This window comes from Ranitomeya imitator, chromosome 3 (assembly GCF_032444005.1).
Source record: "Ranitomeya imitator isolate aRanImi1 chromosome 3, aRanImi1.pri, whole genome shotgun sequence".
Classification (NCBI taxonomy): domain Eukaryota; kingdom Metazoa; phylum Chordata; class Amphibia; order Anura; family Dendrobatidae; genus Ranitomeya; species Ranitomeya imitator.
Genome location: NC_091284.1, coordinates 45,774,278 through 45,918,456, shown reverse-complemented (window position 1 = coordinate 45,918,456; position 144,179 = coordinate 45,774,278).

The following is a 144,179-nucleotide window of genomic DNA, read 5'->3' as shown; positions in this document are numbered from 1 at the left end:
TTTGGAGCAGATTTTATATTTATATTATTTTTTGTTGCTTTCCAGTGACTGGTCAAAAGTGCACCATGGCATTACGGACACACTGTAGAAAGAGATTTTCTCGGGGGATCATCAGAGATTGGTATTTTTTTTATAACCCAACCCTGACTTGTACTTTACAACAACCTTGTCCCAGACTTGTTTGGAGATCTAGTTGGTCTTCATGGTGGTGTTTGGTTAGTGGTGCCTCAGGAGGTTGTTAAGAGTTAAAAAAGTAGCCATGCTCTTCGTATCTGGTCATAAGGTCAAATGGGTGGACTACATGATCAGGTTCTGGCTTTGGACTGAGACAGAAGAAGACATTTTGTGTGCACTAATGAGTTGCTCAGGAAATAGCCATGAATGCCTGTGCATACAGTAGAAGCAGAAGTTGAGACTCAGGAATCACTGCTACATTGTTATATCTACATGACGATACCGGTGTGATGGCTGCATTGTAATTATATATCTGATATATCATCATTTATCTGGATGTACCTGTGTATTCATGCAACAAGCAAAGTTTATCAATAGCTTCTCTGGCCTTACTGTGTTCTGGACTATTTGGAGTGCACCACATTACATCACACTACCAGGAAACAGAGGTTAATTAAGTGCACCCTGGCGGCACAAACTTCATTTTCTTTTATTTTTGTCTCCGCCATAGCGAAGTAATACTGTTCGCACACCACATTGTGCATGAGCTATGGCGCAGTAGTGCATCTTGGCGTTACATGTCACTTATGAAAGCAATTGCTTTCACCATAAATTTTGAGGCACTTCATAGCAACAGGGGTGAATACATATGCACATGCCAATTTTTAGTTATTTGATTCCATAAATTTAACTTATGCCTATATTTTGTCACAGGTTGCAATTTGCTAAATAGGTAAAAAGCCAAGGGAGTGAATACTTTCACAAGCCACTATATGTTTACATTCTCCATTTTTTAACCAGTGCTGTGTATATTGATTAGGAAGCACTTAACTCTACATTCTCCTCTGAAACCAGTGAACATGTGAACACAGGGTGTAGGGAGGGAAAAGGAGCTACTAGATTTTAGATAACCAAGTTAGCGCTGCTGTGTAGCCAGGAGGCTGAAATTTACCTGCAGCTCCGGCTGATAAACCAGCCCCAGCTACAAGGGAAAACCAGAAAAAAAATTGATAGTTAAAATTTCCCATTGTCATCCCAAAAGTTCTTTTAAGACATTATGAGGGGTACGGTGTATAAAATAAATTAACAAATAAGTAAATAAATAGTAAAAAAAAAAAAAAAAATTAAAACAGCATAAATAAAAAAAAGCTAAAAAAAAGAGACCCTGCAAGGGTAAGTTTCCACGTTCCAGATTGCTGGCGCTTTGGACAGAATGGAAAACTCGCTCCGCCCAAAGCGCTGCCCCCTCCTATACGCGTGGTGATTCCGGATGTGTGCATCTAATCTGGATGTAATCCGGACAGTGGACATGCACCCCAAGTCTAAATTGCTGTTTCTAGCCCCAGATCCATTGAAAAAATATCTCCTTATATAAAAACAATTTCTACGGAAAGGGGAAAGATATTTTAAATGTTTTAGTGGTTTTTTTTTGCTTTCGTAAAAAAAAAAAAATGAAACAAAAATGTGAAACATAGCCACATAAGACTGAGCACAAAGTAAACTTTTAGAGGCCCCAAAGAACATATTAAGAAGGACCAATAGTTGGCAGTAAATTTGGTGGTTAGGAAAAGCAGGGAAGGTATGGTATGACAAAGTTCTGCACCAATAACTGAAACAAAAGTTTAATCACTTGACATAAAGAATTTATATTACTGATAATTGTCTTCATGATCTGAGATTTTCCATACTGCTCCTATTTACATCTTCATTACTGTATGTGAGTCGCCCCGCGGGCAAGGGGTACTCGGTACCGGGTCCTGCTGTTTCACAGGGGGATGTCATGGTGGCTGGGACCCGGTCCGTGGCCCTGGGATGTCTGGATAAAAGGGAAAGGTCTTTAAAGGGATAAAGTTTATGTTTGTGATGCCACCTGTGGTATTCGGTCAGGGTGAGAAACGCTGCTTTAAGGGGTCCGCTGGGGTGATGTTATGGCAGCTAGATGGTTTACCTTCCCACAGGTGAAGTATGTCCCCAGGGCTTCCCAGTGTGTAGATGGTGGATGGTGAGAGGCGCAGTGAAGAACGAGGACACAAGGCTGTAGTCTCTTTACCTTTACTGAAGACTTCAGCATCCACAGTCCAGGGCACCAGACCACAGGGCAGGCAGAGTCCGACCGGTTTGGAGGCAAGTAAAGAGTTTCCTTGTCCAGGTGGAAATCAGTAGCCTTTCCTTGCGCTGCGGTGGTGTAGTCCCTTACTGCCTATGGCTTCACATAAGGGTCTCACAGATGCGATGTTTCGCTCTCTCTGTCCCCTGTATAGGATAGGACAAAATCCGTATGACTGGTGACTTGAGCCTGTTTATAGGGTCTCTTAGATAACCTGGCTCTGTGGGTGTCACCGTGCCTTCTGGGTGTATGTGCGGACAGGTAACCTGCAATTAGCTGCCCCGCTGGTCTCAGAAATAAGGCATAGAGGTCCTTACTCCCTCGGTGTTCTGGCTACCGGGATTTTGCACCTCAGAAGGAGGCAGCCTGTTCCGGGCTGGTCCCCTTCTGGTATCCCCTCCTTTGCTTTGACTTCCTTCACGCTCGCTGCAATACAATTCTGCCTTTCAATGTCTCTTTCTGGGAGCTGCAGCTCTGAGGGCATGCACAGCTCTGTGGACCCTCTGTCCTCCTCAGACTACTGTCTGGAACTAACTGACTTTCCCTACAGACTACCATATATATATATATATAACTATATATATGGGGAGTGACCTAATAAATAGGAGCAGAAGCTCCCCCTGGTGGCCTGGAGTGTGAATGTGTGTTGCATGTTTGTGATACCTGGATGCAGTTATCCTTCCTTGCCTCCAAACGTAGCATCACTCTCCCCTGGAGGAAAGCAATACCACTGGGACGACCAGGACCCTGGGGCGCCGCATATGTCTATGGTTAGAGTAGCAAATTTATAGCGACCTCAATCCTCAATATAATCTGTTTCTTACCCAGGACTTTACAGGAAGCAGATGATATTTGATGCTATTTTTGCTATTATTGCTTTTCTGCTGTGTTGTGTTGTGTGGCTGTGAACTCCGGTCACCTTTTGACGTCAGCGCTCGGCACTGAAGCTGAGTTCTGAGGCTCATCCCAATGTCTCCTGGATGGACGGCTGATCGGTCACATCATGCCACCGATCAGCCATGCAATTAAGATGTGGCAGAGTTGGAGCATGTTGTGAGACAAATGGATTATTGTCGGACAGGTGAGGAATACGGTGTTTTATTATTTGTAATTTTACAGTAATAAATAGGTGAAAGAGGGTGATGAGTGTTTCTTTCAAATAAAGGAGTCTGTGTTTTTATTTCAATTAAGAGGCTTTACTCTGTGTATGTTTTTGTTGCATTTAGACAATGGGGTTAGTAATGGGGGTGTCTTATGGACGCCTCTTCTCCATTACTAACCTGTGCGCTTGGTGTCAGCTGGCATTAACACCACTAACATTACCCCACTTGCCACCGCACCAGGGAAAGTGGGAAGAGACGGGCAAAGCACCAGAATTTTTTTTTCACTTGAAAAAGATGCCAGTACGGCGTTGAAATGCATTGTGAATAAAAAGCCTTTTCCTTATCATTTCTGAAGAATTGATTCACTCCAGCAGTGCAGCCACCTACTTGTTCATCCAACTGGATCAAATATCTCCTGGAGGATAAATCTATCAGCCACAGGGCATCAGCAGCAATTTTTCTGATGTTAATTAGGTGAAGTGAGTTCATTGGCTCTGAACTCCCAGGACCTTTCTCATGTCAGAACTTTCTCACCCTCGCGGTGATGTCAGACAGGTTGTAAGAGTTCACTGTGAGACACTGAGAGGTGGTAGCAGACGCTGCTCAGTGTTTCTGCTGGATGACAAGCTGTATGGTCGCATCATGCAACCATGCAGTCTGCCATCTAGATGTAGCAGAGCTAGACCAATCGTGGGACAAATGGATTATTATCTTATCTCTGGACAGGTGAGGAATATTGTTGTTTGTTATTTTAATTCTCTTGCAGGAGACAATGGTGTAACTGGAATGGGCTCGGGTAACAGGAGAAAATGGACCTCAAAATTTGTTGTTACATTTCTCTTGCGTATACCCTATATGTGGGGGAAAATGACTATTTGGGTGTATGGCAGGGCTCGGAAGGGAAGGAGCACAGTATGACTTTTTGAATGCGAAAATGGCTGGAATCTAGAGCGGACTTCATGTCACGTTTGGAGAGCCCCTGATGTGCCTAAACAGATGAAACCCCCACAAATGACCTTATTTTTTAAAGTAGACCCTTCAAAGTATGTATCTAGATGTGTAGTGAGCACCTTGAACCTCCAGGTGCTTCACAGAAGTTTATGACGTAGAGCCGTGAAAAAAAAAAAAAATTCCCACAAAGCAAATTATTTTAGCCCCAATTTTTTAATTTTCTCATGGGTAACAAGAGAAAATACACCATACAATTAGTTGTACAATTTATTCTGAGTACACTGACCCATATGTGGTAAAAAAAAAAACTACTTTTGAGGCCCAAATTTTTTATTTTTGTGCAATTTCCCAGCACCCTATATGTAATTAGGAATTGCTTTTGAGCACAGTGCAAAGCTCAGAAGGGAAGAAGCACCATATAGCAGTTCAGATTTTGCTCAATTGGTTTGCGGTGCCATGTCACATTGGCAAAGCCCCTGAGGTGCCAGAACAGCAGAATCCCCCCATAAGTGACCCCTTTGTACAAACTTCACCTCTCAATGAATTCAACTAGGGGTGTATTGATCATATTGACATCACAGGTGTGTCACATAATTTTATATCATTGGGCAGTGAATAAAAAATAATTACATTTTTACCACAAAAAATTCGTTTTAGCCTCAGATTTTACATTTTCATATGGGAAATGGGTGAAAATGGCACCAAATTTTGTCACATAATTTCTGTTGAAAATGGAAATACCTCATATGAGGCTGTATAGTACTGCTTAACCACTTGGCGGGACTCGGGAGAGATGGAGCGCTATGTTCCTCCTGGTGCACAGATTTTGCTAGAATAGTTTGCGGAGTCCATACACATAGCTAATTTTGGAAATTATACCCCAGCCAAACCTGTGGATGCTAAATGTGGTTTAGGCACACTGTGAGGCTCAGAAGAGAGGGGGGGATTAGGATTTAGGAGGGCAGAATTCATTGGATTTCTTTTGAGGGGTGAGGTGCCATAGCGCTTTTCCAGAGCCTTTGTACTACCAGTAGCATGGAAACCCTCTATATTTCTATTGACAGATGATGGACCTGAGTGAGGATTTGTTTTTTTTTTGAGGATTGAATTGAAGCTTTCATTGGGAACATTTTACATAACATTTTGGATCACGTTTATCCTACTCCCTACGTAGAGCACTTACATCGGAGTTTCCATCTAAATCTCCTGATGATGTGATTCAGATGAAACCTCTGAGGGAGCCACTCACTATAATGAAGCAGTAGAGTTACTCTGGACTCTCTCTGGCCTCTGTTCAGTGGTGTCCTTTTTTTCAGAAGTGCACAAAACTGTGGCCGACGGCACTTTTATGCACACCTAGAAAGATGTGCATCATCGGATCATAGTCCAGACTGATCCACAGAGTCTTCATTTGCCTCATTACAGGGAATCTTCTGCCGGGGATTTCGTTTGAATCACTTATTTGAGAGATTTAGGATGGCGTCACACTAGACAGTTTTACGGACGTATGAGAGGCGCAAAAACTATGCATTGCACACGGACCAATGATTCTCTATGGGGCAGCTCCGATCTGCCGTATATTTCTCGGCCGTATTTTACGGATGTAGAAAATCGCAGCATGCTGCGTTTGTCAGCGTATTGCGCAAAAAATCCACCAATGAACGACTATGGGGGCGAGAAAAATATGGATTACACACGGACCATCAGTGTGACTTGCGAGAAATACGCAGCGGTGTTCTGGAGAAAAACCGGCAATTCAGTGCGGTGTACAGTAATATCACACTGACAGGTTAGAATAGAATAGATCAAATACATGTCTACCCATAGTATAGGGGTATATATATATATATATATATATATATAGTGGTGCGGTGACCCACGTTACAGCCAGGGGGCGCTGCGTGTGCACTTCAAGATGCACTTGGAGCAATAGTTGTGATGGGACAAAGTCCGGCAGAATTGTAGATGGCCGGTATGTGTGTCGCAGAGGATGACACTCTGCGCTGTCAGTCTAAAGTTTGGTTGGTGTTCTGGGACTTGTAGTCCCACAAGTAATTGTGTAGTTCTAATGGGAGATTGACAGGGCTAGTTATGAGAGATGGGAGGGTCAGACTAGCCACACACAAACCCACACTCCCACCCTGGGAGCGGTTACAGGTATGTAATGTGACCAGGGTGTGGATCACATGTTCCTGTGTGGTTCCTGCGTATGGATCCGTTTGGTCTATGGGCTGTAGGTCCTGGACGGTCAGTGTTGGAGGCTCTTGGGATTGGAGTTGTCCTGGAAGTATTGTGAGACCGTCGACCTGGACGGTTAGTGTTGGAGGCTCTTGGGATTGGAGTTGTCCTGGAAGCACTGTGAGACCGTCGACCTGGACGGTTAATGTTGGAGGCTCTTGGGATTGGAGTCGTCCTGGAAGCACTGTGAGACCGTCGACCTGGACAGGTCACCTGTGGTGAGGAGGACCATGGACTGACGAGGAGTCAGCCTGTGGAGCAGGAGCTCCTACGAGGTAACCCCGGGTATGGGGAAAGGACTATGTGCCTTAATGAAGGTCAGTTACTGAACTGTGCGGCATGCAGTCACCCAGGACAACTGGACAAAGTAAGGTCCTGCATGTTTACTGACTATGCTTCAAAGTCATATACTGTGAAGTGCTAAGTATTATGTGAGGTCTGTGATGTGGAACATGGCCTTCCGTGGTTTATGCTGAGTGGATAATAAATCACATGGACTATTTATGTGAAAAACCGTGCCTGTCTATGTTTATCTTGCTGCCTAGACACGTAGTGGGTGAAACGCTACAATATATATATATAATATATATATATATATGTCTTTCAGACATATATATATATATATATATATATATATATATACAGTGGGGCAAAAAAGTATTTAGTCAGTCAGCAATAGTGCAAGTTCCACCACTTAAAAAGATGAGAGGCGTCTGTAATTTACATCATAGGTAGACCTCAACTATGGGAGACAAACTGAGAAAAAAAAAATCCAGAAAATCACATTGTCTGTTTTTTTATCATTTTTTTTTGCATATTATGGTGGAAAATAAGTATTTGGTCAGAAACAAACAATCAAGATTTCTGTCTCTCACAGACCTGTAACTTCTTCTTTAAGAGTCTCCTCTTTCCTCCACTCATTACCTGTAGTAATGGCACCTGTTTAAACTTGTTATCAGTATAAAAAGACACCTGTGCACACCCTCAAACAGTCTGACTCCAAACTCCACTATGGTGAAGACCAAAGAGCTGTCAAAGGACACCAGAAACAAAATTGTAGCCCTGCACCAGGCTGGGAAGACTGAATCTGCAATAGCCAACCAGCTTGGAGTGAAGAAATCAACAGTGGGAGCAATAATTAGAAAATGGAAGACATACAAGACCACTGATAATCTCCCTCGATCTGGGGCTCCACGCAAAATCCCACCCCGTGGGGTCAGAATGATCACAAGAACGGTGAGCAAAAATCCCAGAACCACGCGGGGAGACCTAGTGAATGAACTGCAGAGAGCTGGGACCAATGTAACAAGGCCTACCATAAGTAACACACTACGCCACCATAGACTCAGATCCTGCAGTGCCAGACGTGTCCCACTGCTTAAGCCAGTACATGTCCGGGCCCATCTAAAGTTTGCTAGAGAGCATTTGGATGATCCAGAGGAGTTTTGGGAGAATGTCCTATGGTCTGATGAAACCAAACTGGAACTGTTTGGTAGAAACACAACTTGTCGTGTTTGGAGGAAAAAGAATACTGAGTTTCATCCATCAAACACCATACCTACTGTAAAGCATGGTGGTGAAAACATCATGCTTTGGGGCTGTTTCTCTGCAAAGGGGCCAGGACGACTGATCCGGGTACATGAAAGAATGAATGGGGCCATGTATCGTGAGATTTTGAGTGCAAACCTCCTTCCATCAGCAAGGGCATTGAAGATGAAACGTGGCTGGGTCTTTCAACATGACAATGATCCAAAGCACACTGCCAGGGCAACGAAGGAGTGGCTTCGTAAGAAGCATTTTAAGGTCCTGGAGTGGCCTAGCCAGTCTCCAGATCTCAACCCTATAGAAAACCTTTGGAGGGAGTTGAAAGTCCGTGTTGCCAAGCGAAAAGCCAAAAACATCACTGCTCTAGAGGAGATCTGCATGGAGGAATGGGCCAACATACCAACAACAGTGTGTGGCAACCTTGTGAAGACTTACAGAAAACGTTTGACCTCTGTCATTGCCAACAAAGGATATATTACAAAGTATTGAGATGAAATTTTGTTTCTGACCAAATGCTTATTTTCCACCATAATATGCAAATAAAATGTTAAAAAAACAGACAATGTGATTTTCTGGATTTTTTTTTCTCAGTTTGTCTCCCATAGTTGAGGTCTACCTATGATGTAAATTACAGACGCCTCTCATCTTTTTACGTGGTGGAACTTGCACTATTGCTGACTGACTAAATACTTTTTTGCCCCACTGTATATATATTTGTATTTCATACAGCTCTAGATAGCAGAAAAGCCGGTAATTCAATTGCCGACTTTTGCTATCTCCTTATCAAACCCGACAGGATATGAGACATGGTTTACATACAGTGAACCATTTCATATCCCTTTTTTTTTTACATATTCCTCATTATTATGTTAGTAGAGTCTGTGTGCAAAATTTGGGGGCTCTAGCTGTTAAAATAAAGGGTTAAATCACGGAAAAAACAGGCGTGGACTCCCACGCAATTTTCTCCACCAGAGTAGTAAAGCCAGTGACTGAGGGCAGATATTAATAGCCTAGAGAGGGACCATGGTTATTGCCCCCCCTGCCTAAAAACATCTGCCTCCAGCCACCCCAGAAAAGGCACATCTGGAAGATGCGCCTATTCTGGCACTTAGCCTCTCTCTTCCCACTCCCGAGTAGCGGTGGGATATTGGGTAATAAGGGGTTAATGTCACCTTGCTATTGTAGGGTGACATTAAGCCTGGTTAATAATGGAGAAGTGTCAATGAGACATCTATCCATTAATCCAATAATATTAAAGGGTTAATAATATACACGCACATTAAGAATAAAGTATTTTATTGAAATAAAAACACACATGGGTTGTAAAATCTTTATTATACACTTAATACACTTGAAGACCCTCGTTCTGTAAAAGAGCAAAAATAAAAAAGCAACAATATCTCATACCTTTCCGGCGCTCAGTCACGTCCCACGCTGTAAATCCATCTGAAGGGGTTAAATAATTTTACAGCCAGGAGCCTGCTAATGCAGCTGTGCCCGTGGCTGTAAAATCTGGGGAATGGATTGAAAGCAGGAGAACGTAGCATTGTAGATTTGCGGTGCTGCGCCCCCTGCTGGTATAAACTCATATGAACACTAGCGTGAGAAAATAGTCAGAAAAATTCCGAGTATACTAGTTGCTCGGATAGTCTCCTAGTATTTGTTAGTGCTCGGAGAATTAGTTTTTGTCGATGCAGCTGCTTGATTTACAGCTGCTGGACAGCCTGAACACATATGGGAATTCCCTAACAACCAGGCAACCCCCACATGTACTCAGGCTGGCTAGCAGCCATAAATCATGCAGCTGCTTGGACAAAAACTAAATCTCCTGTTCGATCAGATTGACTGTCACTGACCGATCACAGTGCCCTGAGTGCAGGGACCGATGACATTGGTCCCAGCCTGGACACACTGGGGCAGAATCCTGGAGACACTAGGGCAGAATGCTGGAGCACTGGGGGCAGAATGCTGGAGACACTGAAGCAGAATGCTGGAGCACTGGGGGCAGAATGCTGGAGACACTGGGGGCAGAATGCTGGAGACACTGGGGGCATAATGCTGGAGACACTGGGGGCAGAATGCTGGAGACACTGGGGGCAGAATGCTGGAGACACTGGGGGCAGAATGCTGGAGCACTGGGGGCAGAATGCTGGACATACTGGGGTCAGGACTGAAGACACTGGGGGCAGAATGCTGGACACATTGGGGCAGAATGCTGGAGACACTGGGGGCAGAATGCTGGACACACTGAGGCAGAATGCTGGACACACTGGGGGCAGGACTGGAGACAGATGGGGCAAGAATGGAGATGCGGGGCATGACTGGGGGTAGAATGTTGGAGACACTTAGGGCAGAATGCTGGACACACTGGGAGCAGAATGCTGGAGACACTGGGGGCAGAGATGCTGGAACACTGGGGGAAGAATGCTGGAGACACTGGGGGTAGAATGTTGGAGACACTTAAGGCAGAATGCTGGACACACTGGGGGTAGAATGCTGGACACACTGGGGGCAGAATGCTGGAGCACTGGGGGTACAATGCTGGACACACTGAGGCAGAATGCTGGACACATTGGGGGCAGGACTGGAGACAGGTGGGGTCAAGAATGGAGATGCGGGGCATGACTGGGGGTAGAATGTTGGAGACACTGGGGGCAGAATGCTGGAGCACTGGGGGTACAATGCTGGACACACTGAGACAGAATGCTGGAGCACTGGGGGTAGAATGCTATGCTGGAGACACTGGGGGTAGAATGCTGCAACACTGGGGGCAGAATGCTGCAGCACTGGGGTCAGAATGCTGGACACACTGGGGGCAGAATGCTGGAGCACTGGAGGCAGAATGCTGGACACACTGAGGCAGAATGCTGGGCACACTGGGGGCAGAATGCTGGACACACTGAGGCAGAATGCTGGACACACTGGGGGCAGGACTGGAGACAGGTGGGGCAAGAATGGAGATGCGGGGCATGACTGGGGGTAGAATGTTGGAGACATTTAGGACAGAATGCTGGACACACGGGGTAGAATGCTGGACACACTGGGGGCAGAATGCTGGAGCACTGGGGGTACAATGCTAGACACACTGAGACAGAATGCTGGAGAACTGGGGGTAGAATGCTGGAGACACTGGGGGTAGAATGCTGGACACACTGGGGGCAGAATGCTGCAGCACTGGGGTCAGAATGCTGGACACACTGGGGGTAGAATGCTGGAGACACTGGGGGTAGAATGCTGGACACAATGGGGTAGAATGCTGCAGCACTGGGGTCAGAATGCTGGACACACTGGGGGCAGAATGCTGGAGCACTGGGGGCAGAATGCTGGACACACTGAGGCAGAATGCTGGGCACACTGGGGGCAGAATGCTGGACACACTGAGGCAGAATGCTGGACACACGGGGCAGGACTGGAGACAGGTGGGGCAAGAATGGAGATGCGGGGCATGATTGGAGACATGGGGCAGAATGAAAGACATGGGGGCAGGATTGGATCATGGGGCAGGATGAATACAATGGAGACAGATGGGTCAGGATGGGGAGATCATATGGGGCAGGATGGATACTCATGAGGGCAGGATAGGAGAACATATGGCTGATGCCAGGAATGAGACACACGGGGGCCAGAATGGGGAATTTTATTACCATAGGGGCTAATTAAGGGATATTACTGCAGTCATGTATTTATTTTATTTTCTGAGGATACTGTTTTAAATGGGGGGGCGGTCCTGTTACTGTGTAAAGTGACACTATGTCGCCTTTTTTTCTTCTTGTGGTGTAATGTAGAAGTTGGGAAAAATTAAGTAATGTGTTCTGCAAGCGGAACTCGAGATAACTGTGCTATTTCCTGCAGAGAAAAGTCCTGGATGGAAGAACTGATGGCGGTCTGTGCTGGATGAAAGATGAAGGACTTCACCTAGAGACATCACTAGTGAGTCAGTGGGAAGAACCTAGAATATAAGACATAATTTCAGCTGTTTCACACTTTTTTGTTAAGTATATAATTCCCCATGTGTTAATTCATAGTTTTGATGCCTTCAGTGTGAATTTACAATTTTCATAGTCATGAAAAGACAGAAAAATCTTTAAATGAGAAGGTGTGTCCAAACTTTTGGTCTGTACTGTATGTATATTACACCATTGGTGCTGCAGTATACGGCCACATCGTCTGCGATATAGGGAGATTTAGAAGTGACCTGTATTATAATACCAGTTGTCCAAACATAGAGCAAAAATGAGTGGCTTAAACCAGTCAATGACATTGCTGTTAAGCCATTACTTTGTCAAATTGCCTTGGTCATATGTACTTGACCTTTGATGGTACTAATAAACCCAGAGGTTCAGCATTTTGGACCTGTGGACACCATGTAAATCTTCATCCTTAAGGCACCATATTCTCCATCAAAGCAATATTTCTGTGGAAGAAAAGTTCTTTAATTTGGCAATCAGCAGAGCATACCAAAAGGGACCTGTGAATGCACACAATGACCCGTAATATGGTGCTCATAGTAGTCCACGGTCACCATATTATGGCTTTTGTGACAAAGTCATTAGCAAAGTGCTGAAGGGTAGATATGTTTCACTGAGGCTACTGGCTTCAGTGATTTGAAACCCAGAAGTTTGCTCCAGCACCCTGTGTTGAGAGGAGTTAATCGGCTATTTTAAGGACTGGGTTTTTGTGGACAACTATAGAGCGGGTGGAAGGTTGTCCACCATATCTCCACCTCAGATTGTGGTCTGGGGTTTAAATAGTCGGCCTCCAGCTCCAGAGGCATTCAGTGTTCAGTGTGTTTGGAGAGACTAACACCAGGAAAGTGCTTGTCTTGGTGCTAACCTGAACCATGTGTTTTTGCTAACGGGCATGGTTTATGCTGCATGTACCTAATAAACCAGTGAAGGACTTAAATAGAAAGTGTTCCAGTGTCTACCTCCATTTACTGCTGAGCGAGCTCATCTACATGGTATGTTCATGCACCCAGCTCTCCAGCCTGCTCTCCTGCCTTGTCTGTCTATGAAGTGCACATAGTGCATCACCTGTTATGACCTGGTGGTCAGGACAATAATGGACCTGGAGGTTAAGAGCACACGGAATGACCTGATAGTTACTGATAATATAGGACTAGCTCTGAGACGTGGGAACTCTGCTGACCGCAATCCCTAATCCTATCAACCACACTAGAAATAGCCGTGGATTGCTCCTAACGCTCCCTATGCAACTCGGCACAGCCTAAGGAACTAGCTAGCCCTAAAGATAGAAAAATAAAGCCTACCTTGCCTCAGAGAAATTCCCCAAAGGAAAAGACAGCCCCCCACATATAATGACAGTGAGTAAAGATGAAAATACAAACACAGAGATGAAATAGATTAAGCAAAGTGAGGCCCGACTTACTGAACAGACTGAGGATAGGAAAGGTAGCTTTGCGGTCAGCACAAAAACCTACAAAAAGACCACGCAGAGGGCGCAAAAAGACCCTACGCACCGACTCACGGTGCGGAGGCGCTCCCTCTGCGTCCCAGAGCTTCCAGCAAGCAAGACAACAATCCAAATAGCAAGCTGGACAGAAAAATAGCAAACCAGAGAAAAACAAGCAGTCACTTAGCTTCTGCTGGGAAGACAGGTCACAAGAACGATCCAGGAGTGAACTAGACCAATACTGGAACATTGACAGGTGGCATGGAGCAAAGATCTAAGTGGAGTTAAATAGAGGAGCCAGCTAATGATTTAATCTCGTCACCTGTGGAAGGAAACTCAGAAACACCCACAGCCACCAGAGAAAGTCCATGGACAGAACCAGCCGAAGTACCATTCATGACCACAGGAGGGAGCCCGACAACAGAATTCACAACAGTACCCCCCCTTGAGGAGGGGTCACCGAACCCTCACCAGAGCCCCCAGGCCGACCAGGATGAGCCAAATGAAAGGCACGAACCAGATCGGCAGCATGAACATCAGAGGCAAAAACCCAGGAATTATCTTCCTGACCATAACCCATCCACTTGACCAGGTACTGGAGTTTCCGTCTCGAAATACGAGAATCCAAAATCTTCTCCACCACATACTCCAACTCCCCCTCAACCAACACCGGGGCAGGAGGATCAATGGATGGAACCACAGGCGCCACGTATCTCCGCAACAACGACCTATGGAACACATTATGGATGGCAAAAGAAGCAGGAAGGGCCAAACGAAATGACACAGGATTGATAACCTCAGAAATCTTATACGGACCAATGAAACGAGGCTTAAACTTAGGAGAGGAAACCTTCATAGGAACATAACGAGACGACAACCAAACCAAATCCCCAACACGAAGTCAGGGACCCACACAACGCCGGCGGTTAGCGAAACGTTGAGCCTTCTCCTGGGACAATGTCAAATTGTCCACCACATGAGTCCAAATCTGCTGCAACCTATCCACCACAGTATCTACACCAGGACAGTCTGAAGACTCAACCTGCCCTGAAGAGAAACGAGGATGGAAACCAGAATTGCAGAAAAACGGCGAAACCAAAGTAGCCGAGCTGGCCCAATTATTAAGGGCGAACTCAGCCAATGGCAAAAAGGAAACCCAATCATCCTGATCAGCAGAAACAAAGCATCTCAGATATGTTTCCAAAGTCTGATTAGTTCGTTCGGTTTGGCCATTTGTCTGAGGATGGAAAGCCGAGGAAAAAGACAAATCAATGCCCATCCTAGCACAAAAAGATCGCCAAAATCTCGAAACAAACTGGGAACCTCTGTCAGAAACTATGTTCTCCGGGATACCATGTAAACGAACCACATGCTGGAAAAATAATGGCACCAAATCAGAAGAGGAAGGCAATTTAGACAAAGGTACCAAATGGACCATCTTAGAAAAGCGATCACAAACCACCCAAATGACCGACATCTTTTGAGAGACGGGGAGATCCGAAATAAAATCCATAGAAATATGCGTCCAGGGCCTCTTCGGGACCGGCAAGGGCAAAAGCAACCCACTGGCACGAGAACAGCAGGGCTTAGCCCGAGCACAAGTCCCACAGGACTGCACAAAAGAACGCACATCCCGTGACAAAGACGGCCACCAAAAGAATCTAGCCACCAAATCTCTGGTACCAAAGATTCCAGGATGCCCAGCCAACACTGAACAATGAATCTCAGAGATAACTCTACTAGTCCATCTATCAGGGACAAACAGTTTCTCTGCTGGGCAACGGTCAGGTCTATCAGCCTGAAATTTTTGCAGCACCCGCCGCAAATCAGGGGAGATGGCAGACAAAATTACCCCCTCTTTGAGAATACCCGCCGGCTCAGGAACACCCGGAGAGTCAGGCACAAAACTCCTTGACAGGGCATCAGCCTTCACATTCTTAGAGCCCGGAAGGTACGAAACCACAAAATCAAAACGGGAGAAAAATAACGACCATCGAGCCTGTCTCGGATTCAACCGTTTGGCAGACTCAAGATAAGTCAAATTCTTGTGATCTGTCAAGACCACCACGCGATGCTTGGCTCCTTCAAGCCAATGACGCCACTCCTCGAATGCCCACTTCATGGTCAACAACTCTCGATTACCAACATCATAATTGCGCTCAGCAGGCGAAAACTTTCTAGAAAAGAAAGCACATGGCTTCATCACCGAGCCATCAGAACTTCTTTGCGACAAAACAGCCCCAGCTCCAATCTCAGAAGCATCAACCTCAACCTAAAACGGGAGCGAAACATCTGGCTGGCACAACACAGGGGCAGAAGAAAAACGACGCTTCAACTCCTGAAAAGCCTCTACAGCTGCAGAAGACCAATTGACCACATCATGCAGATTATGCAACACCAGAAAGCGGATATCCTCCTGATGTGCAGGAGCCATGCACATGGTCAATTGGGTCCAGTACTGAGGCTTATTCTTGGCCAAAGGCATAGCATCAATTCCTCTCAATGGAATAGGATACTGCAAGGGCTCCAAGAAAAAACCACAGCGCCTAGCAAACTCCAAGTCCATCAAATTCAGGGCAGCGCCTGAATACACAAATGCCATAACAGAATAGGATGACAAAGAACAAATCAGAGTAACGGACAATAGAAATTTAGACTGTACCGTACCAAGGGTGTCAGACCTAGCGAACCGCTTAGTGCGCTTAGGACAATCGGAGATAGCATGAGTGGAATCACCACAGTAAAAACATAGCCCATTCCGACGTCTGTGTTCTTGCCGTTCAGCTCTGGTCAAAGTCCTATCACATTGCATAGGCTCAGGCCCATGCTCAGATAGTACCGCCAAATGGTGCACAGCTTTACGCTCACGCAAGCGTCGATTGATCTGAATGGCCAAAGACATAGACTCATTCAGACCAGCAGGCATGGGAAATCCCACCATGACATCCTTAAGGGCTTCAGAGAGACCCTTTCTGAAGATTGCTGCCAGGGCACATTCATTCCACTGAGTGAGCACAGACCACTTTCTAAACTTCTGACAATATATCTCCGCTTCATCCTGACCCTGACACAGAGCCAGCAAGATTTTCTCTGCCTGATCCACTGAATTAGGTTCGTCATAAAGCAATCCAAGCGCCAGGAAAAACGCATCAACATCACGCAATGCCGGATCTCCTGGCGCAAGGGAAAATGCCCAGTCTTGAGGGTCACCACGTAACAAAGAAATAATGATCTTTACTTGTTGAACAGGGTCACCTGAGGAGCGAGGTTTCAAGGCAAGAAACAATTTACAATTATTTTTGAAATTCAAGAACTTAGATCTATCACCAAAAAACAAATCAGGAATTGGAATCCTAGGCTCTGACATCGGATTCTGAACCACAAAATCTTGAATGTTTTGTACCCTTGTAGTGAGATTATCCATCCAAGAGGACAGACCTTGAATGTCCATGTTTACACCTGTGTCCTGAACCACCCAGAGGTAAAGGGGAAAAGAGAGACAAAACACACTGCAAAGAAAAAAAAATGGTTTCAGAACTTCTCTTATCCCTCTATTGAGATGCATTAGTACTTTGGGCCACCTGTACTGTTATGACCTGGTGGTCAGGACAATAATGGACCTGGAGGTTAAGAGCACACGGAATGACCTGATAGTTACTGATAATATAGGACAAGCTCTGAGACGTGGGAACTCTGCTGACCGCAATCCCTAATCCTATCAACCACACTAGAAATAGCCGTGGATTGCTCCTAACGCTCCCTATGCAACTCGGCACAGCCTAAGGAACTAGCTAGCCCTAAAGATAGAAAAATAAAGCTTACCTTGCCTCAGAGAAATTTCCCAAAGGAAAAGGCAGCCCCCCACATATAATGACTGTGAGTAAAGATGAAAATACAAACACAGAGATGAAATAGATTTAGCAAAGTGAGGCCCGACTTACTGAACAGACTGAGGTTAGGAAAGGTAGCTTTGCAGTCAGCACAAAAACCTACAAAAAGACCACGCAGAGGGCGCAAAAAGACCCTCCGCACCGACTCACGGTGCGGAGGCGCTCCCTCTGCGTCCCAGAGCTTCCAGCAAGCAAGACAACAATCCAAATAGCAAGCTGGACAGAAAAATAGCAAACCAGAGAAAAACAAGCAGTCACTTAGCTTCTGCTGGGAAGACAGGTCACAAGAACGATCCAGGAGTGAACTAGACCAATACTGGAACATTGACAGGTGGCATGGAGCAAAGATCCAAGTGGAGTTAAATAGAGGAGCCAGCTAACGAATTAATCTCGTCACCTGTGGAAGGAAACTCGGAAACACCCACAGCCACCAGAGAAAGTCCATGGACAGAACCAGCCGAAGTACCATTCATGACCACAGGAGGGAGCCCGACAACAGAACTCACAACAATCACCCAACTTTCCACACAAACTTTCCTCTGCTCCTAGCATTCACATGGTATGTTCATGCACCCAGCTCTCCAGCCTGCTCTCCTGCCTTGTCTGTCTATGAAGTGCACATAGTACATCACCCAACTTTCCACACAGACATTCCTCTGCTCCTAGCATTCACATGGTACGCCTTTCAGCTAACCCCAGCTTTCCCCAGTGTTATTTATGACCTTGTTTACTCAAAGCTTGATTGTATGCAGCTGGTCCACCCTTAATTCTCTGACCAAGATGAAGAGACCACTCCACTCTGCTTCACCCCTGAATGCACCTACTTGTACATATATTGCATAGTACAAGTCTGCAATGACTTTAGTCTGCTGTGTGATTCCTATAAGTGTGTCCTAGAAGTGTGAAGATTAATTTAGAATTAAAACCAGAATTGAACCAGAAGGGGACTGAAGGTAACTGGACACAGTCACTGAAAACAATGTTTCTGTTTATTTTCACTTTCACCCCTATAATCCTTCACTTTCTGCAAACTCCCCTAATCCCTACTCCTAGTAAAGAACTGTTCAACTCCTCTTCAATGCTCCCCATCTATCTCACCTCCTCCACAGAACTGTTCCTTAACATACAATCCTCTGTCTCCAAGCACAGACAGCGACCTCATGCCCTCTCCTGCTCCCACCTGCTAACACTTTCTCTGCTCCTTCTCACTGCTGGTGATAACTCTCCAAATCCTGGTCCTCCTCACCACATCCCCACAGTCAGTTCTACCTCCCATCCACGCTCCATCACAAACTTCCGTAACCTCTCTAACCTTATACCCATTCGTCTGGCCCCCATTTCCCCAGTCCTACTAACAGGAGCTCTGTGGAATGCTTGCGCTGTCTGCAACAAGCCTTCCTACATCCACGATCTTTTTGTTAGAACCAAACTTTCCTTCCTCGCCATCACTGAAACCTGGCTCACCCCTTCTGACACAGCCTCTCCTGCTGCACTTTCCTATGGTGGCTTCCACCTTTCTCACACACCCCGCCCCAGCAGCAAGCATAGCGGAGGAGTTGGTTTTCTCCTGTCAGATAACTGCTCCTTCACCCCAATCCCACTGCCACCCTCTGTTACCCTCCCTTCCTTTGAGGTGCACTCTGTGCACATCTATGCCCCCACCAACCTCCAACTGGCTGTCATTTATCGCCCCCCAGGGCCAGCCACCACCTTCTTTGACCACTTCACCACCTGGCTACTTAATTTCCTTTCTGCGGACATCCCCACTATCATCATGGGCGACTTCAACATATCCATTGACACTTCCCTCTCAGCTGCCACTAAACTTCTGTCTCTCACTTCCTCCTTTGGCCTCACTCAATGGTCTTCTGCAGCCACTCACAAAGATGGTCACACATTGGACCTCATCTTCACCCACCTCTGCTCCCTATCTAACCTCTCTAACTCACCCCTTCCTCTTTCTGACCACAGCCTACTCACATTCTCTTCCCTGAATTCTGTGGTCAAGCTCCCTCCTGTGGTCATGAGTGGTACTTCGGCTGGTTCTGTCCATGAGCTTCCTTTGGTGGATGTGAGTGGGGCTGCGGCTTCTGAGTTTCCTTCCTCAGGTGACGAGGTTAAGTCGTTAGGTGCTGCTCTATTTTACTCCACCTAGTTCCTTGTTCCTGGCCTCCAGTCAATGTTCCAGTATTGGTCTTGCTCTCTCCTGGATCGTTCTTGTGGCCTGTCTGCCCTGCATAAGCTAAGTTCTGCTTGTGTTACTTTTGTTTGCTATTTTTTCTGTCCAGCTTGCTATATTGGTTTGTCTTGCTTGCTGGAAGCTCTGGGACGCAGAGGGAGCACCTCTGTACCGTTAGTCGGTGCGGAGGGTCTTTTTGCGCCCTCTGCGTGGTTGTTTGTAGGTTTTTGTGCTGACCGCAAAGCTATCTTTCCTATCCTCAGTCTATTCAGTAAGTCGGGCCTCACTTTGCTAAAATCTATTTCATCTCTGTGTTTGTATTTTCATCTTTACTCACAGTCATTATATGTGGGGGGCTGCCTTTTCCTTTGGGGAATTTCTCTGAGGCAAGGTAGGCTTATTTTCCTATCTTCAGGGCTAGCTAGTTTCTCAGGCTGTGCCCGAGGCGCCTAGGTCTGGTCAGGAGCGCTCCACGGCTACCTCTAGTGTGGTGTGATAGGATTAGGGTTTGCGGTCAGCAGAGTTCCCACGTCTCAGAGCTCGTCCTATGTTATTAGTAACTATCAGGTCACTGTGTGTGCTCTTAACCACCAGGTCCATTGTGTTTCTGAACCACCAGTTCATAACACCTCTCCACTCCTTGTCTACAATCCCCACCCCACAAACTTGCACACCCTCACAGAAATCTTAAACACCTTGATCTACATTCACTCTCTGAATCCCTCCTCCCTCTTACAGACATAAGTTCCCTACACAATGCGAATGACGCTGCCGCTCTATATAACACCACAATAGCTACAGCTTTGGAATCTCTTGCCCCTCTCACACATACCAAAGCTCACAAAAACTGAGGCGAGCTTCCAGGGCTGCAGAGCGGAGATGGACAAGATCCCACTCCAACGAGTACTTCATTGCATTCAAACAGTCCCTCACTACTTTCAAGACCACACTCGCTACAGCTAAACAAACCTACTTCTCGTTTCTCATATCCTCCCTGTCTCACAACCCTAAACAGTTATTCAACACCTTCAACTCTCTCCTCAGCAGCTCCTCCCTCCCCACTCATCTCAGTTGAAGACTTTGCCTCATTTTTCAAGCAGAAGATTGAGAACATCAGAGACAGCTTTAGTCAACAATTCCCAGAGCCCTCCCTTCCAACTACCCAGCCCTCCACCTCGAAAAACAACTTCTCCACCATTACAGATCGACTCTCCACTCCACTCTCAAGATCGCATCTCACCACCTGTGCACTTGACTCGATCCCTTCCCACTTCATCCCAAACCTCGCCACAGTCTTCATCCCAACTCTAACCCATCTCTTCAACCTATCACTAGCAACTGGTGTTTTCCCCTCAAGCTTTAAACATGCCTCAATCACACCTATCCTCAAAAAGCCCTCTCTTGACCCATCCTCTGTATCTAGCTATCGCCCTATATAACTTCTCCCCTATGCCTCAAAACTACTGGAACAACACGTCCATCTTGAACTGTCCTCCCATCTATCTTCCTGCTCCCTTTTCGACTGCATACAATCAGGCTTCCGGTCACACCACTCCACTGAAACTGCCCTAACTAAGGTCACCAATGACCTATTAACTGCCAAGAGCAAGCGACACTACTCTATCCTCCTCCTCCTGGACCTGTCGTCTGCATTTGACACAGTGGACCATTCCCTATTACTACAGACCCTCTCATCCCTTGGCATCACAGACTTGGCCCTATCCTGGATCTCGTCATACCTAACTGACCGAACATTCAGCATCTCCCATTCACACACCACCTCCTCACCTCGCCCTCTATCTGTCGGAGTCCCACAAGATTCAGTTCTAGGGCCCCTGCTCTTCTCCATTGACGCTTTTGGCCTGGGACAGCTCATAGAATCTCACGGTTTTCAGTATCATCTCTATGCTGATGACACACACATCTACATCTCTGTACCAGATATCACCACCCTTCTAACCAGAATCCCTCAATGTCTATCCGCTATTTCATCCTTCTTCTCCGCTAGATTTCTAAAACTTAACATGGACAAAACAGAATTCATTGTCTTTCCCCCATCTCACGCGACCCCCCCCCCCAACGAACCTATCCATTACAGTAAACGGCTGCCCACCCTCCCCAGTCCCACAAGCTCGCTGTCTTGGGGTAATCCTTGACACTGATCTCTCCTTCAAACCACATATCCAAGCCCTTTGAACTTCCTGCCGCCTTCATCTCAAAAATATTTCATGGATCCGTACATTCCTAAACCAAGAATCTGCAAAAACCCTAGTCCATGCCCTCATCATCTCCTGCCTCGACTCCTGCTCTGTGGCCTCCCCTCTAACACTCTCGCACCCTTCCAGTCTATTCTAAACTCTGCTGCCCGATTAATCCACCTGTCCCCCCGCTATTCCATGGCCTCTCCCCTTTGTCAATCCCTTCACTGGCTCCCCATTACCCAGAGACTCCAGTACAAAAGCCTCACCATGACATACAAAGCCATCCACAGCCTGTCTCCTCTATACATCTTTGACCTCGTCTCCCGGTACTTTCCTGCACGCAACCTCCAATCCTCACAAGATCTCCTTCTCTACTCCCCTCTTATCTCCTCTTCCCACAATCGCATACAAGATTTCTCTCACACATCACACCTACTCTGGAACTCTCTACCACAACATATCAGACTCTCACCTACCATCGAAACCTTCAAAAAGAACCTGAAGACCTACCTCTTCCGGCAAGACGACAACCTGCAGTAACCACCGATCGACCAAACCACTGCACGACCAGCTCTATCCTCACCAACTGTATCCTCACCCATCCCTTGTAGATTGTGAGACCTCGTGGGCAGGGTCCTTTCTCCTCCTGTACCAGTCTTGACTTGTATTGTTCAAGATTATTGTACCTGTTTTTATTATGTATACCCCTCCTCACATGTAAAGCGAGTATAAATAAATGGTGCAATAATAATAATAAATAATAATATATATCTATGGCATATAGGAAGCAATATCCAATATAAATACAATTCATTGATTTATACACAATAGCAGTAAACATGCAGGTTCATGTTTTACAGTCTATGCACCCTGTGCCAAATGGGCCTAATAAGGACTGGCTCCTGCCTAGCTGGTTTGGGACTACAACTGCCAGGATGCACTGACTGGTGGTGATTGCAAAGGAAAATGGGCAAACTGCCTGCTTACATTTCTGTACTATATATACTCGCAATTTCCTTATTGTTCTGCTTGTTTAAAGGGGTTGTCTGTTATGGCTGGCAATCAGGCAACACAGCGTGCAGTAATCAGCGCACATACAGAGATCTGGCAATAACCAAAAACAATAGGACGAGCTCTGAGACGTGGAATCTCTGTAGACTGCAGTACCTGATCTATCCTCACACAACTATAAGCAGCAGTGGATTGCGCCTAACAACTACCTATGCAACTCGGCACTGCCTGAGGAGCTGACTAGCCTGAAGATAGAAATACAAGCCTGACTTACCTCAGAGAAATACCCCAAAGGAATAGGCAGCCCCCCACATATAATGACTGTTAGCAAGATGAAAAGACAAACGTAGGAATGAAATAGATTCAGCAAAGTGAGGCCCGATATTCTAGACAGAGCGAGGATAGCAAAGAGAACTATGCAGTCTACAAAAAACCCTAAAACGAAAACCACGCAAAGGGGCAAAAAGACCCACCGTGCCGAACTAACAGCACGGCGGTGCACCCCTCTGCTTCTCAGAGCTTCCAGCAAAAGACAATAGCAAGCTGGACAGAAAAAAACAGAAAACAAACTAGAAGCACTTATCTAGCAGAGCAGCAGGCCCAAGGAAAGATGCAGTAGCTCAGATCCAACACTGGAACATTGACAAGGAGCAAGGAAGACAGACTCAGGTGGAGCTAAATAGCAAGGCAGCCAACGAGCTCACCAAAACACCTGAGGGAGGAAGCCCAGAGACTGCAATACCACTTGTGACCACAGAAGTGAACTCAGCCACAGAATTCACAACAGTTGTCCAGGTTATCCAATAACAGACAGACATCACCGGCAGGAAACTAACTATATGTATAGATAGATAGATAGATAGATAGATTGATTATAGATATGTGAACGATTTAGAGAAGCAATATAAGCAATGTGCAGAATAATACAGACCGGGCGGCTTTCTATTTAACCACTTAATGACGAATAACAGACACACTGTAGCACGTTATGAGTGGGTGTCAGTTCCCGCAGCATCACATGCTATGTCCGTCATGCATTTAAACTGTCACTGCGTGTCAATAGACAGCTGAGCGGCACGGGAAGAAGTGCGGGGACCAGGGCTGTCACTAGGGGCCCCATACTGGCAAAATTTTCGGGGTGCCTTTGAGACTCCGCCCAGGCTCAACCCCAGGCCCGCCACCACCCCTCGAACTGTCCACAGCCCCACCTCTCTCTCTTGGAAAAACTCCACTTCTCACCTATCACACATTAACAGTTCCCATCACCAGATCACAAATATAGCCGGCAGCTTTTGATTTGGCCAAAAGATTTTTTAAGCTGCCACCATAACACGGTAGACACTTTTGGCTGGGCCCTACTCTACTGTAACCTACTAGATATTTGTTAAAATATGCAATACAATTTAGGTATATTTTTATTTATTTTTCAATTTTTAAAATGACCAATAATATCACATACAACGAACAAATACCGCTACACCATGTCCAGACCACATATTACCACCACAGTGATCGAATAATATCAAATACAGGGAACAAATACCACAACACCATGACCAGACCACATAATACCACCAATGACCGAAAAATATCACATACAAGGAACAAATACCACCGCACCATGCCCAGACACCATATTATCACCACATAGTGACCAAATAGCACATACAAGGAACAAATACCACTGCACCATAGCTAGACCACATATTACCGCCACAGTGATCGAATAATATGACATACAAGGAACAAATACGGCTACACCATGATCAGACACCATATTATTACCACATAGTGACCAAATAGCACATACAAGGGACAAATACCACCGCACCATGACTAGACCACATATTACCACCACAGTGATTGAATAATATCACATACAAGGAACAAATACCGCTATACCATGATCAGACACCATATTATTACCACATAGTGACCAAATAGCACATACAAGGAACAAATACCACTGCACCATGACAAGACCACATATTACCACCACAAAGTGACCAAATAGCACATAAAAGGGACAAATACCGCAACACCATGTCCAGACCACATATTACCCCCACATAGTGACTGAATACTACATTACTGATCAGTAATAAAAAATAATACAATACTATCACCGTAAGTGCTATTATACACAGGAGATCTGTACTTAGTATGTAGTGTCTGTGTACAGGTAATACAGTGATCACCGGTGGGATTATACACAGGAGCTCTGTATATAATGTATAGGTAATACAGTGATCACTGTTGACATTATACACAGGAGCTCTGTATATAGTATACAGTGTATAGGTAACACACTGACTGACATATGAATCTGCCTCCTGTCCATCACTGCATCCCGCAACCTGCTTACATGTCCAAAGTAGGCAAGTCATAGCTTGGTGAACCTGGTGACTTAGGAGACCTAAATGCCGCTCTGCCACTCAAGAAGACATTAGTATTTTAAATGACCCCAGAATTACAAGTTACGCCTATGTCTTCAAGTAGTGCTATTTGGCAATGACACCCATGGACCAAAGATATTTGTGCACCCTTAGTGTATACCCTCACATCCATTGAGCGCTTAAATCAAGTGTGGCACTGTGCTGTATGAAAACATGGTGGAAACTAAAATGTGTATCTAATATATAATTGCCTAGAATACTACTTCCTGCAATTTGTGCCAACTTCCGTGGCTTTGTCCGGAGCTAATGTCCGGAGCTAATGTCCGGAGCTAATGTGCGGAGCTAATGTCCGGAGATAATGTCCGGAGCTAATGTCCGGAGCTAATGTCCGGAGCTAATGTCCGGAGATAAGTGACGTCAACAGTGTCCAGTGTCTGATTGGTTGCCGCCTGCTGCGAGCGACCAATCAGAAACGTGCCGTACTGTGACACACTCCGCCCGCCATTTTGGTGTGATTTTTGAATTTTTACCTCACAGCAAGTTTCTACTGCGTGGAGGCGGGCCCAGTGACGTTGCTCTTCAAGCTCCTGCCGAATTTCGTCAAAAAAATGATAATACCATTTACCAAAACTTTTAGTTGTGAAGTGGTTCAGTGACATTTTCACACCAATTTTGAACTTTTGTTTGGTGTTTTCTCCATATACTGCCTATTATTTTTGTTCTTTCTTACTATTATTTATTAATTGTATTATTCTTACATTTGAATAAATAAAGTATATATGGATTCTAGACTCCCGATTCTTTAGAATCGGGCTGCCATCTAGTTTCTCATAAACAAATATTGTCGGACTTATTAGCCGCCATTACACGGACCCGTCCGTGGAGTAAAGGTTTAGGTTCAATTGCCAACAGGCTGAAAATGTTACTCCGGGGTTTTTCTGTTATCATCAATACAATGTGTTCTATGTCTCTTCACACCCAGACACCATATTTAGTCCTGCTCAATGCACTTCAGCGAATGGGGAAAACCTGTTCGCCGGCAATATCCTACTCCCCGCTGTGCAGCCGGGACTCACAAAGGGCCTGGGAGCCAACGAGTTAACCTGCATTTTTTAAACCTCCTTCCCAATATCCCCTCTCGATGCTGCATTAAATCCCCATGTCCAGACATCAAATCAGCAAACCCTGTTGCCTGTCACAGAATACAATGTCAGGCCATTAATATGTTAATAAGTCCGGAGGGTGACAGGTGGCCTACTAGACAGTTCAATTAAGCTGCTCATTAAACACACGCTAACGAACAGCCAAGGCAGGGCCTGAACAGCACCATTCTGTAATGACATGATGTCAGAGCGAACAAATGAGGAAATATAACAAAAACATAACAGCACTGACAGACGCCACTAATAAGGGACCCTTTACACTACATGAGCCAGCAAATCAATGAGCAACAGGGATCAAAAAACTCGACCCAACATTCTCCTGGGATCGTAGCTTTCTGGAGGTTTGGTGTCTTTTTTCCTAGTTATTTTTTTAAAAAATTACTGGATAAGACCTCAAATTACCAGAGGAAAAGCAGAGTTTAGAGCCTGGGCCGACTTACCTCCATGAACTGGTCAACGGCACTCATTATATAATGGGATCATCATTTTACCCCCAAGTCCACAGGTTGGAATTATTTGGCGGCACTGCCCACCCCATATGGCATTAGAGTTAATCCGCACAAACTACTTGCCGTTCATTTTATCAGCCGAGGTTCAAAGCTGTGAATGGTCTATGAGGACGGGCAGCTGGAGAGGAATTTTTAGGGAAAAATTTTTTTTCATTTTAACCAATATCATTCCTACAGAAAATTAGATGCGATACTGATTGTCGTTGACTGTGTTTCTCCAATTACGCATGGTAAGTCAGAGAATTTTTTAATTTTTTAAGTAAAGAGCGCGCTACAACGTCGTGGGAGAAAAAGAAATAGCTCCACCTAGTGGCTGTAAAAAGAGTGAAGTTTCATAATATTACCATGGTAAGCATTTATATAACATAAAAAAAGTTATGTTAGAACTATGTCAGCATAAAAGAACCTTTGTTCTTTTAAGGTTTTGCAATTTAGAATGGGAAAATATTATTTAACCCCTTCAAGTCGCGGCCCTTTTTCATTTTTGCGTTTTCGTTTTTCGCTCCCCTCCTTCCCTGAGCCATAACTTTTTTATTTTTCCGTCAATATGGTCATGTGAGGGCTTATTTTTTGCGGGACAAGTTGTACTTTTGAAAGACACCATTGGTTTTACCATGTCTTTTACTAGAAAACGGGAAAAAAATTCCAAGTGCTGTGAAATTGCAAAAAAAGTGCAATCCCACACTTGTTTTTTGTTTGGCTTTTTTGCTAGGTTCACTAAATGCTAAAACTAACCTTCCATTATGATTCTCTAGGTCATTACGAGTTCATAGACATCTAACATGTCTAGGTTATTTTTTATCTAAGTGGTGAAAAAAAATTCCAAACTTTGCTAAAAAAAAAAAGTGCCATTTTCCGATACCCGTAGCGTCTCCATTTTTCGTGATCTGGGGTCGGGTGAGGGCTTATTTTTTGCGTGCCGAGCTGATGTTTTTAATGATACCATTTTTGCGCAGATACATTCTTTTGCTCGCCCGTTATTGCATTTTAATGCAATGTCGCGGCGACCAAAAAACGTAATTCTGACGTTTCGGATATATTTCTCGCTACGCCGTTTAGCGATCAGGTTAATGCTTTTTTTTTAGTTGATAGATTGGGCGATTCTGAACACGGCGATACCAAATACGTGTAGGTTTGGGTTTTTTTTTATTGTTTTATTTAGGATGGGGCGAAAGGGGGGTGATTTAAACTTTTATATTTTTTATATTTTTTTCATATTTTTAAAAACATTTTTTTTTTACTTGTGCCATGCTTCAATAGCCTCCATGGGAGGCTAGAAGCTGGCACCACTTGATCGGCTCTGCTACATAGCAGCGATCATCAGATCGCTGCTATGTTGCAGAAATGGAGGTGTGCTGTGAGCGCCGACCACAGGGGGGCGCTCACAGCCACCGGTGATCAGTAACCATAGAGGTCTCAAGGACCTCTATGGTTACCTTCCTGATGCATCGCCGACCCCCGATCATGTGACGGGGGTCGGCGATGACGTCATATCCGGCCGCCCGGCCGGATGCGGTAGTTAAATGCCGCAGTCTGTGTTTGACAGCGGCATTTAACAGGTTAATAGCGGCGGGTGAATAGCGATTTCACCCGCCGCTATTGCGCGCACATGTCAGCTGTACAATACAGCTGACATGTCACGACTTTGATGTGGGCTCACCGCCGGAGCCCACATCAAAGGGGGAGACACGATTTCAGCAGTACATGTACTGCTCATGTCATGAAGGTTAATAATCAAATACGGCAAAATGTTTCCAACTATTTGGTAAAAAAAAAATGTAAAAAAAAAAGCGATTCCCAAAATCGAAGCAGTGATCCAACCTGAAACTTTAAAGGGGTTGTCCACTACCAGGACAACCCCTTCTTAAACTAAATGTTCGGCACCAATAAAATAATAAAGCCTATACTCACCTCGCATGCCGGCGCCATTCCCTTGGTGTCAGCACTCACCCATTCAGCGCTGGCGTCACTGTATCCGCCTTCGTAGGAACTGAACATGAAGAGAAAGCCATGGCTGCAACTGATCCCGGACTTCCTCTTCATGTTCAGTTTGTCCAAAGGTGGAGACAGTGACGGCAGAGCTGATTGGGTGCTGGCCATCACATGTCATTCCACCGCATCACCGCCCCAGGACCGCAAGTGCTGGAACTGCGCTGCGGAGGTGAGTATAGGCTTTGTTTTTTTATCAGGGTCGAATATTTAGTCTAAGAAGGAGTTGTCCTAGTAGAAGGCAACCCCTTTAACCATCAGCTCAATACATTTTCATATACCTTGTTATTAACCCATTTTAGGTGGCAATGTTATGTAATGACATCATTTTCAGGTATACATATTGTATTTAAAAAAATACATTTGAGAGGAATAGAAAAAAAAAAGATATTAATGCTCTAATTTTCGGGAGGTTTAAATCAATAGGCGGCCACTATTCTGTTGATGGAGCTGTGCTGATCAGATCCCAAATTGAGCAGTTTCGTCCGACACCAGGAACAGCTGATCGGTGGAGGTGACGGGTTTCGCACCCCTACCGATCAGACATTGTCCGGTGAAAACGAGTTAGCACATATCCGCAGGATAGGTGTAACTTATTGATAGGTGAAAATCGAACCGCTGGGACCACCACTGATTGGCAGAACTGGAAATTTTTTATCCCCAACTGGGGAACTTTTATCACCATTACAAAATGGAGTGGGAGACTTGGATAGCTGACAACCACTCTATTCATTCTCTATGGGGCTGCCAGAAAAAGCCGAGCACAGTCCCATAGTGAATGAATGGAGCAGCGTTCACACACGCACACTTGAGCTCTATTCTAGCAAAGATAAAAGTGCCCCATTTTGCCGATCGGTGCAGAAGCTCAACAACCGGAGGCCAACAATCAGTAAGTAAAAACCTATTCTACAGATAGGTGATAACTTCTTTTTCAATGGACAACACTTTTAACTAGCTAGCATCAGTGCTGTATATGTAGAGGGAATGGGTTAATATTGACTGAGTAAATAATGGCACGTTCACACATTCATACTATGAATCCTTGTGCAAAGTGTGGTAGATTATTATTATCAAGATTATTTATTATTATAGCGCCATTTATTCCATGGCGCTTTACATGTGAGGAGGGGTATATATGATAAAAACAGGTACAATAATCTTGAACAATACAAGTCACAACTGGTACAGGAGGAGAGAGGACCCTGCCCGCGAGGGCTCACAATCTACAAGGGATGGGTGAGGATATAGTAGGTGAGGACAGAGCTGGTCGTGCAATGGTTTGGTCGATCGGTGGTTACTGCAGGTTGTCGTCTTGCCGGAAGAGGTGGGTCTTCAGGTTCTTTTTGAAGGTTTCGATGGTAGGTCAGAGTCTGATAAGTTGTGGTAGAGAGTTCCAGAGTAGGTGTGATGTGCGAGAGAAATCTTGTATGCGATTGTGGGAAGAGGAGATAATAGGGGAGTAGAGAAGGAGATCTTGTGAGGATCGGAGGTTGCGTGCAGGAAAGTACCGGGAGACGAGGTCACAGATGTATAGAGGAGACAGGCTGTGGATGGCTTTGTATGTCATGGTTAGGTTTTTGTACTAGAGTCTCTGGGTAATGGGGAGCCAGTGAAGGGATTGACAAAGGGGAGAGGCCGGGGAATAGCGGGGGGACAGGTGGATTAATCGGGCAGCAGAGTTTAGAATAGATTGGAGGGGTGCGAGAGTGTTAGAGGGGAGGCCACAGAGCAGGAGGTTGCAGTAGTCGAGGCAGGAGATGATGAGGGCACGGACTAGGGTTTTTGCAGATTCTTGGTTTAGGAATGTACGGATCCGTGAAATATTTTTGAGTTGAAGGCGGCAGGAAAGGGCTTGGATATGTGGTTTGAAGGAGAGATCAGTGTCAAGGATTACCCCAAGACAGCGAGCTTGTGGGACTGGGGAGGGTGGGCAGCCGTTTACTGTAATGGATAGGTTCGTTGGGGGGGTCGCGTGAGATGGGTGAAAGAAAATGAATTCTGTTTTCTCCATGTTAAGTTTTAGAAATCTAGCGGAGAAGAAGGATGAAATAGCGAATAGACATTGAGGGATTCTGGTTAGAAGGGTGGTGATATCTGGTCCAGAGATGTAGATCTGTGTGTCATCAGCATAGATATGATACTGAAAACTGTGAGATTCTATGAGCTGTCCCAGGCCAAAAGTGTAAATGGAGAAGAGCAGGGGCCCTAGAACTGAACCTTGGGGACTCCGACAGATAGGGGGCGAGGTGAGGAGGTGGTGTGTGAATGGGAGACGCTGAATGTTCGGTCAGTTAGGTATGAAGAGATCCAGGATAGGGCCAAGTCTGTGATGCCAAGGGATGGGAGGGTCTGTAGTAATAGGGAATGGTCCACTGTGTCAAAGGCAGACGACAGGTCCAGGAGGAGGAGGATAGAGTAGTGTCGCTTGCTCTTGGCAGTTAATAGGTCATTGGTGACCTTAGTTAGGGCAGTTTCAGTGGAGTGATGTGACCGGAAGCCTGATTGTAAGCAGTCAAAAAGGGAGCAGGAAGATAGATGGGAGGACAGTTCAAGATGGACATGTTGTTCCAGTAGTTTTGAGGCATAGGGGAGAAGTGATATAGGGCGATAGCTAGATACAGAGGATGGGTCAAGAGAGGGCTTTTTGAGGATAGGTGTGATTGAGGCATGTTTAAAGCTTGAGGGGAAAACACCAGTTGTTAGTGATAGGTTGAAGAGATGGGTTAGAGTTGGGATGAAGACTGTGGCGAGGTTTGGGATTAAGTGGGAAGGGATCGAGTCAAGTGCACAGGTGGTGAGATGCGATCTTGAGAGTAGAGTGGAGAGTCAATCTTCTGTAATGGTGGAGAAGTTGGTTTTCGAGGTGGAGGGCTGGGTAGTTGGGAGGAAGGGCTCTGGGGGCTTGTTGACTAAAGCTGTCTCTGATGTTCTCAATCTTCTGCTTGAAAAATGAGGCAAAGTCTTCAACTGAGATGAGTGGGGAGGGAGGAGCTGCTGAGGAGAGAGTTGAAGGTGTTGAATAACTGTTTAGGGTTGTGAGACAGAGAGGATATGAGAGATGAGAAGTGGGTTTGTTTAGCTGTAGCGAGTGTGGTCTTGAAAGTAGTGAGGGACTGTTTGAATGCGATAAAGTGCTCTTTGGAGTGGGATCTTGTCCATCTCCGCTCTGCAGCCCTGGAAGCTCGCCTCAGTTCTTTGGTCAGGCTGGTGTGCCAGGGCTGTCTGTTGATTTTGCGAGCTTTGGTATGTGTGAGAGGGGCAAGAGATTCCAAAGCTGTAGCTATTGTGGTGTTATATAGAGCGGCAGCATCATCCGCATTGTGTAGGGAACTTATGTCTGTGAGAGGGAGGAGGGATTCAGAGAGTGAATGCAGATCAAAGTGTTTAACCCCTTAGCGACCGCCGATACGCCTTTTAACGGCGGCCGCTAAGGGTACTTAAACCACAGCGCCGTTAATTAATGGCGCTGTGGAAAAAGTGAATAGCGCCCCCCAGAGTCGGATTTTCTCCAGGGTCTCGGCTGCCGGGGGTAGCCGAGACCCCAGAGAACATGATTCGGGTTAGGGGTAGGGTTAGGGGTAGGGTTAGGGGTAGGGTTAGAGTTAGGGCTAGGGTTATGGTTAGGGGTAGGGTTAGGGTTAGGGGTAGGGGTAGGGTTAGGGTTAGGGCTAGGGTTAGGGCTAGGGTTAGGGCTAGGGTTGCGGCTAAATTTAGGGTTAGGGTTGGGGCTAAATTTAGGGTAAGGGTTGGGGCTAAATTTAGGGTTAGTCTTCTTTCACACTTACGTCGGTACGGGGCCGTCGCAATGCGTCGGCCTGATATACCGACGCACGTTGTGAAAATTGTGCACAACGTGGGCAGCGGCTGTAGTTTTTCAACGCATCCGCTGCCCAATCTATGTCCTGGGGAGGAGGGGGCGGAGTTACGGCCACGCATGTGCGGTCAGAAATGGTGGATGCGACGTACAAAAAAACGTTTCATTGAACGTTTTTTTGTGCCGACGGTCCGCCAAAACACAACTGATCCAGTGCACGACGGACACGACGTGTGGCCATCCGTCACGATCCGTCGGCAATACAAGTCTATGGGCAAAAAACGCATCCTGCGGGCACATTTGCAGGATCCGTTTCTTGTCCAAAACGACGGATTGCGACAGATGCCAAACGACGCAAGCGTGAAAGTAGCCTTAGGGCTAGGGTTAGGGTTGGGGCTAAAGTTAGGGCTAGGGTTGGGGCTAAAGTTAGGGTTAGAGTTAGGATTAGGGTTAGGGTTTGGATTAGGGTTGGTATTAGGGTTAGGGTTGGCATTAGGGTTACGCTTGGGATTAGGGTTAGGTTTGGGATTAGGGTTAAGGTTAGGGTTGTGATTAGGAGTGTATTGGGATTAGGGTTAGGTTTGAGGTTAGGGTTGAGACTATGAATCCTTGTGCAAAGTGTGGTAGATTATTATTATAAAGATTATTTATAATTATAGCGCCATTTATTCCATGGCGCTTTACATGTGAGGAGGGGTATATATGATAAAAACAGGTACAATAATCTTGAACAATACAAGTCACAACTGGTACAGGAGGAGAGAGGACCCTGCCCGCGAGGGCTCACAATCTACAAGGGATGGGTGAGGATATAGTAGGTGAGGATAGAGCTGGTCGTGCAATGGTTTGGTCGATCGGTGGTTACTGCAGGTTGTCGTCTTGCCGGAAGAGGTAGGTCTTCAGGTTCTTTTTGAAGGTTTCGATGGTAGGTGAGAGTCTGATAAGTTGTGGTAGAGAGTTCCAGAGTAGGTGTGATGTGCGAGAGAAATCTTGTATGCGATTGTGGGAAGAGGAGATAATAGGGGAGTAGAGAAGGAGATCTTGTGAGGATCGGAGGTTGCGTGCAGGAAAGTACCGGGAGACGAGGTCACAGATGTATAGAGGAGACAGGCTGTGGATGGCTTTGTATGTCATGGTTAGGTTTTTGTACTAGAGTTTCTGGGTAATGGGGAGCCAGTGAAGGGATTGACAAAGGGGAGAGGCTGGGGAATAGCGGGGGGACAGGTGGATTAATCGGGCAGCAGAGTTTAGGTAGGGTTAGGGGTAGGGTTAGGGGTAGGGTTAGGGGTAGGGTTAGGGTTAGGGGTAGGGTTAGGGTTAGGGGTAGGGTTAGGGTTAGGGGTAGGGGTAGGGTTAGGGGTAGGGTTAGGGGTAGGGTTAGGGGTAGGGTTAGGGTTAGGGCTAGGGTTAGGGGTAGGGGTAGGGTTAGGGCTGGGGTTAGGGCTAGGGTTAGGGCTAGGGTTGGGGCTAAATTTAGGGTTAGGGTTGGGGCTAAATTTAGGGTAAGGGTTGGGGCTAAATTTAGGGTTAGTCTTCTTTCACACTTACGTCGGTACGGGGCCGTCGCAATGCGTCGGCCTGATATACCGACGCACGTTGTGAAAATTGTGCACAACGTGGGCAGCGGCTGTAGTTTTTCAACGCATCCGCTGCCCAATCTATGTCCTGGGGAGGAGGGGGCGGAGTTACGGCCACGCATGTGCGGTCAGAAATGGCGGATGCGACGTACAAAAAAAGTTTCATTGAACGTTAGGGTTAGGATTAGGGTTAGGGTTTGGATTAGGGTTGGTATTAGGGTTAGGGTTGGCATTAGGGTTACGCTTGGGATTAGGGTTAGGTTTGGGATTAGGGTTAAGGTTAGGGTTGTGATTAGGGATTTATTGGGATTAGGGTTAGGTTTGAGGTTAGGGTTGAGATTAGGATTAGGGGTGTGTTGGATTTAGGGTTTTGATTAGGGTTATGGTTAGGGTTGACATTAGGGTTGTTTTGGGGTAAGGGTTGTTTTGGGGTAAGGGTTGGGATTATGGTTAGGGTTAGTGATTAGGATTATGGATCAGGTTGGGATTAGGGTTAGGGGTGTGTTGGGGTTAGGGTTGGAGCTAGAATTGGGGGGTTTCCACTGTTTAGGTACATCAGGGGGTCTCCAAACACGACAGCCAATTTTGCGCTCAAAAAGTCAAATGGTGCTCCCTCCCTTCTGAGCTCTGCCGTGCGCCCAAACAGTGGGTTACCCCCACATATGGGGCATCAGCGTACTCGGGATAAATTGGACAACAACTTCTGGGGTCCAATTTCTCTTGTTACCCTTGTGAAAATAAAAACTTGGGGGCTACAAAATCTTTTTTTGTGGAAAAATATATATATTTTTTTTTTATGACTCTGCATTATAAACTTCTGTGAAGCACTTGGGCATTCAAAGTTCTCACCACACATCTATATAAGTTCCTTGGGGGGTCTAGTTTTCAAAACGGGGTCACTTGTGGGGGTTTACTACTGTTTAGGTACATCAGGGGCTCTGCAAACGCAACATAACGCCTACAGACCATTCTATCAAAGTCTGCATTCCAAAAAGGCGCTCCTTCCCTTCCGAGCTCTGCCGTGCGCCCAAACAGTGGTTTACCCCCACATATGGTGCATCAGCGTACTCGGGATAAATTGGACAACAGCTATTGCAGTCCAATTTCTCCTGTTACCCTTGTGAAAATAAAAACTTGGGGGCTACAATATCTTTTTTGTGGAAAAAAAAAATATTTTTTATTTTCACGACTCTGCATTCTAAACTTCTGTGAAGCACTTGGGCATTCAAAGTTCTCACCACACATCTAGATAAGTTCCTTGTGGGGTCTAGTTTCCAAAATGGGGTCACTTGTGGAGGGTTTCTACTGGTTAGGTACATCAGGGGCTCTGCAAACGCAACATAATGCCCGCAGACCATTCTATCAAAGTCTGCATTCCAAAACGGTGCTCCTTCCTTCCGAGCTCTGCCATGCGCCCAAACAGTGGTTTACCCCCACATATGGGGTACCAGCATACTCAGGACAAATTGGACAACAACTTTTGTGGTCCAATTTCTCTTGTTACCCTTGTGAAAATAAAAACTTGGGGGCTAAAAAATCTTTTTTGTGGAAAAACAAAATATTTTTTATTTTCACGACTCTGCATTATAAACTTCTGTGAAGCACTTGGGCATTCAAAGTTCTCACCACACATCTAGATAAGTTCCATGGGGGGTCTAGTTTCCAAAATGGGGTCACTTGTGGGGGATTTCTGCTGTTTAGGCACATCAGGGGCTCTCCAAACGCGACATGGCGTCCAATCTCAATTCCAGCCAATTCTACATTGAAAAAGTAAAACGGCACTCTTTCTCTTCCAAGCTCTGCGGTGCGCCCAAACAGTGGTTTACCCCCACATATTGGGTATCAACGTACTCAGGAGAAATTGCACAACAACTTTAGTGGTCTAATTTCTCCTGTTACCCTTGTGAAAATAAAAATTTGTGGGCAAAAAGATCATTTTTGTAGAAAAAATGCGATTTTTTTTTTCACGGCTCTACATTATAAACTTCTGTGAAGCACATGTGGGTTCAAAGTGCTCACCACACATCTAGATAAGTTCCTTAAGGGGTCTAGTTTCCAAAATGGGGTCACTTGTGGGGGGTTTCCACTGTTTAGGCACATCAGGGGCTCTCCAAACGCAACATGGCGTCCAATCTCAATTCCAGCCAATTCTACATTGAAAAAGTAAAACGGCGCTCCTTCACTTCCAAGCTCTGCGGTGCGCCCAAAAAGTGGTTTACCCTCATATATGGGCTATCGACGTATTCAGGAGAAATCGCACAACAACTTTTGTGGTCTAATTTCTCCTGTTACCCTTGTGAAAATAAGAATTTTTGGGGAAACATCATTTTTGTGTAAACAAAAGCGATTTTTTATTTTCACGGCTCTACGGTATAAACTTCTGTGAAGCACTTGGGGGTTCAAAGTGCTCACCACACATCTAGATAAGTTTCTTAAGGGGTCTAGTTTCCAAAATGGTGTCACTTGTGGGGAGTTTCCACTGTTTAGGCACATCAGGGGCTCTCTAAACGTGACATGGCGTCCGATCTCAATTCCAGCCAATTCTGCATTGAAAAAGTCAAACGGCGCTCCTTCACTTCTAAGTTCTGCGATGCGCCCAAAAAGTGGTTTACCCCCACATATGGGGTATTGGCGTATTCAGAAGAAATTTCATAACAAAATTTATGGTTACATTTCAGTTTTTACACTTGTGAAAATAAAAAAAATGGTTCTGAATTAAGATGTTTGCAAAAAAAAGTTAAATGTTCATTTTTTCCTTCCACATTGTTTCAGTTCCTGTGAAGCACGTAAAGGGTTAATAAACTTTTTGAATGTGGTTTTGAGAACCTTGAGGGGTGTAGTTTTTAGAATTGTGTCACACTTCATTATTTTCTATCATATAGACCCCTCAAAATGGCTTCAAATGTGATGTGGTCCCTAAAAAAAAATGGTGTTGTAAAAATGAGAAATTGCTGGTCAACTTTTAACCCTTATAACTCCCTAACAAAAAAAAATTTTGTTTCCAAAATTGTGCTGATGTAAAGTAGACATGTGGGAAATGTTATTTATTAACTATTTTTCGTGACATATCTCTCTGATTTAAGGGCATAAAAAGTTTGAAAATTGCAAAATTTTAAAAATTTTCGCCATATTTCCGTTTTTTTCATAAATAATCGCAAGTAATATCGAAGAAATGTTACCACTAACATGAAGTACAATATGTCATGAAAAAACAGTCTCAGAATCAGTGTGATTCGTTGAAGCGTTCCAGAGTTATAACCTCATAAAGTGACAGTGGTCAGAATTGCAAAAATTGGCTCGGTCATTAAGTACCAAATTGGCTCTGTCACTAAGGGGTTAAGATTTCTGTGAGGGTGTGCAAGTTTGTGGGGTGGGGATTGTAGACAAGGAGTGGAGAGGGAAGAGAATGTGAGTAGGTTGTGGTCAGAAAGAGGAAGGGGTGAGTTAGAGAGGTTAGATAGGGAGCAGAGGCGGGTGAAGATGAGGTCCAATGTGTGACCATCTTTGTGAGTGGCTGCAGGAGACCATTGAGTGAGGCCGAAGGAGGAAGTGAGAGACAGAAGTTTAGTGGCAGCTGAGAGGGAAGTGTCAATGGGTATGTTGAAGTTGAACATGATGATAGTGGAGATGTCCGTAGAAAGGAAATTAAGTAGCCAGGTGGTGAAGTGGTCAAAGAAGGTGGTGGCTGGCCCTGGGGGGTGGTAAATGACAGCCAGTTGGAGGTTGGTGGGGGCATAGATGTGCACAGAGTGCACCTCAAAGGAAGGGAGGGTAACAGAGGGTGGTAGTGGGATTGGGGTGAAGGAGCAGTTATCTGACAGGAGAAAACCAACTCCTCCGCTATGCTTGCTGCTGGGGCGGGGTGTGTGAGAAAGGTGGAAGCCACCATAGGAAAGTGCAGCAGGAGAGGCTGTGTCAGAAGGGGTGAGCCAGGTTTCAGTAATGGCGAGGAAGGAAAGTTTGGTAGTAACAAAAAGATCATGGATGTAGGAAAGCTTGTTGCAGACAGCGCAAGCATTCCACAGAGCTCCTGTTAGTAGGACTGGGGAAGTGGGGACCGGGCGAACGGGTATAAGGTTAGAGAGGTTACGGAAGTTTGTGATGGAGCGTGGATGGGAGGTAGAACTGACTGTGACGATGTGGTGAGGAGGACCAGGTTTTGGAGAGATATCACTAGCAGTGAGAAGGAGCAGAGAAAGTGTTAGCAGGTGGGAGCAGGAGAGGGCATGAGGTGGCTGTCTGTGCTTGGAGACAGAGGATTGTATGTTACGGAACAGTTCTGAGGAGGAGGTGAGATAGATGGGGAGCATTGAAGAGGAGATGAACAGTTCTTTACTAGGAGTAGGGATTAGGGGAGTTTGCAGAAAGTGAAGGATTATAGGGGTGAAAGTGAAAATAAACAGAAACATTGTTTTCAGTGACCGTGTCCAGTTACCTTCAGTCCCTTTCTGGTTCAATTCTGGTTTTAATTCTAAATTAATCTTCACACTTCTAGGACACACTTATAGGAATCACACAGCAGACTAAAGTCATTGCAGACTTGTACTATGCAATATATGTACAAGTAGGTGCATTCAGGGGTGAAGCAGAGTGGAGTGGTCTCTGCTCATCTTGGTCAGAGAATTAAGGGTGGACCAGCTGCATACAATCAAGCTTTGAGTAAACAAGGTCATAAATAACACAGGGTAAGCTGGGGTAAGCTGAAAGGCGCACCATGTGAATGCTAGGAGCAGAGGAATGTCTGTGTGAAAAGTTGGGTGATGTACTATGTGCACTTCATAGACAGACAGCAGGAGAGCAGGCTGGAGAGCTGGGTGCATGAACATACCATGTGAATGCTAGGAGCAGAGGAAAGTCTGTGTGGAAAGTTGGGTGCTGTACTATGTGCACTTCATAGACAGACAAGGCAGGAGAGCAGGCTGGAGAGCTGGGTGCATGAACATACCATGTAGATGAGCTCACTCAGCAGTAAACGGAGGTAGACACTTAAACACTTTCTATTTAAGTCCTTCACTGGTTTATTAGGTACATGCAGCATAAACCATGCCCGTTAGCAAAAACACATGGTTCAGGTTAACACCAAGACAAGCACTTTCCTGGTGTTAGTCTCTCCAAACACACTGAACACTGAATGCCTCTGGAGCCGGAGGCCGACTATTTAAACCCCAGGCCACAATCTGAGGTGGAGATATGATGGACAACCTTCCACCCGCTCTATAGTTGTCCACAAAAACCCATTCCTTAAAATAGCCGATTAACTCCTCTCAACACAGGGTGCTGGAGCAAACTTCTGGGTTTCAAATCACTGAAGCCAGTAGCCTCAGTGAAACATATCTACCCTTCAGCACTTTGCTAATGACTTTGTCACAAAAGCCATAATATGGTGACCGTGGACTACTATGAGCACCATATTACGGGTCATTGTGTGCATTCACAGGTCCCTTTTGGTATGCTCTGCTGATTGCCAAATCAAAGAACTTTTCTTCAACAGAAGTATTGCTTTGATGGAGAATATGGTGCCTTATGGATGAAGATTTACATGCTGTCTACAGGTCCATAATGCTGAACTTCTGGGTTTATTAGTACCATCAAAGGTCAAGTACATATGACCAAGGCAATTTGACAAAGTAATGGCTTAACAGCAATGTCATTGACTGGTTTAAGCCACTCATTTTTGCCCTATGTTTGGACAACTGGTATTATAATACAGGTCACTTCTAAATCTACCCATATAGCAGACGAAGTGGCCGTATACTGCAGCACCGACGGTGTAATATACATACAGTACAGACCAAAAGTTTGGACACACCTTCTCATTTAAAGATTTTTCTGTATTTTCATGACTGTGAAAATTGTAAATTCACACTGAAGGCATCAAAACTATGAATTAACACATGTGGAATCATATACTTAACAAAAAAGTGTGAAACAACTGAAATTATGTCTAATATTCTAGGTTCTTCAATGTAGCCACCTTTTGCTTTGATAACTGCTTTGCACACTCTTGGTATTCTCTTGATGAGCTTCAAGAGGTAGTCACCGGAAATGGTTTTCTAACAATCTTGAAGGAGTTCCCAGAGATGCTTAGAACTTGTTGGCCATTTTGCCTTCACTCTGCGGTCCAGCTCACCCCAAACCAATCCGATTGGGTTCACGTCTGGTGACTGTGGAGGCCAGGTCATCTGGCGTAGCACCCCTTCACTCTCCTTCTTGGTCAAATAGCCCTTACACAGCTTGGAGGTGTGTTTGGGGTCATTGTCCTGTTGAAAAATAAATGATGGTCCAACTAAACGGAAACAGGATGGAATAGCATGCCGCTGCAAGATGCTGTGGTAGCCATGCTGGTTCAGTATGCCTTCAATTTTGAATAAATCCCAGTGTCACCAGCAAAGCACCCCCACACCATCACACCTCCTCCTCCATACTTCTCGGTGGGAAACAGGCATGTAGAGTCCATCCGTTCACCTTTTCTGCATCGCACAAAGACAAGGTGGTTGGAACTCAAATTTGGACTCATTAGACCAAAGCACAGATTTCCACTGGTCTAATGTCCATTCCTTGTGTTCTTTAGCCCAAACAAGTCTCTCCTGCTTGTTGCCTGTCCTTACCAGTAGTTTCCTAGCAGCTATTTTACCATGAAGGTCTGCTGCACAAAGTCTCCTCTTAACAGTTGTTGTAGAGATGTGTCTGCTGCTAGAACTCTGTGTGGCGTTGACATGGTCTTTAATCTGAGCTGCTGTTAACCTGCGATTTCTGAGGCTGGTGACTCGGATAAACTTCTCTTCAGAAGCAGAGGTGACTCTTGGTCTTGCTTTCCTGGGGTGGTCCTCATGTGAGCCAGTTTCTTTGTAGCGCTTAATAGTTTTTGCAACTGCACTTGTGGACACTTTCAAAATTTTTCCAATTTTTCAGACTGACTGACCTTCATTTCTTAAAGTAATGATGGCCACTCATTTTTCTTTACTTAGCTTTTTTCTTGCCATATTACAAATTCTAACAGTCTATTCAGTAGGACTATCAGCTGTGCATCCACCAGACTTCTGCTTAACACAACTGATGGTCCCAACCCCATTTATAAGGCAAAAAATCCCACTTATTAAATCTGACAGGGCACACCTGTGAAGTGGAAACCATTTCCGGTCACTACCTCTTGAAACTCATCAAGAGAATGCCAGGAGTGTGCAAAGCAGTCATCAAAGCAAAAGGTGGCTACTTTGAAGAACCTAGAATATAAGACATATTTTCAGTTGTTTCACACTTTTTTGTTAAGTATATGATTCCACATGTGTTAATTCATAGTTTTGATGCCTTCAGTGTGAATGTACAATTTTCATAGTCACGAAAATACAGAAAAATCTTTAAATGAGAAGGTGTGTCCAAACTTTTGGTCTGTACTGTATATATTCACAAATTACTTCATGATGTCGCTATATGATAACCGTCCAAGTCCATTGGGGATTAGAATGATAAATGAGCAAATCAGCCCAATTAAATAAGAATATTTTTGTGTGGGCGCATCGCATAAACAGGTCTCATTACCGGCAATCAATTCTATAATGAGAACACAATAATAGCTGAACGCTGCCGCATAATAGTATCAATATTCCAATAATCTAACAAACTTCAAAATTAGAAGGACTGTCCGTGCCTGCGGATATGAAGAAAATAAAGAAGACTATTACTATTACTATTTTTATGATAATGTGTTAATAAAAAGTTTATAAACGTGTATATGTTTTCTATTAACACATTATTTATACATACGTTCATTATTTGTTTTTCCTAATCTTTTATAAACACTTCAAAAAGTCTCATTTTGAAAATATAGAGGTATACATTAGAAAGTGTTAATTTTTTTTTTTGCACAAATCATGTTTACACAATTTATTTATTATTTATTTATATATTATGGTATTTTTTTGTTTCATATTTACAATTTATTTTCTTTTATAAGTGCCTGTAATTGGCGTTGATAAAAATTATTTTTTCAATTGAATATCATTAAAAATTTTGCAATGTTTGTCTTTCTATAGCCAAAGTCTAGACCGTGCAAAATTGACAGTTTCCCAATTGTAAAAATTATTTTTAGCCCCAAATGCATGCATTTAAGTAAAAAAAAAGGTAAAAAAAATGACAATGAAGGTGGACAACCACTTTTAGACGCCTGCCACCTGTTGTTTCTTCAAGTCAAGGTGTAAAAAACATTTAATTATTATTATTATTATTATGTTTATTAGCACCACTTGTATCATATGAATTACAAAATTGTATTAATATTACTACCATTAATAGTGTAAGTAGTCCTAATTTTTTTTTTCCTTAAGTGCCAGTAATATTTTTATTATCAATATCATTATCATGATGTGATAAAAATATCATTAGAATTTTTTCCCAATCATTTGAATTTTAAACTTTCATTTTTATATACTGTACTTATAGTACAAACGTTCAGAAAAAAATATTTTATATTGTTTTTGATTTTTTTGTGTGAAATCTTGAGAAAAGTAAAAAATTTTCTTTCCCACTGTTTCCTATAATGTTGTATTTTTTTCAGTGAGACATACAGTCATGGTCAAAAGTGTTGACACCCTTGAAATTGTTCCAAAAAAATGAAGTATTTCTCCCAGGAAATGATTGCAGTTACACGTTTTGTTATACACGATTATTTCCTTTCTGTTTATTTGTGAACAACACGAAGAAAAAACTGAAAAAAAGGCAAATTGAACATAATTTCACATAAAACCACAAAAATGGGTCTGACAAAATTGGTGTCACCCTTGGCTTAATATTTGGTTGCACACCCTTTGGAATAAATAATTGTAACCAATTGCATCCTATAACCATTAACAAGCTTCTTACACCTGTCAGCTGGATTTTGGTCCACTTTTCTTTTGCAAACTACTCCAGGTCTCTCATAATTGAAGGGCGCCTTTTCCCAACCGCAATTTTAAGATCTCTCCACGGGTCTTCAATGGGATTTAGATCCAGACTCATTGCTGGCCATTTCAGAACTCTCTAACTCTTTCTTTCCATCCATTTCTAGGTGCTTCTTGAAGTATGTTTAGGGTCATTTTCCTACTGGAAAGCCTAGGACGCACACCCAGCTTTCTGACACTGGGCACTACATTGAAACCCAAAATCCTTTAGTAATCTTCAGATTTCGTGATACCTTGCCCACAGTCAAGGCACCCAGTGGCAGAGGCAACAAAACAACCCCAAGACATCTTTGAACCTCCACCATATTTGACTGTAGGTACTGTGTTCTTTTCTTTGTAGGTCTCATTCCATTTTCGGTAAACAGTAGAATGATGTGCTTTACCAAAAAGCTCTATCTTTCCCAGAAGGATTTTGGCTTACTCACAAACATTTCGGCAAACAGCAGCCTAGCTTTTTTATGTCTCTGTGTCAGCATTTTGTATCCTCCTGGTTCTCCTGCCATAGCATTTCATTTCATTCAAATGTTGACAGATAGTTTGTGCTGAGTCTAATGCACTCTGAGCCTACAGGACAGCTTGAATTTATTTGGAACTTGACTGGGGCTGCTTATCCACCATCTTGACTATCCTACATTGCGACCTTTTTATCAATTTTTCTCTGCCGTCCACATCCAGATAGATTAGTTACATTGTCATGGGTTGTAAACTTCTTGATTATGTTGCGCACCATGGACAAAGGAACATATGGACTAGTAACCTTGAGATTATTGATATTTTTCAACAATTTTGGTTCTCAGACAGTTCTCTACTCCTCTTTCTGTTCTCCATGCTTATCTGGACACAGGTGTGATTTTCATTTTGCCCACACCAGTTACTTGCCACAGGTGAGTTTGAATGAGCATCACATGATTGAAACAAAGATGTTTCCCCACAGTTTTGTCAGGCCCGTTTTTGAACCTTTGTGTGAAATCATGTCCAATTTTCCTTTTCTTCTCTGTTTATTTGTGTTATTCCAATACACATAAATGAAATAAATATGTGTATAGCAAAATATGTGTAATTGCAATAATTTTCTGGGAGAGATATTTCGTTTTCTGGAACAATTTCAAGTGTGCCAACACTTTCAGTCATGACTGTGCATGCTTTTTAAGTATTTAAACACAATAGGAGTACTGTAAATATATTCTACTGATATGTGTGAGAAAAAGTAGTTTAGTCATTTACGAGCACTGTACAGAGGCACACAGAGCCTATACTTGAGCTATTTTTATTTACTGCCACAACAGGCACTGAATATGGGGTCGTGCAGACGTTATCTGAGAGAATCGGGATGACTTTGCAAATGACATTCTGATCAGTTTGATCAGAGTGTGATCATAGCATGATCTGATTCTCTTGGATGCTGAGAAGATGGAGAAAACATTTCTCCATCTTCTCTATTGTGCCAACATGTTGAAAATGGACTGCACTCAGATGTCATCCGAGTGCAGTCCGATGTTTCATGCTGCACTCATTGACTTGCATGAACGAATAGTAAGGGGCTGTTGGTGATAATGTCTGTCAGCAAGTTTTTTAGCAACAGTTATTAAATGTGTAAGACCACTTTTAGAAGACCCTCAAAATATTAAAGCTGTCACAATCACAGAACTCCATCCATCCTTACGTTTTTTAGGTTTTCTCTCATATTCCTCTAAATTTTGTCTTATTTTTTTTTTTTAAAAAGTATTTTTCCAGGATTTTATTATTAAAAACCCTTCTTCAGGATAGTTCATCGATATCAGATCAATGGGGGTACAATGTCAGCATCGCCATTGATCGGCACCGGAACCAGAACTTGTTATGGGACATGATCATTTACTCCAAAGCCCGCCCTTCGAAGCTCAATTTCTCAGCGTTGGCTCATCGGATTACTACAAGACAGGTATCATTTTTACCATTGTGGTGGGATCTATACAACCATACAACCATAGCATTACTATCAATAGTAAAATTGTGCTGTCTTCAAGCCTCCCTGTATCTTTTTGACCTCTTAAAAAGGGGCCTTTTGCTGCATAACATCTAAAAGCAATTTATTTTACTCACAAATATAGCGCCATTAATTCCACATCACTGTCCTCATTGGGGCTCAAAATCTAATTTCCCTATCAGTATGTCTTTGTGGAGTGTGGGAGGAAACTGGAGAACCCGGCGGAAACCCACGCAAACATGGAGAGAACATACAAACTCCTTGCAGATGTTGTCCTTGATGGGATTTGAACCCAGGACTCCAGAGCTGCAAGGCTGCAGTGCTGCTAACCACTGAGCCACCGTGCTGCCCAAACTGACTATATTAATGTAAATTTCGCATGTGAATGTACTGGTCTAAAGGTACCGTCACACTGAACAATATCGCTAGCGATCCGTGACGTTGCAGCGTCCTGGATAGCGATATCGTCCAGTGTGACAGGCAGCAGCGATCAGGATCCTGCTGTTCCATCGTTGGTCGCTGCAGAAAGTCCAGAACTTTGTTTCGTCGCTGGATCTCCCGCAGACATCGCTGAATCGGCGTGTGTGACGCCGATTCAGCGATGTCTTCACTGGTAACCAGGGTAAACATCGGGTTACTAAGCGCAGGGCCGCGCTTAGTAACCCGATGTTTACCCTGGTTACCAGCGTAAAAGTAAAAAAAACCAAACACACTACATACTTACCTTCCGCTGTCTGTCCCCGGCACTCTGTTTCTCTGCACTGTGAGCGCCGGCCAGCCGGAAAGCACAGCGGTGATGTCACCGCTCTGCTTTCCGGCCGCTGTGCTTACACAGTGCAGAGAAACAGAACGCCGGAGGACAGACAGCGGAAGGTAAGTATGTAGTGTGTTTGGTTTTTTTTACTTTTACGCTGGTAACCAGGGTAAACATCGGGTTACTAAGCGCGGCTCTGCGCTTAGTAACCCGATGTTTACCCTGGTTACCAGGGAACCGGCATCATTGGTCGCTGGAGAGCGGTCTGTGTGACAGCTCTCCAGCGACCACACAGCGACGCTGCAGCGATCAACATCGTTGTCGGTATCGCTGCAGCGTCGCTTAGTGTGACGGTACCTTAAGAAGCCAAATTAAATCCTGTCCAGGTTCAACCTGGGTATAGTTTGGCCCAGACCAGAGTATACCGCGTGGGATAAATTGTCTTAGGCCACATTATACCCGGGGATGTTAAACAGCCTAGACCAAGCTACATCCCTCCAGGCTACAATGTGCCCCTCTATGGAGCCCTTGTAAATTAGATAGATTTTAGATGCCATTTTTTAATAACTTAAACCTGACTTCCCCGTAGTGGTAATTTGTGTAACTAATCACATAATGAAGATTGATCTTTCAATACAATGTGACTGGTAACAGACAAAAGTCATTTATATACAATTATAACTACACCGCTGTCCAGTAAGATTTGTGCTTTTACCTTACAATGCAATGGTAACTTGATCTTATCACTTCACTGGTTTTCTAAGGGTACGTGTCCACGTTCAGGATGGCCGGCGGTTTGGACGGAGCGGCAAACTCGCACCGCCCAAAGCTCCGCCCCCTTCTGGGGACGCGATGATGCCGGATGTGTTCATTGCACACATCCGGAATCATCGCACCCCACACATAGGGCCCCGTGTTATACCTTGCGGTGGCGCAGCGTCGCCGCAAGGTAAACGGACATGCTGCGATATAAAAAGACGCGCCGCATGTCCGGAGTCGCAGGGCCGCCGGGTGCGTGTTACCACGCATAGTGGAGACGGGATTTCATGAAATCCCCTCCACCATGCTGTAACATCTGGACGCGGCGTGTTTGACGTTGCGTCTCTCTGCAGCGTTAAACACGCAGCGTTTCCTGAACGTGGAAACATATCCTTACCCTGTCTCTGGTTGAACAGTGTGCAGATCTCTATCATCCTCAGACACAGCTAATTTTAATGTGTGACTACTGAGAAGTGCGGTAGCTTCCTTACCTCATTATATCTCTGTGAAAGTCTAATATTTTTACTGATTGAAGCTTTTCTGGTTCAAGTAATAAAAGTCTATGCGTTTTGGACACTAAGATTTAAGTCCGTTATCTTCTCACATAACTTACCTGACAAACCTGAATCCCCAATAACATGTTGAAAAATTAAGTAATTCTTGTGCTTATCACTCAAAGCTGCTGATAGCAAGGGGGAGGCATAATCTGGTATGACGGGTATGAAATGGCCTAGGCCATAATATACATGGGGTATAATTAAGCCTAGGCCGCCTTAACCCTAGGTCTAGTCTATACTTGGTGTATTGAGTTGAGCGACCTTGACCTTTTTAGAGTCGAGCCGGGTTTCGCGAAACCCGACTATCTCAAAAGTCGGGTCGAGTGAAATCGGCCGATTATGACGTAAAGTCAGGATCGACCGAAACACGAAACCCAATGCAAGTCAATGGGGCAGCATAGTCGGCAGTAAGTGGGGGCCAGGAAAACACCTAGAGTGCCCATTTTAATGTCAAAACCATCCATTCTTCTTAATGAAGCTTGTCAAGCGTAATTTACCTTATAATAATTGTAAGGCATTTGAAATTGGGGGTCATTTGGCTAAAGTTGTGGTGGGTAGGGCTGGTTCAAGTAATTAGTGGGCCCAGGAAATCTGGACCACGTCACGGCAGTGGAGCAGGGAGAGGTAAGTATTTCAACTTTGCAAGTGCTGTGAACCTGAGCAAGCAGGGGGGGCCACTCGTTGGCATTGGCACTGGCACAGGGCCCCTCAAAGTACAGCGGTGTGTTTGCACGGCGGGGGCGCCTCCCACCGGCAGCAACACTTTTGCGTACTATGAGAGGCCCTGTGCCAGTGACGTCGCCAACTAGTATTCCTCCCCCCACCTGATGAAGGAACCTGCACTTTCATCTGCACCTTCCTCTTTGTCCCCGTGTAAGGTGGTATGGTATGCGGGAAGAGCAACCTGACTTTCAGCAGGGTCACAATGTTGTTGTGTAGCGTGCACGGGGAATGTTGCGTTATGGGTCAATGTACCAGCAGACTCATCTATCACTGGCTGGGCAATGGGCAGGATGAGGAGGAAACACAGATATAGGCCCAAAGAATAAAGTTGGCTAAATGCAGTTCAAAATTGGTAACACAGGAATAACCAGGGGGCATTGCAGTGGAGGACAACTGGAATGAGAGGCTGACACAGAGAGTAGGCCCAAATCAGTAAGTAGTCGAAATGCAGTTCAAAATTGGCAACCGTAGTAAACAGGCGGCACAGCTTTGTTCAGTGGAGGAGAACAGCAAGGAGTGGCAGACACCGATAGTAGGCCCCAACCCAACTAGTAGGCCAAATGCAGTCTAACATTAACAACTACTTAACGAGCGCCTGAAAACGGAATTTCAGGACAGGAAACCAGGAGAACAGCAAGGAGCGGCAGACACTGTTAGTAGGCCCCAAACCAACTAGTACGCCAAATGCAGTTGTTCCATTTAACCACAATTTAACGAGAGCCTGAAGATAGAAGCTCAGGAAAGGCAACCTGGAGAACACCTTGGAGTGGAACACACCATCTCTCTCCACCCCATACCCATTTTGTAGGCCTAATGCAGTGTAGTTTTCTACAACTACTAAACGAGAGTCGGAAGACCGAAGCAATGGCAAGGAAACCTGGGGAACACCTTGGAGTGTAACACACCATCTCTCTCCACCCCATAGCCAATTTGGAGGCCTAATGCAGTGTAGTTTCCAACAACTACTAAACGAGAGCATTAAGATCGAAGCTCTGGAAAGGCAACCTGGAGAACACCTTGGAGTGTAACACACCATCTCTCTCCACCCGATACCCATTTTGTAGGCCTAATGCAGTGTAGTTTTCTACAACTACTAAACGAGAGTCGGAAGACCGAAGCAATGGCAAGGAAACCTGGGGAACACCTTGGAGTGTAACACACCATCTCTCTCCACCCGATACCCATTTTGTAGGCCTAATGCAGTGTAGTTTTCTACAACTACTGAACGAGAGTCGGAAGACCGAAGCAATGGCAAGGAAACCTGGGGAACACCTTGGAGTGTAACACACCATCTCTCTCCACCCGATACCCATTTTGTAGGCCTAATGCAGTGTAGTTTTCTACAACTACTAAACGAGAGTCGGAAGACCGAAGCAATGGCAAGGAAACCTGGGGAACACCTTGGAGTGTAACACACCATCTCTCTCCACCCCATACCCAATTTGTAGGCCTAATGCAGCCTACTTTCCGACAACTACTAAACGAGAGCATGAAGATCGAAGCTCAGGAAAGGCAACCTGGGGAACACCTTGGAGTGTAACACACCCTCTCTCTACACCACGGAAGGGCTGATTCTTAGGAAGGAAGGCTGTCGGAAAGAAGCAGGGCGCGTCCGAGGGTGATTATATTCTTATTAGGTATATACTCACCCTCGGACGCGCCCTGCTTCTTTATTTGTAATGAATGTTTATTTGCAATGTGGTTTTGACTTACTCTATTTTTTTGGTAAATAATGATTTTATTATTTTCATTGTTTTGCATCTTCTTGGCAATAATATAAAGAAGACGCGACAGGACAACACTCGGTGGATGCCATATCTGTGTTTTAAATTGAAAAAAACTTTCAGTTAACTACTTGCAGGAGAAAGTTATTGTAGCTGGTGGCCATTTTTAGTACTGTACCAGATTTTTGTTGTATGTGTTTGTTTTTAATGTTAAAATGTCTGCATTTGATATCTCTCCAGTATTTTCTTTTTTATAAGCAAAATACTTATTTTTATATTTTCTGATGTTGGTTCAAGGGGTACACGGGCAGCAGTAGACAGGTCAGTGGAGGCCTAGTGGAAGGAGGGACCGCAGACAGGCTTCGAAGGCCTAACATAATAAATTGGGCTGGCTGTAGGCAATTTAAAATTTGTTCCAGGGGAACACGGGCAGCAGTGGCCTGGTCTGTGTAGTAGTAGTGGAAAGAACGGGCCGCAGACAGGCTTCGAAGGCCTAACATAACAAAAATTGGGATGTAGGCAATTTACAATTGGTTCCAGGGGAACACGGACAGCAGTAGACAGGTCAGTGGAGGCCTAGTGGAAGGAGGGACCGCAGACAGGCTTCGAAGGCCTAACATAATAAATTGGGCTTGCTGTCGGCAATTTTAAATTGGTTCCAGGGGAACACGGGCGGCAGTAGCCAGGTCAGTGTAGTAGTAGTGGAAAGAACGGGCCGCAGACAGGCTTCGAAGGCCTAACATAACAAAAATTGGGCTGTAGGCAATTTAATATTGGTTCCAGGGGAACACGGGCAGCAGTAGACAGGTCAGTGGAGGCCTAGTGGAAGGAGGGACCGCAGACAGGCTTCGAAGGCCTAACATAATAAATTGGGCTTGCTGTCGGCAATTTTAAATTGGTTCCAGGGGAACACGGGCGGCAGTAGCCAGGTCAGTGTAGTAGTAGTGGAAAGAACGGGCCGCAGACAGGCTTCGAAGGCCTAACATAACAAAAATTGGGCTGTAGGCAATTTAAAATTGGTTCCAGGGGAACACGGGCAGCAGTAGACAGGTCAGTGGAGGCCTAGTGGAAGGAGTGACCGCAGACAGGCTTCGAAGGCCTAACATAAGAAAAATGTCAATACAATGGTATTGACAGTGCCAGGCATTGAAGGATGTCAACGCATAGACTAAACATTGGTGGAGCTGTGAGAGAAAATTTTGCAAGTGGTAGAGCACTGTTTGAGCTGGGGGGGGACTGTCTTGTGGCCGGCGGTACAGGCCCAGGGCCCCTCATATTACAACGGTGTGTCTGACGTTGGGTGCGCACCACCACCGCCAGACACTTTATTGTACTATGAGGGACCTAGTGGCAGTGCCATCCACCAAAAGCGGGCACACCCACCTCCTCAGACAAACAGTACTCTCACGGGTGCTGGCGCCAAGTGGCGATACCACGGCCCCGTGTGGGGACTTTGGCCATTTAGGGAGGTGTTAACATGTCGGATGCTGGACAATCAGGTGCTGCAAATTACGAGATTGGAAAAGTCGTTCAGAATAGTCCACAGGCAAGACCTTTACATAGGAAAGCTAGGTGTCAGCCGGGCAAGGTGGGGCAAAAGATTTCGAAATCCAGTTGTGGTTCATTTTAATGAAGGTTAGATCATCTACATTTTGGGTAGCCAGACGAGTCCTTTTTTCTGTTAGTATTGAACCTGCAGCACTGAATACTCTTTCTGATAGGACACTAGCTGCCGGGCAAGCAAGCTCCTGCAATGCATATTCTGCCAATTCTGGCCAGGTGTCTAATTTTGATGCCCAGTAATCAAATGGGAATGACGGTTGAGGGAGAACGTCGATAAGGGATGAAAAATAGTTAGTAACCATACAGGACAAATGTTGTCTCCTGTCACTTTGAATTGATGCTGCAGTACCTGTCCTGTCTGCGGTCATAGCAAAATCACTCCACAACCTGGTCAGAAAACCCCTCTAGCCAACGCCACTTCTGATTTCTGCCCCTCTAACTCCTCTGGTCTGCTGGCCCCTGCAGCTCGTGTGAGAACGATCACGGGCGCTGTGTGCAGGGAATGCCAGAAGCAAACGGTCAACAAGAGTTGATTGTTTGGTTGCTAATATTAGTTCCAAGTTCTCATGTGGCATTATATTTTGCAATTTGCCTTTATAGCGAGGATCAAGGAGGCAGGCCAACCAGTAATCGTCATCGTTCATCATTTTTGTTATGCGTGTGTCCCTTTTGAGGATACGTAAGGCATAATCCGCCATGTGGCCCAAAGTTCCAGTTCTCAAATCTGTGGTTGTGCTTGGTTGAGGGGCAGTTTCAGGCAAATCCACGTCACTTGTGTCCCTCCAAAAACCAGAACCCGGCCTTGCCGCGCCAACAATTTCCACTGGCCCCGGAAAAGCTTCCTCATTAAAAATATAATCATCCCCATCATCCTCCTTGTCCTCCTCCTCCTGTTCGCCCGCTACCTTGTCCTGTACACTGCCCTGGCCAGACAATGGCTGACTGTCATCAAGGCTTTCCTCTTCCTCAGCTGCAGACGCCTGATCCTTTATGTGCGTCAAACTTTGCATCAGCAGACGCATTAGGGGGATGCTCATGCTTATTATGGCGTTGTCTGCACTAACCAGCCGTGTGCATTCCTCAAAACACTGAAGGACTTGACACATGTCTTGAATCTTCGACCACTGCACACCTGACAACTCCATGTCTGCCATCCTACTGCCTGCCCGTGTATGTGTATCCTCCCACAAAAACATAACAGCCCGCCTCTGTTCACACAGTCTCTGAAGCATGTGCAGTGTTGAGTTCCACCTTGTTGCAACGTCTATGATTAGGCGATGCTGGGGAAGGTTCAAAGAACGCTGATAGGTCTGCATACGGCTGGAGTGTACGGGCGAACGGCGGATATGTGAGCAAAGTCCACGCACTTTGAGGAGCAGGTCGGATAACCCCGGATAACTTTTCAGGAAGCACTGCACCACCAGGTTTAAGGTGTGAGCCAGGCAAGGAATGTGTTTCAGTTGGGAAAGGGAGATGGCAGCCATGAAATTCCTTCCGTTATCACTCACTACCTTGCCTGCCTCAAGATCTACAGTGCCCAGCCACGACTGCGTTTCTTTCTGCAAGAACTCGGACAGAACTTCAGCGGTGTGTCTGTTGTCGCCCAAACACTTCATAGCCAATACAGCCTGCTGACGTTTGCCAGTAGCTGCCCCATAATGGGAGACCTGGTGTGCAACAGTGGCAGCTGCGGATGGAGTGGTTGTGCGACTGCGGTCTGTGGACGAGGTCTCGCTTCTGCAGGAGGACGAGGAGGAGGAGGAGGGGGTGCGAACGGCTACAGCCAACTGTTTCCTAGACCGTGGGCTAGGCAGAACTGTCCCAAACTTGCTGTCCCCCGTGGACCCTGCATCCACCACATTTACCCAGTGTGCCGTGATGGACACGTAACGTCCCTGGCCATGCCTACTGGTCCATGCATCTGTTGTCAGGTGCACCTTTGTGCTCACAGATTGCCTGAGTGCATGGACGATGCGCTCTTTAACATGCTGGTGGAGGGCTGCGATGGCTTTTCTGGAAAAAAAGTGTCGACTGGGTAGCTCGTAGCGTGGTACAGCGTAGTCCATCAGGGCTTTGAAAGCTTCGCTTTCAACTAACCGGTAGGGCATCATCTCTAACGAGATTAGTCTAGCTATGTGGGCGTTCAAACCCTGTGTACGCGGATGCAAGGCTAAGTACTTCCTTTTTCTAACCATAGTCTCATGTAGAAGTGAGCTGGACTGGAGAGCTGGAGATCGTGGAACTAGCGGGGGTGCCGGTGGACATGGCAGACTGAGAGACGGTGGGAGATGGTATTGTTGCCGCCGGTGCCCTAGATGCAGTGTTTCCTACTATGAAACTGGTGATTCCCTGACCCTGACTACTTTGGCCTGGCAAAGAAACCTGCACAGATACTGCAGGTGGTGCAGAAAATGGTGGCCCTACACTGCCGGAAGGGATGTTGCGTTGATGACTAGCTTCATTGGCCGAGGGTGCTACAACCTTAAGGGACGTTTGGTAGTTAGTCCAAGCTTGCAAATGCATGGTGGTTAAATGTCTATGCATGCAACTTGTATTGAGACTTTTCAGATTCTGCCCTCTGCTTAAGGTAGTTGAACATTTTTGACAGATGACTTTGCGCTGATCAATTGGATGTTGTTTAAAAAAATGCCAGACTGCACTCTTTCTAGCATCGGATACCTTTTCAGGCATTGCAGACTGAGCTTTAACCGGATGGCCACGCTGTCCTCCAACAGGTTTTGACTTTGCCACGCGTTTTGGGCAAGATACGGGCCCGGCAGATGGAACCTGTTGCGATGTTGATGCCTGCTGCGGCCCCTCCTCCTCCGCTTCAGAACTGCTGCCGCCTGCACCCTGTTCCCCCAATGGCTGCCAATCGGGGTCAAGAACTGGGTCATCTATTACCTCTTCTTGTAGCTCGTGTGCAACTTCGTCTGTGTCACCGTGTCGGTCGGTGGTATAGCGTTCGTGATGGGGCAACATAGTCTCATCAGGGTCTGATTCTTGATCAGCACCCTGCGAGGGCAATGTTGTGGTCTGAGTCAAAGGACCAGCATAGTAGTCTGGCTGTGGCTGTGCATCAGTGCACTCCATGTCAGATTCAACTTGTAATGGGCATGGACTGTTAACTGCTTCACTTTCTAAGCCAGGGACGGTATGTGTAAAGAGCTCCATGGAGTAACCCGTTGTGTCGCCTGCTGCATTTTTCTCTGTTGTTGTTTTTGCTGAAGAGGACAAGGAAGCGACTTGTCCCTGACCGTGAACATCCACTAACGACGCGCTGCTTTTACTTTTACCAGTTTCACGAGAGGAGGCAAAAGAGCTAGAGGCTGAGTCAGCAAGATAAGCCAAAACTTGCTCTTGCTGCTCCGGCTTTAAAAGCGGTTTTCCTACTCCCAGAAAAGGGAGCGTTCGAGGCCTTGTGTAGCCAGACGACGAACCTGGCTCCACAGCTCCAGACTTAGGTGCAATATTTTTTTTCCCACGACCACCTGATGCTCCACCACTACCACTACCCTCATTACCAGCTGACAATGAACGCCCCCGGCCACGACCTCTTCCACCAGACTTCCTCATTGTTTTAAAAACGTTACCAAACTAACGGTATTTGTTGCTGTCACACAACTTACATGGTGAGCTATAACTTCAGTATGATTTAGCTACCCCTTTACAGGTGGGTGAGACCACAACGAAAATCAGGCACAATGTTACACACTCTGTTGTTGGTGGCAACAAATGAGAGAGATGCCACAAACGCAGGACTGTCACTGAAGCGCAAATGTAAATATTAATCTCCCACTGATTTTTTTTTTTTTTTTTAAAAGGGAGACTTTAGAAAAAAAAAATAATAAAAAAAAATGATTTTTTAAGGAAGAATTTATAAACCAAATAAAATGAAATGATTGTTTCAGGGAGAATTCAGAAAACAAATAAAAAAAAAATAGGCTTTCTATGGCCCACTGAGTGAGAGAGGACGCACACAGGAGTCAGGAGTGGCACACAAGCCCAGAGGCCAATATTTATCTCCCACTGATTGATTTAGTGATTTTTTCAGGTAGATTTTGGAACCCAAATCAAGCAAAAAAATAAATAGGCTTTCTATGGCCCACAATTGGAGAGAGAGAGAGATGGCACACCCAGGAGTCAAGACTGGCACACAAGCAGAAAGGGCAATATTAATCTCCCACTGATTTGATTTTTTTTTTTTTTTCAGGGAGACTTTAGAAAAAAAAATACAAAAAAATGAATTTTTCAGGAAGAATTTAGAAACCAAATAAAATGAAATGATTGTTTCAGGGAGAATTTAGAAAACAAATAAAAAAAAAATAGGCTTTCTATGGCCCACTGAGTGAGAGAGGACGCACACAGGAGTCAGGAGTGGCACACAAGCCCAGAGGCCAATATTTATCTCCCACTGATTGATTTAGTGATTTTTTTCAGGTAGATTTTGGAACCCAAATCAAGCAAAAAAATTAATAGGCTTTCTATGGCCCACAATTGGGGAGAGAGAGAGAGATGGCACACCCAGGAGTCAAGACTGGCACACAAGCAGAAAGGGCAATATTAATCTCCCACTGATTTGATTTTTTTTCTTTTTTTTCAGGGAGACTTTAGAAAGAAAAAAAAAAAAAAAATGATTTTTTCAGGAATAATTTAGAAACCAAATAAAATAAAATGATTTTTTCAGGGAGAATTTAGAAAACAAATAAAACAAAAAATAGGCTTTCTAGGGCCCACTGAGTGAGAGATGACGCACACAGGAGTCAGCAGTGGCACACAAGCCCAGAGGCCAATATTTATCTCCCACTGATTGATTTAGTGATTTTTTCAGGTAGCTTTTGGAACCCAAATCAAGCAAAAAAAAAAATAGGCTTTCTATGGCCCACAATTGGAGAGAGAGAGAGAGATGGCACACCCAGGAGTCAAGACTGGCACACAAGCAGAAAGGGCAATATTAATCTCCCACTGATTTGATTTTTTATTTTTTTTCAGGGAGACTTTAGAAAAAAAAAATACAAAAAAATGAATTTTTCAGGAAGAATTTAGAAACAAAATAAAATGAAATGATTGTTTCAGGGAGAATTTAGAAAACAAAAAAAAAAAATAGGCTTTGTAGGGCCCACTGAGTGAGAGAGGACGCACACAGGAGTCAGGAGTGGCACACAAGCCCAGAGGCCAATATTTATCTCCCACTGATTGATTTATTGATTTTTTCAGGTAGAATTTAGAACCCAAATCAACCAAAAAAATAAATAGGCTTTCTATGGCCCACTATTTGTGAGAGAGATGGCACGCTCAGGACTGGCACACAAGCCCAGAGGCCAATATTAATCTCCTACTTTTTTTTTTTTTTTCCAGGGAAAATTTATAAACCCAATAAAAAAAATAATAAATAGGCTTTCTATGGCCCACTATCTGAGAGAGAGAGATGGCACGCTTAGGACTGGCACACAAGCCCAAAGGCCAATATTAATCTCCCACTGATTGATTTATTGATTTTTTCAGGTAGAATTTAGAACCCAAATCAAGCAAAAAAATTAATAGGCTTTCTATGGCCCACTGAGTGAGAGATGGCACACACAGGAGTCAGGAGTGGCACACAAGCCCTGAGGCCAATATTTTTCTCCCACTGATTGATGTTGTGATTTTTTCAGGTAGATTTTGGAACCCAAATCAAGCAAAAAAATAAATAGGCTTTCTATGGCCCACTGAGTGAGAGATGGCACACACAGGAGTAAGGAGTGGCACACAAGCCCTGAGGCCAATATTTTTCTCCCACTGATTGATGTAGTGATTTTTTCAGGTAGATTTTAGAACCCAAATCAAGCAAAAAAAATAAATAGGCTTTCTATGGCCCACTGAGTGAGAGATGGCACAGACAGGGATGGCACTCTAGCAGAAATGCCAATCTTAATCTCCCACAAAAAAAAAAAAAAAAAAGGAACTGTCCTTCAATTACTATCTCCCTGCAGTAATCTCAGCCAGGTATGGCAGGCAGCAATAAGGAGTGGACTGATGCACAAATTAAATAAAAAGTGTGGACAAACAAACAAGATAGCTGTGCAGAAAGGAAGGAACAAGAGGATTTGTGCTTTGAAAAAAGCAGTTGGTTTGCACAGCGGCGTACACACAGCAATGCAGCTATCAGGGAGCCTTCTAGGGCAGCCCAATGAGCTACAGCGCTGAGGGGAAAAAAAAAAAAAAAATGTAGCTTCCACTGTCCCTGCACACCGAAGGTGGTGTTGGGCAGTGGAAATCGCTACAGCACAAGCAGTTTGGTGGTTAATGGACCCTGCCTAACGCTATCCCTGCTTCTGACGAAGCGGCAGCAACCTCTCCCTAAGCTCAGATCAGCAGCAGTAACATGGCGGTCGGCGGGAACGCCCCTTTATAGCCCCTGTGACGCCGCGGACAGCAAGCCAATCACTGCAATGCCCTTCTCTAAGATGGTGGGGACCAGGACCTATGTCATCACGCTGCCCACACTCTGCGTTTACCTTCATTGGCTGAGAAATGGCGCTTTTCGCGTCATTGAAACGCGACTTTGGCGCGAAAGTCGCGTACCGCATGGCCGACCCCGCACAGGGGTCGGATCGGGTTTCATGAAACCCGACTTTGCCAAAAGTCGGCGACTTTTGAAAATGAACGACCCGTTTCGCTCAACCCTATTGGGGTATACTATGGCCTGACACACCAAGATCCCCAATATTTGTCTTACGGTGATTACTGTTGGTCATAAACTTCTGACCACAGCCTGCTGTCATACTATCATTATGGATGATATCTCACCACTATATATAGGTCAAACTTTAAAATGAAAATGCATAGACACACACAAAAATAAATCCATACTGTATGGTTCTACTGTGAGAACCCGAGCGGTTCCCGGCCGGGACATAGTGACACTCCTTATATATAATAAAACTCTATTATGTAGGCCGGCAGGAAAATGTAAAACAAGTGTAAAACACAGGAGACAGCTGAATTATGCATGGAGGGTACTTAGTTACCACGCACTTAATTGTCATCATCAAATTGTGACCAAATTAGGGCCTATTGAAAGGGGGAATTCTTGTGCTCCAAGTGTAACTTCTTGACCTTTCTTATTAAGCCGTAATTCCCACCCTGTGAATAGAGAGGATCCTCCGCAGGTTATAATAGACGGTTAATGGGTCTAGAGCTGTTTTGTGTCATTTTCTGTCGCTATTATAGCAATCTACTGTGGCTTGTGAGTAGCATGTGGAAAGAAAGGAGGTGGAATATATAGTCTGAGAAAGGAAGTGAGACCGTCACAATGGTCTACAGATTGGGTTCTGCCGATCATCAGGTCGACTTTGCCAACTGTTTAGAATTTCCAAGGACGGTCCCAGCTTTGGAGGCATTACTCCTTATTTTATAACATATGTGAATTAGATTCTCATGTTCTTCATGCTGTGGACGGACAAAGCTCCAGGTCTCTATATCTAAAAAAAAAAAAAAAAAATCCCGATTCATCATTGCGTACGCACCTATTTTTTGTCTAGATTTCCCTGTTTCTATGTTGGAGCGATAATTGAGCGACGATGTAACGTCACGAATCGTGCCGTCGTAGCGATCAAAATTGCACTGTGTGACGGTGCCCTAAGATTATTTTCTTTCGTATAAGCGGCGCCTATTTTGCCGTCTATTTTCTACTTGTTTGTCTGTTTTTTTTCTCTGCTCGCCATTGTGGGTATGTTGTTTTTTTTTTTTTGCCAAGTTCAGATGTTGGTGGACGATTCGGTAGTTCAGAGTTCCCCGTAGGAATTTTCTGTACGGAGTTGTGCACAACATTTTAATTTTAAAAAAGGTAAAAGACAAAAATATAGAGCTTTTTTTTTTTCCATTTTGTGCAACTAAAACGCAAACGATGAACTGGACCAACATATGTGACCTATAATAATAATAATAATAATAATAATATAGACTTATAACAATAATAACAATAATAAATAATAATGATATGAAATAATTATAAAGTAAATATTAATATGAACTAATAACACTACAAAATAATAATAACTAATAATAAACTTTATATGAAATAATAATAATAAAACTAAGAATAAATAATAATGTGAAATAATTGTAAAACTAATAATATAAACGAATAACAATACAAAGTAATAATAGCTAATAATAAAATGTATATGAAATAGTAATAATAATAATAATGAAACTAATAATAAATAATAATATAAAATATTTGTAAAACTAATAATAATATTATTATTTATTGTTATAGCGCCATTTATTCCATGTCGCTTTACATGTGAGGAGGGGTATACATAATAAAAACAAGTACAATTATCTTAAAACAATACAAGTCACGACTGGTACAGGAGGAGAGAGGACCCTGCCCGCGAGGGTTCACAATCTACAAGATAAACTAATAATAACAATACAAAATAATAATAGCTAATAATAAAATAAAATGTATATGAAATAATAGTAATAATAATAAAAAACTAATAATTAATAATAATAATGATATGAAATAATTAACTAATAACAATACAAAATAATAACTAATAATACAATTTATATGAAATAATAATAATACAAATAATAATGTTAACTACTATGACTTAAAAGGGCGTCTTTATTTTTATAATTATTTCAACAAATGTGTTTGGGACATGATTTAGTGACCGTTACTAATATATCAGTATGACAGGTTCTTCTCCTCTACTTGTGGGGGCTGCCCATCCTGAAGCATTTTTTGTGCAGACTTCTGATGTAATCGTGCAAAGTCAACCATGGATTCCTTCAGGAACCATTTCAAATAAATTTTTTTTTAACCGAGTATTTTCAGAACCTCTTCAGGGAAAAAAAAAAAACTTACCGGTAATAAACTTCTCATATAGTTCCCCATAGAAAGTAATTAGGAAGAATTTTCCAAACATTTTTGGAGCAGTTTTTGAGAAGGATTTAGTAGCGGATCTGGTGGGGAAAAAAAAAAATTACCGGTAAGCACCACAAAACAATGTCACTAATACATTTGTCAAACTAAAAATGCAGTGTACAAACTATTTATCCATGGAATATTCTATTGAGTTGTTTCTGCATCGTCTTCATCTTCAGGTCTTGGAAAATTCTGACAGTTTAACAGTAAAATGATTTACTGTTGAATTTTTAATGTTTGTATAAAACAAAAGAAAAGAAAAAACCTTCTAAGTTCGGGGTCACCCGAGTGTTAATTCTCTCATGTGTAAGTATAGGGTCAATTATACTAATGATACAGATTATCTGTCGGAGTATCTGTTGAGTATCATCTTAGGGCAGTCCCACACGTCCAGATAATTCCAGTACCGCAAAAATCGGTACCGGAATTATCCGTGTCCGTGTGCCCGTGCGTTTCTGTGGCACATCAGTGTGGCACACTGGGTACCACACGCACCGTGCAGGAGACAGCGCTAAAGTTTAGCGCTGTCCCCTGCATCTGGTGCTGAAGCCGCGATTCATATCTTCTCTGCAGCAGCGTTTGCTGTAAAGAAGATATGAATAATCCTTTTTTTTTTTTGTTTCTCGTGTTTAAAATAAAGGTCCATGTCCCCACCCCCCTCCGACCCCCCTGTGCGCCTGCCCGCTGTTCTTGAATATGAATCGCAGCTTCAGCACCAGTGGGGGGGACAGCGCTTACTGTAGCACTGTCTCCTGCACGGCACACGGACTGCACACGGACAATGTCCTGTGCGGTACGTGTTTTACACGGACCCATTGACTTTAATGGGTCCGTATAATCCGTGCGCTCCCACGAACACTGACATGTCTCCGTGTTTGGCACACGGAGACACGGTCCGCAAAAAAATCAATGACATCTGCACAGATGCATTGATTTGAATGTGTCTACGTGAGTCAGTGGCTTTGGTACATGAGGAAACTGTCACCTCACGTACCGGAGCCACTGACGTGTGAAACCGGCCTTACTGTGATCCGATTCTCTTGCATGTGGGAATTGTATCACAGGTGCACAGAGGATGGGGACCTTAATTTCGTCTGAGTCCGCAGATATTGGACTGCACTCACATGACATCCGAGTGCAGTCCAATGTTTCACACGCACCCATAGACTTGTATGGGTGAATGTGATCTGAATTACAGAGCCACTCACAGCTTGCTGCAATTTTATTTTTCCATACTGAATCGGCATGTGAAAAAAATAGCAGATCTGTGCTGCCCTATGGTATAACATTGGGCCGAGGGCCCTCCAATAAAACATCATTCTTGGCATACACTCGTGTGAACGAGCCCTTAAAGCAATTGTCTGCATTGGAAAACAACATTGTCAGAAGCTCTGAGGGTATTCATAGTATGTAATGCTCCATTTCTCCTGTGGGGGTGCTGCAAAAAAAAACCCTGATCATTTTCTGCTGGACTATGAATGAACAGTGTGCATAGACGAGATGTTGTGGCATCTATCTATTCATCATAAGGACCTTTTGTAAAAAGAGAATACCGCACAGTGTAAATGTTTTTGACACTGGTACTCCTCTGTAAAAGAAAGGGCAGTACAATCAGCGCACAGATTTGCAGAAGGAAAATCCACTGAAATCAGTGGCTGAAGCTCAGGATTTCTGCATCGGATTTACAACTGACACCTCTAGATTAGTGCGCGGATTATCTACGCTGCGGTTTATTGGGGCTAATCCATGGCTATTCAGCAGAAATCCGTAGAAAGAATGAAAATGCTGAACGTTCTAAAATCCACGACACTTTCATTTATCGCTCAGATTTCACATTGATTGTCAGTTTTTGTAACTGTTCTTAATCTTGATATCAGAAAATGTGGTACTACAGGAAAAGTTTCATTATAAGAAGCTCGGGCTGTCTTTGTCAGCAAACTGTAGACTGATTATTCTGATCAGACTTTGATTGGAGAGTCGTGCGTGTGTCGTCAGTTTTTCTCGTACGTGGAGAGGAAAAACATTCTCCATCTTCTCCTTTTCGACAGTCTGTGAAAATTGGACTGCACTCCGATGTTGTCCGAGTGAGGTTGGATTTTTTTCACGGACCCATAGACTTGCATTGCCGATTCTGATCCAACGCTCGGAACAAAATGGGAACATGTCCCTGATATTTCCCACTTGGTCCAAGGAAAAAATCGGACATCTGCAGAGCCCCATAGCACGAGTACCTATGATATTCTATCTGTGAAAGTCACACATAGCACTTGTACGAGTGAATCGGACGTGTTAACGAGCCCTAAGGCTGTGGTTGTGCTACAAATTCTTCAGTTTTTCATGGATAGAACTGGTGCCTATTATAATCTATCTGGTTGTTTTTATCTCCGTGTATTTTTGCTGACCGACTTGTCTGCACAAAATCATGGGGACAGGTCCGATTTTTATCTACGTCTCGGCTCAATGTCATCAATGTAAGTCTAAGTGTCTATGAAAAAAATGGACCACACTCAGGTGCCATCCGGACTGATTGATAGAAGAAGGTTGGGAAACTTTCTCCGTTTGTTTTTTTCATCAAAACTCCTACGGACCTTGGGTGATAAAAACTGACAATGGCCAAACTCTGATAAAGCTCTGATAAGAAGCTCGGACTGGTTTAATGCATACGAGAAAAATCACTGACATCTGAATGAGCTTGTAAGAGTCTTGAAAGGGGTCCTAGAAGACCTCCGGGTGTCAGACTCACCTTCAGGGCCATTGGAGGCTTTGCATTACCAAAGATTCTCTGAGAATCAATTTTTGGGGGGAGAAATTCGGCAAAGCTGGTGAATTCATATCTCAAAAGATTCACGCATCTCTTTAGAATTTAGAAAAAAGAGTTCTGCGTCACACAAACGAAAAGTGCAAGTGAAATTCGGTAAAAATCATATGAATAGTAATCAATGATTCTTGAATTTTAAATAATTGTAAAACTTTTTAAAATTCATATATTTTTTTTTTACTGAAATAATTACAATAATTATAACTAAAAATAATAAAATAAATAATAATAAGTTTAACATATAATATATGCAAATAATAATAATAATCAAAACATACAATACATATATACAATATATATTTATAGTTAATCTATATTGTATGTTTTTATTATTTGCATACGTTATATATTAAAATTACTATTTTTAAAATTTTAGTTATAAATATATGTACCCTTATATATATATATATATATATATATATATGTATATATATATATATATATATTTATATATATATATACACATATATATATATATATGTAGACACTGTATATATATATATATATATATATATATATATATATATATATATATACACATGTACGGTATATATATATCTCTATAATATGTGTGTTTATATATCAATAATTATGATACCAGTAACAAGAGAAATGATAATAATATAACTTGTAATAAAATGATAAATAAATAAAATAATTGTATTATTCTGGAGTCCTCAATAAAGTAAGTGCGCCATGTTGTGGAGTACAATGGCCGCTGCTTCTGATGCCTCCCAGCTCCTTGAGATTCCAGTATGTGATGTGGGTGATCTTTCTTCTTCCTGGTAACCTTGGAAGAGGTAGAGAACCGGAAACAAATCTGAAAGAATAGTGAAAAGGCAAATTCCAGCTCTCCGAAGAGAGAGTTATTACCTCAAAATGCCAGTTTGTTTTTTGATTTTCCACGGTCCAGCCCTGTGTTTAGCACAGAAAGACACTTTAGAGCGTGTGACACCAATAATAACCCTAATATACACAGGGACAAAGCATCGACCATGTCTTTTTTTGTTCCAAAAAGCAAATTAAGATCCTAGGGTCCGGCTAACATGGTCTCCTTGTTTGTTTATTACACTGCTCATGGTCCTGATTAGATTTGGCTATTTAATTACAGGCAGTAAACTGACAATTTTGCCCTCGTTTGTGGGATGGTTGGGGTCCTAAAAATCTACTAAAAAATAGTAGAAATACATAAAAGACTGCACAATCTCACACAAAAAAAGCCAGCAGTGGCACTAAAGGTAAGTTTACACATAGTGTTTTGTTAACATGAAAAAGTAGGAAAAAACGTTGCTTTATGTTCCAATTTAAACCTCAGTATTTGATGAGGTTTTTTTTACCTCAGTATTTGTAAGCCAAAACCAGGAGTGGGTGAAAAATGCAGAAGTGGTGATGCGTTTCTATTATACTTTTCCTCCTGGTTTTGGCTTACAAATACTGAGGTAAAATGCTGACCAAATACTGAAAGTGTGAACGTGGCCTTATACAGTGTAAAAAACATATCAGGGCCAGATGCACACGTTCAGTATTTGCTGAGTTTTTTACCTCAGTATTTGTAAGACAAAACCAGGGTTGAGTTAAAAATGAAGAAGTGGTGACGTGTTTCTATTATTTTCTTTTTCTTTGACTGTTCTACGACGGGTTTTGGCTTACAAATACTGAGGTAAAAAAATCACCAAATACGCACCATATGCAAGTGGCCCAAGGCTATATTTCCATGATTAGCTTTTGGTGAGATTTTGATGTTGCAAATTCTCTGCACCATTTCTGCACCCATTAAGTAAAATAGGCTACTTGCATTCTTTCTAAAATATTCTGCTTTAAAAAAAAAATCACCGAAAAGTCATCTTTGGAACGTAAGCATAGCTTTTGGTGAGCTTTTTGATTTTGGAGATGTTCTACATCAAACACACTAAAAAATGCAATGAAAAAAACTCAAATAACCTAATTTACGTAATAGGTGCAGAAATAATGCAGAAGTTCTGCAACATCAAACTCCCAAAAGCTCATTGTGGGGAAAAAAATGCTCAATCTTTTCTGTCTTTTTTTTAACATTAGTGTAGCTGTATGAGCTAAAAAAAAACACAGCAAAAATTAGGCAAAAAAAGCAGCAAACACTCAACAATACCTGCTGTTGTTTTTCTTTTTTTTCATGACGCTTTGAATTGCACAAAAATGTTTAATTTTTATGAACTTTTATTATTAGGTAAAAGCAGGAAAATATGTTTTTAAGCTATTAATTCAGATCCCCAGAATTAATGTTTACTGCATTTTATAGGAAATTTGTCCATATGTGTATATGGCGGTACATATTGTGCAAAATTAGATTCTGCATTCCTCAATATATTGTTAACTGAAATGCACATAATTGTGTGTAGATTTAGATGTCATATGCCATGCTTTTACAATTCATGAAAGCCATTTTTACCAGCTCTGGATTAGTATTCACACCCATTTTTCACCCTTTTTATTGCATAAATTAGGCCTAGTTCACACTAAGTTTTCAGACGATTTTTTTTTCCGTTCCAGAATTCTTTTCAAAACCGCTTGGAAAACTCTTCTTATTCATTTCTATGGTTAATCCACTTACGGTACTTGTTTATATTAGGAGTTTTTAAACACTTTTGTACGAAAAATTCCTACTGGTAAAAAACAAAGTGAATTTTAACTTTTTGAAGTGGATCCTGATGGATGAATTATCTCCAAACTAGGCACTGTCAAATCAAAAGGCTTCAAGAAAAGTTTCGAAAACTATTCAAAACCTCTTTAGAAAAAATCTCTTCCAAATCTCTTCCAAAAACTCATAAAAAATTGAGCATTTCCTGAAGTGATTTGAAAAAAGTGTCATTTCCAAACAAGCTCCATGTGAACATAGCGATAGAGGTCCCAAGGTCATTCCAGCTTATGCCTATGCATTTAACATTTTTTCTGGGTTTTCTTGACACTACAGTTTCTCTTTCGTACAACATCTTTGACTCTTTTTTAAATAGGGTTCATGACTTCCCTTCAAAATGGAGCCATGACCTCAATCCATTTTTTTTTTCAGATACGAATAAATCTCCATGGATACCATTAACTTTTAAAGGTTTTCATCAGTTTTCATTTGGCACTTTTTAAGGCAAAAATTGTACTGTAGATTGCCATACATGGCAATGCATGGTCAGATTTTCTTGTGAGCCAAAGTTTGGACTCATTTTCCATAGGGAAACATTTAGGTTCTTTCGCTATTGTGGTGGCCTAACATAGGTTTTATACTTATCCTCTAAAGATTATGTTTTTTTGAATTGTTGAGACTATGTCTAGAATTAGGACTGCTGAATGGTGCTCAAATAAGATGTCGGTGGTCACCTTAAGGCTATATTCACACTTTGCGGATTTTGCTGCGGATCCGCAGCGGATTTGACCGCTGCGGATCCGCAGCAGTTTCCCATGAGTTTACATTTCAATGTAAACCTATGGGAAACAAAAAACGCTGTGCACATGCTGCAGAAAAATCCGCGCGGAAACGCTGCGGATTACATTCCGCAGCATGTCACTTCTTTTCTGCGGATTTTCAGCTGCTCCAATAGAAAACTGCAGTTGAAAATCCGCAGAAGAAAACGCAGTAAAAACCGCGATAAATCCGCAGTAAAAACCGCGATGGGTTTTCACTGCGGATTTTGCAATTCCGCTGCGGAAAAATCCGCAGTGGAATCTGCAAAGTGTGCACATAGCCTAAAGGGGATGTCTAATATAGGCAACTCTATTTAAAAGGATCAGCTGTGGGTTTGGCTTGTATAATCCCCTGAGATCAGCTGTTATAACTGGAATCCAGCTGATTATTTCCTCTGGCAATGTATTGCAGCCCATTGGAAGTATCAGGTCTCCACGAGGCTCCCTCTGCTCTTCTCTGCTACATCACATGATGAGCAAATGCCTTATAAATGATTATGGACAGGTGTTATGCCCCTTTAAGAACATAACAGTAAAGAAAATTCTATCTTCACCTTTTAGATATGGATTATGAAAATGCCTTAGCAGGAAACTTATTATATTACCTGCTATGGCCGCTCTGCCATATGCAGTCTACTAGCAGTGCCAATGCGACCTCTCTCAGCTGTAAAATGGGGAATGAATGAGAAGCAGCGAGCACAGGCTCAGTGACGTCACTGCTAGATACTGAGCCTGTGCCTGCAGCATCTCATTCATTCCCCAGTAGTTAACAACTGGGAGCGGTTGCATTGGCACAGGGGAAATCTTGGGCCATCTCCGCTGCGGTCTCCCATTCTTCTCCTGCCACAGTGGAGCCTGCTCAGCGGAGACGTCGGTCCCAGCGTCTCGCTCAGTCTGACTCTGCAAAGGGTTACTGCTGCCTTTCCAGCTTCTGCCATTGTAGCCAGTACTGGGCAGCGGCGAGCAGACGTTTTTGGGACTGTCTACTTTTCCCCTTCTGAGCATGCCCAGGGTAAGATCTCTCATTGGAGAGCAAGGGTCACATGCTTAGATACTGCAGCAACTCCCATTGGTCCTCTAGGAAGGTCCTGAAGATGCTCAACTTCTGTGGCAGCCTCCCATTGGTCGTTCTGGGAAGGTCCTGTACTTGCTGCAGCTATAAAAGATTCGCATGACCGCATGGCCATGCGCTAGTATCAATTCATGTCATCAGTTTTACGCCAATGTGGTCATTCATGTGTGTATTCAGGGCCCCGGCTGAAATAAGCCACTAGAATACCGGCTCCTCCGGTGAGGAGATTGTATGATTGCCTCTTTGACTGTGTGACCACAGACTGCTATCTGCTCGGCAGTTGCTGTGTACTCCTGTGAGCTAAACAGGACACAGTGCTTTCTTTATAGGCGACTCTGTGAAGTAACAGAGTTCGCTTCTACCGCCATATAGTGCCGCCATTTGCCAGCAGCAGGTTCTCTCCTGCACGGTGGACCCTGGGCCAAATATCATCTCACTATTTACTCGGTGCGTTCCGCCAGCCCTAACATTTACAAAATTTTCATTTGTGGTTTATCTATTTTTTTGACCCATATTTTTTAAAGTATAGCTTTACATAATGCAGAGGTAGCAGTCAGATACATCCCCTGGTGACTGAGGGAGCCCAGTGTCCCCTCTGTTATGTAAGAAGGAAAAAGTATACTGTAAATGGCACATGGTAGGTGGGGGGCCAGATAGAGTTTGCATTGGGGTCCATATGCCTAACCTTATGTCTCTATTAAGGATGAGCAAATCTGCTGAAATTCAATTTTGTCAGATTTGCTTTACTATGGATTAGAAATTTGATTTCCGTTGAATTTATTCACTGAAAATTGAATTACCAGTAAAAAGAATATGTTTATTATACTCTGAGGTCTCTTCAAATGCCAGAGCATAATAAACTGAGGGATTAAAAAAATAAAATAAAACAAAGTGGCACCAAATTCCACAGAAATGATCATCTCTGTCCCCATTGGGGCTCACAATGTAAATTCCCTACCAGTATTTCTCTGTAGCATGTGAAGAAACCAGAGTAAACCCACACAAACACTGGGAGAACATACAAACTCCTTAAAGATGTTGTCCTTGGTGGGATTTGAACCCGGGACTAGTGATGAGCAAATATACTCATTACTCGAGATTTCTCGAGCATGCCGGGTGTCCTCTGAGTATTTTTTAGTGCTCGGAGATTTAGTTTTCAGCACCGCAGCTGAATGATTTACATCTGTTAGCCAGCATAAGTACATGTGGGGGTTGCCTGGTTGCTAGGGAATCCCCACATGTACTTATGCTGGCTAACAGATGTAAATCATTCAGCTGAGGTGAGGAAAACTAAATCTCTGAGCACTAAAAAATACTCGGAGGTCATCCGAGCGTGCTCGGGAAATCTCGAGTAACGAGTATATTCATTCATCACTACCCATTACCCTAGCGCTACAAAGCAACAGTGCTCATCACTGAGCCACCTGTTGCACCTTACCTGTCCTGGTGCTGCGGTTCCCTGCACAGTTGTCTTCTGGATCGCTCCTTTGCTCTTGCTCTGGTCTTATATTCCATCTTCAATGTTCGGCACTTCCAGTGCGGACTCAGCCTCGCGTGGCCATCAACCCACATCCTGTCATGAGGTCACTTGAGGTTTAGTTAGTGCAAGGAGTCCCGAATAGTGAAGATAGAAGAAAAAACCAGGGCTAGAGGGAGAAAGTGAGCCATAGAGGACCTAGAGATGCATTCCAATAAGTCAGGGGTATGGTGAGTATAATTGGGGTTTTTTTTTCTCCTCCCCAGCCCTAAAAAGAACCAAGCAAAATGGCATCAAACCTTGCCTGATATCTACAAATGGGATTGGAAAAAATAGCGTTCCTGGTGATTCTGAATTTTTGTGAAACAAGAAGCGCCTGTGATTTGCCTAGAATCGATTTGCTCATCTCCAGTCTCTGCCCATCTTTCATCTAGCGCTACACGCAATCGTTGGCTCTGTCATCCATACATTTCCATGTAGTCTACAAGATGAAAGTGATTTCAGGAATAATCTATGTCTCATGCTATTGTATCTACCAGTGCGCCAAAGTCTCCCCTTACATTGTTTGCCATTTGTATCAGCCCCGTCTTTCATATTCCGTATCACGGAGCAGCTCAGCGTAATGCCGCCATTGTTAGTTTAATTAACTCGTATGTGAGACTGGCAGCTTCCAGGAGTGCTACAGTAAATGGCAAGTAACAGCTTTCCAGAAGCCCATCTCCTGCCAAATACACTCTGTCTGGGATTAGCACCGGCTGAAACCCACCACCAAGTTCTTAGCGCCCTCCCACAATCATTAGACCAAACCCGTCGTCATCCTACATTCATTTTTTCCCGTATTCATCTGTCCAACTAATTCCTGCTGCATTCAGCAGGCTTACATCTTAATCTTTTCTGTTACATAGAGAATACATGATGAAAAGCTGCATTTTCTGGGTACATGCACACATTTGGAGCGGATGAACCATATGTGAACTGACACACAATGCTGAATGGAGAGCTGAATGGCGTCCGGTGCTAAAAACAGTGCAGGCTCAGGAACAAAAACCAATGAACAAGGCCCCAGAGCTGGACCGTCCTCGCTCCAGCACCAGGGGATTCTTTGCTACAACATGGGTATAATTTCACTGTTTTCAGTCACACAAGCTGTGGGAAAGGAGTCACCATCTGATGTTTGATTGTCCTGGGTATGTTTTTGGCAGTGGCCGTGTATTCTGCATTGAAGAGTGAAAAGATGAAAAAAAGAAAAGAGGGAATATGAAGAAAGGAAATCTACTCCGGCCGGCCTGAATCCAACGTCTGCCAGGGAGGCACATTTAATAAGGCGGCTGAGATGACACAAGTGTCCTTTCCATGATTAAGGACGAGCATAGAAATACACTGAGAACGTTCTGAGCAGTCGCCTTTAATCCCCGTAAATCATCACAGGACGTGTTTACTATTGAGGACGTGCAGAATATAACTATGGATGAGGAAGGAAAAGAAAAAAAAAACGCTAAAAAAAACCATACAATTTATTAATGAGCGATATATTTAGTAAAAATGAAAAATCGAAAATATAAATGAGGTAAAGTAAATGTAAAAGAAATCAAAAATACCTAAAATAAAAGTAAGAAATCACCATAAAAATAAAATCTGAGACTAAATAGATGAGAACAAAAAAAGAAATCAATAGAAACCATACAATTTATTAATAAGTGATGTTTAGTAAAAAAAAAAAAAATAAATAAATGTGCTAAGGTAAATGTAAAAGAAAACAAGAAAAACACCTAGAATATTAGTAAAAAGATCACCATAAAAATAAAATCTGAGACTAAATGGATAACAAAAAAGAAAGCACTAAAAACCATACAATTTATTACTAAGTGATATTTCGTTAAAAAAAAATCTAAAAAATAAAGTGTTAAAGTAAACGTAAAAGAAATCAAGAGAAACACCTAGAATAATAGTAAAAAGATTACCATAAAAAATTAAATCTGTGACTTTATGTGAATGTAAGAAAAAGTTCTAAAACTACTGAACTTAGAATGATAAGTAAAAGGTCATCATAGAAAATGAATCAATAAATGTTTAATTGCAAAAAAAATCTAAAATGATTTAGTGTACAAGGACACTATGTATAAATCTATAATCATAAAAAATAAGTTTTCATTATAAAAATCTAGAGAAACGCCTAGATTAATAGCAAAAGATCAGCATAAAAAAATAAAATCTGAGACTAAATGGATGAGGGAAAAAAAATTAACGAGAGATATATTTAGTAAAAAATCTAAAAAAATAAATGTGTTAAAGTAAATGTAAAAGAAATCAAGAAAAACACCTAGAATAATAGTAAAAAGATCACCATAAAAAATAAATTCTGTGACTAAATGTAAGGAAAATCTATAAAAGTACTTAGAATGATAGTGAAAGGCCACCATAGAAAGTTAATCTATAAATGTAAAAATGTAAGTAAAAGTCCACCATAAATATAAATCTATAACTATAGAAATACATTTCATTAAACAAATCTAGTAAATTCATAACATTATAGAAAAAGGCCACTATAAAAATGAATCTATAAACATAGACATGTAATAAAAATCTAGAAACAAAACCATAGAATGATAGCAAATGGCCACCAAAAGACAATAAATCTATAAATATGAAAAATAAATGTAAGAAAAATAAATCAAGAATGATAGTAAAATGCCACAATGAAAACAAAAGTTTTAAGATAAATGTAAAAAATACTGTAAGGAAAATCCAGAAAAGCACCCATAAAATTATAGGAAAAGGTCGCCATAAAAATAGATCCATAAATAAATATAAAAATCAATGTAAGGAAAGGGTATAAAAGTACCTAGAATGATAGTAAAAGACCACCATAAAAATACATTTATAAACATAAACATTTAAGAGAAATATAGAAAAGCACCTAGAACTTAGTGAAAGGACACCATCAAATCTGTCTATACATAAACTTGTAAAATAAATGAATGAAAATCTACAAAAGCACCTAGAATTCTAGTAAAACGCTAAGAAAAACAGAAAAAGTAATGCAAAATAAATCTAGAAAAACACTTGGAATAATAGTAAAAATTCACAATGTAAAATAAACTTATAGATAAACGTAAAAGTAAATTATGGAAAATATAGAAAAGCGCCCTGGAAAAATATTCAAAGGCTGAAATTCAGAAATTGTAATTTTAATATAATAGATTTATACTGCTTAATAAAAGTTTGTTATTTGTTAGGCCTTGTTCGGGGATATTTTTTTTTATAAAGGCAAAAAACATTTTGCACTTTTCTTTATGTATAAACTATTTTTTTTATCCAGAACCTATTGCAGGTTTTAGATAAAATAAAAATGCTCAAAAATGTTGCTAAATTCGTAATTTCGATGTTAGCTCGTCAATTTAGATTTCTGACCATACACACGCACACTTAGCTTGGTCTCAATAGGGAGAAGGAAGACTAAAAGGATTGGGCACATTAAATATAACATGCCTAATCCTTTTCAGTAAAGGGTCCGGCGCTAGCACCTAGCAAACCAGGACAAGTGCCCGAGCTCTGTAGACACTACATGTTTCAAGCGGGCTCAAAAGTTGAGCCCACGCAACACAACGTTTTGTGCTATCGGCATCCGAGGCTAACTGCTAGGATCGGAGCATAGAGGATGACCGATAGCGCTGTCATTGAGGAAGGGTCCAAGGATAGTAGTATTTCTGAAAGAAATCAGCCATATTTTTTTTCACTCACATTTTTCAATATCTCAGCTTGCACTCGCTGAAATATTTGATTTGATTCTCGCAAATTCCAGGTTGCAGATATTTTGCTGTATTTCGAGGGCCAAGAAGGGCTGTAAAAAAAATCTTATCCTCTCCTCTTCTCTGCCCTTCCAATATCTCAATATCTCTCTGGCTGCTGCTGGTCCTCCAATCGGCTCTTCTATTTCTTCTTTCAGGGCTTTTGTTCTTCACTGGACCCCAGGCCCACAACTAGGGTGTGATGCATTGGTGGACATAGACGGAAGAGGGTCTTTGTGAAAGGACAGAATATGGACCCCTCTTTGTCTCATTGACAAAAGCTGCTTTGTGCTTTGGAGATAGTAGTGGCCCCTTTACGCCTTGGGCCCCCGATCGGCTGCACAGGTTGCACCAATGATGTGACCACCCCTGGTGCGAGGTTTTGGGCCTAATGAAGATCAACAGCACTAAAAGCCATGAAGAAAAAGAAGGTAGAAGACAGAGGACTGGTGGTGGGAGAGGAATAGAGAGGGCAGAGGAGAGGGTTTTTTTTTATTAATTTCTTATATTTGCACTGAATGTGTCAACAGTCAACACATTAAAGTCTCCCATCCAAAGACTACAAGCAGAGATCTTAAAGGGGTTGTCTCATGTTTTATAAATGCAAAAACAAGCAACTTCTCAATTTACACTTTTATTAAAAGTCCTGTTTGTTCTCAAGAATGGATTGATTTTTAATTCTATAGTTTGTCGCCTAGGTTATCGGCTACCTCTGCAGTCTATCAGAGGTGGCCGGCTTCCCAGGCAAAGAGCTTGTGCTTGCAAGCGTTGCTCTGAAGCTAGAGCCATGCTGCAGCACCAATAACAGAATTGGAGAGAGTGCAGTTTGGGCCAGCCAAGCAACCATGACCCCGGCCAGAACTGTCAATCTTTAACAATGCACCATATACCCTAATAGGAAGCCAAGATGCAGGAGATCCTGAAGGAACAAGATGAGAAAACTTATCTAAACTCTGTAAAGAATTGATATACAAAGTACATTACAATGTTGCATAACGTCTCATTCTGCAATGAATAAGCTTTATTTGCTTAAACTGTGGAAAACTCCTTTAAGTCATATGTCGTAATGGTAATGACATCGGCAAGACTTGTGAGCATTATTAGGGGGCATTGTATCCACATTAAATTAAATCTACTGTGCAATTAGCTTAATTAGCGCAGTGGTGGAAGCCCGTGGCATATGTGCTCATTAAATAATTTGTCAGGGAATTGTTGAACCAACAAAACAGACACATTTCATTGTAACTGCCATGCCATGCTGACCTCTTCACATGAAAAACAAAACAGCCTGTCTACCGATGTGTTGCTGCCAGAGGCTGCCAATGTAGCAGAAAGCAGACATTCATTTTGCACAGTTGATTGGGGTTCATTAATAGCCGGTCCTTCTGCTTACCAAATGGCAACGAACACGAGCCAATCTAAGATATCAGCATGTAAGCAATTAGTAAATAGGTGTTTGAGGACTACAAGTCCAAAGAATCCCTGAAATGTTTATAGTTTGTGACCTTGGAGACCCACAGGTCTGTATAGATGATATAGACCCAAAATGGCCGGATATTTTTCATCAATATTATTTGCAAAATTACTGCCTTTTTTTATTCAACATACATTGACACATCCTCAAAGGGGATTTACTGTTTAAGAAAACTTGTGTTCCCAGACGCAAACGAGCCTTACTCACCTTCCCCGGGTCCAGCATTGAGTCTTCACTAGAGAAGAGGAAACCCGAATGTAAAATTCGACATTCGTACCGGACAGTTAGTCTCCGATGCTAAACGCCGAACATGGACTTCTCCCGGGAGTCCGTTGCAATGTTCGGAGTTCCAGGGGAGTTGTGAGAGAGAGAGAATTTTCCAGCTCCAAAGTTCGGGTCCTAATTGTTTTCAATGCGGTTTGGGTTCTGGTCCAAGTCTAGGTAAAGTTCTGGTACCCAAACCGAACTTTGGAATAAAGTTCGGGTAGCGTTTCAAAACCGCTCATCCTTAGTCTTCACCTCTGCTCCCGGTATCTAAGAGGGAATGTGCACTTGGAGTCTTTTTTGCTGAGTTTTTGTAGCAGAAACTGAGCAGAATCTTCAAGTTTTTGAGGAGCTTTGAGTTTTTGAGGAAGATTTGGAGACTTTCCACTCAGTTTCTGCTCCCAAACCCCCTTAAAAAAGAGAGTGTGCGCATACCCTTAGGCTATGTGCACACTACGTTTTTTGTAGGCAGTAGAGTCACCAAGTTTTTATAGGTGAAATCTCTTCGGGAAAGCACAGGATGTCTTTTTTCCTGAAGCAACTTCGCTGTCACCTTTTGCTGCGGCTTTACTGCCAGCATCTTTTCTCTGTGCTTTCATTTGATGTGGCGAGTGGCTTCTTAACAGAAGCTACTTAGACAATAAACATAATACTCATTTTAAGCACTACAAGGTTTCTGAACCCTGAAGCAGTTCATCCCTTCAGGACCTGGCAATTTTTCATTTTTGCGTTTTTGCATTTGTCGCCTCTTTTTTCAAAAGCCATAACTTTTTTTATTTTATTTACTGCAGGATGAGTTGCACTTTTGAATGATACCTTTTATTTTACTATATCATGCCATTTTTTTGCTTTTGTTTTTATGACGTTTGTTGTATTGTAAAAATTACCTGGAAATCTTATACTTCACATCAGTATGATTACGGCAATACCAAATTGTATTTGTTTATTTTATTTTAGTGGCTAAATAAAAAATTCTTGATTTTGCAACCAAAAAATAATTTGTTTTGTGTCTCCATTTTCCGAGACCCATAGCGTTTTTACTTTTCCATCAATGGAGCTGTATGAGGGCTTGTTATTTTCCCAGTTGAACTAATGTTTTAATTGATAACATTTTAGATAACATGCCTCATATTTATAACTTTTTATTTTATTTTTGTAGGGAGGAGGGGGTGATTGAAAAACTGTAATTCTGACGCTTTGTTTTTTTTTTTTTTTAATACTGCTTGTACCAGTCAGGTTAATTACTTTTTTCCAATAGTGGACAACACCTTTAATGACTTGTTAAAGGGGTAATACTAATTAATTCACAAGCTGCACACAAGCAGCAATACTGCCAAAATAGAAAAAAAATGTACAGGTAAGTTCAGAAATATTTGGACACTGACACAAATTTTGGCATTTTAGCTGTTTACCAAAATATATTCAAGATACAGTTATATAATCATTATTGGCTTAACCCCTCTCTGCCATCCGATGTACTATTCCGTCCATGTGACCTGGGACTTAATTCCCATGGACGGAATAGTACGTCATGCCCTTTAATGCGACACTGCAACTTAAGTCACAGTGATTGCATTAAAATTCCGACGGCATCGTCATCCCGGGCTGCGTCCTCCCCCACCTGGCCTCCGATCGCTGTCATTGGCTGTTCAATTCTGAACAGCCAACTGCAGCCTTTCTCATTGTTTCAGCCAATCAGATTGGCTGAAACAGTGAGGTCCCAGGCTAGGATCAAGTACCGATTTACTCGATCCTAGGCCATTGCCTGGCAATGCCAGGCATCGGCCAAAACTGCTTAGATTGTCGCGATCGACGATCACATCAATCGCACCAATCACAGGGCACAACAGCGGTGTTACTGCGCTGTGCCCTGCCGGTACCGACCTGGATCAGTGCTGTAATAGCACTGATCCTAGGCCGGTGCCTAGAACAGGCCTAGTATGGCCTGCAGCTGCTGATTGGCACAATCGATGTGATGGTCGATTGCGCCAATCACAGGGCACAGCAGAGGTATGACCACTCTGTGATCTGTCTCTGACCTGTTTGTGATCTGTCTGACTGCTCTAGCTGAAGGTACCATCACATTAAGCGACGCTGCAGCGATATAGACAACGATGCCGATCGCTGCAGCGTCGCTGTTTAGTCGTTGTGTGGTCGCTGGAGAGCTGTCACACTGACAGCTCTCCAGCGACCAACGATGCCGAAGTCCCCGGGTAACCAGGGTAAACATCGGGTTACTAAGCGCAGGGCCGCGCTTAGTAACCCGATGTTTACCCTGGTTACCATTGTAAATGTAAAAAAAAAAACACTACATACTTACATTCCGGTGTTTGTAGCGTCCCCCGGCGTTCAGCTTCCCTGCACTGAGCACACTGGTGACGTCACCGCTGTGCTCTGCCGGCGCTGACACAGTGCAGGGAAGCTGAATGCTAGGGGACGCGACAGACACCGGAATGTAAGTATGTAGTGTTTTTTTTTTTTTTTACATTTACAATGGTAACCAGGGTAAATATTGGGTTACTAAGCGCGGCCCTGCGCTTAGTAACCCAATGTTTACCCTGGTTACAAATGAAGACATCACTGGATCGGCGTCACACACGCCGATTCAGCGATGTCAGCGGGTGATCCAGCGACGAAATAAAGTTCTGGCCTTCTAGCTCCGACCAGCGATGTCACAGCAGGATCCTGATCGCTGCTGCCTGTCAAACACAACGATATCACTATCCAGGATGCTGCTACGTCACGGATCGCTATCATTATCGTTCTAAAGTTGCTCAGTGTGAAGGTACCTTGAGGAATCCTGCAGAGCGATCACACTGCCAGTTCTCCTCCTGTGCTGGGCTTTGTGGTGCTACAGAAGCCTGTAACAAAACAATTCCTGCTAAAGAAAGAAGACAGAAGAAAGAAGAGAGACTACAACTGTAAGTGTTGATCCCTGATCCCTCCCCGATCTCTCTTCATCCACCCCAATCCCCCATCCCCCTTCCCTCTTCCCCTTCTGTTTACCCCCTCCACCCCCATTGCGCCGCCTCCGTGCACACATTTAGCAGCTGCCGAGCGTTGATTGGTGATGCAGTTCACCGATCAACACTCGTTCTTGCTTTTTTTTCTCAGCTCCCTTTGTGCTAACTCCGTACGCACATCCCGCAGCTGCCAAACTTAGATAAGTGATGCAATTCACTTATCAGAGGTTGTGCCTGCCGGTTTCCTTTTTTTTTTACCTCCCCTTGCGCCACCCCCGTGTGCACATCCCGCAGCTGCCAAACTTTGATAAGTGACGCAGTTCACTTATCAGAGCTCGTGTCTGCCGTTTTCCTTTTTTCACCCCCCTTTGCGCCACCTGACTACAACCATAAATGTTGATCCCTGATCCCTGCCCGATCTCTCTGCCTCTACCCCAATCAATACCATCCCACTTACCCCTTTTTACCCCCCTCCACCCCCTTTGCGCCACCTCAGTGCGCACATTTAGCAGCCGCCGAGCATTGATGGTGATGCAGTTCACCGATCAACACTCGTGCTCGCTTTTTTTCTCAGCCCCCTTTGCGACAATTCCGTACATACATCCAAACTTTCATAAGTGACACAGTTCATTTATCAGAGCTCATGCCTGCTGCTTTCAATTTAGTTTTCACCTACAACCCGTGCGCATATCCCGCAGCCGCCAAACTTTGATATTTTATACAACACTCCAGTGTTCTGAATGGTCATGACCCGGACGAGTTTTGAGGTCATCCACAAATTTCTGCATTATACCGATAATGCACAGTGTCCCCCACGAGATGACCCCACCTTTGACCATCTGTTCAAAGTTCAGCTGGTCATCGAACACTTCAACAAAATGTTTGCTGAAGTGTACATGCCCCAAAGGGACATCTGCATGGATGAGTCCTAGGTTCATTTTAAGGGAAGGCTCGGATTCCATCAAGAGGGCCAGGTATGGAATCAAACTCTATAAGCTGTGTGAAAGTACCTCAGGGTACATCCACAGGTTTAGAGTATACGAAGGGAAGGACATCAGGATTGACCCTCCTGAGTGTCACACTGTCCTGGGAGTCAGTGGGAAAATTGTGTGGGATTTGGTGCTTCCACTGCTGGATAATGGTTATCAGTCACCTCTACACCGATAACTTTTATACCAGTGCCCCACTCTTCAATTCACTCTCTGCACGAGGTACCGCAGCCTACGGTACTGTCTGTAAAAATCAGAGATGCCTCCAGAAAACGTTACTTGGGCAGATGCTCATAAGTGGTGACAACAGAGCCCAATGTAGAGACCACCTGCTGATGGTCAAGTACAAGGACAAAAGGAATGTCCTTCTCTTGACCACTATACATGGTGATGGCAGCGCCCCCAGCACTGTATAAGGTACCTCAACACAGGTCTGCAGACCAGACTTTGTACTGGGGTACAACAAAAACATTGGGAGCGTTAATCTCTCCGATCAACTCCTCCAACCATACAGTGCTTTGAGAAAGGCCAGGGTATGGTGCAAAAATCTGGCCGTGCACTTTGTACAAATGGCAATGCTCAACGCTTTCCTGCTGTCACGATGTACACACCACACCAATACATCGTACCTTCAATTCCAGGAGGTAGTGGTTAAGGCCCTGATATTTGGCACTCAGGAAGGAGCGGACCCCAGTACAGTAACTGAAGGTGCTCGTATTTCCTGGGGGGAAGTCCCGCAAACTGGAAAAAGAGGTAAGTCACAAAAAAGGTGCCGAGTGTGTTACTAAAGGGGAATATGCAAGGACACCATTTATTAATGAGACACCTGCCCAGAAAAACCTGGCCTGTGTATGAAGGATTGCTTCAAATTGTACCACACCTCCATGCACTACTAATCTACTTGACAGGAAACAGTAGATTAGTTCCAAAAAGAGGGCACATCTAGATAAGTTCCTTGAGGGTCTAGTTTCCAAAATGATGTCACTTGTGTTTTTTTTTACTGTTTAGGCACATCAGGGGCTCTGCAAACGGAACATGATGCCCGCAGACCATTCCATGAAAGTCTGCATTCCAAAACGTCACTACTTCCCTTCTGAGCCCCGAAGTGTGCCCAAACAGTAGTTTTGTCCAACATATGGGGTATCAGAGTACTCAGCACAAATTGGACAACAACTTTTATGGTCCAATTTCTCATGTTACCTTTGGGAAAATTAAAAATTGGGGACTAAAAGATCATTTTTGTGGGAAAAAATAGGATTTTTTTATTTTCACGCCCGGGCATTATAAACTTTAGTGAAACACTTGCGGGTTCAAAGTGCTCACCACATATCTAGATAAGTTCATTAGGGGGTCTAGTTTCAAAAATGGGGTCACTTGGGGGGTTTCCACTGTTTAGGCACCTCAGGGGCTCTGCAAACGGAACATGGCGCCCGCAGACCATTCCTTCAAAGTCTGCATTCCAAAACGTCACTACTTGCCTTCCGAGCCTGGACGTATGCCCAAACAGTAGTTTTATACCATATATGGGGTACCAGCATACTCAGGACAAATTGGACAACAACTTTTGGGGTCCAATTTCTCCTGTTGTCCTTGGGACAATTAAAAATTGTGGACTAAAAGATCAGTTTTGTGGGGAAAAAATAGGATTTTTTATTTTCACGCCCAGGCATTATAAACTTTAGTGAAAAACTTGGTGGTTCAAAGTGCTCACCACACATCTAGATAAGTTCCGTAGGGGGTCTAGTTTCCAAAATCGGGTCACTTGTGGGGAATTTCCACTGTTTAGGCACATCAGGGGCTCACCAAACACGATATGGCGTCCGATCTCAATTCCAGCAAATTTTAGCTTCCAAGCCTGACCATGCACACAAACAGTGGTCCCCCCCCCACATATGGGGTATCAGCGTACTCAGGAAAAATTGGACAACAACTTTCGGGGTCCAAATTCTCCTGTTACCCTTGGGTAAATAAAAAATTGGGGACTAAATGATCATGTTTGTGGAAAAAATATGATATTTTTTATTTTCGCACCCGGGCGTTATAAACACCTGTCAAGCATTTGGGGGTTCAAAGTGCTCACCATACATCTAGATAAGTTCCTTAGGGGTCTAGTTTCCAAAATCGGGTCACTTGTGTGGGGTTTCTACTGCTTAGGCACATCAGGGGCTCGCCACACGTGACATGGCATCCGATCTCAATTCCAGCAAATTTTAGTTTGAAAAAGTCAAACGGCGTTCCTTCCCTTGTCAGCCCTGCCATGCGCCCAAACATATGGGTATCAGCGTACTCAGGACAAATTGGAAAACATCTTTTGGGGTCCATTTTCTCCTTTTACCCTTGGGAAAATAAAAAAAATGTTGCTAGAAGATCATTTTTCTGACTAAAAAGTAAAATGTTCATTTTTTCCTTCCATGTTGCTTCTGCTCCTGTGAAACACCTGAATGGTTAATAAACTTCTTGACTGTGCTTTTGAGCACCTTGAGGGGTGCAGTTTTTAGAATGGTGTCACTTTTGGGTATTTTCTGCCATATAGACCCCCTCAAAGTGACTTCAAATGTGAGGTGGTTCCTTAAAAAGACGGTTTTGTAAATTTTATAAAAATGAGAAATTGCTGGTCAACTTTTAACCCTAATAACTTCCTAACAATAAAAATTTGTTTCCAAAATTGTGCTGATGTAAAGTAGAGATGTGGTAAATGTTATTTATTAACTATTTTGTGTGACATATTTTTCTGTTTTAAGGGCATAAAAATTCAAAGTTTGACAAATGCAAAATTTTCACCAAATTTCGATTTTTTTCCACAAATAAATGCAAGTTATATCGAAGAAATTTACCACTAAAGTGAAGTACAATATGTCATGAGAAAACAATCTCAGAATCGCCAAGATCCCTTGAAGCGTTCCAGAGTTATTACCTCATAAAGGGACAGTGGTCAGAATTGTAAAAATTGGCCCGGTCTTTAACGGCAAACCACCCTTGGGGGTAAAGGGGTTAAAGTTCTAATTCTCAGCTTTAATTTGAGGGCAATAACACCCTATTTGGAATAAGGGTTTATGAAATACAGCTCTTTAATATATGCAGCTGTCTCTTTTTCAAGGGACCAAAGGTAATTGGACAATTATCTCAAAATATCTTTAATGGGCTGCATGGGCTAATCCATCATTAATCCATCATCAATTAAGCAGATAAAAGGTCTGGAGCTGACTCCAGGTGTGGAATTTGCATTTCGAAGCTGTTACTGTGAACCCATAACATGCGGTCAAAGGAGCTCTCAATGGAAGTGAAACAGACCATCATCTGGCAGGAAAAAAAGAAGAAATCCATCAGATAGATAGCAGATACGTTAAGAGTGGCCAAATCAACAGTTTGATACATTCTGCAAAAAAAGAGCAAACTAATGAGTTTGGGAACTCAAAAAGACCTGGATGTCCACAGAAGACAACAGTGGTAGATGATCACAGAATACCTTCTATGGTGAAGAAAAAACCCTTCACAACATCCACCCAAGTAAAAAACACTCTCCAGGGAGTAGTAGTTTCAGTATCTAAGTCTACTATAAGAGAAGACTTCATGAGAGCAAATACAGAGGGTTCACCACAAGGTGCAAGCCATCAATCAGCCTTAAAAATGGAAAGGTCACATTAGACTTTACAAAAAGAAAAACATTTAAAGAAGCCGCCCATTTATGGAAAATCATACTTTGGACAGACGAAACTAAGATCAACCTGTACCAGAATGATGGAAAGAAGAAAAAATGGATAAGGCTTGGAAGTTCATGATCCAAAGCCCACCACATCCTCAGTTAAAAATGATGGAGGTGGTGTGCATGGCTTCAAATGGTACTGGATCACTAGCGTTTATTGATGATGTGGCTGACTCTCAGCCCCGTCAGCATGTTGGTGAAATGTATGGGCCATTGTAACATTCTAAATCCTATTATTATGTAGTAATGACCCCCATCTTGTCCTCTTTGCTGGTATATATGTCCCCATCCTAGATCCATTCTAATATTTATGCTCCTCATCCTGGTATATACAGCTCTGGCAAAAATTAAAAGACCACCACATCAAAACCCTGTCATGGCCAGCCCAATCTCCCGACCTGAACCCCATTGAAAACCTCTGGAATGTAATCAAGAGGATGATGGATCGTCACAAACCATCAAACAAAGAAGAACTGCTTAAATTTTTGTGCCAGAAGCAGTGTGAAAGACTGGTGGAAATCATGCCAAGAAGCATGAAAGCTGTGATTAAAAATCATGGTTATTCCACAAAATATTGATTTCTGAACCCTGAGTTAAAACATTAGTATTGTTGTTTCTAAATGATTATGAACTTGTTTTCTTTGCATTATTTGAGGTCTGAAAACAGTGGTTATTTTTTTAAAAAATTTGACCATTTCTCCTTTTTGGAAAAAAATACAAAATTTTTTTTCTTGGAAATTAAGAGACATGTTGTCAGAAGTTTATAGAATAAAAGAACAATTTACATTTTACTCAAAAATATACGGTACCTATGAAGAGAAAAATCAGACAAACTGAACATTTTGCAGTGGTCTCTTAATTTTTGCCAGAGCTGTACGTCCCTCACCCTGGCCCCATCCTGGCACACATATATGTCCCCCAATCTGATATATGTCCCCCATGCTGGTATATATATCCTCCATCTCCGTATATATATCCCATCTGTCGTAAGAGTGACACGTACCGACGCCTGGGAAGCAGCGGTACTGTTAGCGCTATTCCCCGGCTCCAGGTGCTGCAGACCTCTTACATAATTCTCCCCTGCTCATGCTGCGATCAGCGCTAGCAGGTGACAATATTGAGAGTAGTATTCAACTGATAACAGTGACTGCAGGCAGGGGCTGATGAAAGTATTCATCAGCCGCTGCCTGCTCTATAAATAAATTGATTTTAAAGAAAAATGACATGGGGTACTCCTGTATTTTTTTATAACCAGCCAGGCAAAACTGACAGCTGTGGGTTGCCAACCCTCAGCTGTCAGCATTAGCAAGGCTGGTTATCAAGAATAGAGGTATCCCTGTACCTAAATACATAATTTAAAAAAATGGCTTTGGGCCCCCGTATTTTTGACAACAAGCCAAGCTAAAGTGGACAGCTGGTATTTTCATTTCAAAATTGAGGTAAGGCAAGTTTAGGACCTGGTATAAGAGAGATGCCGTAACGGGGCTACCAGGTACACATAAAATTGGCCATTTTTATGCGCTAAAAGCTCTCATTTTTCATATTTCTAGTGCAGCAATGCAGTTCAAATTTCGTGTTTTCAAGTTTACATGTTTTAGCGCTGCAGTGTGCTGCCTTATTTACTTAGCTGGTATTTTCAGGCCACCGTCCCCTGCTTGTGCTGATCACAGCTCGAGAAAATGATAGTGATAGGAGCTGTCTTCAACGCCGAGGAACAACGCAAACAGCACTGCTGATTCCCATGCATCGGTACGTGTGATACTGATGTACCACATGGTTGCCACACGTATACCACACGCATTAAACACATGAACGCAGATATCTCCGGTACTGGTTTTTGTTTTTTCCAGTGCCGGAAATATCAGGACGTGTAAAAGAACCCTTAAAGAGGACTTGTCTCTTGCCATAAATATGTAAATTTTTTACCTGGTTAAATGCTGTTGTTTTCCTGTAGTATTTTCTTTTCTTCCGGAACCTATTCCTGCTTCTGATATGGCTGCATGTTTCTTGTATATGAGCCAAAGCCTTTTTTTGTGGGCATAATCTTGCGCACCACACCTAGTTGGAAAAAAAGACTAAATTTGCAAACAGGGAAGAGGGATCTACTGCGGAACCAATAAGAGCAGGAACAAAAGAAAAATAACTTCAGATTCAGGAGAAAATCAGCTTTTATAACAAGTTACAAAATGACATATTCCTGGCAAGTACCAGGTCCTTTATGGTATTAAATCTCATTCATGGTCAGGTGCATTTATAGTATCTAGGTTTATGCCGTTCTGCATTAGGACGTATTTTAGTTAGATGATGTAAGATGTGATAATTATTTTTTTCGTAAACCCCCCTATTGTGCTGAGCTCAATGTCCGTATGTACTCAAATATCGTCCTCAGTCTCCTGTGAAATATCACTTCCAGATTTCAATGGTTTGAAGTGCATAAAGGAAATGTCCTTTACTCATTAATGAGAACTGATGTTTCCCCTTCTGCTGTGCCAGTGCTCACCATTGAAGCACACTGTTTCATTTCCCTTCCCATTCAGGGCCGACCATTTATGTTTAACTCTGGGCGTTTGCCACTGAACAGCATTGTCACTACAAACATCCCGGCCGAAGGCAGCAGCTGAATATAAAATCCCTGTCTTCTGTTTTCTCCATTTTTTCCCCGCCTGTTAATGCCGTGGCAACTTTTCTTCATTTCAAAGCCACCGTCCTGTTTCAGGCTGTTCGGTTTCTTTCATGGAGACAAAAAAGTTTCCAAAGTTCACGAAAGTTTCTGGATAGCGGAGAATGAGTAATACACCCAACCTGCCGAGCTAGAAGCCTAGTCCTCTGGTCTTCTTCACCCACTCACTCCCAATGCCTAGGTGGTCGAGAGGGGTCCCATGACCTTCATATCCTGTAGAGTGAGAGATACTTAACAAAAACTAGGTCCCAACCGTACTCTCCTAGAAATGTTTCCGAGTTTTCTCTCTCCGTGAACTTTCTCCCATCAATCTTCTTTTTTTAGGTCTCCATGTTGGTGGGTGCAATGGTAACGCCCCTTCCCTCCCCTGAGTAAATGCTTTCTATTCAGCAGGGACAAAACCCGGGGATGACAGAGGTAGAAATCTGGGTGGTATATTGCCCCAGGACAATGCCAGTAGTGTTCCACTGTGTTTTACAACAGGGGAGGGCAGGACATGAATAAACTCATGATGTGAGACAATCCCACCTATTCACAGCAACAAAACCCATATTCTGTTCCACAGGGAGTGAAACAAAACCAGAAGGACAATGCGAGACAAATGAGTCCATCTCGGAAACTTTCATATCCAGGAGAAAAAAATAAAAACACTTGTACGAGATTTTTGGAGCAATTTGCAAGTTTATTGCAGGCGGGTAAGATATTGATGTATGGAAAAAAGGGGCTTCGGATACAATAGATTGTAAGGGCTGGGATCTCTCCAGCTATGGTTTCCCTACGGATGTAGTAGTAAAAAAGTGATGGGAGAGGCTGTTCAATATGGGGCCACTTCAGGACCCCTTAAGAGGGTATTATAGGCAGGGAAAATATTTGTGCGGCAGGGATGACACTCTCCATGTTAGTTAATGGCTCTCATCTGTTGCTGATAATCACACCAACCACACGGCTGACAGTTTTTCTCCTGTCTCTCAATTAAAAGGGCCTCTTGGAGAAAAGCATCCTCTTGGTCTTCTCAAGATACGGGCTGCTGGTTACCGGAGGCTGCCACAAAGCAGACAATGGAGAAGGCAGAAGAGTGTTTGTCATGTGAAACTGCCTCCAGAAAGTTGTGAAAAATCCTATTCATAGTCTCCTTAACATAAGTATGTAATGCATGTGATAATGGCCTGTAAATTATAAGAATACTCTAAGTTATCCACAATACCTGTGATGGAAAAACCAAAAGAGGAAACACCGAACATGAGGTCAAAAAAGGTCAAGGGCACGAATTGAGAAAAATAGGAAAAACTTTATTGACAAGGAAATGGTTACATGGTGGCACAACGGACGCGGGTGCCCACACTAGATAAAAGACTAAAATAGATATATACACAAATGGTTAAAAATATGTAGCCTGAACCACAGAAGGCAATTATGCACAGGAAACTAAGACAATAAGGCCGGGTTCACATTTGCGAGTTCAATGCGAGAAACTCGTTCAAGTCTTTTGCATCAAGTCCCGGCCCTGCCGCCGGCACTCGGGTCTGGAGTGTTTAGCTGCATAGAAATACATGCAGACGCACACTCCGCTCCCATGTGCCGGTGGCAGTGCCGGGATTGATGCGAGAGACTCGTGTGAGTTTCTCGCATTGAACTCGCAAATGTGAACCCAGCTTAAATGTGATGCAAAATGCCTAAGACAATATGTAAATGGGGATCTAACCTTTGGGGTATGTGCACACGCTGCGATTTTGCTGCGGATCCGCAGTGGATCCGCAGCTGCGGGTCCACAGCGGTTTCCCATGCGTTTACAGTATAATGTAAACCTATGGGAAACGAAATCCGCAGTGCACATGCTGTGGAAAAAAACGCGCGGAAACGCAGCGGTTTACATTCTGCAGCATGTCAATTCTTTGTGCGGATTCCGCTGCGGGTTTACACCTGCTCCAATAGAAAACTGCAGGTGTAAACCCACAGCGGAATCCGCAATAGAAACCGTGATAAATCCGTAGGAAAAAACGCAGCGGTTTTGCACTGTGGATTTATTTAAAAATCCGCAGCCCTCACAGATACGTGTGCACATACCCTAAGAGATATAAAGTGGCCCTGGATGCAGAGGTGTAGGACAAGGGGAGATATAGAATGGCCCCACACTAGCCAAATTGTGAAAGTGGGCAAGGAGTCCCTAATCTACAAATAAGCAAAATCAGTATCTATAGATAGAAGTAGAATAGAATCCTAGAATGTTAGAGTTGGAAGGGACCTCCAGGGTCATCTTGTCCAACCCCCTGCTCAATGCAGGATTCACCAAGGGGTTCAAGAGAGGCCTGGATGTCTTCCTGGAGCAGAACAATATTGTATCATACAATTATTAGGTTCTGTAGAAGGACGTAGATCTGGGGATTGATTATGATGGAATATAGGCTGAACTGGATGGACAAATGTCTTTTTTCGGCCTTACTAACTATGTTACTATGTTACCAAACCGGTGAATTGGCCGGTTCCGTCACTGTGCGCTTTTTTCGCCGCACAAAAAAAAAGTTCCTCTGGACGTTTTCTCCGTCCGCCGGAAACGACTATTTGGACGGATCCAGAAAAAAACGGATGAAACGTCTGGCCATCAGGCGCAATCCGGCACTGATACAACTCTATGAGAAAAAAACGGATCCAGCGTAAAAAAAACGGATTGTGCCTGAAACAAAAACCTGATGTGTGAAAGTAGCCTTAGCCTTCTTTTTTGCAAGCTAAACATTCCAAGAGCCTTTAACTGTTCCTTATAAGGCCGGCTTCACACTTGCGAGTTTTACGGACGTAAGAGCGCAGAAACTACGTCCGTAAAACTCGCAAAAAATAAGGCACAATTATTCTCTATGCCCCTGCTCCTATCTGCCGTATTTTACTGATCAGTATTATACGGCTTTCTACGGCCGTACAAAATCGCAGCATGCTGCGTTTGTCACCGTACTGCGCAAGAAATACGCCAATGAAAGTCTATGGAAGCGTGAAAAATACGGATTACACACGGACAAGCAGTGTGACTTGCGAGAAATACGCAGCGCTGTTAGAGAGAAAAGTCGGTAATTCAGTGCGGTGTACAGTAAAATCACACTGACAGCTTACAGTAGAATAGGTAGAATAAATGTGTACACATAGAATAGGTATATATATATATATATATATATATGTCAGTGAGACACATATATGTATATATATTAATATTTTTTCCAACGCTATACAGCTTGAAAGCCGGCCAAATTTTGCAGATACACACTACTGACATTAGTAGTGTGGAATCTGCAAAAAAAATGGAGAGAAGACATGGTTTACTGTATGTAAACCATGTCTCAAATCATGTCGGGTTTTAGGAAGGAGAAAGAAAAAGCCGGTAATTGAATTACCGGCTTTCAAGCTGTGTAGCGCTGGAAAAAATAGTAATATATATACATATATGTGTCTAATGACATATATATATATATATATATATATATATATATATATATATATAGACAGTATATATATATATTTTTTTCTTTTTGGGACACATGGATCATTTCTATAGCGGTATGTTGGTTTTGCAAGCCTGCGAGAAAACCACGCAGTACGGATGCCATACGGATTACATACGGAGGATGCCATGCGCAAGAAACGCTGACACACCCTGCCTACGGAGGAGCTACGGACCACTATTTTCAGGACATTTCAGCGTATTACGGCCGTAATATACGGACCGTATTTTCATACGCTGAGTGTGAAGCCGGCCTAAGACATATTTGCAATCCGCTCACCATCCTGGTTGCTCTCCTCTGATCTTGCTCCAGTTTTTCAATGTCTTTTTAAAATGTGGTGCCCAGAAGGGGACACAGTATTCCAGATGAGTCCTAACCAAGGAGGAGTAGAGGGGGATAATTACTTCACATGATCTAGACTCTTCCCTTTTCTTAATACGTCTTAGGGCAGTCCCACACGTCCAGATAATTCCGGTACCGGAAAAATCGGTACCGGAATGATCCGTGTCCGTGTACCCGTGCGTTTCTGTGGCACATCAGTGTGGCACACGTGCGGCACACGTGTGCCACCCGTGTGCCCACTGGGTACCACACGCACCGTGCAGGAGACAGAGCTAAAGTTTAGCGCTCTCCCCTGCATCTGGTGCTGAAGCCGCCATTCATATCTTCCCTGCAGCAGCGTTTGCTGTAGAGAAGATATGAATAATCCTTTTTTTTTTGTTTCTCGTGTTTCCAATAAAGATCCATGTCCCCACCCCCCTCCCACCCCCTGTGCGCCCGCCTGCTGTTCTTAAAATACTCACCCGGCTCCCTCGCTGGCTGGCGCTGCTTCCTGTCCTGGCCGCACCTTCTACTGTATGAGCGGTCACCCGCTCATACAGTAGAAGATGCGGCCAGGACAGGAAGCAGCGCCAGCCAGCGAGGGAGCCGGGTGAGTATTTTAAGAACAGCGGGCGGGCGCACATCGGGTGGGAGGGGTATGGGGACATGGATATTTATTTTAAACACGAGAAACAAAAAAAAAGGAATATTCATATCTTCTCTACAGCAAACGCTGCTGCAGGGAAGATATGAATGGGCTTCAGCACCAGTGGGGGGGACAGCGCTTACTGTAGCGCTGTCTCCTGCACGGCACACGGACTGCACACGGACAACGTCCTTGTGCGGTACGTGTTTTACACGGACTTATTGACTTTAATGGGTCCGTTTAATCCGTGCGCTCCCACGAACACTGACATGTCTCCGTGTTTGGCACACGGAGACACGGTCCGCAAAAAATCAATGACATCTGCACTGATGCATTGATTTGAATGTGTCTACGTGTGTCAGTGGCTCCGGTATGTGAGGAAACTGTTACCTCACGTACCGGAGACACTGACGTGTGAAACCGGCCTTAGAACGGTGTTTGCCTTTTTTTGCTGCTGCACAGTAGGTACAGAAAAGTACAAAAAAGAAAGGATAAAGTACACATAACCACCAAAACACTGACTGGCAGAGTAATGTATGACCAGTTATACAGCCAAGAAGTATATATATATATATGACAGGCAGTGAAAAGGAGGCTAGACTGATACATAGTGAATGCTGATTAGATGTCCCCAATAGTATTAAGCACAGGGGCAAACAATAAGGCCGGCCTCACACTACCGTGTTTTACGGACGTAAGAGAGGTGCTGAAAATACGGATTGCATACGGTACAATGATTCTCTATGCCCCAGCTCCTATCAGCCATATTTTACTGATCCGTATTATACGGTCTTCTACGGCCGTAGAAAATCGCAGCATGCTGCGTTTGTCACCGTATTACGCAAAAAATCCGCCAATGAAAGTCTATGGGGGCAAGTACGGATTACACACGGACCAGCAGTGTGACTTGCGAGAAATACGCAGCGGTGTTCTATAGAAAAGCCGGTAATTCAGTGCGGTGTACAGTAAAATCACACTGACAGCTTACAATAGAATAGGTAGAATAAATGTGTACACATAGAATAGGTATATATATATATATATATATATGTCATTGAGACACATATATGTATATATATTAATATTTAATACAGCGCAGGCCGGGAAAATATTCAGAAAAGTTCCCACGCTCGAGTTCATATGAGGACAACCAGTAGAGGGCGCATCACCGCGTCTGGAGGTAACTACAGGTCATTGACCTACATTCCATTCATTCGCTGGGGTTTTACAGGCAGGAGCACAGCTGCATTATAGCAGAGCTCCTGCCTGTAAAAAAAATTAACCCCTTCAGATGGATTTACATCGTGGGACGTGACAGATCATCGGAAGGTATGTATATTGTTGTTTTTTTATTTTTCCTTTGTTACAGAGCGAGGGTCTTCAGGTGGATTGAGAGAGCAATAAAATATTAAAACAACCTGTGTGTTTATTTCATTAAAATAATTTTTAATAATGTGTGTTTTTTTAACTCTTTCATACAATTGGATTAATAATGGATAGGTGTCAGAATTGACGCTTCTCCATTATTAATCTGGCTTAATGTCACCTTACAATAGCAAGGTGACATTAACCCTTCATTACCCCATATCCCACCGCTACACGGGAATGGGAAGAGAGTGGCCAAGTGCCAGAATAGGCGCATCTTCCAGATGTACCTTTTCTGGGGTGGCTATGGGCAGATGTTTTTAGCCAGGGGGGGGCCAATAACCATGGACCCTCTTCAGGCTATTGATATATCTGCCCTCAGTCACTGGCTTTACTACTCTGGCGGAGAAAATTGCGCGGGAGCCCACGCCAATTTTTTCTGCCATTTAACCCTTTATTTTAATAGCTAGAGCGCCCAAATTTTGCACATACACACTACTAACATTAGTAGTGTGGAATATGCAAAAAAATGGGGATATGACATGGTATACTGTATGTGGAGCGCCCCCAGACGCAGGGCCGTGGGTTACTCGGTACCGGTCCTCTCTGTCACAGTTCTGGGGTTGTCACGGTGGCAGGACCTGGTCCGTGACCCTGCTAAGGGGCGTCCAATAAAAGGGGTGATGAAAGTCGGCTAAAGTTTTGTGACGCCACCTGTGGTATTCGGTCAGGTCGACCGACGCTGCTTGGGGTCCACTGACTGGGGTGATGTGATGGCAGCTAGATGGTGTACCTTTCCACAGGTAAAGTATATCCCCAGGGCTTCTCAGTAATGTAGGTGGCGATGGTGTGAGGTGCAGTCAATAACGAGGACAAAGGGTTGCAGTCTCTTTACCTCTTTACTGGTGACTTCAGGATCCTCAATCCAGAGCACTGTCCACAGGGCTGTCTGAAACCGGCCGGTCCGAAGGCACATCCAGAGTCCCCTTTGCAGGTGGAAATCAGTGCCTACCACTAGCGCCTGTGTGTTGTAGTTCTTCCCTGCTGAGCATTCGGGATAGTCCTCACAACTTCTGTTCTTGTTCTTTCTCTTTCTCTCTCTCTCCGTCCCCCAAGTTTATCTGGATATGACGCACCTGTTTGACGGGAAGGCTCGGAGCTATTCTGGGACCCTAGAGACGCCCCTCTCCACGCTTGCCCCCTATGTCTGCTTAGGTGATGTATGGTAGACAGCCAACCTATAATTAACTGTCCTGCGGTATTTGAAGTAAGGCATAAAGTCAGTTACTTCCTCAGTGTTCCGGTCACCGGCTACGCGCCTCAGTAGGATGTTGCCGTTCTTGGGGCACGACTCCTACTGGCTCTCCTTTGTGCTTGATCTCATTTCTCACTTTCCACAATATCCTTCTCTTCGTGTCCTTTCTTAGGATACCGCCGCAAGGTAGTGCAGGCGGGGTTCCGTTGCTTTCTATTCGTTCTGCTAGGCCCCTGTCAGGAACCCACCCCTGACAGGTCCTCCCTGGACTCTCCCAGGCTGCGTTCTGTCCTAACTTCCTATCCGACCCCTAGTTTTACCAGTGTGAGGAGTGGCCTAATTCATAGTGCCCCTAGTGGCCAGAGTGTGAAGTGTAATGTGTGCTTGTGATACCTGGTCAGGTGAACTCCTTTAGTGCAATCAGACATAACATGACCCTCCTTAGTGGCAGAGTGACATTACTGCAACGACCAGGACTCTGGGGCGCTGCATATGTACACCATGTCGGGTTTAGAAAGGAGATAGCAAAAGCCGGCAATTGAATTACCGGCTTTAAAGCCATCTAGCGCTGTATTAAATATTAATATATATATACATATGTCTCAATGACATATATATATATATATATATATATATGTTTTTTTGATTTTTTGAGAACATGGATCCATTGTATGTCCGTATGTCGGTTTTGCAAGCCTGCGAGAAAATCTCGCAGTACGGATGCCATACGGATTACATACGGAGGATGCCATGCGCAAAATACGCTGACACACCCTGCCTACAGAGGAGATACAGACCACTATTTTGGGGACTTTTCTGCGTATTACGGCTGTACACTACGGACCGTATTTTTATACGCTGAATGTGACGCCGGCCTAAAGTATAAAACACTCACCCACCTACAAAACATGTGCGCTTTTTCCCTGACGTGTTTTTTGTAGCATTCTAATAGGACAGCACCTAGCTTGGAGCATTTTCCGTTAGGAGACGCTTTGGAGAAATTACATACTTTTTTTTCCCATTAGGCATTTTTTTCAGAACTTGAAGAAAAATACCCAAAACACTGAACATATGAACAGCAAAGTGGTTTTACAGTAGAAATGAATAGGAAGAGTTTTTCAAGCATTTTTCAGGTTATGTGTCCACGTGCAGTAAACGCTGCGTGTTTGACGCTGCATAGGGACACAGCGTCAAACACGCAGCGTCCAGATGTTACAGCATAGTGGAGGGGATTTAATGAAATCCCGTCTCCACTATGCGTGGTAACACGCACGCGGCGGCCCTGCGACTCCGGACATGCTGCGCGTCTTTTCAGATCGCAGCATGTCCGTATATCTTGCGGCGACGCTGCGTCGCTGCAAGATATAGCACAGGGCGCTATGGTGGGGAGCGATGATCCCGGATGTGTGCTGTGAACACATCCGGCATCATCGCGTCCCAGAAAGGGGGCGGGGCTTACCGCAGAGCGGCTAAGCCGCTCCGACGATACCGCCGGCCATCCTGAACGTGGACACGCAGCCTTAAGCGTCTTTTGGAGCAAACCCACTCCAAAAAAACTTCCCCAACATTTTTGTATGCACATAGCCTTGGAGGGTTTCATTAAAATCAATAAATTGTGCCCCTGCACCTTCACTAACTCCATCCATCAACTATAAAACTATGGCCGGGGTCACACTTGCATCAATACCTGGCACTGCCGCCAGTACTCGGACAGGAGCATGCGGTTACATGTATTTCTATGCAGCTGAACGCTCCGGTCCCGAGTGCCGGCGGCAGTGGCGGGTATTGGTGCGAGAGACTTGCGCAAGTTTCTCACATTGCACTCGCAAGTGTGACCCCGGCCTAAGGGTTATTCACTCACGCTCAGATCGAGAGACCTGCGGCTACTCCGTGCATTGCTGTCCGTGCTCAGACCGATTTGCCCAAATGAGCCCTAAGGCTGCGTTCACACAGATAGTACATACTGCTTTTTTTTCTGCTAATTTTTATCCGCATGTTTTCTGCACCTGTTTGCACCAAAAAATGCAGTAATTATTTTCTCTAATTATTGCTTTTTTTTTTTTGCTGTTTTTAATGCATTTTACTCTTTATTTGATGATTCATTTTTGGAGCAGATTTGAAGCATCGGTTTTTCTGCATTTTTTTTTACTGCAGAAAACCTTTGATTCTGCAATTGCATTTTTACATGCATTTTTAATTTTCAGAAGAAGCCTATGGAGAAAAAAAAAACACCCAAAAATGCACGAACGAACAGTGGACATGAGTTTTCATTAAATCAAATCCAATTTTCCGAGACAATTAAAGGCAGCTAAAAAAAACACAGCTAAAAAAACACAGTGTGAACACGGCCTTAGTCAGAATTTAGATTTTTTTTTTTTTGCGAGGGACTGATATAACCTGTATTTTAATGGTGGTAAAATGCCGTACATCCATTATGTCATTATTACGTGGCGTGGTGAAGGTGATGGTAAGCCGATAACGACTTTTGCCCAGTAATTGATTTATGACACTCATCAGCCAGGATCTGTTTGCACTCCACCTTGTGACAATTTAGTAGAAGTAGTGGAGTCAATTTACACCTCATTGCTTACTATTCCTCCCTGCTTGTTATGCGGCAGGCAGCGGTGTACAGGTTATAATGAGCTCCGGTGCCGTCTCCCTAGTGCACACGGCCTATATTCCATAAATATAAAGTCATTTCACATGCATGTGTGGAAAAGTGCTAATTTGACAATTATCATGTCACAGACAGACCTTTCCATGAATACTGTGCAGTGGATGTAATAAGGTCATAATCAGCAGCAGATCTGATGCAGAAAATTCTGCGGCTGTCCCGTCATCTTAATGAGGTTTGCACCTGCTGCAACCAACCAATTCAGATATATCAAGTGTGAACGTGCCTTAAGAAGCACCTGACAATATTCAAAGTAAAGGTCCATTTGCACATTCTGATACCATTATATGAAGCCACCAGAAAACACTCGGAGACTTTATCGTACATTCACTGTAATTTTTTAATGATTTGAAATGATAAAATTATCCCTCCCTGCAGCCACCACTAGATGGAGCTCAGGAGAGTATCGCATACTGTTTATACACTAAACTCAATAATAGCGCAGTCTGCAGCAAGTCCGCCAGCTCCCCCTAGTGGTTCCTGAGTCACTCAACATTTTTTAGTTACATTTCTGTCTATTCTGTGGATTTGAAAGAACAATGCTCAGAAAGGAAATTACATAAATGCCTGGTCCTATCGCTAATACTCACCTATAGGAAAAACAGAGGCCCCATGATATCCACTTTCTGAATAACACTGCCCATAACATCCATTTACATTAATAGAAAGGTAGCAGTCAAGTTTGCACCCCTAATAAATGAATTGGTGCAAGATTTGGACTGTCCTCCTGTCCTGATATACAGTATATATTGTGACAGAGTCATAGTATGTGAAGGGAGATACATGTCACTGCGCATACTGCCATCAGTGATGTAAAACCAGAGTGCTTTTGCCTCCAGCACACCAAGTGTTAAGAGGGTTAATAGGAACCTATGTTATGGGCTGGTTTTAGTGGACCTTCATAGAGCGGGTGGGAGGAGGTCCACCATATCTCCACATGCAGAGTCCTAAGTGGACCTGTGTGAGGTCAGGGTCAAGTGACCATCACATGGATGTTAAATACCTGGACATGGGAGTCAGGGGTGCTTGTCTCTTGGGAGAGCAGGAACTCCCACATAGCTCCAGGACTGTAAAGGTTAACTGCAGGTGAACCCTACAGGGATGGTTCCTGTGTCTACCTGCGAAAGCAGCTGAGTGTGTCAAGCCCTCACTATATATATATATATATATATATATATATATATATATATATATATATATATACACACAGGATTTAACTGGATGCTGGACCAGGGCAGCACAAATAATTGCTGGACCAGGGCAGCACAAATAATTTCGCTCAGCTCTAATTAATAAAAATAATATTTTGTAACTATCAAGATCGACATTGTTTTTATTGGTAATTTTTGGTAATGCCTATAATGACCTGTTTTTGTATTTCCTGGACATCTGGATTTAAACACCTTGGACAAACATTTTTGTTATTAAATTATTTATATTACATAGTTTTTATACATTGTTTCAAAGAACAATAGATTAATAAAGTAATATCTCCGTACAGCTCAGAATATATACACACAAGCTCAACAGTCCTCAATTGTTCATGAATTTATATGAAGAGTTTCTCCAGAATTTCTTGGTGGGGTCTCCTGTCTTTTCAATGATGTATTGAGGAAAAAAAAGTGCACTGATTGCCCCTTCCCCATCAACATTTAGTCATAGACTCATGATGATGGTTAATAAAGTAAAAAACTATTTTATCTAAATCCATGGACTTCACTCAAAGGAACCGAACTTTAGACCAGTGCCCTATGGTGTTTTTTTCCAAAATAGTGGAGGATTTTTTCCTCCTTTTTTTCCTCCTGTTTTGGTTTTAACATTTATTCATAGATTCATGGTGGTGGGCAATAAAGTCAAAGACTCTTTTTTCTAAATCCGTGGACTTCACTCAAAAGAACCCAACTTTAGATCAGTGCTCTATGACCCATACCTGTAATTCTCTCACACCGACCAGTCCTCAAGTTCCCCAACAAATCAAAAACAGGAAATTTGGTTTATTTACACTATAAACTAATGAAAAAATTTTGAGCTGGTTCTAAAAAAATTACTGGCATATATAACCAACAAGCCCCGTATTACTGTAGTTGTTCTGGGTTCTAGAGCAGTAGTGTCCAACCTTTGGCCGGAGAGTAATTAGTTCTGGAGGATAGTTTAGTTTTGGATTGTCTTCCAAGAGCTCATTAGGTAAGATCTGTGACATGTTTATTTTATATAAGTGCATATGGGGTAAAATAATGACTGCACCATTCTATAAAAATAGTTGTTATAACATGCAAAAATCGGGGAATATTTGATGATGTAATCAACAGCCTCAGATTTTGCCACTGTTCGAAAGTTAAGTCCTGTTGACTTTCTCAGGAGCTCCTTTCATGAGATGTGTAACGCTATTTTTTATCTAAGTGATGACGAGGCTGGTGCAATAATCAATAATTGCTCCAATCTCCAGTAAATACCAGCTTTTGTTACCTGCGGTTTTCAGGGCATTCTGAATGGCGTAGATTGGAGCCCGATCACTGACTTAGCGTTTAGGTGAGTTTCTCAAAACCTCTTTTGAGGTTTGTCACACTTTAATTTCAGGGAAATATAGATGGGGTAATAATCCACGACTCTCCCAGTCTACATTTAATACCAGTTTTCATCTCCTACAGTTGTCAGGACACGTTGGGTTTTGTAGCATTACAGGTTTGGGATTATTGATCTAGAATTTAACATTGATGAGTTCCTCGGAAAATCCTTATATGGCACTTTTATTTTATCCAGATGTAGATGAGGTCGGGGAAATAATCCATGACTCCTCCAGTCAAGAGGAAGACCAGTTTTAGTTACCTGCAGTTGTCAAGGCATACTAGATGTCATTTTTGTAAGGTTTACTGCAGTTGTCATACCATAATAAGTGTCAATGTCATTGTTTGTCAGGTTTTAGACAACTGTTCTAGAATTTAGTCCTGTTAAGCTTCTCAGGAGCTTTGTGTCACTTGTCTTGAAAATGAAGATGGAGCAATAATCTTTAACTCCACCAGTTTGTAGTAAATACCAATTTTTGTCTCCTCGGAAATACTGTTGTAGAATAGCCGATTTGGGACCACTTGCTCTAGAATTTAGCCATGTTGAGTTTCTCAGGAGCTCCTTTAATTTCATGTAAATGTAGAAGGGGCAATAATCCATTCTGGCTCCTGCCTATGGTAAATACCAGTCGCCCTCATCTTAGATTTCCCCAGCATCCTGGGTGGTGGAGAAGCTGTAACATCCTGAATGCCAATAGTGAAGCTGAACATATGTGAACCTTTCCTAATCCTGCTAATCTCCCTTCAAAAACCTTCCCGAAAGTACAGGCAACATCCAGATTTAAAAAAAAAGGCACTGAGCATGTTAATGACAAATAATCTTTACTAAAAAAAAGAAGATGGGGGAGTAACACTACAGCTGGAGAGGGGGCTTATGAAATGCAGCAGGTAGAAAACCACTGTTGTATTGCCTCATGTAATCTCTACCATTCACTGTCAGATTATGCCTGAATACAAGACGAAATAGAGTTCTTTCTTACACTGAGAGCTTTGTCCCCGCCATGACTATTAGGCAGTAATTAGCTGTGACACACAATTATGAGGCGTACAATGGTAAGCAAGCCTACCCAGCCTTTGAAACTGATTAGAGAAAGTGAACAGAAACTTGTTTATGCTTTTTTTTTTACTCCTAAATCCCTTCAAATGTTAAAAAATGAGATAAAATAAATTTGAATCCCTAAAAATACAAGGTGATAGGAAAGTACAGCAGCGACTTTGGGAACATCAGGTTCGTGGAACCAAAGACATCTCCAACAAAATAGCAATGTCCTCTTTACAATTAAGTTATTCGATTTATTGTCTGGACTTATGAAACGTGTGTGAAAATGTATCTGCACCTCTTTCGAAATAGAACTGCATGGTCTATCAGCACAATTTACTTGAGGGATCAGGACTTGTGGTTGAATGCAGCAGCAATGGCTGCCCACCTCCAGTTTTGGATGTTTCACTGGCACGCGTCTGCGCAGATGAAGTTTAATTAAGTCAATTAGGCTTGGCTCAACGCTGTCTCACACTTTAAATGAATACATACAGTATATAGAGTGCAGCACAGACCCACAACATATGTCTCCTTCTAGGTGCCATCTTGAGACCTTTGGTTGGGGATTGATGATATAACTGATTTAACTTAGGGCCTAATAGGATGAAAGAACTATTGTTTAGTACTGAATGTCAGGAGAACACAAGGGAGATCATGCAGATCCTACTGCTGCAGACTCTTGGCATTCTCTTCAGGAGCTTCAAGAGGTAGTCACTGGGAATAGTCTTCCAACAATCTTGAAGGAGTTCCCAGAGATGCTTAGCACTTGTTGGCCCTTTTGCCTTCACTCTGCGGTCCAGCTCACCCCAAACCATCTCGATTGGGTTCAGGTCTGGTGACTGTGGAGGCCAGGTCATCTGGTGTAGCACCCAATCACTCTCCTTCTTGGTCAAACAGCCCTTACACAGCCTGGAGGTGTGTTTGGGGTCATTGTCCTGCTGAAAAATAAATGATGGTCCAACTAAATGCAAACAGGATGGAAAAGCATGCCGCTGCAAGATGCTGTGGTAGCCATGCTGGTTCAGTATGCCTTCAATTTTGAATAAAACCCCAACAGTGTCACCAGCCAAGCACCCCCACACCATGACACCTCCTCCATGCTTCACGGTGGGAACCAGGCATGTAGAGTCCATCCGTTCACCATTTTTGCGTCACACAAAGACACGGTGGTTGGAACAAAAGATCTCAAATTTGGACTCATCAGACCAAAGAACAGATTTCCACTGGTCTAATGTCTATTCCTTGTGTTCTTTAGCCCAAACAAGTCTCTTCTGCTTGTTGCCTGTCCTTAGCAGTGGTTTCCTAGCAGCTATTTTACCATGAAGGCCTGCTGCACAAAGTCTCCTCTTAACAGTTGTTGTAGACATGTGTCTGCTGCTAGAACTCTGTGTGGCATTACCTGGCCTCTAATCTGAGCTGCTCTTAACCTGTGATTTCTGAGGCTGGCGACTCGGATAAACATCCTCAGAAGCAGAGGTGACTCTTGGTCTTCCTTTCCTGGGGCGGTCCTCATGTGAGCCAGTTTCTTTGTAGCGCTTGATGGTTTTTGCCACTGCACTTGGGGACACTTTCAAAGTTTTCCCAATTTTTCAGACTGACTGACCTTCATTTCTTAAAGTAATGATGGCCACTCGATTTTCTTTACTTAGCTGCTTTTTTCTTGCCATAATACAAATTCTAACAGTCTATTCAGTAGGACTATCAGCTGTGTATCCACCAGATTTCTGCACAACACAACTGATGGTCCCAACACCATTTATAAGGCAAGAAATCCCACTTATTAAATCTGGCAGGGCACACCTGTGAAGTGAAAACCATTCCCGGTAACTACCTTGTGAAGCTCATCAAGAGAATGCCAAGAATGTGCAAAGCAGTCATAAAAACAAAAGGTGGCTACTTTGAAGAACCTAGAATATAAGACATATTTTCAGTAGTTTCACACTTTTGTTAAGTATATAATTCCACATGTGTTAATTCATAGTTTTGATGCCTTCAGTGTGAATTTACAATTTTCACAGTCATGAAAATAAAGAAAAATCGTTAAATGAGAAGGTGTGCCCAAACTTTTGGTCTGTACTGTATATATTAAGAGAAAAAAATTAAGAGACCACCACATCAAACCCTGTCATGGGTAGGCTGATCTCCAGACCTGAACCCCATTGAAAACCTCTGAAATGTAATCAAGAGGATGATGGATAGTCACAAGCCATCAAATAAAGAAGAACTGCTTACATTTTTGCGCCAGAAGCAGTGTGAAAGATTGGTGGAAAGCATGCCAAGACGCATGAAAGCTGTGATTAAAAATCATGGTTATTCCACAAAATATTGATTTCTGAACTCTTCCCGAGTTGAAACATTAGTATTGTTGTTTCTAAATGATTATGAACTTGTTTTATTTGCATTATTTGAGGTCTGAAAGCACTGAGGTTTTTTTTGCTTGGAAATTCGGAAACATGTTGTCAAAAGTTTATTGAACAATTTACATTTTACTTAAAAATATACCCATAAAGAGAAAAATCAGACAAACAGAACATTTTGCAGTGGTCTCTTAATTTATTCCAGAGCTGTATATAGACTGGCGGACACAGACAGGAAAGGACCCCTCTGCAAGAACAATATATGGGACCTTTGAGGTCCAATAACTGATCATAATGTAAAATTCCACCTGCTTTGGAGCTGGATCTGGTCCCATGTCCTCTTGGGCCCCTGTGCACACAGGCTGCACCAATGTTATGTCCACCTATGTATATATACCCCGGTACAGTCACTACCAAACTCCAGCGTAACAAAAGGAATTGTTTATACAAGCCAATTGGACACCCTTTACAGATAGTGTATGGATTCAGACATGTGATTTATACAGCAAGAGGAACAAAGCTATTAAATTTTATATCTTTAATCAGAAAAGTAGGCAATGTTTATAAAAATATACACAGATGTTACAAAATGGACAAAACAATACAGTATAAAAAGAGAAAATAAAAGAAATAACAAAAGAAAAGTACTAAACATGTGCCACGAATATGGAACATATTGTAGGGGAGGAAAGTGCTCCATTTTTAAGGGAAACAGTACAGCACCAGAGATAACTGTGTCTTCCAGAGCTGACAATTGCAAAAAAATGAAATACTGCTTTTATTGAATAAAAAACCAAACATACATACCCCTCTATGGTTGGCTCATATGAGGGCTGGTCATGGGATATCTTCTCCCCTGGAGGTCTCTGGAGGGAGATATTAATGTCATATTTCTTATTATGATTATAACTTTCCATAGATAGGAAACATGACATATATATTGTCGTCCATCTGTCAGATTTCAGTTCGTTACTTCCTGCCCAGTCAATGTGATACGTTTGCCACTTTGTCACGACGCCACGCTTGTCATAATTGCAGGACCCTTGCTGTTCTTAAAAAAACAACATTCATAATTTGGAGAGGGAAACGAAGGAACTCAAAGCAGTATGTTTGCAGTTCTGTGACATTAGGAGACAAGGGCCATATATCTGTCACCTCCCACATTCCTCTACATGCTGGGCAATTCGTGCCTGCAGCCCATCAGATACCCAACTTGAATTACCTATTTGCAGCAGGGGGGTCCTGTATGGGTTAATAGTGCTAGCCTTGATTCAATGTACACTATGAGAACTATGAGTTGGCTTTATTGATTTTACTATTACATCTATGACACGGAAGACACTTTAGCTCAACACAGTCCAAACAGCAAAATGGTGGCAGACAGCACTCTGTAGTATAAAATGGTTGCTCGTCCTAGCTCCACAGGATCCAAGTGGAGGAGTACATACCAAAGTTTTCAGAAGTGAAGGACAGCATCCAATCCAGGTGAAGAAATAAACACTTTATTGTGCCATAGGTGCAACGTTTCAACCCCAAAGGGGTCTTTATCAAGCATGCTTGATAAAGACCCCTTTGGGGTTGAAACGTTGCACCTATGGCACAATAAAGTGTTTATTTCTTCACCTGGATTGGATGCTGTCCTTCACTTCTGAAAACTTTAGCTCAACAGTCATGGTTGGAATTTCTAAGTTGCCCATGGTTATATGAACTAGAAGGTACTGGTCCTTACCGAAGACAGTCAACTGGTATATGAAAATAGATTACAGTAGTAGGCGGTTTAGTGGTGGAGCGCCAAGAGGTAGACCCAGAGAGGGGAAGGGGAAGAAAAGGTGTAGAGTCCCCCGCAGCTTCCAGCCGAACACCTCCAATGGAGGACGCAATAGCAGGGAAAGTGAAGATCGGTGACTGGACCGCAGAAAGAAAACTCGAACACCAGGTTGTATTTGAACCACAATGCGTTTCAACGGATAACACCGTCTTCGTCAGGTGGGAAATTTATTAATGATGACAAAGAGGCAGTATTTAAATGTACAACAACCAATCGCAAAGCTATTACAATAACATATGCTAATGTGTAGGTATAACAGATCATTAAAAACAGCCTGTGCACAGTGGCAAAATCACAGAGCATTTAAGGGGAGCTATCACATCAAAAAAACATAATAAACCCAACCTAAGATAAAAAATAAGAAAAACAGCAAAATTAATCATAAGAAATGAGCATAAAAAAGGAAAATAAAAAAAAAAATATATATATATATATAAAAAAAGTAAAAAAGAAGAGAGAACAATATCTAGCTTGTCACTTTATCAATCATAAGATTCAATCCTTCAGGGGCCAACATACCCAATTTGAATATCCAGAAACTTTCTTTTTTATTAGGCTACTGAACCAATCTGCCACGTTATCAGATATATGATCAATAATTATTAATTTCAAAGATTTCCAATTTTTTTTGTGCATTAGCAAGAAGTATTTAGACAGACTGTGTAGTAAGAAACCATTTTTTATGTTCTGTCGATGTTTATTCAATCTGGCGTGCATCGTTTGGCACACTTTTTCGATTTATGGTGAACCCCGCACTTCTTAAAGCATCCAGAACCAACTGTACCTTTGGCAGATGACTAACTCAGTAAGGGCTAAAGACCACAATGTCATCGAGGTACTCTGTGGCACACTTCTTATGTGCAGCCAGTAGCCAATCCATTGCCCTCTGGAAGGTGGCTAGGGCCTCCTGCAGACCGAAGGGCATCCTGGTGTATTGAAAACACCCATCAGGCATCGAGAAGGCTGTCTTCTTCTTGGCATTCTGGGACATGGGGATCTGCTAATATCCTTTTTTCAGGTCCAGGATTGTAATGTACCTCGTGGGACCAAGTCTCTCAATGAGTCCATCCACTCGAGGCATTAAATAAGCATCAAATCTAGAGACTTCATTCAGCTTGCAGTAGTTCTTGCAAAGCCGCCACTCACCGTCTGGCTTCAGCATGAGGACGATGGGACTTGACCATCCACTTTTCGACTCTTCTATCACCTGAAGCATCCTCTTCACCTCATTTGATATCACCTCTCTCTGTGCTTCCAGAATTCTATAGGGCTTGAGGGTCACCCTTACATGCGGTTCTGCCAAAACTTCATTCTCCACCACCTGCGTATGCCCTCGCAACTCTGAGAATAGGTCACGGTTCCGCTGTAACAGCTCCCGACACTGTTACCTCTAGACCGGCGTCAGAGTCTCTGCAATGGTGACATCGTCCACTGTGAGTTTTGGATTGGCTCTCAGGCAAGGGGTGGTCAGCGATTCTCAGTCTCACCAGGGTTTGAGCAAGTTCACATGATAGACCTGGTGTGGCTTCCTTCACCCTGGCTGGTGTACCTTGTAATTAACTTCACCCAGTTATTCTACCACCTCCTATGGGCCTTGCTACTTGGCTAGGAACTTGCTCTCCACTGTGGGGATAAGCACTAGCACACAGTCCCTGGGCTGGAACTGCCTGATCGGTTATACACCCTTGCCTGTACCTCCTGTGCCTGGAGAAGATGCTCCTTCACGATAGGCATCACTTTTGCCATTCTCTCCTGCAGCTGGGCAACATGCACTATGATGCTCCTGTGTGGCGAGACCACAGCTTCCCACATTTCCTTGCCAATGTCCAGGAGCCCTCACAGATGTCGACTACAGGAGCTCAAATGGCAAGAAGCCAGTAAAGGTCTGGGGAACTTCCCTGATGGAAAAGAGCACAAACGGAAGCAGGTAATCCCAGTCTTGTCCGTCCTTTTCAATGACATTTTTGAGAATGGCTTTCAAGGTTTTATTGAAGCGTTCTACTAGGTGGTCGGTCTGTGGATGGCACATTGAGGTTCCCAGGTGGCAATCTGGAGGACCCTACACAGTTCTTTCATAACCTTGCTCATGAAGGTGGTTCCCTGGTCTGTCAAAATCTCCTATGGCAGGCCTGTCCTAGCAAAAATATGGACAACTTCCAGGGCAATACTTTTAGCCAAAGAGTTCCTTAGGGGTACTGCTTCAGGGTACCGGTTGCATAGTCCATGACCACTAGAAAATATTGGTGCCCTCGTGCAGACTTAACTAAAGGACCTACTAGGTCCATGGCAATTTGCTCAAACAGGATCCCTATTACCGGTAATGGGACTAGAGGACTTCGGAAGTGAGATGAAGGAGCGGTTATCTGGCAGGTGGGGCAGGACCTACAATAATTCAGGATCCCCCGGTAACATCCTGGCTAGTGATGAGCGAGTGTACTCGTTGCACGCTCGGGTGGTCTCCGAATATTTATAACTGCTGGGAGATTTAGTTTTCATCACCCCAGCTGAATGATTTACAGCTACTAGCCAGGCTGAGTACATGTGGGGGTTGCCTGGTTGCTAGGGAATCCCCACATGTAATCAAGCTGGCTAGTAGCTGTAAATCATTCAGCTGCGGCGATGAAAACTAAATCTCCGAGCAGTCATAAATATTCGGAGACCACCCGAGCGTGCTCGGGAAAACCCGAGCAACGAGTACACTCGCTCATCACTAATCCTGGCCAATAGAACCTCTGCAATATTCTCTCCTGCATTTTTCTCCATCCCCAGATGTCCCCCCCTGAACATGTGAATGGCCATGTCTAGAACCCTCCACCTGTATGGCCCTGGAACCAACAGCTGCTCCACTATTTCACCTCCCCTCAATGTAGTCACTCAATACAATAATTCTGTCATTGTTAGTTTTGTTTTCTGTAAGTGATATTTGGATTTTTATGTAACCCCTTCTCATGTACAGCACCATGGAAATAATGGTGCTATAAAAATAAATAATAATAATAATAATAATAATAATAAAAGTGCAGGTACCCCGGCTCTTGAGCAGCCCCATCAATCACAGACATATTTTCAATTGAGCAGTCCTGAAATTTTCCCCAGACTCCCCCAGCTCAGTAACCTCGGTCTCACTGGTCACTGATTCGTCTTCATCACCAGCTAGGACACACAATGGTAGCTCCTCCACTTCAGACTGCGACGGGGACGCATCAGGGTTGCGCTGGCTCCTGCATGAGTCACTGGGCACCCCTGCCTTTCCCCACAAGTCCCAGAACAGGCTGAAGTTGGGCCCGATTATCACGCGGTGCAGTAGGTCTCTGACTACCCCGACCTCATGAAACTCCGTACTATGGCTTGTTTTAATCAACACTCTGGCAACTGGGTAGTCTTTGGCATCCCCGTGGATACAGCGGACACCCACATGTTTCCCTGGAATCAACTGGTGGTGAAGCGTGGGTCACCAATCTCCTGGAGTCTAAGAGTCCTTACACCAGTACTCTGCTTAAGGTCACGGGACATGACTGCGGCCCCTCTCCAGGCTGATAGTCCACAACACAGGCTGGGTAGGCATAATACGAGCAGCACCGGCCTAGGCTACAATCCATCTGCTCGGAAAACATAGGACAATGGTTACAGCCGCCATTCTCTATACACAGAGCGGTGAATGAAGCGGCACCGTCCCCTTGACTGAACGCTGCCAGGGGAAAAGGTGATTTCCTTCTGGCAGCGGGGCTCTCAGTGCTGGTGCCGCGCAGTGTCAGAACGCAATTATCCTGCAGATTAACCCCATATCTGCATGTTCATAGAATTATTTTACATGATAGGGTCCCTTTAAGTAAATGGGGCACAGTTGCAGTTCCAAACAAAGCCCAAGAGTGGTGATATTTCTGGGACAGAAGACCCTTTTTTTTTGCTTATCTCATACACCCCTCTTAATGATGTGCCCCCACAACCTTATTTATATATATGTGAATTTTTGTTACTGATTGTTTTACTAAATATAACATTTTTTTTTAATTAACATTCATAGTAATTCTACACTAAAAGATCCTTTTTTTAAGAAAATCTTCCAGCCCCCAGTACAGACAAGAAGCCAAATCCCAGACCTCTAAATACTTTGTAATCAGTTGGCTAGTAGCCCCATTCTAATGAATGACGAGCAGCCACTCACTCTCCAAATGAATGGAAATTAGCATTAGAACACATTTTCTATGATGCTGGATCTTACAGAATGCCTCCCGCAATCCATTTAATTGGCCATTTGCTTTAAAAGAAGCCTGTTTTCTCTCACTCTGGTAAAATCCAAGCCAATACTCTATGTACAGAGCTATGCTTCCAACAATTTATTAAAATAAATGAAAAACTAAGTATCTTAATAAGAAAAAAAATAACATTTTTAGTATCTGTGTTTGTGTGCCTGTCCGAAGTAAGTAGATATTATAATATTTATCTCATAGGGTAGATAGGAAACCATATATCTGCAATAGTATCTTAAAAGATAGCTTATATAGTATATATCTCATTTTAACAAATATTACTTTATTTGGTTATTAACCCCTTAGTGACAGAGCCAATTTTGTGCTTAATGATCAAGCCAATTTTTACAATTCTGACCGCTGTCACTTTATGTGGTTATAACTCTGGAGAATGTTTTTTCATGACATATTGTATTTCGTGATAGTGGTAAAATTTATTCGATATGACTTGCGTTTATTTATGAAAAAAACAGAAATATGGTGAAAATTTTGAAAATTTTGCATTTTTCAAACTTTGAATTTTTATGCCCTTAAATCGGAGAGTGGTGTCGCACAAAATACTTGATAAATAACATTTCCCACGTGTCTACTTTACATCAGCACAATTTTGGGAACAAATTTTTTTATTGTTAGGAAGTTATAAGGGTTAAAAGCTGACCAGTAGTGATGAGCGAGTATACTCGTTACTTCTGTTTCTCCTAACAAACACATGTATTCAAGCTGTCTAGCAGCCGCAAGTCATGCAGCTGCGTCAACATAAACTAAATCTCCGAGCAAGATGAAATATTCGGAGACCACCCGAGCGTGCTCAGAGAACCTCGAGTAACGATCATACTGGCTCATCACTATTGACCAGCGATTTCTCATTTTTCAAAATTTACAAAAACATTTTTTTAGGGACCACCTCGCCTTTGAAGTGACTTTGAGGGGGTCAATATAACAGAAAATACCCAAAAGTTACACGATTCTAAAAACTGCACCCCTCAAGGTGCTCAAAACCGCAACAAAGAAGTTTATTAACCCTTCAGGTTGTTCACGAGAACAAAAAAAATGAACATTTTACTTTTTTCACAAAAAATTTACTTTGGAGCCAATTTTTTTATTTTTACAGGAGTATCAGGAGAAAATAGACCACAAAATTTGTTGTGCAATTTCTACTGAGTATGCTGATACCCCATATGTGGTGAAAAGCCACTGTTTGGGTACATGGCAGGGCTTAGAAGGGAGGGAGCACGGTTTGTCTTTTTGAACACAAAATTGTCTGGAATCAATGGTGGCGCCATGTCGTGTTTGGAGACCCCCTGATGTACCTAAACAGTGGAAACCCCCAATTCTAACTCCAAGTCTAACCGTAATCCCAACCCTAACCATAACCCTAACCACAACCCTAACCCCAGCCCTAACCATGACCCTAACCCTAGCCCAAACCCAAGCCCTAACCCTCACCCTAACCTTAACCCTAACCCTAACTTTAGCCCAACTCACTTTAGCCCAACTCTAACCCTAATGGAAAAATGGAAAGAAATATATATTTTTATTATTTTTCCCTAACTAAGGGGGTGAAAAGGGGGAGTTTTATTTACTATTTTTTATATTTTGATCACTGTGATAGACCCTATCACAGTGATCAAAATGAACCAATAGGAAAAATTTCCTATTGTTGCCGGGGGCCTGCAAACCTCAGCGGGCGTACTGCGCATGTGCCCGCCATTTTCTCCCGGAAGAAGATGCCAGCAGCCAGGGGAATACTGAAGGATCCAGGGACAACAGATGTATCGGGGGGAGGGGGGAACAGAGGACACTATTTTTCTCTCCTCTGATGTGCGATCACATCAGAGGAGAGAGAAATTAAAAGGAAAATCTGACTTTTTTTTGCGGTCACCGTTACACCGGGGTCAGTAAAATCCAACTCAAATCATGTTCTCTGGGGTCTCAACTACCCCCTGCAGCCAAGACCCCAGAGAAATTCCGACTCTGGGGGGCGCTTGTTATGGCTGGCAATCAGGCAACACAGCGTGCAGTAATCAGCGCACATACAGAGATCTGGCAATAACCAAAAAACAATAGGACGAGCTCTGAGACGTGGAATCTCTGTAGACTGCAGTACCTGAACTATCCTCACACAACTATAAGCAGCAGTGGATTGCGCCTATCACTACCTATGCAACTCGGCACTGCCTGAGGAGCTGACTAGCCTGAAGATAGAAATACAAGCCTGACTTACCTCAGAGAAATACCCCAAAGGAATAGGCAGCCCCCCACATATAATGACTGTTAGCAAGATGAAAAGACAAACGTAGGAATGAAATAGATTCAGCAAAGTGAGGCCCGATATTCTAGACAGAGCGAGGATAGCAAAGAGAACTATGCAGTCTACAAAAAACCCTAAAACGAAAACCACGCAAAGGGGCAAAAAGACCCACCGTGCCGAACTAACAGCACGGCGGTGCACCCCTTTGCTTCTCAGAGCTTCCAGCAAAAGTTAATAGCAAGCTGGACAGAAAAAACAGAAAACAAACTAGAAGCACTTATCTAGCAGAGCAACAGGCCCAAGGAAAGATGCAGTAGCTCAGATCCAACACTGGAACATTGACAAGGAGCAAGGAAGACAGACTCAGGTGGAGCTAAATAGCAAGGCAGCCAACGAGCTCACCAAAACACCTGAGGGAGGAAGCCCAGAGACTGCAATACCACTTGTGACCACAGAAGTGAACTCAGCCACAGAATTCACAACAGTACCCCCCCCTTGAGGAGGGGTCACCGAACCCTCACCAGAACCCCCAGGCCGACCAGGATGAGCCACATGAAAGGCACGAACAAGATCTGGGGCATGGACATCAGAGGCAAAAACCCAGGAATTATCTTCCTGAGCATAACCCTTCCATTTGACCAGATACTGGAGTTTCCGTCTAGAGACACGAGAATCCAAAATCTTCTCCACAATATACTCCAATTCCCCCTCCACCAAAACAGGGGCAGGAGGCTCCACAGATGGAACCATAGGTGCCACGTATCTCCTCAACAACGACCTATGGAATACATTATGTATGGAAAAGGAGTCTGGGAGGGTCAGACGAAAAGACACCGGATTGAGAATCTCAGAAATCCTATACGGACCAATAAAACGAGGTTTAAATTTAGGAGAGGAAACCTTCATAGGAATATGACGAGAAGATAACCAAACCAGATCCCCAACACGAAGTCGGGGTCCCACACGGCGTCTGCGATTAGCGAAAAGCTGAGCCTTCTCCTGGGACAAGGTCAAATTGTCCACTACCTGAGTCCAGATCTGCTGCAACCTGTCCACCACAGAATCCACACCAGGACAGTCCGAAGACTCAACCTGTCCTGAAGAGAAACGAGGATGGAACCCAGAATTGCAGAAAAATGGAGAGACCAAGGTAGCCGAGCTGGCCCGATTATTAAGGGCGAACTCAGCCAACGGCAAAAATGACACCCAATCATCCTGGTCAGCGGAAACAAAACATCTCAGATATGTTTCCAAGGTCTGATTGGTTCGTTCGGTCTGGCCATTAGTCTGAGGATGGAAGGCCGAGGAGAAAGATAGGTCAATGCCCATCCTACCACAAAAGGCTCGCCAGAACCTCGAGACAAACTGGGAACCTCTGTCAGAAACAATATTCTCAGGAATGCCATGTAAACGAACCACATGCTGGAAGAACAAAGGCACCAAATCAGAGGAGGAAGGCAATTTAACCAAGGGCACCAGATGGACCATTTTAGAAAAGCGATCACAGACCACCCAAATGACCGACATTTTTTGAGAAACGGGAAGGTCAGAAATGAAATCCATCGAAATATGTGTCCAAGGCCTCTTCGGGACCGGCAAGGGCAAAAGCAACCCACTGGCACGTGAACAGCAGGGCTTAGCCCTAGCACAAATTCCACAGGACTGCACAAAAGCACGCACATCCCGTGACAGAGATGGCCACCAGAAGGATCTAGCAACCAACTCCCTAGTACCAAAGATTCCTGGATGACCGGCCAGCACCGAACAATGAAGTTCAGAGATAACTTTACTAGTCCACCTATCAGAGACGAACAGTTTCTCGGCCGGACAACGATCAGGTTTATTAGCCTGAAATTTCTGCAACACTCTCCGCAAATCAGGGGAGATGGCAGACACAATGACTCCTTCCTTGAGGATACTCGCCGGCTCAGATAACCCCGGAGAGTCGGGCACAAAACTCCTAGACAGAGCATCCGCCTTCACATTTTTAGAGCCCGGAAGGTATGAAATCACAAAATCAAAACGAGCAAAAAATAACGACCAACGGGCCTGTCTAGGATTCAAGCGCTTGGCAGACTCAAGATAAGTAAGGTTCTTATGATCAGTCAAAACCACCACGCGATGCTTAGCACCCTCAAGCCAATGACGCCACTCCTCGAATGCCCACTTCATGGCCAGCAACTCTCGGTTGCCCACATCATAATTACGCTCAGCAGCAGAAAATTTCCTGGAAAAGAAAGCACATGGTTTGAACACTGAGCAACCAGAACCTCTCTGTGACAAAACCGCCCCTGCACCAATCTCAGAAGCATCAACCTCGACCTGGAACGGAAGAGAAACATCAGGTTGACACAACACAGGGGCACAGCAAAAACGACGCTTCAACTCCTGAAAAGCTTCCACGGCAGCAGAAGACCAATTAACCAAATCAGCACCCTTCTTGGTCAAATCGGTCAATGGTCTGGCAATGCTAGAAAAATTACAGATGAAGCGACGATAAAAATTAGCAAAGCCCAGGAATTTCTGCAGACTTTTTAGAGATGTCGGCTGAGTCCAATCCTGGATGGCCTGAACCTTAACCGGATCCATCTCGATAGTAGAAGGGGAAAAGATGAACCCCAAAAATGAAACTTTCTGCACACCGAAGAGACACTTTGATCCCTTCACGAACAAGGAATTAGCACGCAGTACCTGGAAAACCATTCTGACTTGCTTCACATGAGACTCCCAATCATCAGAGAAGATCAAAATGTCATCCAAGTAAACAATCAAGAATTTATCCAGATACTCACGGAAAATGTCATGCATAAAAGACTGAAAAACAGATGGAGCATTGGCAAGTCCGAACGGCATCACCAGATACTCAAAATGACCCTCGGGCGTATTAAATGCCGTTTTCCATTCATCTCCCTGCCTGATTCTCACCAGATTATACGCACCACGAAGATCAATCTTAGTAAACCAACTAGCCCCCTTAATCCGAGCAAACAAGTCAGAAATCAATGGCAAGGGATACTGAAACTTAACAGTGATCTTATTAAGAAGGCGGTAATCAATACACGGTCTTAGCGAACCATCCTTCTTGGCTACAAAAAAGAACCCTGCTCCCAATGGTGACGACGATGGGCGAATATGTCCCTTCTCCAGGGACTCCTTCACATAACTGCGCATAGCGGTGTGTTCAGGTATGGACAAATTAAATAAACGACCCTTAGGGAATTTACTACCAGGAATCAAATCGATAGCACAATCACAATTCCTATGCGGAGGTAGGGCATCAGACTTGGACTCTTCAAATACATCCTGAAAGTCCGACAAGAACTCTGGGATGTCAGAAGGAATGGATGACGAAATAGACAAAAATGGAACATCACCATGTACTCCCTGACAACCCCAGCTGGTTACCGACATAGAGTTCCAATCCAATACTGGATTATGGGTTTGTAGCCATGGCAACCCCAACACGACCACATCATGCAAATTATGCAGTACCAGAAAGCGAATAACTTCCTGATGTGCAGGAGCCATGCACATGGTCAGCTGGGCCCAGTACTGAGGCTTATTCTTGGCCAAAGGTGTAGCATCAATTCCTCTCAACGGAATAGGACACCGCAAAGGCTCCAAGAAAAATCCACAACGTTTAGCATAATCCAAATCCATCAGATTCAGGGCAGCGCCTGAATCCACAAACGCCATGACAGAATACGATGACAAAGAGCACATTAAGGTAATGGACAAAAGGAATTTGGACTGTACAGTACCAATAACGGCAGAGCTATCGAACCGCCTAGTGCGTTTAGGACAATTAGAAATAGCATGAGTAGAATCACCACAATAGAAACACAGTCTGTTCAGACGTCTGTGTTCTTGCCGTTCTACTTTAGTCATAGTCCTGTCGCACTGCATAGGCTCAGGTTTACTCTCAGACAATACCGCCAGATGGTGCACAGATTTACGCTCGCGCAAGCGACGACCGATCTGAATGGCCAAGGACATAGACTCATTCAAACCAGCAGGCATAGGAAATCCCACCATTACATCCTTAAGAGCTTCAGAGAGACCCTTTCTGAACAAAGCCGCTAGTGCAGATTCATTCCACAGAGTGAGTACTGACCACTTCCTAAATTTCTGACAATATACTTCTACATCATCCTGACCCTGGCATAAAGCCAGCAGATTTTTCTCAGCCTGATCCACTGAATTAGGCTCATCGTAAAGCAATCCCAGCGCCTGGAAAAATGCATCAACATTACTCAATGCAGAATCTCCTGGTGCAAGAGAAAACGCCCAGTCCTGTGGGTCGCCGCGCAAAAAAGAAATAATAATCAAAACCTGTTGAATAGGATTACCAGAAGAATGAGGTTTCAAGGCCAAAAATAGCTTACAATTATTTCTGAAGCTCAGGAACTTAGTTCTGTCACCAAAAAACAAATCAGGAATCGGAATTCTTGGTTCTAGCATCGATTTCTGATCAATAGTATCTTGAATCTTTTGTACATTTACAACGAGATTATCCATTGAGGAGCACAGAGCCTGAATATCCATGTCCACAGCTGTGTCCTGAAGCACTCTAATGTCTAGGGGAAAAAAAAGACTGAAGACAGAGCTAAGAAAAAAAAATGATGTCAGGATTTCTTTTTTCCCTCTATTGGGAATCATTGGTTTGGCTCCTTGTACTGTTATGGCTGGCAATCAGGCAACACAGCGTGCAGTAATCAGCGCACATACAGAGATCTGGCAATAACCAAAAAACAATAGGACGAGCTCTGAGACGTGGAATCTCTGTAGACTGCAGTACCTGAACTATCCTCACACAACTATAAGCAGCAGTGGATTGCGCCTATCACTACCTATGCAACTCGGCACTGCCTGAGGAGCTGACTAGCCTGAAGATAGAAATACAAGCCTGACTTACCTCAGAGAAATACCCCAAAGGAATAGGCAGCCCCCCACATATAATGACTGTTAGCAAGATGAAAAGACAAACGTAGGAATGAAATAGATTCAGCAAAGTGAGGCCCGATATTCTAGACAGAGCGAGGATAGCAAAGAGAACTATGCAGTCTACAAAAAACCCTAAAACGAAAACCACGCAAAGGGGCAAAAAGACCCACCGTGCCGAACTAACAGCACGGCGGTGCACCCCTTTGCTTCTCAGAGCTTCCAGCAAAAGTTAATAGCAAGCTGGACAGAAAAAACAGAAAACAAACTAGAAGCACTTATCTAGCAGAGCAGCAGGCCCAAGGAAAGATGCAGTAGCTCAGATCCAACACTGGAACATTGACAAGGAGCAAGGAAGACAGACTCAGGTGGAGCTAAATAGCAAGGCAGCCAACGAGCTCACCAAAACACCTGAGGGAGGAAGCCCAGAGACTGCAATACCACTTGTGACCACAGAAGTGAACTCAGCCACAGAATTCACAACAGGCGCTGTACCCTTAAACCTCAGCACCGTTAGTTATCGGCCCTGTGCTTTAAGTACCCTTAACTGCTGCCGTTAAAAGGCGTATCAGCAGTCCTTCAGGGGTTAAACACAAACCGAAAATAAAGAAAAACTCTGGGACTTTATAGTCAGATGTACACACTGTCCAGGCCTATTTCATGCGTTTCATTTTTTTTTAATGTTTAATTCCGAGGAAGTATGGTTGAAAAGCAATGTCTGACTTTCATTTGTTCATTTTCTTAGATCTTTTATTTATTATTAGTTTTGTCCAATTCAAGTTATTTCTGTGACCATAGTGGGATATTTTCTGCCATTAATCGAGGGGTACCAACAATTTTGACCACGTATGTATGAGCATAAAGGGTGACTAGATGACCCTAGCACGCGGCACCCACGCTTGACTGTCTTGTCTCCCTAAAATGATTCCCTATAGATTTCTAAACTAAAGGCAGGGTATAAACGCTGCCCAAAAGATTTATATCAAATAATATGACATCATAAAAAGACACCTTACAAAAACAGAATTATATCCATATAGCAAATGGATATCTCAAAGTACAATATTGGACCCACAACAAAATTTGGTGTCCTAAACTCATATATGTCAAAAATCAGTCAACAGATGTTAAATGATCCAAAGATAATGCAGCATATAAGTGGAAAAAAAAACAAATTTAAATACTATAACTACAAAAGAAACAGAAAAGAGACAAACTTGTCTAGATCCACGTTTGTTCGTTCATTCATACCAGTCCACATGTCATCATGCCTCGACGCATTTACCCTCTGAGTTTGGGTTCATCAGGAGGCCATTAGCAGTAATGCATAGAATCAGACGCCATGATGGCCGCGTGTACGATAGATGCCAAAACGAAGAAAAAAAGGCAGATTTTCCGAGTTTTACTCACTTTAAGGCCCAAAAAATTGGAGTAAAAAGTTATTAGAAAATCTTATGGATCTCAAAATAGGATCTATAAAAACTACAACAAACCCCGCACTAGACAGACCGTCATACAAAATAAAAAAAAATGATAGATCTTAGAAGGTGCAGACGAAAACTCGAAAGACAAAGAGAGGCTCTCTGGGGACTCTGTCACCATAGGACCTGCATAAGCCTTGAGTGTTCATACATGTTAATGGGGCAAGGTTATACCTAAAATGTGTCCTTTTGGAAATCATGTCTATTTTGTGTCTGGATATGTTTTTCTAACTTTATTTTTTTTTTTGTAAGATGGTTGAAAAAGCTAAACAAACTTGATGGAACATACAGTGGAGAAAATCAGTATTTGATATTCTGCCGATTTTGCAAGTTTTCACACCTACCATGAATGGAAAGGTCTGTAATTTTTATCATAGGTACACTTCAACTGTGAGAGACAAAGTCTAAAAATAAAAAACAGAAAATTACATTGTATGATTTTTAAATAATTAAATTGCATTTTATTGCATGAAATAAGCATTTGATCACCAACCAACCAGCAAGAATTCTGTCTCTCACAGACCTGTTTGTTTTTCTTTAAGAAGCCTCCTACTCTGCACTTATTACCTGTATTAATTGCACATGTTTGAACTCGTTATGGCTATAAAAGACACCTGTCCACACACTCTATTAATCATACTCCAAACTCTCCACCATGGCCAAGACCAAAGAGCTGTCTAAGGACAACAGAGACAAAATTGTAGAGCTGCACAACGCTAGGATGGTCTACAGGAAAATAGGCAAGCAGCTTGATGAGAAGACAACTGTTGGCACAATTATTAGAAAATGGAAGAAACACAAGACGACTGTCAATCTTCTTCGGTCTGGGGCTCCATGCAAGATCTCGCCTCGTGGTGTAAGGATGATTCTGAGAAAGGTCAGGAATAAGCCCAGAACTACACGGAAAGACCTGGTCAATGACCTGAAGAGTGCTGGGACTACAGTCTCAAACATTACCGTTAGTAACACACTATATCGCCATGGATTAAACTCCTGCAGGACATGCAAGCTCCTCCAGCACATGTCCAGGCCCATTTGAAGTTCACTAATGACCATCTGGATGATTGAGAGGAGGCATGGGAGAGGTCATTTTTTCAGATGATACCAAAACACTTTTTGGTATCAACTCCACTCACATTGTTTGGATGAAGAAGAAGGTTAAGTACAATCCCAAGAACAACGTCCCAACCATGAAGCATGGTGGCGGAAACATCATACTTTTGGGGATGCTTTTCTGCAAAGGGGAAATGATGACTGCACCATATTGAAGGGAGGATGGATGGCGTCATGTATCGCAAGATTTTGTCCAACAACTTAGTTCTCTCAGATAGAGAATTGAAGATGGGTCATGGATGAGTCTTACAGCATGAATATGACAGGAAGCACACAGCCAGGACAACTAAAGAGTGGCTCCGTAAGAAGCAGTTCAAGGTCCTGGAATGGCCTAGCCAGTCTCCAGACCTGAACCCAATAAAAAATCTTTGGCGGGAGCTGAATCTCAATGTTGCCCAGCAGCAGCCCCAACACCTGAAAGATCTGGAGAAGATCTGTGTGGAGGAGTGGACCAAAGTCCCTGCTGCAGTGTGTGCAATCTTGGTCAAGAACTACAGGAAACGTATGACCTCTGTAATTGCAAACAAATATTTATGTTTCTCTATTATATCAAATACTTACGGTATTTCATGCAGTAAAATGCAAATAATTATGTAAAAATAATACAATGTGATTTTCTGGATTTTAGTTGAAGTGTACCCATTATAAAAATTACAGACCTCTCCATTCTTGGTAGGTGGGAAAACTTGTATACGTCAATTTCATTACATTGATGTCCCGAAATGTAAGGGTTAGGGTCAGACATCTCATATGGCAAGCTATGGAACCCTGCAAAAAAAGAATATAGACATAAAGTCAACATAACAGGGTATAACTAGAATGCAAAGCTTCATACTGGACTCCATGTAGGATGATAGTGGCATCATGTGTAGGGCAGCATCTTATGGGACATGCATAGTTAGCTCGGGTAGTCCGCCATCCTGCTGACCTGCACGGTGGAAGGTAAAATATTGTTAATGGGAGTAGGTAGACCATTGTGTGCTTTGTGTATGGAAGGCAAGTATGGGCACTTATGGAGGCTTGTCACTAGCACTGTATATGGGGACTCCCAACTTCTGCTTGCTTGAATTTTCTATGGTGGGGCATGTGGCTGGCACTTTGTGCTGGTGGACTTGTGATAGTCACCCTGTATTTGTGGCATTTGACTGATATTGTATATAGGGAACATGTGAATGGCATTTTTGTGGACCCATGGTTTGCATTTTGTGCAATAGATCATGTTGCTTGATTTGGGGCATTACAGGGCATGACATTGGCATTTTGCTTCCTGGGACTTGTAGTGGTCGCTGTGAATTTGGAGTGGAGATGAGCGATTCTTCTCACTGTCCGAATCTGCATGTGAAAAAATAGCATCATGGACTGGTTTATTCCGTAAATCGTCTGAGACTCACCCATTCAAATCTACGGGCGCGCAAAAAAAACCTTAATGCCCTAAGGAGCCACAGGATAGCATCCGATTTTTACGGATACATTGCAATTCTGTAACATAGAAACATGTAAATGGTCCGGTAATTGATTAATAGATGTCGATAGAAAAACGGATTGTACACGGATGACAAATGAGAAAAAAATAGTCTGAGTTTTCTTGAAACTCTGAATGATTTTGTATACTCTTGTATGAACCTACCCTAAGGACGGGGTCACACAAGTGTTAATTCTCTCGGGTAAGAATTGGATCGATTACGCTCGGGTTAAACTGTGATCAAAGTTTGATCGGAGTGTCAGCTAAGTGTTAACCGATTCTCTCAAATGCTAAAATCGCAGCACAGGTGAGAAGATGGAGAACAGGATTTCTCCATCTTCTTCATTGTTGGAGTCAGCGTAAATCGGACTGCACTCGGATTTCACACGAATACAGTTCAATATTTTCCACGCACACAGAGACTTTAATGGGTGAGTGCCATCCAATATTTGCACCAACCCACAGCACGCTGCACTTTTTTCCCTTCATGAGATCCATTCAGATCCAGTAGAACTCTAGGGATCCTTTGTACTCTTTGGCCCCTGCAGATGGCCCAGACCCAAGCAAACAGAGAGAAGACTAACTACATGTATCCCTGTGCTAATACCGAGAATCAGCGAAAACCCACACAAGGCGGGAGCTCAGGATAAGGCGCTGGGATAGAAAGTCTATAAGATATTTACATATTTACCTTGTGACGACTTCATTTGAATCGCGTCTTGAGCTGGAGGACGAGGGGCTTTTTCAGTCCTCCTTCTGTTTGTGTGTTTACTTGAGCTAAATAGATTATGTTAATCAGGCATATAAATTCATGCAACTGTTATCATGGCATTTTAATCAGAGAGTTTTGCCACTGCAAGCCTTCATTAGAATTCTCCTAATCTCACTTGTTAGTGTAACAAACAGTAATAAATGCCGAGAAAACTTGGATTAAGTCACAGGCACCGAGACATTAAAGGAGGAATATGGAAATGTCTCAAATCTTTGCATTTTTTATCTAAATGTCACGTAAACAGTTCAGGAATATCCAGCTCATTATAAGGATGTGGATCAGGGAGACCTAAAGACAGTAATTAGTTTTCCTATCTTGTGCCGTTACAATATGACTCTCATAAAACCAATGCAAGTTTGTTTTGTTTTCTTTTTTTTATTATTATTTTGCAAAGATCAGTGAGATAATCTCATTCCCGATCTTGCCATTTTTTTTTTAACTTGTTAGGTTCCAATTTGCTGCATTAGCTTTGCTTAATTAGCCGGTCATACAAATGTGGAGTCCCTAATGTCCTATAATCTGGACCTTATTATGAAGGGATTTTCCGATGTTTCTAAGAGAAAAAAAACTGGACCCACAGGGTTAACAGATATGTTCAACTTTACATCTCATATTTTATTTTTTCCAATGCATTCAAAATGAAAACTGAAACAACTTTGGGAAAATACTCTTTGTTACAAGTCTTTAAGACCCCGGTTCATCAAGACCGGTGTTTTTCAAGTTCATTTTGCTGGGGGAATGTGGCGGAGTGCGAGGCACCTGCTTCATTAAGAAGCGCACGGAAACCGGAGAACCAGGAGGAAACCCACACAAACACAGGGAGAATATATGATGTTCTTGGTGGGATTTGAACCCAGGACCCCACCACAGTGCTAACCACTGAGCCACAGTTACACTCTACAAGCAAACATTATGTAGTCTTACCCTGGTATTTTCTTCCATCCGTCTCCAACTTTTTCCTAAACCACATTTGTTGATGAACAGGTCACAGATGGACGGCCATTTTTCTACAGGATCAGACTACATCGGGTTTGTTTGTAGTCTGCTACCATAGAGCAGTGTTCCCCAACTCCGGTCCACAAGAGCCACCAACAGGTCATGTTTTGAGGATTTCCCTAGTATTGCCCATGTGATGGAATTAATGCCTGTGCAGGTGATGCAATTATCACCTGTGCAATACTAAGGAAATACTGAAAACATGACCTGTTGATGGCTCTTGAGGACCGGACTTGGGGAACACTGCCATAGAGACAACATTCCGCATAAAAACTGCAGACACAAAACTGTAGGATGATTTTACTTAAAGGGATTGTAACAAGATTCAAAGTAATCCCTATATCTATAGGATAGGGGATAACTTCCTGATCGTTGGGTGTCCAATTGATAGAGATCCAGAGAATGGGGCTCAAGTGAATGGAGCTGTGGTCAATTATGAGCACCTCCATTCATTCTCTATGTCAGGGGTCCCCAAACTACGGCCCGCGGGCCGCATCCGGCCCCCGGAGGCCTTTTACCCGTTCCCCGCCGCAATTCACATGTTCCTCTTGCTTCTGAGCGCCCGGCGCTATGCAGAAGCGAGAGTTCGGCGCTGATCTTCCAGAGTCTGGAATCCAGACTGAGACTCCAGTCCAGACCTAGATGAGCACGTCGCACGTAGTGACGCGCGACGTGCGCATCTAGGCCTCACAGACGAACAGCGAGGAGCGCGCCGAGGAGACCGCTGAGGAGACAGGAGGACCAGCCGCGCTGTCTGAGTGATACCGGAGCCACAAGAGACGTCCCATGTATGTGACAGGCTCCGAGAGGCAGCAGGTTAGTGACACCTGTCATGGAGGAGCCCCCTTCTGTCACCGAGTAGTGTCATTATTAGGAAACAGGCTGCAGTAGCTCTGTGAGGGCACTGTGTGGCTCAGGGGAAGCGCCAGGACCAGAGGGGCTGGGAAGTTACCACTGGTTTAGGGTTAGCTCCTCACTGCTGCCAGGACCTGGATTGGGGAATGATGCCGTCTGCCATACATCAGCCACAGAGAGCAGTGGCCAGGAGCTGGCCAGTGATCTCCTCATGGGGGTCGTCCCCCTGCGCTATCTTACAATGGTGGGGCCTCCTGTGCTATACCAGAATCGGGGTCCCCTGCGCTATCTTAGAATGGTGGGGCCCCCTGTGCTGTATTAGAATGGTGGGCGCTATGCAGAAGCGAGAGTTCGGCGCTCATCTTCAGAGTCTGGAATCCAGACTGAGACTCCAGTCCAGACCTAGATGAGCACGTCGCACGTAGTGACGCGCGACGTGCACATCTAGGCCTGACAGACGAACAGCGAGGAGCGCGGACAGCGCGGGAGCGGCTCCGCTACAGTGCACTGCTAGGTAATGTATAGTTTTCTTTGTTTTTTAAGCGGGGATGGGGGGGTTGGGAGAGAGCATGGGAGCTGGACCTATATGGGGGGGTTGGGAGAGAGCATGGAGCGGGACCTATATAGGGGAAGACAGAGCATGGAGCTGGACCTATATGGGGGAAGACAGAGCATAGAGCTGGACTTATATGGGGGAAGACAGAGCATGGAGCTGGACCTATAGGGGGGAAGACAGAGCATAGAGCTGGACCTATATGGGGGAAGACAGAGCATAGAGCTGGAGCTATATGGGGGAAGACAGAGCATGGAGCTGGACTTATATGGGGGAAGACAGAGCATGGGAGCTGGACCTATATGGGGGAAGACACAGCATGGAGCTGGACCTTTATGGGGGAAGACAGAGCATGGAGCTGGACTTATATGGGGGAAGACAGAGCATGGAGCTGGACCTATAGGGGGGAAGACAGAGCATAGAGCTGGACCTATATGGGGGAAGACAGAGCATGGAGCTGGACCTATATGGGGGAAGACAGAGCATAGAGCTGGACTTATATGGGGGAAGACAGAGCATGGAGCTGGACCTATAGGGGGGAAGACAGAGCATAGAGCTGGACCTATATGGGGGAAGACAGAGCATGGAGCTGGACCTTTATGGGGGAAGACAGAGCATAGAGCTGGACTTATATGGGGGAAGACAGAGCATGGAGCTGGACCTATAGGGGGGAAGACAGAGCATAGAGCTGGACCTATATGGGGGAAGACAGAGCATGGGAGCTGGACCTATATGGGGGAAGACAGAGCATAGAGCTGGACTTATATGGGGGAAGACAGAGCATGGAGCTGGACCTATATGGGGGAAGACAGAGCATAGAGCTGGACTTATATGGGGGAAGACAGAGCATGGAGCTGGACCTATATGGGGGAAGACAGAGCATAGAGCTGGACCTATATGGGGGAAGACAGAGCATGGAGCTGGACCCATATGGGGGAAGACAGAGCATGGAGCTGGACCTATATGGGGGAAGACAGAGCATAGAGCTGGACCTATAGGGGGGAAGACAGAGCATAGAGCTGGACCTATAGGGGGGAAGACAGAGCATGGAGCTGGACCTATAGGGGGGAAGACAGAGCATAGAGCTGGACCTATAGGGGGGAAGACAGAGCATGGGAGCTGGACTTATATGGGGGAAGACAGAGCATGGAGCTGGACCTATAGGGGGGAAGACAGAGCATGGGAGCTGGACCTATATAGGGGAAGACAGAGCATGGAGCTGGACCTATATGGGGGAAGACAGAGCATAGAGCTGGACTTATATGGGGGAAGACAGAGCATGGAGCTGGACCTATATGGGGGAAGACAGAGCATAGAGCTGGACTTATATGGGGGAAGACAGAGCATGGAGCTGGACCTATATGGGGGAAGACAGAGCATAGAGCTGGACCTATATGGGGGAAGACAGAGCATGGAGCTGGACCTTTATGGGGGAAGACAGAGCATGGAGCTGGACCCATATGGGGGAAGACAGAGCATAGAGCTGGACCTATATGGGGGAAGACAGAGCATAGAGCTGGACCTATAGGGGGGAAGACAGAGCATAGAGCTGGACCTATAGGGGGGAAGACAGAGCATGGGAGCTGGACCTATATAGGGGAAGACAGAGCATGGAGCTGGACCTATATGGGGGAAGACAGAGCATAGAGCTGGACTTATATGGGGGAAGACAGAGCATGGAGCTGGACCTATATGGGGGAAGACAGAGCATAGAGCTGGACTTATATGGGGGAAGACAGAGCATGGAGCTGGACCTATATGGAGGAAGACAGAGCATAGAGCTGGACCTATATGGGGGAAGACAGAGCATGGAGCTGGACCTTTATGGGGGAAGACAGAGCATGGAGCTGGACCCATATGGGGGAAGACAGAGCATGGAGCTGGACCTATAGGGGGGAAGACAGAGCATAGAGCTGGACCTATAGGGGGGAAGACAGAGCATGGGAGCTGGACTTATATGGGGGAAGACAGAGCATGGAGCTGGACCTATAGGGGGGAAGACAGAGCATGGGAGCTGGACCTATATAGGGGAAGACAGAGCATGGAGCTGGACCTATATGGGGGAAGACAGAGCATAGAGCTGGACTTATATGGGGGAAGACAGAGCATGGAGCTGGACCTATATGGGGGAAGACAGAGCATAGAGCTGGACTTATATGGGGGAAGACAGAGCATGGAGCTGGACCTATATGGGGGAAGACAGAGCATGGAGCTGGACCTATATGGGGGAAGACAGAGCATGGAGCTGGACCTTTATGGGGGAAGACAGAGCATGGAGCTGGACCCATATGGGGGAAGACAGAGCATAGAGCTGGACCTATATGGGGGAAGACAGAGCATGGAGCTGGACCCATATGGGGGAAGACAGAGCATGGAGCTGGAGCTATATGGGGGAAGACACAGCATGGAGCTGGACCTATATTGGGGAATTCAGAGCATGGAGCTGGACCTATATGGGGGAAGACAGAGCATGGAGCTGGACCCATATGGGGGAAGACAGAGCATGGAGCTGGACCCATATGGGGGAAGACAGAGCATGGAGCTGGATCCATATGGGGGAAGACACAGCATGGAGCTGGACCTATATTGGGGAATTCAGAGCATGGAGCTGGACCTATATGGGGGAAGACAGAGCATGGGAGCTGGACCTCTTTGGGGGAAGACAGAGCATGAAGCTGGACCTATATGGGGGAAGACAGAGCATGGAGCTGGACCCATATGGGGAAGACACAGCATGGAGCTGGACCTATATTGGGGAATTCAGAGCATGGAGCTGGACCTATATGGGGGAAGACAGAGCATGGGAGCTGGACCTATATGGGGGAAGACAGAGCATGGAGCTGGACCTATATGGGGGAAGACAGAGCATGGAGCTGGACCTATATGGGGGAAGACAGAGCATGGAGCTGGACCCATATGGGGGAAGACAGAGCATGGAGCTGGACCCATATGGGGGAAGACAGAGCATGGAGCTGGACCTATATGGGGGAAGACACAGCATGGGAGCTGGACCTATATGGGGGAAGACAGAGCATAGAGCTGGACCCATATGGGGGAAGACAGAGCATGGAGCTGGACCTATATGGGGGAAGACAGAGCATGGAGCTGGAGCTATATGGGGGAAGACACAGCATGGAGCTGGACCCATATGGGGGAAGACAGAGCATGGAGCTGGACCTATATGGGGGAAGACACAGCATGGGAGCTGGACCTATATGGGGGAAGACAGAGCATGGAGCTGGACCCATATGGGGAAGACACAGCATGGGAGCTGGACCTATATAGGGGAAGACAGAGCATGGAGCTGGAGCTATATGGGGGAAGACACAGCATGGAGCTGGACCCATATGGGGGAAGACAGAGCATGGAGCTGGACCTATATGGGGGAAGACACAGCATGGGAGCTGGACCTATATAGGGGAAGACAGAGCATGGAGCTGGACCTATATGGGGGAAGACAGAGCATAGAGCTGGACTTATATGGGGGAAGACAGAGCATGGAGCTGGACCTATATTGGGGAATTCAGAGCATGGAGCTGGACCCATATGGGGGAAGACAGAGCATGGAGCTGGAGCTATATGGGGGAATTCAGAGCATGGAGCTGGAGCTATATGGGGGAAGACAGAGCATGGAGCTGGAGCTATATGGGGGAAGACAGAGCATGGAGCTGGACCCATATGGGGGAAGACAGAGCATGGAGCTGGACCTATATTGGGGAATTCAGAGCATGGAGCTGGACCTATATGGGGGAAGACAGAGCATGGAGCTGGAGCTATATGGGGGAAGACACAGCATGAAGCTGGACCCATATGGGGGAAGACAGAGCATGGAGCTGGAGCTATATGGGGGAAGACAGAGCATGGAGCTGGACCTATATGGGGGAAGACAGAGCATAGAGCTGGACCCATATGGGGGAAGACACAGCATGGAGCTGGACCTATATTGGGGAATTCAGAGCATGGAGCTGGACCTATATGGGGGAAGACAGAGCATGAAGCTGGACCTATATGGGGGAAGACAGAGCATGGAGCTGGACCTATATGGGGGAAGACAGAGCATAGAGCTGGACCCATATGGGGGAAGACACAGCATGGAGCTGGACCTATATTGGGGAATTCAGAGCATGGAGCTGGACCTATATGGGGGAAGACAGAGCATGAAGCTGGACCTATATGGGGGAAGACAGAGCATGGAGCTGGACCCATATGGGGGAAGACAGAGCATGGAGCTGGAGCTATATGGGGGAAGACAGAGCATGGAGCTGGACCTATATGGGGGAAGACAGAGCATGGAGCTTGACCTATATGGGGGTGATTGTTGGTATATTGTTTTTGTAGGGCTGTATATATATCTATTGGTATTTTACTAATAGCAATTTGGAATCCCTAGGACACAATGACGTCAAGAAAGAGACATTGACCACCTCATCAGTCAAAAGCAGGCCCATAGTTCCCATTGAAATAATGGTGAGTTTGTTGATTTAAATTAACTAGTTCTTTATTTTGAATATTGTATTTGTTCCCTGTATGTTTTTTTTACTTTAAAATGAGATATGTGTAGTGTACATAGGGATTTTCACAGTTTTTTTTATAGTCCGGCCCTCCAACGGTCTGAGGGACAGTGAACTGGCCCCCTGTGTAAAAAGTTTGGGGACCCCTGCTCTATGTGATCAGATAGCCAAGATCAGCGGTCTGCTGGTCTTCGGCACTCCCATTAAGAAGGTATGACATGGAGGTGTCATGAACGACCACTGTTCCATTCGCATGGAGCTGTTAGGAGCTTCGGTTCTCAGGGTCGGTGAAAGTCTCAGCAGGAACAGAGCACACAATAGGGTGATCCCCTATAGAGGGAGATTGCTGGTTACGGTCACCTGGTACAGTTGTGACAGGCAGAACTCCTATGTAGGCACAGCTGCTGCTGCCCCGTGGCTGGTGGATCTCCTCCAGGAGATATTGGATCCAGCTGGGCGAAACACGAAAGGTGGGCTGCGCTGCTCAAGAAAATCGATTCATCAACATTGATAATAAAAAAGTTTGTTATTCACAAGGTGTTTCGGCGTTTTTATCAAGTGAAAAAGACAAATATTTGGGTTTTTATCATCACTGTTCAAGAATCAATTTAGTCCAGCAACGCAGCCCACCTTACGCCTTTGAAAGAATGTCATTTAGTAGTTGAAATTATTAACAGGTAATTATTAGGACGTGTTCACACAGCATCGTCAATTTGCAGGTAATCTGCTGTGTATTACACTTGTCTCATATTGTGGAATCTCCTCCATACACTGCGTAGAAAATCTGATGCATAAATTAAAGGGGTTTTCTACTTTCACATTTCTCCCACTATTCCCCAGTGCTTTGCAAAAAATGATCAAATCAGAAGCAGAGTCGGTGCCGATGCTGGACCCGGAAGGGAGGGTACTATCTGATTTTACTATTGTACAAAGTGCTGGGGAATACAGGGGTGAAATGTAAAAGTGGAAAACTAGGCCACGTTCACACGTTGAGTATTTGGTCAGTTTTTTACATCAGTATTTGTCAGCTGAAACTAAGAGTGGGGGCAAAATACAGAAGTGGTGCATATGTTTCTATTATACTTTTCCTCTGATTGTTCCACTCCTGATTTTGGCTACAAATACTAATATCATATACTAACCGAACACTGAACGTGTGAATGTGGCCTAAGCAGATCTAAGGATTTCACATACACAAAATATCAATCTCTGCTGCAAATATTGACCTAATTTCCAATTTGCAACACAAAGGGTGAAATCTTCGGTAGATCCATAGGACTTCCATAAGCTAATTACAATAATTTTGAACATTTTTTAGGGTGTTTAGTAAAGAACAGAAACGTATTTATTGTACCCATTGTTACAGTTAGTGATATCAAATATGAGTGCCTTATTGGGGCGTTTAACGAGACCAATGTACAGTTTTCTGGCTTCAAATGCTCACTAATGTGTGCCCAATTTTTCGCAAATTTTCGACTTATTGCAATATTATTCCCCTTGAGCCTCTTTTGAGATATGTGATGAAACAGACGTAGTCAGCTATGAAAATGAGTCTGTTAGATTTATTATTTGCAACTGTTTAAAAAGACTCTTTAATGTGGGAGTAAGGATTAAATAAAAATTATAAAATCAGATCTAGACAAAAGTATTATACTTAAAGATTTGCCAAATTTTGCAAACATCTTGTGAGACATTGATAAATTTGGTGTAAATAAATGTAACTCATCCCCAATCGAAAACTGACTTTAATAATTTCCGTTAGGCCTGTCCCACACGTCCAGATAATTCCGGTACCGGAAAAATCGGTACCGGAATTATCCGTGTCCGTGTGCTCACGTGGCACATCAGTGTGGCACACGTGCGGCAGCCGTGTGCTGCCCGTGTGCCGACTGGGTACCACACACACTGTGCAGGGGACAGCGCTACAGTTAAGCACTGTCCCCTGCATCTGGTGCTGAAGCCGCCATTCATTTCTTCTCTCCAGCAGTGTTCGCTGGAGAGAAGATATGAAAAATCTTTTTTTTTTTTTGGTGTTTAAAAAAAAGATCCCTGTCCCCAACCCCCTCCCCCCTCCCCGCTGTTAATAAAATACCTACCCGGCTCCCTCGCTGCTTCCTCTCCTCGCTGCAGCTTCTCCTGTATGAGCGGTCACGTGGTGCCGCCCATTACATGAATATGCGGCTCCACCCCTATGGGAGGACATTTTTTAAAAAATGTTTAACTTGTGGGGAAATGGTAAAAAACAGTGTTTATTGCATTTTCCTTTCTTCCTACTGTAGCATCAAAACTATATGTTATAAGTCCATTCTATCAGTTGTAAAAAATGATCATCATATTATAGATCAGTTATATAAAATGTGCATTTACTTATATGTTAGTTTTTCCTTTTAATTTCTTTTATTTCTCGGGGAAAACTGCGAAGAGCAGCGCCGGTTGAATGATCTGCTCCTTTGCTTTAGCAGTTGGTGGGGTGTCTGAACCAGAACCACAACCCATCAGTTTCTAAGACCTCATTCACATCAGTATTTTCCACGTACGAGGAAAACGGTCCAATTTTTTTTTAATCAGACATTGTTCAATGTGTGGTCGGAGTGTCATCAGTTTTTCTCATATGTGGAGAAAAAAAAATTCTACACCTCTTCTATTTTGACAGTCCATGAAAACTGTGGAATTGCGGAATACGTGGAAAATTGCAGAGACATGTACAATTTTGATCTGATTATCAGGTCAAAATCGGAAATGCAAGTCTATTGGTTTGTGAAATCAGATCGCACTCAGATGTTATTCAAGTGTGGTCTGATTTTTTTCATGGACCTATAGACTTCCATGTCATGGACCTATAAACTTTTTCCTGTCCCTGCTGCCAAAAAACATCCCCTCAGCGTGATGCTGCCACCACCATGTTTCACTGTAAGGATGGTATTCTTGTGGTGATGAGCTGTGTTGGTTTGGCACCAGACATAGTGTTTACCTTGGTGACCAAAAATGTCAATTTTGGTCTCATCTGACCACAACACCTTTCTCCATAAATTTGGGGAGTCTCCTATATGTCTTTTAGCAAACTCAAACTGAGCCCTACAATTGTCACCAGATTTCACAAAATAAACATAGATCTCTTAGACCTGATGAAGTTGGTATACTTACTTTAAAAATCCATTTAAGAATGGCTGTACGAGCTTTTGTGAAAGTTTCCCCATCCAGTATTAAAATTAAATGTCCATTTTATGTGCCCATGCTGAATTCATAAAACACTCAAGTTAATGCCAGGATTATACAGCCATTCTGACACTTATTTTCAAAGTAAGTACACCAGCTTCATCAGGTCTAAGATATCCATTTATTTGTGCATGCAATTTGTGTAATTAAAACTGGTGGTGAGAGATTTGCCTTAAAGGGATTGTTCAAATGCTTAAGGATAGGTCTACAACTCAAATTCAATGATTTCCAATAGTGTCACACTGTGACCTACTGACAATGTCACAAAATCGCAAATTATTCCAAATATCTTCGACTTTTTGTGCCTGGTGGCAACTCTCTTCCATAGACTTCAGTGGACACATTGAGAATGGACGTGTCTGTGACTTTAATAATTTTTTTACAATAAAATCACAGCTGTAAAATAGTCTCATGACATCAGGTCGCAAATACGTTGCACAGATGTTTTTGGTTGCGCGACTTGTCTGAGAATTGCTGTCGTGCGACACATGTTGCCATCCAGCCCCAGCGTAAGAAATCAATCTGGCAACAAGAAATGACATAAAATAACGTAAAAGCGATCATTGCTTATCTGCTAAATCCTCTGCTGCTCCAGCACAAATGCTGTGGTAGTCACTGTCGGTCTTTTGATTTTCCTCAGTCGATGACATTCTGTAGACTCACGTGACCGCCGCAGCCAAACGCTAGCCTCCCAATGCGTATGTGGCACGGCACTGCTGAGGTATCTAGGTGGTGGAAAGTAACAAATAAAGTTCAGAATGTATTTGATGGAAATTTCAATTTGTTAGTAGAGATTACATTTGTTTATAAATGTTTTTTTCACGAAAAAAAAATATTTTAAAAATCATAAAAGTCGTTACACACTGTGACTGCACACAAATGGTGAGAGTGAGGAACTTGGGTTTCTTTTTCACAAAGGATAGGATTCAATTTTCTGTGGAGAATTCTAAAAGTATTTAATAGAATTCCGAAAAATGAATGATAAGCACATAGAAGGTACGCAGATTCAGATTAACACTTATCATTCAGCTCTAACCATAGGCTTAGCTTCATGTGGTCTATAGTGAGGGTCCTCCTCAGGAGCAGCCCCTCTTATAGCTAGAGAATATAAGTCCTATGCCTGACATATATACAGAATATATGTCCTATGCCTGATATACAGTACATAGAGAATATGAAACACCTATGGCTACGATACATTCAGAATATAAAAGACTTATGCCTACTATAATACAGTATATGCAAGACTTATGTGTACTATGTATACAGAATATAATACCTATGCCTACTATACTCAGAGAATATAAGACCTATGCCTACTATACATTCAGAATATAAGACCTATGCCTGCTATACATTCAAAATATAAGACCTATGCCTACTATACATTCAGAATATAAGACCTATGCCTGCTATACATTCAGAATATAAGACCTATGCCTACTATACATTCAGAATATAAGACCTATGCCTACTATACATTCAGAATATAAGATCTATGCCTGCTATACATTCAGAATATAAGACCTATGCCTACTATACTTTCAGAATATAAGACTTATGCCTGCTATACATTCAGAATATAAGACTGATGCCTGCTATACATTCAGAATATAAGACCTATGCCTGCTATACATTCAGAATATAAGACCTATGCCTACTATACATTCAGAATATAAGACCTATGCCTACTATACATTCAGAATATAAGACCTATACCTACTATACATTCAGAATATAAGACCTATGCCTACTATACATTCAGAATATAAGACCTATGCCTACTATACATACAGAATATAAGACCTATGCCTACTATACATTCAGAATATAAGACCTATGCCTGCTATACATTCAGAATATAAGACCTATGCCTACTATACATTCAGAATATAAGACCTATGCCTACTATACATACAGAATATAAGACCTATGCCTACTATACATTCAGAATATAAGACCTATGCCTGCTATACATTCAGAATATAAGACCTATGCCTACTATACATTCAGAATATAAGACCTATGCCTACTATACATTCAGAATATAAGACCTATGCCTACTATACATTCAGAATATAAGACCTATGCCTACTATACATTCAGAATATAAGACCTATGCCTGCTTTGCATTCAGAATATAAGACCTATGCCTACTATACTTTCAGAATATAAGACATATGCCTGCTATACATTCAGAATATAAGACCAATGCCTACTATACATTCAGAATATAAGACCTATGCCTGCTATACATAGAGAATATAAGACCTATGCCTACTATACATACAGAATATAAGACCTATGCCTACTATACAAACCGAATATAAGACCTATGCCTTCTATACATTCAGAATATAAGACCTATGCCTACTATACATACCGAATATAAGTCCTATGCCTACTATACATTCAGAATATAAGACCTATGCCTACTATACATTCAGAATATAAGACCTATGAATACTATACATTCAGAATATAAGACCTATGCCTACTATACATAGAGAATATAAGACCTATGCCTACTATACATAGAGAATATAAGTCCTATGCCTACTATACATTCAGAATATAAGACTTATGCCTGCTATACATTCAGAATATAAGACCTATGCCTACTATACATTCAGAATATAAGACCTATGCCTGCTATACATTCAAAATATAAGACCTATGCCTACTATACATTCAGAATATAAGACCTATGCCTACTATACATTCAGAATATAAGACCTATGCCTACTATACATTCAGAATATAAGACCTATGCCTACTATACATAGAGAATATAAGACCTATGCCTGCTATACATAGAGAATATAAGTCCTATGCCTACTATACATTCAGAATATAAGACTTATGCCTGCTATACATTCAGAATATAAGACCTATGCCTACTATACATACAGAATATAAGACCTATGCCTACTATACATTCAGAATATAAGACCTATACCTACTATACATTCAGAATATAAGACCTATGCCTACTATACATTAGGAATATAAGACCTATGCCTACTATACATACAGAATATAAGACCTATGCCTACTATACATTCAGAATATAAGACCTATGCCTGCTATACATTCAGAATATAAGACCTATGCCTACTATACATTCAGAATATAAGACCTATGCCTACTATACATTCAGAATATAAGACCTATGCCTACTATACATTCAGAATATAAGACCTATGCCTACTATACATTCAGAATATAAGACCTATGCCTGCTATGCATTCAGAATATAAGACCTATGCCTACTATACTTTCAGAATATAAGACATATGCCTGCTATACATTCAGAATATAAGACCAATGCCTACTATACATTCAGAATATAAGACCTATGCCTGCTATACATAGAGAATATAAGACCTATGCCTACTATACATACAGAATATAAGACCTATGCCTACTATACATACCGAATATAAGACCTATGCCTTCTATACATTCAGAATATAAGACCTATGCCTACTATACATTCAGAATATAAGACCTATGCCTACTATACATACCGAATATAAGTCCTATGCCTACTATACATTCAGAATATAAGACCTATGCCTACTATACATTCAGAATATAAGACCTATGCCTACTATACATTCAGAATATAAGACCTATGCCTACTATACATAGAGAATATAAGACCTATGCCTACTATACATAGAGAATATAAGTCCTATGCCTACTATACATTCAGAATATAAGACTTATGCCTGCTATACATTCAGAATATAATACCTATGCCTACTATACATTCAGAATATAAGACCTATGCCTACTATACATAGAGAATATAAGACCTATGCCTACTATACATAGAGAATATAAGACCTATGCCTACTATACATTCAGAATATAAGACTTATACCTACTATACATACAGAATATAATACCTATGCCGACTATACATTCAGAATATAAGACCTATGCCTACTATACATTCAGAATATAAGACCTATGCCTACTATACATAGAGAATATAAGACCTATGCCTACTATACATAGAGAATATAAGACCTATGCCTACTATACATAGAGAATATAAGTCCTATGCCTACTATACATTCAGAATATAAGACTTATGCCTGCTATACATTCAGAATATAAGACCTATGCCTACTATACATAGAGAATATAAGACCTATGCCTACTATACATTCAGAATATAAGACTTATACCTACTATACATACAGAATATAATACCTATGCCTACTATACATTCAGAATATAAGACCTATGCCTACTATACATAGAGAATATAAGACCTATGCCTACTATACATTCAGAATATAAGACCTATGCCTACTATACATTCAGAATATAAGACCTATGCCTACTATACATTCAGAATATAAGACCTATGCCTACTATACATTCAGAATATAAGACCTATGCCTGCTTTGCATTCAGAATATAAGACCTATGCCTACTATACTTTCAGAATATAAGACATATGCCTGCTATACATTCAGAATATAAGACCAATGCCTACTATACATTCAGAATATAAGACCTATGCCTGCTATACATAGAGAATATAAGACCTATGCCTACTATACATACAGAATATAAGACCTATGCCTACTATACAAACCGAATATAAGACCTATGCCTTCTATACATTCAGAATATAAGACCTATGCCTACTATACATACCGGATATAAGTCCTATGCCTACTATACATTCAGAATATAAGACCTATGCCTACTATACATTCAGAATATAAGACCTATGCCTACTATACATTCAGAATATAAGACCTATGCCTACTATACATAGAGAATATAAGACCTATGCCTACTATACATAGAGAATATAAGTCCTATGCCTACTATACATTCAGAATATAAGACTTATGCCTGCTATACATTCAGAATATAAGACCTATGCCTACTATACATTCAGAATATAAGACCTATGCCTGCTATACATTCAAAATATAAGACCTATGCCTACTATACATTCAGAATATAAGACCTATGCCTACTATACATTCAGAATATAAGACCTATGCCTACTATACATTCAGAATATAAGACCTATGCCTACTATACATAGAGAATATAAGACCTATGCCTGCTATACATAGAGAATATAAGTCCTATGCCTACTATACATTCAGAATATAAGACTTATGCCTGCTATACATTCAGAATATAAGACCTATGCCTACTATACATACAGAATATAAGACCTATGCCTACTATACATTCAGAATATAAGACCTATACCTACTATACATTCAGAATATAAGACCTATGCCTACTATACATTAGGAATATAAGACCTATGCCTACTATACATACAGAATATAAGACCTATGCCTACTATACATTCAGAATATAAGACCTATGCCTGCTATACATTCAGAATATAAGACCTATGCCTACTATACATTCAGAATATAAGACCTATGCCTACTATACATTCAGAATATAAGACCTATGCCTACTATACATTCAGAATATAAGACCTATGCCTACTATACATTCAGAATATAAGACCTATGCCTGCTATGCATTCAGAATATAAGACCTATGCCTACTATACTTTCAGAATATAAGACATATGCCTGCTATACATTCAGAATATAAGACCAATGCCTACTATACATTCAGAATATAAGACCTATGCCTGCTATACATAGAGAATATAAGACCTATGCCTACTATACATACAGAATATAAGACCTATGCCTACTATACATACCGAATATAAGACCTATGCCTTCTATACATTCAGAATATAAGACCTATGCCTACTATACATTCAGAATATAAGACCTATGCCTACTATACATACCGAATATAAGTCCTATGCCTACTATACATTCAGAATATAAGACCTATGCCTACTATACATTCAGAATATAAGACCTATGCCTACTATACATTCAGAATATAAGACCTATGCCTACTATACATAGAGAATATAAGACCTATGCCTACTATACATAGAGAATATAAGTCCTATGCCTACTATACATTCAGAATATAAGACTTATGCCTGCTATACATTCAGAATATAATACCTATGCCTACTATACATTCAGAATATAAGACCTATGCCTACTATACATAGAGAATATAAGACCTATGCCTACTATACATAGAGAATATAAGACCTATGCCTACTATACATTCAGAATATAAGACTTATACCTACTATACATACAGAATATAATACCTATGCCGACTATACATTCAGAATATAAGACCTATGCCTACTATACATTCAGAATATAAGACCTATGCCTACTATACATAGAGAATATAAGACCTATGCCTACTATACATAGAGAATATAAGACCTATGCCTACTATACATAGAGAATATAAGTCCTATGCCTACTATACATTCAGAATATAAGACTTATGCCTGCTATACATTCAGAATATAAGACTTGTATTCTGCATGTACAGTGGGGCAAAAAAGTATTTAGTCAGTCAGCAATAGTGCAAGTTCCACCACTTAAAAAGATGAGAGGCGTCTGTAATTTACGTCATAGGTAGACCTCAACTATGGGAGACAAACTGAGAAAAAAAATCCAGAAAATCACATTGTCTGTTTTTTTAACATTTTATTTGCATATTATGGTGGAAAATAAGTATTTGGTCAGAAACAAAATTTCATCTCAATACTTTGTAATATATCCTTTGTTGGCAATGACAGAGGTCAAACGTTTTCTGTAAGTCTTCACAAGGTTGCCACACACTGTTGTTGGTATGTTGGCCCATTCCTCCATGCAGATCTCCTCTAGAGCAGTGATGTTTTTGGCTTTTCACTTGGCAACACGGACTTTCAACTCCCTCCAAAGGTTTTCTATAGGGTTGAGATCTGGAGACTGGCTAGGCCACTCCAGGACCTTGAAATGCTTCTTACGAAGCCACTCCTTCGTTGCCCTGGCGGTGTGCTTTGGATCATTGTCATGTTGAAAGACCCAGCCACGTTTCATCTTCAATGCCCTTGCTGATGGAAGGAGGTTTGCACTCAAAATCTCACGAAACATGGCCCCATTCATTCTTTCATGTACCCGGATCAGTCGTCCTGGCCCCTTTGCAGAGAAACAGCCCCAAAGCATGATGTTTCCACCACCATGCTTTACAGTAGGTATGGTGTTTGATGGATGCAACTCAGTATTCTTTTTCCTCCAAACACGACAAGTTGTGTTTCTACCAAACAGTTCCAGTTTGGTTTCATCAGACCATAGGACATTCTCCCAAAACTCCTCTGGATCATCCAAATGCTCTCTAGCAAACTTCAGACGGGCCCGGACATGTACTGGCTTAAGCAGTGGGACACGTCTGGCACTGCAGGATCTGAGTCCATGGTGGCGTAGTGTGTTACTTATGGTAGGCCTTGTTACATTGGTCCCAGCTCTCTGCAGTTCATTCACTAGGTCCCCCCGCGTGGTTCTGGGATTTTTGCTCACCGTTCTTGTGATCATTCTGACCCCACGGGGTGGGATTTTACGTGGAGCCCCAGATCGAGGGAGATTATCAGTGGTCTTGTATGTCTTCCATTTTCTAATTATTGCTCCCACTGTTGATTTCTTCACTCCAAGCTGGTTGGCTATTGCAGATTCAGTCTTCCCAGCCTGGTGCAGGGCTACAATTTTGTTTCTGGTGTCCTTTGACAGCTCTTTGGTCTTCACCATAGTGGAGTTTGGAGTCAGACTGTTTGAGGGTGTGCACAGGTGTCTTTTTATACTGATAACAAGTTTAAACAGGTGCCATTACTACAGGTAATGAGTGGAGGAAAGAGGAGACTCTTAAAGAAGAAGTTACAGGTCTGTGAGAGCCAGAAGTCTTGATTGTTTGTTTCTGACCAAATACTTATTTTCCACCATAATATGCATATAAAATGTTAAAAAAACAGACAATGTGATTTTCTGGATTTTTTTTTCTCAGTTTGTCTCCCATAGTTGAGGTCTACCTATGATGTAAATTACTGACACCTCTCATCATTTTAAGTGGTGGAACTTGCACTATTGCTGACTGACTAAATACTTTTTTGCCCCACTGTATATAAGAATATAAAAGTCATATGCCTAGTGTAAATACAGAATATAAAATATCTATGTCTACAATACATACAAAATATAAGACATATGCCTATTATACATAAGAATACATAAGACATTACCTATGCCTACTATACATAGAGAATATAAAAGTCCTATTCTGACCATACATGCAGGATATAAGACCATACAGTATATGCAAGACCTATGCCTAGTATATAGACATAATGTGCTATGCGTGGCCCCTAAGCCCCCATTAGCCGCGATGTAGGAAACTGCAGCAGATTTTGCTTTACTATATAGTTGACATTGATGGACATATAACTACTTGGTTGTTCCTATAGGAACACAATGGCATTAATCAGATGAAAATATCCCTAGATATATTTGTAACATCTGCCAGAGGCTTTCCTGATTCACTTACTGAAAAATAGAGAAAAAGTTTGATATTTTAATATACCTATTTCATTTGACGCCCTGAGAAAGCCAAGGCGAAACGTATGTCAGAGTCCTGGAATGCCTATTTTATTAGTCGCTTTTTATTTATGGTATGTTTACATTTTATATCTCTATTGAACAATGTATCTACACTATATGGAATATATTTAGTTTATAGATGTATATATTTTTTACTCGTTCATTATTAGATTTTATCCTTGTCAAAAATGCAGTCGCTTTACCTATAGAGTATAATACAGACCATTCCCATTACACCCACATCTGATCCTCTTTCCATGAACTTTTTTTGTGTGACGCTCCCCGCATATTTTAATACAATTTTGTTGAATATTTCATATATTAATAAAACTAAATTTGCACTATTTTCTGAGTAACCATTCATTTTTTTTGTAGGTTCTTGTACCTATTTATTAATCTAATTTATTAGTGAAACATGAAGGCTTCATGTCAGTCAATTCTTTGTAATATAGCATTTGCAAGAAGTCACAGCCCAATACCCCACACAATATAGCTGACATCTACTAAAAAAAAAAAAGTGAAAATGATATTCAAGTTTGGAGTCGGGGAAAATCATTTTAATAAGGCATATGGATGGACATGGTCAATATCCCGCTTATTACAAAAATGTTAGCATACTGTATATTACCTAATTAGACTTACACTAAAGGTAGAACTGACCAAAAAGTACAATTATTACCTCTAGTAGCCACAAGGTGGCGCATAGTTGCAATCCAAAAGTGTCATCGGTTAGCAATAGTTCTTTTTTCTTCCCTTTTTTGCATCATGTTTCCTTATAAGCTATGAAGATATTATGTGCTCTGTTTTATTTTTTGCTATCTTACTACATGAAGGTGAGTGGTCTTTTGAGTTTAAATTATTATTAAATATATGCCAATGAGCAAAGTTATTGTGATGCCAGGGTAAATAAGTGTTTCTCATAAGGCTGTTTATTATGGTTATTATAAGGAATTACAATTTTGTTACATTTTCTTTTTTGTTTTGCTTACTGCTAAAAAAAAATATTTGCAATCAGTAATTTTTATACATGTTTAGTCTTGTTTAATGATTCATTTTAATAAGACATAATAACAAATAATTGTTTAGTTTAGTAATGTATAGTTTTACCTCTGTGCAGCCTCATAACTTGCTCACTGATACTCAGCTGTACCTGCCGCATTGCAACTATACCTTGTTCTGTATATGTCTCCTGATCTAGAGCAGTCTATCCCGTCATGTATATGTCTCCTGATCAGCTGCTCCTCTACATGTCTCATATGTCCTAGTTATCTAGAGCAGTCTCTTATGTCATGTACTTGTGTCCTGATCCTCTAGATCAACTTATTCTCTACATGTCGCATAATCGTCCAGTGAAGTCTATTGTCATATACAGAATATTTCTCCTTATCCTCTAGAACAGCTTGTCTTGTACATGTCTAATAACCAACTAGAGTAGTGTATTGTCATGTATATGTCTCCTGATCCTACAGACCTGCATGTCCTGTAAATGTCCTATAATCCACATTAGTTTCCTGTCCTGTATGTCTCCTGATCCTCCAGAGTATCCTGTGCTGTATATCTCCTGCTCCTCCAGAGTATCCTGTCCTGTATATCTCCTGCTCCTCCAGAGTATCCTGTCCTGTACATCTCCTGCTCCATCAGAGTATCCTGTCCTGTATGTCTCCTGATCCTCCAGAGTATCCTGTCATGTATGTCTCCTGATCCTCCAAAGCATCTTGTCCTGTATATCTCCTGATCCTCCAGAGTATCCTGTTCTGTACATCTCCTGCTCCTCCAGAGTATCCTGTCCTGTACATCTCCTGCTCCATCAGAGTATCCTGTCCTGTATGTCTCCTGATCCTCCAGAGTATCCTGTCATGTATGTCTCCTGATCCTCCAAAGCATCTTGTCCTGTATATCTCCTGATCCTCCAGAGTATCCTGTCCTGTATATCTCCTGATCCTCCAGAGTATCCTGTCCTGTATATCTCCTGATCCTCCAGAGTATCCTGTTCTGTACATCTCCTGCTCCTCCAGAGTATCCTGTCCTGTATGTCTCCTGATCCTCCAAAGCATCTTGTCCTGTATGTCTCCTGATTCTCCAGAGTATCCTGTCCTATATGTCTCCTGATCCTCCAGAGTATCCTATTCTGTATGTCTCCTGATCCTCCAGGGCATCCTGTCCTGTATGTCTCCTGATCCTCCAGAGTATCCTGTTTTGTATGTCTCCTGATCCTCCAGAGTATCCTATTCTGTATGTCTCCTGATCCTCCAGAGTATCCTGTCCTGTATGCCTCCTGATCCTCCAAAGCATCTTGTCCTGTATGTCTCCTGATCCTCCAGAGTATCCTGTCCTGTATATCTCCTGATCCTCCAGAGTATCCTGTCCTGTATGTCTCCTGATCCTCCAGAGTATCCTATTCTGTATGTCTCCTGATCCTCCAGAGTATCCTATTCTGTATGTCTCCTGATCCTCCAGAGCATCCTGTCCTGTATATCTCCTGATCCTCCAGAGTATCCTGCCCTGTATGTCTCCTGATCCCCCAGAGTATCCTGTCCTGTATGTCTCCTGATCCTCCAAAGCATCTTGTCCTGTATTCTCCTGATCCTCCAGAGTATCCTGTCCTGTATGTTTCCTGATCCTCCAGAGCATCCTGTCCTGTATATCTCCTGATCCTCCAGAGTATCCTGTCCTGTATGTCTCCTGATCCTCCAGAGTATCCTGTCCTGTATGTCTCCTGATCCTCCAAAGCATCTTGTCCTGTATTCTCCTGATCCTCCAGAGTATCCTGTCCTGTATGTCTCCTGATCCTCCAGAGTATCCTGTGCTGTATGTCTCCTGATCCTCCAGAGTATCCTGTCCTGTATATCTCCTGATTCTCCAGAGTATCCTGTTCTGTACATCTCCTGATCCTCCAGAGTATCCTGTCCTGTATATCTCCTGATCCTCCAGAGTATCCTGTCCTGTATATCTCCTGATCCTTCAGAGTATCCTGTCCTGTATATCTCCTGATCCTCCAGAGTATCCTGTCCTGTATGTCTCCTGATCCTCCAAAGCATCTTGTCCTGTATGTCTCCTGATTCTCCAGAGTATCCTGTTCTGTACATTTCCTGATCCTCCAGAGTATCCTGTCCTGTATATCTCCTGATCCTCCAGAGTATCCTGTCCTGTATATCTCCTGATCCTCCAGAGTATCCTATTCTGTATGTCTCCTGATCCTCCAGAGAATCCTGTCCTGTATGTCTCCTGATCCTCCAGAGCATCCTGTCCTATATGTCTCCTGATCCTCCAAAGCATCGTGTCCTGTATGTCTCCTGATCCTCCAGAGTATCCTGTGCTGTATGCCTCCTGATCCTCCAGAGTATCCTGTCCTGTATATCTCCTGATCTTCCAGAGTATCCTGTCCTGTATGTCTCCTGCTCCTCCAGAGTATCCTGTCCTGTATATCTCCTGATCCTCCAGAGTATCCTGTCCTGTATATCTCCTGATCCTCCAGAGTATCCTGTCCTATATATCTCCTGATCCTCCAGAGTGTCCTGTCCTGTATGTCTCCTGCTCCTCCAGAGTATCCTGTCCTGTATATCTCCTGATCCTCCAGAGTATCCTGTCCTGTATATCTCCTGATCCTCCAGAGTATCCTGTCCTGTATATCTCCTGATCCTCCAGAGTATCCTGTCCTGTATGTCTCCTGATCCTCCAAAGCATCTTGTCCTGTATGTCTCCTGATTCTCCAGAGTATCCTGTTCTGTACATTTCCTGATCCTCCAGAGTATCCTGTCCTGTATATCTCCTGATCCTCCAGAGTATCCTGTCCTGTATATCTCCTGATCCTCCAGAGTATCCTGTTCTGTACATCTCCTGCTCCTCCAGAGTATCCTGTCCTGTATGTCTCCTGATCCTCCAGAGTATCCTGTCCTGTATGTCTCCTGATCCTCCAGCGTATCCTGTGCTGTATGTCTCCTAATCCTCCATAGCATCCTGTCCTGTATGTCTCCTATTCCTCCAGAGCATCCTGTCCCATATGTCTCCTATTACTCCAGAGTATCCTGTCCCGTATGTCTCCTGATCCTCCAGAGTATCCTGTCCTGTATGTCTCCTGCTCCTCCAGAGTATCCTGTCCTGTATGTCTTCTGATCCTCCAGAGTATCTTGTGCTGTATGTCTCCTAATCCTCCATAGCATCCTGTCCTGTATGTCTCCAATTCCTCCAGAGCATCCTGTCCCGTATGTCTCCTATTCCTCCAGAGTATCCTGTCCCGTATGTCTCCTGATCCTCCAGAGTATCTTGTCCTGTATGTCTCCTGCTCCTCCAGAGTATCCTGTCCTGTATGTCTTCTGATCCTCCAGAGTATCTTGTCCTGAATGTCTCCGATTCTTCCCTATTATCCTGTCCTGTATGTCTCCTGATCCTCCAGAGTATCCTGTCCTGTATGTCTTCTGATCCTCCAGAGAATCTTGTCCTGTATGTCTCCGATTCTTCCATGCTATCCTGTCCTGTATATCTCCTGATCCGAGTCCAGAGTATCTTGTCCTATATGTCCTATATCTTGTCCTCTGGACTCCCCTCTAGCACTCTGGCACCACTCCAATCCATCCTACACTCTGCTGCCCGACTAATCCACCTGTCCCCCCGCTATTCCCCAGCCTCTCCCCTGTGTCAAGCCCTTCACTGGCTTCCTATCGCCCAGAGACTCCAGTTCAAAACCCTCACACTGACATACAAAGCCATCCACAACCTGTCTCCTCCATACATCTGTGACATGGTCTCCCGGTACCTACCTACACGCGACCTCCGATCCTCCCAAGACCTCCTTCTCTACTCCCCTCTCATCTCTTCTTCCCATAACCGCATCCAAGACTTCTCCCGTGCTTCCCCCATACTCTGGAACTCTCTACCCCAACACATCAGACTTGCGCCTACCATAGAAACCTTCAAAAAGAACCTGAAGACTCATCTCTTCCGACAAGCCTACAGCCTGCAGTGATCCTCAACCTACTGAACAGCCGCATAGCCAGCTCTTCCCTCTCCTAGTGTATCCTCACCCACCCCCTGCAGACTGTGAGCCCTCGCGGGCAGGGTCCTCCCTCCTTATGTACTCGTGTGCCTTGTTATCTGCTCATGTTTAATGTAATTGTCTATATTTGCCCCGTATTCACATGTAAAGCGCCATGGAATAAATGGCGCTATAAAAATGTATAATAATAATAATAATAATAATAATATGTCTCCGATTCTTCCATAGTATCCTTTCCTGCATGTCTCCTATTCCTTCAGAGCATCCTGTCCTGTGTGTCTCCTGATCCTCCAGAGTATCCTGTGCTGTATGTCTCCTAATCCTCCATAGCATCCTGTCCTGTATGTCTCCTATTCCTCCAGAGCATCCTGTCCTATATGTTTCTGAGTCCTGACCCTCCAGAGTATCCTGTCCTTTATGTCTCCTGATCCTTCAGAGTATCCTGTCCTGTATGTCTCCTGACCCTCCAGAGTATCCTGTCCTGTATATCTCCTGACCCTCCAGAGTATCCTGTCCTGTATATCTCCTGACCCTCCAGAGTATCCTGTCCTGTATGTCTCCTATTCCTCCAGAGTATCCTGTCCTGTATGTCTCCTATTCCTCCAGAGTATCCTGTCCTGTATGTCTCCTATTCCTCCAGAGTATCCTGTCCTGTATGTCTCCTGCTCCTCCAGAGTATCCTGTCCGGTATGTCTCCTGAGTCTGACCCACCAGAGTAGACTATCCTCCTTTCAGATTCTTTCCATTAATTTTATCTGGACCAAATCGTTAGTCTGTGAGTCATGTATAATTGCCTAATGTACTGAAATATTAAAAGTTGTCATTGTGCCCCTCCTGCCTCTGTCTTCTTACAATGGAGCGGATTCTGTACTGTATCTCCCAATTTAGGAAAGTTGTTATAAACTGTAAGTCCTCCATAGCATTATACAGAACATTGTGCTATCAGCTGGTTAACAACTGGAAAACTTTGCCAAATACCTAAGTTATAAAGTTATTCCAGTCACTGAAACAGAAAGGTAGCGAAAATATATATGGAAATGAAAGGAAAAAATATGTACAGAAAAATATAATTACACTTCTAAAAAAATATATAGTTTAATTAAAAAAAGATAATAGTAAAATAACAATACTTTATAATAATAATATAATTTTAAAATACTGCAATCATTAAATAAAATATTAATAACGTAGAGTAAAATAATAATAGTGCAGAATAATTAAATAATTCTCTAAATAATAACACAAAATAGTAAAAATAAAATATAAATATTACTTCATTAAAAACTCAGTCAATTACTACTGTATCAGGGCAACATCGCGATAATAATATGAAATGCATAAATATATAAAATATATCAATGACACTATCAGAATGGCAATAATAGTATTAATAGCAATGAGAGATATAATAAGTCTAAAACATAAAAGCAATAAAATAATAAAAATAACTATTATATTAGAGCTGATAATCATTTGCAGTTTAGTATTGTTAGGTGAAATCTCCTGGCAGAGTCCCAATAGGGCTGGGTGATTGGCACCGTCAGCAGGGTACAGGGGCACCGTTAATTAGAGGGATGGCAGAGGATGTAGAGGGCACAGCCGTTATATCAGCAGCTCCTCTATAGATACATATGTAATAACGAATGGCTGCAGGGACATCTGGCTGCACCGCACACAATGGCAGCACCAGGGGACTACAGCCCCAGCATCCTCACACAACTCCTGCATCAGGTATACTGACGGTATACACATGTGGAATGCAGACTTTGCCACTTCATATCACTTTCTTACATTTTATATCAGATTTATATGTGCTTTCTATGTTATATATGTCTTATGTATTACATTGTTTATATGTGATATATCATTGTTTTAATCACTTGAGTTTTTCTTGAGTAGTTAATTGAT